The 141190-nt window shown below is 48.5% G+C and overlaps 5 protein-coding genes and 1 pseudogene across 12 annotated transcripts; all 6 read left to right on the forward strand.

Moving 5' to 3' along the window:
• Nucleotides 1-3569: 3569 nt before the first annotated feature.
• LOC129643172 (apolipoprotein L3-like) lies at nucleotides 3570-9058 on the forward strand. Its single transcript, XM_055567451.1, has 3 exons — nucleotides 3570-3600; nucleotides 5402-5522; nucleotides 8194-9058. The coding sequence occupies exons 1-3, from the start codon at nucleotides 3570-3572 to the stop codon at nucleotides 9056-9058; spliced, it is 1017 nt and encodes a 338-aa protein (XP_055423426.1).
• Nucleotides 9059-16766: 7708 nt separating this feature from the next.
• Nucleotides 16767-35025, forward strand: LOC129647111 (apolipoprotein L3-like). 8 transcript variants are annotated; one of them, XM_055574310.1, is made up of 7 exons: nucleotides 16767-16900; nucleotides 20671-20768; nucleotides 21951-22014; nucleotides 23829-23869; nucleotides 24052-24158; nucleotides 25959-26079; nucleotides 28757-35025. In XM_055574310.1, the coding sequence occupies exons 5-7, from the start codon at nucleotides 24128-24130 to the stop codon at nucleotides 29619-29621; spliced, it is 1017 nt and encodes a 338-aa protein (XP_055430285.1). In that variant the 5' UTR covers nucleotides 16767-16900; nucleotides 20671-20768; nucleotides 21951-22014; nucleotides 23829-23869; nucleotides 24052-24127; the 3' UTR covers nucleotides 29622-35025. The 8 variants fall into 8 exon arrangements, with proteins under 8 accessions (XP_055430285.1, XP_055430293.1, XP_055430276.1 ...); XM_055574351.1 differs by lacking the exon at nucleotides 16767-16900 and adding an exon at nucleotides 16972-16999; XM_055574318.1 differs by lacking the exon at nucleotides 21951-22014 and having other exon boundaries at nucleotides 23829-23924.
• A 13210-nt stretch (nucleotides 35026-48235) lies between these two features.
• Nucleotides 48236-61778, forward strand: LOC129647105 (apolipoprotein L3-like). Its single transcript, XM_055574278.1, has 5 exons — nucleotides 48236-48355; nucleotides 55332-55372; nucleotides 55567-55675; nucleotides 56894-57005; nucleotides 59273-61778. Exons 3-5 carry the CDS (start codon nucleotides 55645-55647, stop codon nucleotides 60207-60209), a joined length of 1080 nt encoding a protein of 359 aa, XP_055430253.1. The 5' UTR covers nucleotides 48236-48355; nucleotides 55332-55372; nucleotides 55567-55644; the 3' UTR covers nucleotides 60210-61778.
• Nucleotides 61779-76236: 14458 nt separating this feature from the next.
• On the forward strand, nucleotides 76237-84328 carry LOC129643231 (apolipoprotein L3-like). The gene is made up of 4 exons (XM_055567524.1): nucleotides 76237-76279; nucleotides 76476-76562; nucleotides 77810-77930; nucleotides 82889-84328. The coding sequence occupies exons 1-4, from the start codon at nucleotides 76237-76239 to the stop codon at nucleotides 83745-83747; spliced, it is 1110 nt and encodes a 369-aa protein (XP_055423499.1). The 3' UTR covers nucleotides 83748-84328.
• Nucleotides 84329-87851: 3523 nt separating this feature from the next.
• Nucleotides 87852-95703, forward strand: LOC129643270 (apolipoprotein L3-like; annotated as a pseudogene).
• Nucleotides 95704-96135: 432 nt separating this feature from the next.
• Nucleotides 96136-115218, forward strand: LOC129643333 (apolipoprotein L2-like). The gene is given in 5 exon segments (XM_055567737.1): nucleotides 96136-96219; nucleotides 98631-98806; nucleotides 100167-100372; nucleotides 111607-111763; nucleotides 114486-115218. Coding segments are annotated over 5 exon segments (1356 nt in total).
• Nucleotides 115219-141190: the final 25972 nt, after the last annotated feature.

A 141190-nucleotide genomic window follows, 5' to 3' on the forward strand; every position in this document is an offset into this window, starting at 1 on the left:
TGTGCCCAGGAGACAGGAACCTGGACTTGGAGTCTGGCTCTAGCACTAGCTGTGTGCTTTGAGTACATTGCTTCACCTCTCTGAGCTTCAGTTTCCTTTCTTATAGGATCATTGTGAGAACTAAAAGGAAGTGAATTCATACCAAGCAGTTGGGAAGGTTCCTGGTGCAAAGTGGGACATCATCAACCACAACAGCCAATAAGTGGTAAGTATTGCATTTTGGTTTTTCTTGACTTAAATTTGATAGCATTTATTTACTTCTTATTAGGAAAAATAAGGATTTCATTTATTTTTATACTTTCAATTATACCTTTCCCCTTCTTCTCCTTATATCATTATTCCACTAATTGTATATCCTCTGTTACAAAGTTTTGTACTTGTAAGCACTATATTTACATCTTCATTTCTGATTCTCTCGACTGGACCTACTATTTCTAAATTCCCAGCTTTGTAAACTGAGATATTAATCCTCGTCCTCCCTTCAGTACTTTGGCTCCCAAGTTCTAGAAGTGTATTTTGATTTTTATATTAACAAGTACATTACTTCACATATTTAAATACTCTGTTTCATTTTAAAAGATAAAAGTTATTTTATTAAGATAAAGGTTATTTTATAATGACTATAAATGAAATAAAATTAAGATTTTTGAATCACTAATAAGCCTGTGAGTTAATACACCTGTGAGTTATAATACACCTGTGAGTTATATCATATTATATATATTAATATTACTTCAGTTTTAAAACTGTCTCCAAAGGACTTGGACATAGATATATTTACTTAAGATTTTTTTTATTTAAACAAAAGAGTTTACATTTTTTGGTGATATTTTAATACATTTTTTAAGAGCTAACTTGTACCATATAGCTGTACCTGCTTCTCAGTTCAGTTCAGTCACTCAGTCATGTCCGACTCTTTGCGACCCCATGAACTGCAGCACGCCAGGACTCCCTGTGCATCACCAACTCCCAGAGCCTACCCAAACTCATGTCCTTTGAGTCGGTGATGCCATCCAACCATCTCATCCTCTGTCGTCCCCTTCTCCTCCTGAGCTTTAGTTATTCCTAATGTTTCTAATTGGCTTCATTTTCACCCCTTTCACTCTTTATCTTCAGCATTTCCTCCATTTCTTTCCAACTGTGCCTCATGTGATACTGTGTCCCCTGTCCCCACAGACTCTGGACTTCTTATCCCATTCTGGACTGGTTTCTCTCTAGGTCTGCTGCATGCCCAGCTGGGATCCTTGGATTCCCTTTCCATGGGGTTGATGTTCCTGACTCCCGGATCCCACGTCTATTTCTCTCATGGGTATCCTTTACCTTCCTCCATAATTAAACAAACATGTCATCTGTTTTTTGTTTTTTTTTTTTTCCCTGCATCTCATTTGCAAGTAACTTTCTAAAAGTCTGGTGAAGGGTGAAGGCTGCTGTGAATATGGGATGGGACATGGGGGTGGTGGGCTTGTCCCCTGCTCTCCCCTCGGCCTCCCTCTCATCTTGCTCCCTCTGGGGCTCTGCCCAGCAGACCATTCTTCTCTCCTGTCAACACGCTCCCTGCTTCTCTCCCTCTACTGCACTCCTCTTTACTCAGCTATCACTTCTCCGTCCAGTGAGTCTTCAGACGTTTGTTGAAGATTCTGGTCTCCTGTTGCCCCCATGCTTGTTTTTATTAGCAGCAGAGAGAGGAGAGGCAGGCTATGGGTTCTTGAGCTCATGAGTGGGGTGGAACCAGTGTACCAAGGGCAAGCCTTCTGACCTTAGGTAAGTCAGCTAACATCTATATGTCAGCTTCCTTATTTGTAAATGAGGATACAGTGGTACACATATCAAAAGCTAATGGAAGGACATATGAGGTACCATTGGTAAAGTTTCAGAGCCGATACCAATGCAGAGCAACGATCACAAACACCAGTTGCTCTTATCAGTGAAAGTGAAAGTTGCTCAGTCATGTCCGACTCTTGGTGATCCCTTGGATCACACAGTCCATGGAATTCTCCAGGCCAGAATACTGGAGTGGGTAGCCGTTCCCTTCTCCAGGGGATCTTCCCAACCCAGGGATAGAACCCACGTCTCCTGAATGGCAGGTGGATTCTTTACCAACTGAGCCACAAGGGAAGCCCAAGTGAAGCTGTTTCCACTCGATTCTGAAGCAGGAACCTTTTGCGTGTTAGGTGAACGTGATAACCACTACACCACAGAAACCAGGCACTCTTATCAGTAGATGGTATTATACCTATATATACCTTTACCATCATTTCAGTCAAGTCTCAGGAGGAGTAGTTGATAGAAGCTCTTTTGCTTTCTTAAAAAGAGGAGGTAAACATCATCAATACTTGCTTTCCTTCCTCATCTCCCATGGCAAGGTAATCACATGCAGAACCAAAATAAATGATTTAATTATAAAGATCTGAATTTTTTAAAAGAAGGACCACTGAGAATGGGTATGTCTGAAAGGATGGACACCCTCATATATTATAAGTGTGAACATAAATTGCTACAGTTTCTTTGCATGGCATGGTGGCTCCAGGTATGGAAATTTTTTAGGTGTTGATGCCATCTGATCTTAATTCTACTTCTAGATATAGCTTAAGGATACAGTCTCAGATGTAGGTGAAGTTTTACACAAGGAGAATATTCTTTGCACTATTATTTACATAAAGGATTAGAAACTCCATCAAGTCCAATATTCAGGAGGGGAAAGCAAGGAGGACAGAACAGCTGCAGGGGTCTCAGCCACTCAGAGCAGGGATACAGGAATTGGGGCAGGGCTGGTGGGACTCCAGGCCCTTGTGGGGAAAAAGGCTCTTGCAGAAGCAAGGAAGACCTGGGCTATGGGAGCCGTATCACCAGGAACTTTATCAAGGAGAGACTTGATAGGGAGCAGGACATCATTTTGGAAGGAAGAGTCATTTACCAATGAACATATATCCACGAATAAATCTTTTTGTATATATAGGGAGTAGAGCATAGTCATCACACACATGTGATTTGCATCAGAAGACTCAGGGTCTAGTCCAGACTCTGGCACCAGCGTGACAATTTGGACTCAGCTAAGTCTGAGTGAGTTTCAGGAGCCTGCATGTTAAGGACACTGGATCAATGTTACCATTCATATTAGTTATTATCAATTCAAAAACACAGGTGTCGCCACCTCACCTCATTTCCAGAGTATCACCTCCTATCTGTTCTTCTAGTCTCTGGCTTTATTGTTCCTATAACTTCGCAGATGGCTGTCTCCTGTCTCATTACCTTCTCCTTGTGCCCCAACAGGAGAGCAGGACTCTGACTTGGCTTGGAAGGAGCCGTAGGAGGTGAATGACTTTTCTTAACTAACAACCAGCAGAGCCCAGGAGACAGAGAACCGCAGTGGGCTAAGTTCCTGGAGGCACTGGTGGCCATCCCGGGGGAACCCACCAGAGAACTTGTCCCTCGCTGCTCCCTGTAGCCTCTGCTCCCTCACAGTGGAGCTCACAGTGTGTTTTCTCTTCCCAAGGGTGAGGTTACACCTCCTTCCAGCCTGATGCTGACAAGGAGCTGAAGGGAGATCTCTGAGAGCCCCTGCTGCCACCATGAGCTCAGGAAACTTCGGACACTGCTCAGGTAGTCAGCTCTCTCTTCTCTGGAAGGTTCCTACTTGTGACCCAGAATTGAAGGTGGTATTTCCTTCAATGGTAATTGAAGGCTGAGTTAAACTACAAAGGAATCAAGAACCATGAAGAGGATGGATAGGCATCCTTGAGCTTCCGAGAGAGACCAGGAGATTCCCCTCACCTTGGGGTCTGCCCACAACCTCCTTCCCAGCCCTCTTCTCAGGGAGCCATGACCAAGGTGCTGACTTCCTGCCTCTCCCCCCACCAAGCAAGTGACTCAGGACAGAGGCCGGCAGAGCACATGCGGAGCTTGGACCACAGATGGCAGTCCCCAAGGCCAGGCAGGCCTGGGAGAGGAGGTCCTCCAGCATCATTGGACTTCTCCTGCTCTCTCCCTTGGCCCAAGCCTCCTCCTGCTCCCAGACACTTGGGCATCACTACAGAAGCTGTTTCCTCCAGCTCTTCCCAGCCACCAGCCCAGCCTCTGCAAGGGTCAGTGGACCCTGCTCTGAACCCCAGTCTGGCCTTTGCCGCCTCCCACCTGGAGGGGAGGGGTGATGAGGATCACATCTGGCTCCACCCCTCCTCCACCTGGTGGATCCCCTCCCCTGCCCATCCTAGAGTCTGTGGTCAGAAGCAGGAGTCCTCTCACATGGTAGTTTTACTCAATGGCATGTGGTCCTAAAGTCTTTTTAAAAATTAGGTAACATGAGTTTCTAATGTTTTCTAAGTTTTGTGTGTACAACATTATATTTCTACTTCTATATATGCTACGGCATGCTCACCACCAAAAATGAGTCGCAAAGAATCCCCATTGTGTGCTATAGAATAGAATGAACAAATCACAGGAATTTTAAATGTAAGGAGAATTCAAAGTCATGTCCAAGAACTGTCTAACTGTTGACCTTGGATTCAACCTCAGAGCTTTCACCTCTGTGGCCTTGGGCTGTCCATTGTCCTGTCTGACTTTCACTTGCCTCTTCTGTGAGATAAGGATAATGCCTCTTTGTGTGGAATTACCAAGAAACACATTTGATATCAAGTCCCACCCACACACATATATATAGCCTGGCCACCAACATCTTACCTACAATTCCATAACCTCCAGATCTCTGAAATCACTCAGGGATTTTGATAACTCATTGAGGAGTAGTCTTACCCTGTAGTGATCTGAGGCTCTTTGTAGTCATTACATTCTTTATCCCATTTAACGTGAGTATTTGTTTCACTGCCCAAACATGAAAGCATTCATTTATAGGGCACTGCCCATCTATTCTGGAAGGGGTAACTAACAAATCACACTTGGTGTTTCTTCTTGTGTGTGTGTGTTCAGTTGCTCAGTCATGTCCAACTCTTTGCAACCGCATGGACTGCAGCCTGCCAGCCTCCTCTATCCATGGGATTCTCCAAACAAGAATATTGGAGTGGCTTGCCATGCCCTCCTTCAAGGGATCTTCCTGACTCAGGGATCAAACCCGCCTCTCTTGCAAATGCGGGCAGGTTCTTTACCACTAGAACTCCCAGGGAATCCCACCTATGACCTCAATTTACCTGGGAATTGCATGTGGGATCTCATTTCACCTAATCTACTTACAAGCCCTATCTTCAGAAAGGTCACCAGGGGTTAACTCTTCAACACAAATTGGGGGTGGGCGGGAGGTGGGACAGTCCATCAATAACCCTAGGTGACCTCACCAAGAGCACCCCAGGTGACTGCTGCTCAGAAAGATGAATTTTAACTATTTTATACTCAATAACATTTATGTCCCACCACTAATTCTTCTAATCTTATTCCCTTTTCTTTCATCTAGATATTGAGATCTTTTTTGAGGATGTCGTTGAATGTCTCTGGGACATACTGAGCAGAGAGGAACTGCTACTCCTGTTGAATGAATTCCTGGAGAGAATTAAGTCTGAGGCCAGTTTGTCCAGGTAACCGGCACAGGTGCACCAGGAAGGTCACCCATGTCCCCAGCACCAGGCTAGCTTCCTCCTGGAGTAACGCCTCCTCCAGGCAGGACCCTACTGTTGGAGACAGGGATGTTCCTTCTCAAGATCCCATCAGGAATGTTTCCTCCATGTCATTTGCTGACAGTGAATGATCGTGAGTTGAGAACAGACGAAACCTGCAAGGAAGGGGCAGGTTATGTGACCTTGGAAAAGTTACTGAACTACTCTCTGCTTTAGTTTCTCCATCTTTTCATTTTTACTGTGAGTGCACTGAGATCATGCATGTAAAGTGCTTCCCATAATGACTGACACAGAGTAAGTACTCAGTCAATAGTAACATTTTCAAAGCTTGTTCGGATGAGACAGGGTCAAGGGTCTTCTTTCTGGTGAGGAGACCCAAGCAGAATTTCCTTTGGGACAAGTGGGGAAATCCCGACACCACCATTTGTGTCCTGGGCTTCTGCCTACAGTCTTTCTATTCCCCATGTTAGGAGCTGTACCAGCCCTGCAGGCTCCTGCTGGCCCATAAGGGAGAGAGGCTAGAGAGGAACTGGAGGAGCTGGTGGGATCCTGGATCTAGTTGTGCCCAACTCCTGGGCCTGTGGGCTTAAGACTTTGAATCTCAGATCTGTCCTGTGTCCAATGGGAATAGCAATTCAGTCTGATGGATTATGGTGATGGCCTCAGAGTGAACTGCAGGGTCAGAGGTGGGAACCAAGTGCAATCATTCATCCAAAGGACCAGGGAGGCCTGGACCAGGGTCAGACCCAAGGGTCAGGGTGAAGCAGCGGATCCAGGTTGGAAGACTAGTAGGCAGGCTTGGGTAGCAGGACCAGGACTAGAGTGAAGAGAGTGGGCCCTAAGGACACAGAACTGAAGGGACTGTGACCCCAGCAGAGGTCCCCTGAGTGGGAGAAGGGGACATTTATTCCCTCCCTGGTGGGATCCCCTCATGCTGGACTAGAGGGCCCTGGGTGACTGTGTCTGCACACCCTGCCTGGGACCTGGCTTCTCACTCCATTGGGGACCCTCTTCTAAGCTACGTGGAGTACCCCTGACAATGGGATAGCTGTGTGCTTCAGGTGGCCCTCCAGGGTCACAGTGAGTGGCTGTGACTGTGTGACATTTGAGGGATTCTGAGGAGCCTCACGCATCCCCACCCAAGAGGAAAACGCTTCCTCCACCAGCTGTGTAAGTGCCTGTCTCCTCAGGCTCAGCTGTTCAGATGAGTGTTTCCTCAAATCCCTTGAATCTTTAGAGGTTCCACAAAGTTGCACACGGACTTGGGTGCTGGCAATGAAGCTGTCGCCAGGTAAATTGTGAGTTAGGTTGGTGACCCCTGAGCAGCTGAGAGTGCTGGGTGACGGGTCAGGAGTCAGTGAGGTGAGCTGGAGAGTCCAAGGGAAACGAGGGCTCATAGCACATCTCCCTCTTCCCTGTCAACTGGGGCAGTGGGTGGACCCAGTGACCTTCTGCTGAGAAGGTCAACAGCTCAATGCTTAGAAGACAGCAGATGGCAGACCAAATGATTATAAGGTGACTTCAAGCTCTGACTTTTTGGGTTTAAATTATTCTAGATCATAGAGACAGCCAATCTGCAAAGTGCAAGGGCATAGTGCCCAGGACTGCCCTTACTTTGACTTCAATGGCAAATTTAGGGGATCCCCAAAACAACTCTCAGGTTCAAGAATTCCCTATAGAATGGATAGGACTCACTGAAAGCTTCATGATCCCAGCTACAGTTTACTACAGGGAAGGATAAAAGTTCCCATCAGCCACAGGATAGAGACTGGGCAGGTTTCACATACAAAGCTTCCATTGTCCTCAGGACACATTACTGACGTGGATTCGGTGTGTGATAAGATGCATGGAGTACTGCTCATCAGGGACACTCACCTTGCTTAAAAGCCAAATTACCCTGACCTGTCATCTCCAGCCCCTCCTGGAAGTCAGACTCGTGCCCCAGTGTCCAGCTCTACCAGATGGCAGAACTGATACCATGAGACCCAGAGACTTTTGGTCACTCATCACCTTGTCAGACTGACCAGTGACCAAAGGCCCAGGCATGCAAGGACACTCCTATCAGCCAGAATTCTAGGGGCTTAGGGACCACTTCCCAGTAGCCAAGGGCAAAGGGCAAGGAGACTTCTCACTACACACTGAAGCCCTTGAATGAAGGTTTTCTCCTCCAGTCCTACATGTCTTTGTTTATCTGTGGAGTTCCCACTCCAAAAACTCTTTCAAAGTGGTGGTGTTGACCCACCTGTGAGACATCTTTACAACATACCTTTTCTTTGGCTGAGCCATATGGCCTGTGGGATCCTCATTCCCCAACCAGGGATTGAGTCAAGGCCAGTAGTGGGAGTGCAGAGTTGAAACCTCTGGACCACCTGGGAATTCTCTCCAATACCTCTCTTAAGTTGCCAGTATCCTAAGGTGACCTCGTTTAACTACTCCAAGTTTAGCTATTTCAAGATGGAGCATCTATGAAGTATGAAACGTGTTTAAGGTTGAAAGAGAAAATTTTACATTTATAAAATTCTTTTCTAATGATTTATAGTAACATATCTGTATTTATGCAGAATAGATATTATGGAGCCAATTTTACAGACAAGCAAACTGCCTTTCTAATTCCTTACCTTCATCGTTACAGGGAAGATGCGGATGAACTACACAATTATCTGAACGAATTGAAAAGAGCCTTAGTTGAGGAGGACCAAGAAAGACTCCCGAAAGAGCAGCTGGACAGGAGGAGGTTTCTGAATAAGTTTCCTCGGGTGAAACGGCAGCTGGAGGAGTTCATAGGCAAGTTCCATGAGCTCGCAGGCAAGATTGAGAAGGTCCATAAGGGATGCACCATCTCCAACGTGATGGCCCACAGCACCGGTGCTGTGTCCGGTATTCTGACCATCGTTGGCCTGGCTCTGGCACCCGTGACAATGGGGGCCAGTGTGGTGCTCTTGGCCACTGGGATAGGGCTGGGAGCAGCAGCTGGTGTGACCAGTGTGTCCACCAGTATCATCGAACGTGTGAAGAGGTCATCAGCAGAAACCGAAGCCAGTCGCATGATGTCTACTGTTGTCAAGAAATGGAAGGTTCTCCTAGAGGTACTCAAGAGCAACCCCCACATTGTTGACACAAAAAAGGAAGAAGCTGTACAATGCATTGAAATGCACATCCATGCCATGGAGACAGGCAATGCCAACTCTGGCTCTGCAGCCAATGCAAGCGTCTACATGAGCCCTGGGAGAATCTCAGGCCCAGCCATCCAGCATATAGAGGCAGGTTTCAAAGCCACAGCTTTAACAATTACCAAAGGAGCCCGGATCGCGGGTTTGGCCGCTGCAGGGGTCTTTCTTCTGGTGGATGTGGGCTTCCTGGTGAAGGAGTCAATGCACCTGCACGATGGTGCAAAGACAGAAGCAGCTGAAAACCTGAGGCAACGGGCATGGGAGTTGGAGAGGAAGTTGGAGGAGCTCACCCAGATCTATGAAAGTCTGCAGGAGGACCTAAGTTAGCCACCCCCAGAGCAGTGCGGGGTCCAGGGACATGTGAGGGGCTAAAGTGCAGAGGTACCTTGTTCGAGGGAAAGAGAGGGAGAGCACATTAATGAAGCTTCATGTTAGGAATTTGGCATTTCTGTGGTTGAGCAAAGCAAGGAAGGGATGGATGTAGGTGATAGATGAGGAGAGAGAAGGAAATGACCTGGAGCCTGGATTAAGGGAGGAGGGGGACCAGAGAATGAGAGGCGGGGAGAAACCACTTTTTTTCATACTGAGAACTTTTTATTTTGTATTGGAGTATAGCCGATTAACAATGTTGAGATAGTTTCAGGTGAACAGGAAAGGGACTCAGCCATTCATATACACGTACCCATTCTCCCCCAAACTCCCCTCCCATCAGAAACCACTTACTTTGGACTAAAGATGACACTGGAAGCAGAATAAAGGGAGAGGCAGGGGAACTAGCAATGAGAGGCCAGGTATACGAATGGGTTGAAAATGGGAGAAGGTCAGTTAGGATTGTTGGGATCCAGAAGTAGCAGGGGCTCCTCTATCACCCTCCACAGGCTGTGATGTCCCAGCAAGAAGAGTCTTCCCCTGGTGGTGGTCTCTAGACCTTTCCTCCGGCATCAACTCACCTTTGGCCCTAGCTGATGTGTCTTACTTAGGGAGTGACTTCTTTTGTTTGCTTGTTTTATTGAAGGATAATTGATTTACAGTATTCTGTTAATTTCAGGTGTACAGCAAAGTGATTCAATTATACAGGTATCGATTTATGTGGGCTTCCCAGGTGGTAAAGAATGTGTCTGCTGAGCAAGAGACACAGGTTTGATTCCTGGGTAGGGAAGATTTCCTGAAGGAGGAAATGATACCACCCTCCAATATTCTTGTCTGGGAAATCCCACAGACAGTGGAGCCTGGCGTGTTACAGTCCATGGTGTTCCAAAGAGTCAGACATGACAGAGTATCTGAGTATGTATATGTCTATATTGTTTTTTGTTCGTTTCCATTACAGTTTATTACAAAGTATTGAATACTGTTCCTATGCTAGTACAGTAGGCAGGCCCTTGTTTATCTGGTGTGTATCTATTAATCCCATCTCCTAATTTACCTATCTCCACAAAACTTTGTTAAAAACTTCATTATCTATGTCTATGAGTCTGTTTCTATTCTATAAGTAAGTTCATTTGTATTATGTTCTGGATTCTACATATAAGCTAATAATATATATTTGTCTTTGTCTGACTTACTTCACTCAGTATAGTAATCTCTAGATCCATACATATTGCTACAGATATTATTTCATTCTTCTTTATGGCTGAGTAGGATTCATGGTATGTATACATGTACCACATTTGCTTTACTCATTAATCTGTCAACAGACATTTAGGTTAATATCATGTCTTGGCCGTTATGAATAGTTCTGCTATGTATCTTTTCAAATTAGAGGTTTAATTTTTTTGTAGAAATATGTCCAGAAGTGGGATTGCTAAATCATAAGGTAGCTCTATTGTTAGTTGTTTAAGAAAACTCCACATGGCCTTCCATAGTGGCTGCACCAATTTACATTCCCACCAACAGTGTAGGAGGGTTCCCTTTTCTCCACAGCCTCCGAGCATTGTAGATGTAGGTGATGGCCCTGTGATCGCTGTAGGGGAGATAACTTATTGTAGTTTGATTGCATTTCTCTAATAACTAGTGACGCTGAGTGTGTTTCCACGTACCCGCTGGCCGTCTGGACGTCTGCATGGAGAATGGTCTGTGTAGACCTTCAGGCAGTGGCTTCTTGACGACAGTGGTGGTGAGGCTGTGGCAGCAGCGGTGTGACAGCACAGTGGGTGGAACACCTGACACGCTGCCAGGAGCTCTTTGGGGCCAGAGTGCACCGAGACACCAGTGACGTTTCATGAAAATCCAAATGCGGAGGAGGAACAGAGGTTGATTAAAAAAGAGAAAGAAGGATGAAACAAGGAGGCGGAAACAGGTCAAGGAACTTTCGGTGTGTCAGAAGATGAACCAGCCTGGGGCCAACAGACACGACTCTCTGACCCTCGGTTTCTTCTTCAGCTGGGGGTGAGGCTGGATAAGATACTTCAGGTTGCTCTGGTTCTCTCCACCTTGTGTTCCTTAGACTCTGGCTCAATAAATACGAGCTGATTCACTGAGGCTTCCTTGCATTGACTGAGGGGTTCAGCTGGGCTCCAGATGGCTGACCTCCTTCCCCGGGAGCCTGTCTCCCAGGGTCTCAGGGAGCACGTCCTCCATGGCTCCTCCTGTCTGCCTGCTGGGCTTCCACCCAATCATTTCCCTAAGATCCTGGAGTCCTGCAGGCTTCGTGGGATGCCCGGGGGAGCCCATGTCATCAGACTTGGGCTGAGCACTGGGATGCTCCTCGTCCAGCCCCAGGGACCAGAATGGACACCGAAGGGTGACTGAGAGTAGAGAGCTTGTGTGCAGGTGTGAGAGAGGGTCAGCCGTAAACAGAGGGGAGAGAGAGACAGCAACACACTTGCCCAGGCTGCCTTCACGTTTCACCAGGACTCCTGCAGGAGCTTCCAGAATTGCCTTCCTGGGTTTATCTTGGGGCACTGCCATGCCCCACTCATCTATTCCCCGCACAGGCTAGAATGACCCATAAGAATATCGACCTTAACACAACTGCTTTCACCTCCTCCACAGCTACCCATGACTCTGAGCACAGATGCTGAAACCTAATTGCAGAACAAAGCAGTGTGCAGTAGCAGGGTCCCCTGAGGGCAGAGCTGGAGGCCAGGCTCACTCGATCTCCAGCAGCAGGACTGAGGGGTTGGAGGATGGGAGCAGGCATGGAGGGAAAGTCCATCCAAGGCCATGTTCTGACTTGGTCACCCATCTGGGATTGCACCTGCCTGGACCTTCTGAGGAGCCTTCAGAGGGTGCCTCAGGCTCCTCCTGTCCCGGAAGGAGAGGGGAGCATCGTGGTGTGGCTCTTGCCCCCATGGGCCTGCTCCACAGGGCACCGACTCTCTGTGTTTCCATGTGTGGAGCATGTGAGCACTTAACTGGCTCCCACACCTGGAGCCCAGGGCAGGAAGCCAGAGATCCGGGACCTGGAAGTGATACCAGGACGTCTCCTAAGTCCCTCCCCACGTGCTGCAGGGCCCTCTCCCCACTTTTGTCCAGACCTCCCTCGGAAGAATTTTCCTCAGTGCCTCTGACTCCCTCTCATCCAGTGTTTCCCTGAGGCTGGCAGTAATGGCCAGCATCTGTCTAATCCCCGAATCATGAGTGTCATTCCTTCTGTAATTCTTTGTAAGTTCCTAGGGAATTTAAATCCTGCCCAGACTTCTCTTGGGCAGGGCTCCAGGCACTGGATACAGAACCATTCAGTGTCCATCCCCACGTCCCCATGAACCCTTAGATCTTGACCCCATTCAGCTCAGTGGGCAGATGATGCAATTCCATAGTGACCCTTGTGTCAGGTGAGATCCCTGTGGTTCTGAATACAGAAACTGAATTTGGCTAAGTGAGCACAGAAGAGCGTGCACTGGAGGGGTGCAGGCCAGGTCTAATTCTCTAATGGAAAGAAGCCCCCAAACCTGCACAGTTCAGGAAGGACAGAAAGTAGGGCAGGTCCCCCTGCAGGAGCTCACAGTCTGTCCCCAGAGGCCCCTTCCAGCAGGGAACTTAGGTCCAAGGCCCTGGCATCTCAGTGTCAGGTTCCCAGGAGACAGAGGAGCTTGGGTCTGAGGACTATATTCTTGGACCAATAGGTCAGGCTGAAGAATAATGAAGATGAATGGTTAACAGGGACCTGAACCCTGGGGGGAGAGTCTCAGGAAGAGAGACTCCAGATTGAGTGCTCCCTGGATGCACACGTGCCCTCTTCTCAGACCAATGGATATGACTCTCCTCACCCTGTTCTGGGTCCAACATCCCACACACAACAGTAAGTGCACCGGCCACTTCCCCAGCTGGAGACAAACACGAATCACCTCCCCCTGCTGCGTGTTGCAGGGATGTCAGGGGTGAAGGGCCCCAGCATGATGCCAGTGCTTGTCCTGCTCTGTGGGCTCCTTTCCCAGTACTCCGCATGTATGTTATACATGTGCAGCAACAGGGACGTGCAGTAGACCCCAGGACCTCCAGGAGCACTGCTCCCTGAAACCAATCTTCACTGGGATCCCACTTCCAGTCCCTCTTTCCTGCGGGGAAATTCTCCCCTGTGGAGCCTGGGCTGGGCCACCGCTGTGTCAGCACTGTCACCTGGGTCCCTATCAAGACCTCACTGTCCCTCTGAGAGCATGTGATTGTCACCCCAACGGAGAACAGGAGGGAGCTGGGCCCAGGGTCCAGGAGTATGGCCACAGCCCCCACCTGGGAAGGGTCCTCCTGGGTGGGGCCTCCGGGTGCCTGGAGCCTCTTCCCTGGATCCATGTTGAGCTGATTGGTCAGGAGGATGCAGGGTGTCCTGTTTCAGGAGGAAGTGAAGCAAGCATGTGGTGTTTCTGTAACACAGCTCATACTGGGCCCCGGGTAGTGGACCCACCTCCTTGGAGCCCAGGCCACGGGGCTATCTGTCGCCACTTGCTGTGCTTCCCCATTTGTGGAGAGATGGGCACAGGTCTGTCCCGCCACCCAGGACCTGAGTCCCTTCTGGCAGGGCCTGTTTTGGAGGCTTCTAGCTCCTCGCTTGGCCCTGAGTTTGCTGGTTTTAAGCTGCTGCTCCTAATTCTCACAAATGCCTTGAAGTTCACAGAGCTGCCCTCATACCAAGCGGCACACAGCCTCCAGCTGCCTTGTTCCCGGGGCTTAGACTGAAGAGAACAGGGGTGTCTTGAATCTGCAGAGGTCCATACTTAGAATCCACCGGTTATCCTCAGGAAGTTGTGCTGCTGACAGAATATCTAACAACTGGTTACACTCAGATGCCTGTGGAGCTGGTCTGGACCCAGCCTCTGCCACAAGGACAGTTGGTGAGGAGCACCTTGCACTGTCCCAGTGAGGCTCTCAAGCCACCTGTGATGTTGCCCGTCACCCTGCACAGGCCCCACACTGCTCAGCCACCCCTCTTAGCTCTTGTGCTTCTGAAGGACGTTGAAGCCAGTCTTCACTTTACAGTACGTTTTTCGAAAGAAACTTTTGGGACTTCCCTGGTGGTCCAGTGGTAAAGAAGCTGCGTGCCAATGCAGGGGACACGGGTTTGATCCCTGGTCCGGGAAGATCCGACATGCTGGGAGCAACTAAACCTGTGCACCGCAACCACTGAGCCCACTCCCTAGAGTCTGTGCTCTGCAAAAAGAGAAGCCACTACAATGAGAAGCCCGATACTCGACGAAGAGTAGCGCACTCGCTGCAACTAGAGAAAGCAGCCCCTGTCCCCACAGCAGTGAAGACCCAGGGCAGTCAAATAAACAAACAAGGACATTGTTTCCCTAGTTACCTAAGGTAATGCCTCCTGAGCCCCACTATCTACTGCCACCTTTGTTAGAAATGCATGTGGGCACAGACTCCAGGGGTAGGTCCCTACAGGGCTGAGGTTCTGTATTTCTACCTGTCCCGTGCTATCCCCCACCTGCCCCCTCCTGCATCCCCTCAGCCCCACTCTCCCTGAACCAGGAGGAGACTGCCCACAGAGCAGCAGGGAAACCTAGGCTCCAGGCCCCTTCCCTGGCCTTGGCCTTGACCTTGCTCCAGGGCTCTATGGTGGATGGGGTGCCCCATGGTTAGCAGCAGGCTCTCCTACTCTGGATCGAAGCCCTGGAGCTCGAGAGCAACCTATACCGCATGGGCCAGAGCAAGGTCCTCTTCCGGGCCGGCGTGCTGGCCCACCTGGAGGAGGACCGGGACCTGAAGATCACGGATGTCATCATTGGCTTCCAGGCCTGCTGCAGGGGCTACCTGGCCAGGAGGTGAGTCCCAGGACACCCAACCCACCCAGCCTGATCCTGCTTGGGGTCCCTAACTATCCTGTGGTGGAGGGCACTTAGGAAGTGGGGCCTGGGCACCATCATGCTGGCAGTTTTCCCCTGGGGAGGCCCACATGGCTTTCCCTGCCCCTCAATTTCTGCCTGAGGTTTAAAGTAAGCAGGCGGGAGGGATGACTGTGCTGGATTTTCCCTCCAGGAAAGCTCCTGACTCCCACTGTTCCTCCCTGTATCCCTTCTGTAGGGGTGACACTCAAAGCCAGCTGTCCCCAGAGGACCCCAAGGTCTGGAAAGGAGGCATCCTTGAGTCCCAGCAGCTCCAGTAAGCTCAGGAGCGGAATTGTCCGGGTCAGTGGGCAGAGCAGCGGCCTGTTTGCCCCTTGACTCCTCTCTATCTGGGGTCTGGGGCTTCTGTCTTGGCCTGAGCCCTGAACTCTGGGAACAGGGTGTCAAATGGATGTTTGCAGGATGTGAGCTGCTGACATTCTCCCACCAAACACAAGTCTCTGAGTTCCTGGAAGAGCACCCCACCTCTCCCATCCACTTAGCTCCTTTACCTGCAAAATGCAACAGATACATAACAGTTGTGTTAAGGCCAAACTATGGTTGGCTATCCTCATGGAGTAATCTCCTGTCCCTCCCTCAAACCTGGAGGGAGGGGACCATGATGGGCCAGGGACATTTCCAGGGGTGAAGCAGCCCTGAGGGAAGGGCAGGCGGGCCTTCGTGGGGCATCCAGGTCCACTTCTGCTTGAGGCAAACCGAGAAGTTCACCAACAGTCCAGCTGCAGGACTCTCAGATTGTGGGAACTTGACCTCCATTTCTTCATCTGTGAAACGGAGCCAGCACTCCTAGAGCTGATGTGAGATTCAACAGGAAAGGCGTGGATGGTGTGAGCACAGTGCCTGCCACACGCTCAGCCCCGTCCACAGAGGCTCTTTGCTCAGAATCCCAACGGAGGCAGGGCCAGCTCTCTGTTGCAGCCGTCTCTGAGTCGCCAGGACACTGGTTTTCTGATAAAAGTCTTCCATTTGGAGAGAAAAAAATCTGTGGTCAGGTGGAGATAAGCCGAGGTAGCAAAGGGCAGCGTGCTCTCAGCCCTTCCCACGAACTTCTGCATCTACCTTATGGCAGTGACCACCAAGGCTGGGCCCCTCCTGTGGCCCCCGGGACTAAAGGCGTGATTCTGTCCCTGCCAGCAGGGCTAAGTCCAGAGGGATCTGAACATGTGGGGTGGAGGAGGGGCTTAGATGGCTGAGGGATGACCTGTGGCCCCTCTTCCAGGTACCGTGGGCACAGAGCAGGAAACAGTGGGCTCTGCAGGCGAGGTCATGGAGGACTTCTCAGAGGAGGCTTCTCAGATTCGGGCTTTGCAGAAAGATTTCTCCCAGTTGGGTGCAGCAGGTGTACCTGGCAGAAGAACCTGTGTGAGCAAATCCTGGGAGCCACATGAGCGTGGCCCTCCACAGCAGAGTGTGACCAGTACGTGCTGAACAACTGGTGTGTTCTGGACAGGACCACGTGCTGGTGGCACAAAGGTGAACGAGGCAGGCCGGCTGGTGAGTGTGGGTTTGGCGGGTGAGAAGATGGAAATATGGACAAGTGATTTGCCAAGGGACTCATGCTGTGTTGGTGGCAGGTCTTCCTTCAAGGAGCCCGAGGCAGGGTGGACTGTGTCAAGAAGGACTGTCAGGACTGGACTTGTTTCTCTAGGGTGTCAGCAGGAGGGGGAATAGCCCAGGGTGGGGCCTGGTGGGCGGGACGTTTGTTTGAATTGAGAACTCGGATAAGGATTTTGACTTTCACTTTTGTTTCCCAGAGTATATCTGGGCCCAGAGGGTGTATGTGGTCATTGCAGAGACACACAGCTAGCGGCTGCATCTGCACAGATGTGAACAACTGGATCTTGTTCACACTTGGACAGAGGAAGTTTCCTGAGTAAGCAGGAGGGTAAGAACCCGCTCATCCCATCTACCTACCCTCAGGACGACTGTCTGAGAAAAGGATGACTGTCACTAACTGACAGAAGAAGGAATGGAAGCTCAGAGGGTGAGGTCAGCAGGTTAAGCAGGGGCAGAGCCTGGATGTGGAGGCTGGTGTGTCTGAGGGCTTCCTCCCAGCTGAGGGACCCTAAACAGAGCAGAGGGAGGGCCACACCTGCTCAGGTGGGCTCAGCTCAGGATGTGGACTCCTGACACATGAGCAGCGACCCCAGAAGGAAGGAGTTCAGGGTACTCAGCCATTTAGGAAATTAAAGGAAGCAGATGGGGTGGAGGAGGACAAGGAGTCAGAGCCTCGCCTCCTATGGCCTGGCCACCTTGAAGCTGTCCCGAGGGTGCTAGGCTAGGGCTGATGGAGGAAAGGGGATATTTTTCAGATACAAGGGATCAAGGTTTGTCGAAAAACTCTGCCTCTGAGTGCTAGGCTCAGTGCCAGGCCCTGGGGGACACTGCGGCCTGGAGACGGACAGGACACCAAGCGTGGAGTCGAAGGGCGTTGGCTTCCTGTGTTTGCTAAGCCCTCTGCTCTGTGGGTGATGGGAGGTCCTGTGTGGGGAAGGTGGCCCTGCTGGAAGAAGTAAGAAGGGCTCACTGCAAAAGGTCCACATACATGCCGGTGTTGCAATATTAAGATAAAAAGCCAAACTGTACAGATATCAGTATAATAGCCTTTTCTAAATCCAGCTTGAACATCTGGGAGTTCATGGTTCACATACTGTTGAAGCCTGGCTTGGAGAATTTTGAACATTACTTTGCTAGTATGTGAGATGAGTGCAATTGTGTGGTAGTTTGAGCATTCTTTGGCATTGCCATTCTTTCTGACTGGAATGAAAACTGACCTTTTCCAGACCTGTGGCCACCGCTGAGTTTCTTTCAGTCCCTTCAGTTTTTTCTCTCTGGTGTACGTTGGATCCTTTTGAAAGATTGATTGATTAGGATCTTTAGTTTCCTCTCCACCTCGTTCTCTTCCTCTTTCCCCCTTCTCCCCTCCCTCCCTTTCTAATTTTAACAGGGAAACTGGGGTTGTGCTGTGTCACCGAGAAGCTGCTTGTTTCATGTCCCCATAAGGGGTCCCACCCCCTCATATTTTGGCCAGGCTGTGCCCAGGAGGGCGGAGGGTGCCCAGAGGCCCTGGACAGGAGGAGCAGCAGAGAAGAGACAGGGCCCCTGATGATGCGGGAGGGTTCTCAGACCTGGAGAAACTGAGCAAAAAGGGACCATGACCAGGAAAGTGTGGCCTTCAAGAGGAGCTGGAGAGCAACTGGGGGAAGGTGGCAGAGGGAGGCTTGGAGCTGGGCCGCCATGGACAAGTACCCCGTCACGCGGTGAGGCCAGTGGGGAAGCACATGTCGTGGGGAGGGGCAGCCTGTGCCAAGTGTGGAGCCAGTCTCCTGCAGCAGGCCCTGTGGAAACAGAGAGTGTGAGGAACACAGGAGCTGGGGCAGTCGGTAGGGTCCGGGTGCTCAGCCAGGGACTTTCTTAGGGCCCCTTTCCCTTCCCAGGGAGGGTGACTGCAGGCACAGGAGGGAGATGGTTGGGGAGAATCTGTCTGCCCACAAGGAGGGAAGGGATGCATGACTGGCCATGCAGCTGGGCAGGGACAGGCTTCTCCAGGGTCCTCCCCTCTCCCACTAGCAGCCTTTCCAGAAAGGAGCCAATCAGAGGCTAACAGAGGAGGAAGCCCTGGATAGGAATCCAGCAGAGGAAGCACTATCAGCATCCACATGCATCTGAGGCCCCAGACAAGGGTCAGGAAGAGGCCAAAAATGGGAGGGAAGACGGAAGGATGAGTCCAGTGTTCACGGCATTTACAGTGGTTTGTCATTATCCAGAAGCCGGCCCTTCTGCCTGAGCCCTCCTCTTCTTTCTGCTTGACTCTGTTCTCATGTTTCATGATTTCAATAGGCTGACCAAGCTCCTGGGGTCCTGCAGGTTTGGGACAGAGAGGGAGGCAGGGGACCAGCCAGATCTCCTCCTCTATCTACTTGAAGGAGGGCCTGCCTTTGTGAATTCTCTCCCATCCACATGACGGTGCCTCCAGCCTTTGACACCAAAGGCACACTCCCTAAAAACAAGCTGATGGTTACTCTTCCTGAGGGAGAGCTGTGAACATCACAGAGGAAGGTACAGAAAGAAAGATTCTAGGCTTAGAGCTTAGGTGAGGGGATTTGGGGGAAGCTCTAAGGAAATGGGGCTGCTCTAGATTGGGAGCTGCAGAGAATGGGAGGCAGCACTACCAACGGGCTCTCAGTACCTCATCTATGGAGAGGGGAGAGCAGAGCGAGGCTGAAGGTGTGATTGGTAAGAAGGAGCAGTCCCTCTTTGCAGCCAGGGGAGGGGGCGTCGTGTTGGGGGGCATAGTGACAGGTGTTTGCTGTCTCCTTTGCTCCTGCTCTCAGGGTGACCCTGTGTGAGGCTGGAGTTCTGTGAGAGCCTTTACATCCAACGGGACAAGAGCAGCACCCTGTTGTGACACCAGGCCAGCCTCCAGATGTCAGGGGTTCTTTCTTTCTCAATCCTTTATAAACATTCGTGTAAACAAACAAAGGAAAATACCTATAGACTTCAAGACTCCTCTTATTATTAAATTCAATTACAACAAAATACTTCCCATTACATTTGCTCTTCTTTGCACCATAGAAACAAAAGAAAGATACCAGCTCAGTTGTGTCCAACTCTTTGCAGCCTCATGGATTGTAGCCCTCCCAGCTCCTCTGTCCATGAGATTTCCCAGGCAAGAATACTGGAGTGGACAAGCGTTTCTTTTTCCAGGGGATCCTCCCTACCCAGGCATCGATCCCATTTCTCTTTGGTCTTGCGTCTCTGCATAACCACTAGCATTCTTTTTAACCTTTATCTCTCTCTTTTTGGCCACATTTTTCTAAAGTCCTCTCTTTTGAATATTATTATGAACTCATGGCCTTTCACAAACTCAGCCTGTCTCATTGAAACATTCATAGCAATCATCTTTTATTGTTATTAGTATATGTGGGTGCCCCCTAATGACCACTTCTCTGATCATCTTCAAGAGCATCCTTGTCTTTGCAGGAGCCCAGATGCCAGTCTCTGGAATTCACCTCCCCTGCAAGGGGTCTTCCTTCCTTTGAGTGGATGGAAGTCCATGGGTGTACATGTGGGTGGGCAAGATGCTGCCAGACAATATTTCTTTAAGGTCACAGTTCACTCTCATTATTCTGGTTTAACCCTGGTTTCATGCCTTTAAGGTCACAGTTCACTCTCATTATTCTGGTTTAACCCTGTTTTCATGCCTCCTTTTCTAGAGAACTACGTTTCATCAACATGACATGTCTCCTAACTGACAGTTGTCACAGCAGGAGGCACACATTTCTTGTTGGCATTTAATTCAGCTTCTTCCATCATCTTTAAGGTGGTGGCACTAGAAACCACCCCATTCTTTGGGTTACTGACAGCTATAAAGTGACTGCTGCTGTCTTAGAGTAAAACAATCCAGTCCTAAAAGTGCATATGGTTAGAACCGATCAATTTGTACAGAGGGTTCTGCTCATTCCTTCCCAAGGAAAAGCTTCTTGAGATAGTTAATCAGTGTCTTTCAATGATATTACTACATTGGGAGCTGCAATAGTGTGAGAATGTGTGCCCAGGAGACAGGAACCTGGACTTGGAGTCTGGCTCTAGCACTAGCTGTGTGCTTTGAGTACATTGCTTCACCTCTCTGAGCTTCAGTTTCCTTTCTTATAGGATCATTGTGAGAACTAAAAGGAAGTGAATTCATACCAAGCAGTTGGGAAGGTTCCTGGTGCAAAGTGAGAAGTCATCAACCACAATAGCTAATAAGTGTTAAGTATTGCATTTTGGTTTTTCTTGACTTAAGTTTGATAGTATTTATTTACTTCTTATTAGGAAAAATAAGGGTTTCATTTATTTTTATACTTTCTATTATACCTTTCCCCTTCTTCGCCTTTTATCATTATTCCACTAATTGTATATCCTCTGTTACAAAGCTTTGTACTTGTAAGCACTTTATTTACATCTTTGTTTCTTATGCTCTCGACTGGACCTACTATTTCTTGATTCCCAGCTTTGTAAACGGAGATATTAATCCTCCTCCTCCCTTCAGTACTTTGGCTCCCAAGTTCTAGAAGTGTATTTTGATTTTTATATTAACAAGTACATTTACTTCACATATTAAATACTGTTTCATTTTAAAAGATAAAGGTTATTTTAGTCAGATAAAGGTTATTTTATAATGACTATAAATGAAATAAAACTAAGATTTTTGAATCACTAATAAACCTGTGAGTTAATACACCTGTGAGTTATAATACACCTGTGAGTTATATCATATTATATATATTAATATTACTTCAGTTTTAAAACTGTCTCCAAAGGACTTGGATATAGATATATTTACTTAAGATTTTTTTTAAATCAAACAAAAGAGTTTACAATTTTTGGTGATATTTTAATACACTTCTTAAGAGCTAACTTGTACCATATAGCTGTACATGCTTCTCAGCACTTCACTTCAGTTCAGTCACTCAGTCATGTCTGACTCTTTCCGACCCCATAAATTGCAGCACGACACGACTCCCTGTCCATCACCAACTCCCAGAGCCTACCCAAACTCATGTCCTTTGAGTCGGTGATGCCATCCAACCATCTCATCCTCTGTTGTCCCCTTCTCCTCCTGAGCTTTAGTTTTTCCCGATGTTTCTAACTGGCTTCATTTTCACCACTTTCACTGTTTATCTTCAGCATTTCCTCCATTTCTTTCCAACTGTGCCTCATGTGATACCAAGTTCCTGTCCCCAGAGACTCTGGACTTCTTATCCCATTCTGGACTGGTTTCTCTCTAGGTCTGCTTCGCACCCAGCTGGGATCCTTGGATTCCCTTCCCACGGGGTTGATGTTCCTGACTCCTGGATCCCACGTCTATCTCTCTTGTGGGTATCCTTTACCTTCCTCCATAATTAAACAAACATGTCATCTATTTTTTTTTTCCTGCATCTCATTTTCAGGTAACTTTCTAAAAGTCTGGTGAAGGGTGAAGGCTGCTGTGAATATGGATGGGACGTGGAAGAGGTGGGCTTGTCCCCTGCTCTCCCCTCGGCCTCCCTCTCATCTTGCTCCCTCTGGGGCTCTGCCCAGCAGACCATTCTTCTCTCCTGTCAACACGCTCCCTGCTTCTCTCCCTCTACTGCACTCCTCTTTACTCAGCTATCACTTCTCCATCCAGTGAGTCTTCAGACATTTGTTGAAGACTCTGGTCTCCTGTTGCTCCCATGCTTATTTTTATTAGCAGCAGAGGGAGGAGAAGCAGGCTATGGGTTCTTGAGCTCATGAGTGGGGTGGAACCAGTGTACCAAGGGCAAGCCTTCTGACCTTAGGTAAGTCAGCTAACATCTATATGTCAGCTTCCTTATTTGTAAATGAGGATACAGTGGTACACATATCAAAAGCTAATGGAAGGACATACGAGGTGCCATTGGTAAAGTTTCAGAGCCGATACCAATGCAGAGCAACGATCACAAACACCAGTTGCTCTTATCAGTGAAAGTGAAAGTTGCTCAGTCATGTCCGACTCTTGGTGATCCCTTGGATTACACAGTCCATGGAATTCTCCAGGCCAGAATACTGGAGTGGGTAGCCGTTCCCTTCTCCAGGGGATCTTCCCAACCCAGGGATAGAACCCACGTCTCCTGAATGGCAGGTGGATTCTTTACCAACTGAGCCACAAGGGAAGCCCAAGTGAAGCTGTTTCCACTCGATTCTGAACCGGGGACTTTTTGCGTGTTAGGTGAACGTGATAACCACTACACCACAGAAACCAGGCACTCTTATCAGTAGATGGTATTATACCTATATATACCTTTACCATCATTTCAGTCAAGTCTCAGGAGGAGTAGTTGATAGAAGCTCTTTTGCTTTCTTAAAAAGAGTAGCTAAATATCATCAACACTTGCTTTCCTTCCTCATCTCCCATGGCAAGGTAATCACATGCAGAACCAAAATAAATGACTTAATTATAAAGATCTGAATTTTTTAAAATAAAGACCACTGAGAATGGGTATATCTGAAAGGATGGACACCCTCATATATTATAAGTGCGAACGTAAATTGCTACAGTTTCTTTGCATGGCATGGTGGCTCCAGGTATGGAAATTTTTTAGGTGTTGATGCCATCTGATCTTAATTCTACTTCTAGATATAGCTTAAGGATACAGTCTCAGATGTAGGTGAAGTTTTACACAAGGAGAATATTCTTTGCACTATTATTTACATAAAGGATTAGAAACTCCATCAAGTCCAATATTCAGGAGGGGAAAGCAAGGAGGACAGAACAGCTGCAGGGGTCTCAGTCACTCAGAGCAGGGATACAGGAATTGGGGCAGGGCTGGTGGGACTCCAGGCCCTTGTGGGGAAAAAGGCTCTTGCAGAAGCAAGGAAGACCTGGGCTATGGGAGCCGTATCACCAGGAACTTTATCAAGGAGAGACTTGATAGGGAGCAGGACATCATTTTGGAAGGAAGAGTCATTTACCAATGAACATATATCCACAAATAAATCTTTTTGTATATATAGGGAGTAGAGCATAGTCATCACACACATGTGATTTGCATCAGAAGACTCAGGGTCTAGTCCAGACTCTGGTACCAGCGTGACAATTTGGACTCAGCTAAGTCTGAGTGAGTTTCAGGAGCCTGCAGGTCAAGGACACTAGATCAATGTTGTCATTAATATTAGTTATTATCAATTCAAAAACACAGGTGTCGCCACCTCACCTCATTTCCAGAGTATCAACTCCTATCTGTTCTTCTAGTCTCTGGCTTTACTGTTCCTATAACTTCACAGATGGCTGTCTCCTGTCTCATTACCTTCTCCTTGTGCCCCAACAGGAGAGCAGGACTTTGACTTGGCTTGGAAGGAGCTGTAGGAGGTGAATGACTTTTCTTAACTAACAACCAGCAGAGCCCAGGAGACAGAGAACCGCAGTGGGTTAAGTTCCTGGAGGCACTGGTGGCCGTCCCGGGGGAACCCACTAGAGAACTTGTCCCTCTCTGCTCCCTGTAGCCTCTGCTCCCTTACAGTGGAGCTCACAGTCTGTTTTCTCTTCCCAAGGGTGAGGCCACACCTCCTTCCAGCCTGATGCAGACAAGGAGCTGAAGGGAGATCTCTGAGAGCCCCTGCTGCCACCATGAGCTCAGAAAACTTCGGACACTGCTCAGGTAGTCAGCTCTCTCTTCTCTGGAAGGTTCCTACTTGTGACCCAGAATTGAAGGTGGTATTTCCAGTCTGAGTTAAACTACAGAGGAATCAAGAACCATGAAGAGGATGGATAGGCATCCTTGAGCTTCCAAGAGAGACCAGGAGATTCCCCTCACCCTGGGGTCTGCCCACAGCCTACTTCCCGGCCCTCTCCTCAGGGAGCCATGACCAAGGTGCTGACTTCCTGCCTCTCCCCCCACCAAGCAAGTGACTCAGTACAGTGGCCAGGAGAGCACACACTGAGCATGGACCGCAGATGGCAGTCCCCAAGGCCAGGCAGGCCTAGGAGAGGAGGTCCTCCAGCATCACTGGACTTCTCCTGCTCTCTCCCTTGGCCCAAGCCTCCTCCTGCTCCCAGACACTTGGGCATCACTACAGAAGCTGTTTCCTCCAGCTCTTCCCAGCCAACAGCCCAGCCTCTCTGCAAGGGTCAGTGGACCCTGCTCTGAACCCCAGTCTGGCCTTTGCCACCTCCCACCTGGAGGGGAGGAGTGATGAGGATCACATCTGGCTCCACCCCTCCTCCACCTGGTGGATCCCCTCCCCTGCCCATCCTAGAGTCTGTGGTCAGAAGCAGGAGTCCTCTCACATGGTAGTTTTACTCAATGGCATGTGGTCCTAAAGTCTTTTTAAAAATTAGGTAACATGAGTTTCTAATGTTTTCTAAGTTTCATGTGTACAATATTATATTTCTACTTCTATATATGCTACTGCATGCTCACCACCAATAATGAGTTGCAAAGAATCCCCATTGTGTGCTACAGAGTAGAATGAACAAAACACAGGAGTTTTAAATATAAGGAGGATTCAAAGTCATGTCCAAAAGTGTCTGACACTTGACTTTGGATTCAACCTCAGAGCTTTCAGCTCTGTGGCCTTGGGCTGTCCATTGTCCTGTCTGAGTTTCACTTGCCTCTTCTGTGAGATAAGGATAATGCCTCTTTGTGTGGATTTACCAAGAAGTACACTTGATATCAAGTCCCAGCACACACACACATATATAGCCTGGCCACCAATATCGTACCTACAATTCCATAACCTCCAGATCTCTGAAATCACTCAGGGATTTTGATAAGTCATTGAGGAGTAGTCTTACCCTGTAGTGATCTGAGGCTCTTTGTAGTCATTACATTCTTTATCCCATTTAACGTGAGTATTCAATTGTCTCACTGCCCAAACATCAAAGCATTCATTTATAGGGCGCTGCCCATCTATTCTGGAAGGGGTAACTAACAAATCACACTTGCTCTTTCTTCTCTTTGTGTGTGTGTGTTCAGTTGCTCAGTCGTTAAACTCTTTGCAACCGCATGGACTGCAGCCTGCCAGCATCCTCTATCCATGGGATTCTCCAAACAAGAATATTGGAGTGGCTTGCCATGCCCTCCTTCAAGGGATCTTCCTGACTCAGGGATCAAACCCGCCTCTCTTACATCTCCCGCATTGGCGGGCAATTCTTTACCACTAGAACTCCCTGGCAATCCCACCTATGGCCTCAATTTACCTGGGAATCCCCCATAGGACCTCATTTCACCTAACCTACTTACAAGCCCTATCTTCAGAAAGGTCACCAGGGGTTAACTCTTCAACACAAATTGGGGGAGGGGGGAGGGGAGACAGTCCATCCATAACCCTAGGTGACCTCACCAAGAGCACCCCAGGTGACTGCTACTCAGCAAGATGAATTTTAACTATTTTATACTCAATAACATTTATGTCCCACCACTAATTTTTCTTATCTTATTCCCTTTTCTTTCATCCAGATATTGAGATCTTTTTTGAGGATGTTGTTGAATGTCTCTGGGACACACTAAGCAGAGAGAAGCTGCTACTCCTGCTGAATGAATTCCTGGAGAGAATTAAGGCTGAGGCCAGTTTGTCCAGGTAACCTGCACAGGTGCACCAAGAAGGTCACCCACGTCCCCCAGCACCAGGCTAGCTTCCTCCTGGCAGGAACGCCTCCTCCAGGCAGCACCCTATTGTTGGAGTCAGGGATGTTCCTTCTCAAGATCCCATCAGGAATGTTTCCTCCATGTCATTTGCTGACCCTGCACTGAATGATCGTGGGTTGAGAAGAGACGAAACCTGCAAGGAAGGGGCAGGTTATGTGACCTTGGACAAGTTACTGAACTACTCTCTGCTTTAGTTTCTCCATCTTTTCATTTTTACTGTGAGGACACTGAGATCTTGCATGTAAAGTGCTTCCCATAATGACTGACACAGAGTAAGTACTCAATCATTAGTAACATTTTAAAAACTTGTTGGGAAGAGACAGGGTCAAGGGTCTTCTTTCTGGTGAGGAGAACCAAGCAGAATTTCCTTTGGGACAAGTGGGGAAACCCTGACACCACCATTTGTGTCCTGGGCTTCTGCCTACAGTCTTTCTATTCCCCATGTTAGGAGCTGTACCAGCCCTGCAGGCTCCTGCTGGCCCATAAGGGAGAGAGGCTAGAGAGGAACTGGAGGAGCTGGTGGGATCCTGGATCTAGTTGTGCCCAACTCCTGGGCCTGTGGGCTTAAGACTTTGAATCTCAGATCTGTCCTGTGTCCAATGGGAATAGCAATTCAGTCTGATGGATTATGGTTATGTCCTCAGAGTGAACTGCAGGGTCAGAGGTGGGGAACCAAGTATACTCATCTCGTCTAAAGGACCAGAGAGGCCTGCACCAGGGTCAGACCCAGGGCTCAGGGTGGAGCAGCAGGTCCAGGCTGGAGGACTAGTAGGCAGGCTTGGGTAGCAGGACCAGGACTAGAGCGAAGAGAGTGGGCCCTAGGACACAGAACTGAAGGGACTGTGACCCCAGCAGAGGTCCCCTGAGTGGGAGAAGGGGACATTTCTTCCCTCCCTGGTGGGATCCCCTCACACTGGACTATGGGGCCCTGGGTGACTGTGTCTGCACACCCTGCCTGGGACCTGGCTTCTCACTCCATTGGGGACCCTCTTCTAAGCTACGTGGAGTACCCCTGACAATGGGATAGCCGTGTGCTTCAGGTGGCCCTCCAGGGTCACAGTGAGTGGCTGTGATTGTGTGACATTTGAGGGATTCTGAGGAGCCTCACGCATCCCCACCCAAGAGGAAAACACTTCCTCCACCAGCTGTGTAAGTGCCGGTCTCCTCAGGCTCAGCTGTTCAGATGACTGTTTCCTCAAATCCCTTGAATCTTTAGAGGTTCCACAAAGTTGCACACGGACTTGGGTGCTGGCAATGAAGCTGTCGCCAGGTAAATTGTGAGTTAGGTTGGTGACCCCTGAGCAGCTGAGAGTGCTGGGTGACGGGTCAGGAGTCAGTGAGGTGAGCTGGAGAGTCTAAGGGAAACCAGGGCTCATAGCACATCTCCCTCTTCCCTGTCAACTGGGGCAGTGGGTGGACCCAGTGACCTTCTGCTGAGAAGGTCAAGGGCACAATGCTTAGAAGACAGCAGATGGCAGACCAAATGATTATAAGGTGCCTTCTAGCTCTGACTTTTGGGTTTTAAAAAATTCTAAGTCATAGAGACAGCCAATCTGTAAAGTGTAAGAACACAGTGCCCAGGACTGCCCTTACTTTGACTTCAATGGCAAATTTAGGGGATCCCCAAAACAACTCTCAGGTTCAAGAATTCCCTTTAGAATGGACAGGACTCACTGAAAGCTTCATGATCCCAGCTACAGTTTACTACAGGGAAGGATAAAAGTTCCCACCAGCCACAGGGCAGAGACTGGGTAGGTTGCACATACGAAGCTTCCATTGTCCTCAGGACATGATACTGATCTGGATTCGGCGTGTGATAAGATGCACGCAGTACTGCCAAACAGGGACACTCCCCTTGCTTAAAATTCAAATTACCCTGACCTGTCATCTCCAGCCCCTCCTGGAAGTCAGACTCATGCCCTAGTGTCCAGCTCTACCAGATGGCAGAACTGATACCATGAGACCCAGAGACCTTGGGTCACTTGTCCCCTTCTCACTGACCAGTGATCAAAGGCCCAGGCAGGCAAGGACACTCCTATCAGCCAGAAGTCTACAGGCTTAGGGACCACTTCCCAGTAGCCAAGGGCAAAGAGCAGGGAGACTTCTCACTACACACTGAGGCCTTTGAATGCAGGTTTTCTCCTCCAGTCCTACATGTCTTTGTTTATCTGTGGAGTTCCCACTCCAAAAACTCTTTCAAAGTGGTGGTGTTGACCCACCTGTGAGATGTCTTTACCACATACTTTTTCTTTGGCTGAGCCATATGGCCTATGGGATCCTCATTCCCCAACCAGGGATTGAGTCAAGGCCAGCAGTGGGAGTGCAGAGTTGAAACCTCTGGATCACCTGGGAATTCTCTCAAATACCTCTCTTAAGTTGCCAGTATCCTAAGCTGACTTTCGTCTACCTATTCCAAGTTTAGCTATTTCAAGATGGAGCATCTATAAGCATGAAACGTGTTTAAGGTTGAAAGAGAAAATTTTATATTTAGGAAATTCTTTTCTAATGATTTATAGTAACATATCTATATTTATGCAGAATAGATATTATGGAGCCAATTTTACAGACAAGCAAACTGCCTTTCTAATTCCTTACCTTCATCATTACAGGGAAGATGCGGATGAACTACACAATTATCTGAACGAATTGAAAAGAGTCTTAGTTGAGGAGGACCAAGAAAGACTCCCGAAAGAGCAGCTGGACAGGAGGAGGTTTCTGAATAAGTTTCCTCGGGTGAAACGGCAGCTGGAGGAGTTCATAGGCAAGTTCCATGAGCTTGCAGACAAGGTTGAGAAGGTCCATAAGGGATGCACCATCTCCAACGTGATGGCCCACAGCACCGGTGCTGTGTCCAGTATTCTGACCATCGTTGGCCTGGCTCTGACACCCGTGACAATGGGGGCCAGTTTGGTGCTCTTGGCTACTGGGATAGGGCTGGGAGTAGCAGCTGGTGTGACCAGTGTGTCCACCAGTATCATTGAACGTGTGAAGAGGTCATCAACAGAAACCGAAGCCAGTCGCATGATGTCTACTGTTGTCAAGAAATGGGAGGTTCTCCTAGAGGTACTCAATAACAACCCCCACATTAATGACACAAAAAAGAAAGAAGCTGTACAATGCATTGAAATGCACATCCATGCCATGGAGACAGGCAATGCCAACTCTGGCTCTGCAGCCAATGCAAGCATCTACATGAGCCCTGGGAGAATCTCAGTCCCAGCCATCCAGCATATAGAGACAGGTTTCAAAGCCACAGCTTTAACAATTACCAAAGGAGCCCGGATTGCGGGTTTGGCTGCTGCAGGGCTGTTCCTTCTGGTGGATGTGGGCTTCCTGGTGAAGGAGTCAATGCACCTGCACGATGGTGCAAAGACAGAAGCAGCTGAAAGCCTGAGGCGACGGGCATGGGAGTTGGAGAGGAAGTTGGAGGAGCTCACCCAGATCTATGAGAGTCTGCAGGAGGACCTGATTTAACCACCCCCAGAGCAGTGCGGGGTCCAGGGACATGTGAGGGGCTAAAGTGCAGAGGTACCTTGTTTGAGGGAAAGAGAGGGAGAGCACATTAATGAAGCTTGGTGTTAGGAATTTGGCATTTCTGTGGTTGAGCACATCAGGGAAGGGATGGATGTAGGTGATAGATGAGGAGAGAGAAGGAAATGGCCTGGAGCCTGGATTAAGGGAGGAGGGGGGACCAGAGAATGAGAGGCAGGGAGAAACCACTTTTTTTCATACTGAGAACTTTTTATTTTGTATTGGAGTATAGCCGATTAACAATGTTGAGATAGTTTCAGGTGAACAGGAAAGGGACTCAGCCATTCATATACACATACCCATTCTCCCCCAAACTCCCCTCCCATCAGAAACCACTTACTTTGGACTAAAGGTGACACTGGAGGCAGATAAAAGGGAGAGGCAGGCGAACTAGCAATGAGAGGCCAAGTATACCAATGGGTTGAAAATGAGAGAACATCAGTTAGGATTGTTGGGATCCAGAAGTAGCAAGGGCTCCTCTATCACCCTCCACAGGCTGTGATGTCCCAGCAAGAAGAGTCTTCCCCTGTTGGTGGTCTCTAGACCTCTCCTGCAACATCAACTCACCTTTGGCCCTAGCTGATATGTCTTACTTCAGTTCATTCAGTTAGGTTGCTCAGTGGTGTCCGTCTCTGCGACCCCATGGATTGCAGCACGCCAGGCCTCCCGGTCCAGCACCAACTCCCGGAGTTCACTCAGACTCATGTCTATCGAGTCATTGAGGCCATCCAGCCATCTCATCCTCTGTCATCCCCTTCTCCTCCTCCCCCAATCCCTCCCAGCATCAGAGTCTTTTCCCATGAGTCAACTCTCCGCATGAGGTGGCCAAAGTACTTGAGTTTCAGCTTTAGCATCATTCCTTCCAAGAAATCCTAGGGCTGATCTCCTTCAGAATGGAGTGGTTGGATCTCCTTGCAGTCCAAGGGACTCTCAAGAGTCTTCTCCAACACTACAGTTCAAAAGCATCAATTCTTCGGCACTCAGCTTTATTCACAGTCCAACTCTCACAACCATATATGACCACTGGAAAAACCATAGCCTTGACTATATGGACCTTTGTTGGCAAAGTAATGGCTCTGCTTTTCAATATGCTATCTAGCTTGGTCATAACTTTTCTTCCAAGGACTAAGCGTCTTTTAATTTCATGGCTGCAATCACCATCTGCAGAGATTTTGGAGCCCAAAAATATAAAGTCTGACACCGTTTCCACTGTTTCCCAATCTATTTCCCATGAAGTAATGGGACCAGATGCCATGATCTTTGTTTTCTGAATGGTGAGCTTTAAGCCAACTTTTTCACTCTCCACTTTCATTTTCATCAAGAGGCTTTTCCGTTCTTCTTCACTTTCTGCCATAAGGGTGATGTCATCTGCATATCTGAGGTTATTGATATTTCTCCCGGCAATCTTGATTCCAGCTTGTGCCTCTTCCAGCCCAGCGTTTCTTGTTATGTACTCTGCATAGAAGTTAAACAAGCAGGGTGACAATATACAGCCTTGATGTACTCCTTTTCCTTTTTGGAACCAGTCTGTTTTTCCATGTCCAGTTCTAACTTTGCTTCCTGACCTGCATATAGGTTTCTCAAGAGGCAGGTCAGGTGGTCTGCTATTCCCATCTCTTTCAGAATTTTCCACAGTTTTTTGTGATCCACATACTTAAAGGCTTTGGCATAGTCAATAAAGCAGAAATAGATGTTTTTCTGGAACTCTCTTGCTTTTTCCATGATCCAGTGGATGTTGGCAATTTGATCTGTGGTTCCTCTGCCTTTTCTAAAACCAGCTTGAACTCTGGAAGTTCACGGTTCACGTAGCCTGGCTTGGAGAATTTTGAGCATTACTTGACTAGCATGTGAGATGAGTGCAATTGTGCAGTAGTTTGAGCATTCTTTGGCATTGCCTTTCTTTGAGATTGGAATGAAAACTGATCTTTTCCAGTCCTGTGGCCACTGCTGAGTTTTCCAAATGTGCTGGCATATTGAGTGCAGCACTTTCACTGCATCATCTTTCAGGATTTCAAAGAGCTCAACTGGAATTCCACCACCTCCACTAGCTTTGTTCGTAGTGATGCTTTCTAAGGCCCACTTGACTTCACATTCCAGGATGTCTGGCTCTAGGTGAGTGATCACACCATCATGATTATCTTGGTCATGAAGATCTTTTTTGTATAGATTTTCTGTGTATTCCTGACTCCTCTTCTTAATACCTACTGCTTCTGCTAGGTCCATACCATTTCTGTCCTTTATTGAGCCCATCTTCACATGAAATGTTCCCTTGGTATTCTCTAATTCTCTTGAAGAGATCTTTCATCTTTCCCATTCTGTTGTTTTCCTCTATTTCTTTGCATTGATCGCTGAGGAAGGTTTTCTTATCTCTTCTTGCTATTCTTTGGAACTCTGCATTCAGATGCTTATATCTTTCCTTTTCTCCTTTGCTTTTCACTTCTCTTCTTTTCACAGCTCTTTGTAAGGCCTCCTCAGACAGCCATTTTGATTTTTTGCATTTCTTTTCCATGGGGATGGTCTTGATCCCTGTCTCCTGTACAATGTCATGAACCTCGGACCATCATTCATCAGGCACTCTATCAGATCTAGTCCCTTGAATCTATTTCTCACTTCCACTGTATAATCATAAGGGATTTGACTTAGGTCATATTTGAATGGTTTGGTGGTTTTCCCTACTTTCTTCAATTTCAGTCTGAATTTGGCAATAAGGACTTCATGATCTGAGCCACAGTCAGGCCCTGGTCTTGTTTTTGTTGACTGTATAGAGCTTCTCCATGTTTGGCTGCAAAGAATATAATCAATCTGATTTCGGTGTTGACCATCTGGTGATGTCCATGTGTAGAGTCTTCTCTTGTGTTGTTGGAAGAGGATGTTTGCTATGACCAGTGCATTTTCTTGGCAGAACTCTATTAGCCTTTGTCCTGCTTCATTCCATATTCCAAGGCCAGATTTGCCTGTTACTCCAGGTGTTTCTTGACTTCCTACTTTTGCATTCCAGTCCCCTATGATGAAAAGGACATCTTTTTTGGGTGTTAGTTCTAAAAGGTCTTGTAGGTCTTCATAGAACCATTCAATTTCAGCTTCTTCAGTGTTACTGGTTGGGGCATAGTCTAGGATTACTGTAATATTGAATGGTTTACCTTGGAAACGAACAGAGATTATTCTGTCGTTTTTTAGATTGCATCGAAGTACTGCATTTTGGACTCTTTTGTTGACCATGATGGCTACTCCATTTCTTCTAAGGGACTGCTGCCTGCAGCTGTAGATATAATGGTCATCTGTGTCTTACTAGGGCAGTGACTTCTTTTGTTTATTTGTTTTATTGAAGGATAATTGATTTACAATATTCTGTTAATTTCAGGTATGCAGCAAAGTGATTCACTTATACAGGTATCGATTTATTTATCTGGGCTTCCCAGGTTGTAAAGAAGGTGTCTGCTAAGCATGAGACACAGGTTTGATTCCTGGGTAGGGAAGATTTCCTGGAGGAGGAAATGATACTGCACTCCAATATTCTTGTCTGGGAAATCCCATAGACAGTGGAGCCTGGCGTGTTACAGTCCATGGTGTTGCAGAGTCAGACATGACAGAGCATCTGAGTATGTATATGTCTATATTGTTTTTTGTTCGTTTCCATTACAGTTTATTACAAAGTATTGAATACTGTTCCTATGCTAGTACAGTAGGCAGGCCCTTGTTTATCTGGTGTGTATCTGTTAATCCCATCTCCTAATTTACCTATCCCCACAAAACTTGTTTTAAAAGTTCATTATCTATGTCTATGAGTCTGTTTCTATTCTGTAAGCAAGTTCATTTCTATTATGTTCTGCATTCTACATATATTAATAACACATATTTGTCTTTGTCTGACTTACTTCACTCAGTATGATAATCTCTAGATCCATACATATCGCTAAAGATACTATTACTTCATTCTTCTTTATGGCTGAGTAGGATTCTATGGAGTGTATACATGTACCACATTTGCTTTACTCATTAATCTGTCAACAGACGTTTAGGTTAATATCGTGTCTTGGCCGTTATGAATAGTTCTGCTATGAACATCAGGGTATGTGTATCTTTTCAAATTAGAGCTTTAATTTTTTTGTAGAAATATGACCAGAAGTGGGATTGCTAAATCATAAGGTAGCTCTATTGTTAGTTGTTTAAGAAAACTCCACAAGGCCTTCCATAGTGGCTGCACCAATTTACATTCCCACCAACAGTGTAGGAGGGTTCCCTTTTCTCCACAGCCTCAGAGCATTGTGATGTAGGGGATGGCCCTGTGATCGCTGTAGGGGAGACAACTTATTGTAGTTTGATTGCATTTCTCTAATAACTAGTGACGTTGAGTGTGTTTTCACGTACCCGCTGGCCGTCTGGACGTCTGCATGGAGAATGGTCTGTGTAGACCTTCAGGCAGTGGCTCTTGACGACAGTGGTGGTGAGGCTGTGGCAGCAGCGGTGTGACAGCACAGTGGATGGAACACCTGACACGCTGCCAGGAGCTCTTTGGGGCCAGAGTGCACCGAGACACCAGTGACGTTTCATGAAAATCCAAATGCGGAGGAGGAACAGAGGTTGATTAAAAAAGAGAGAAAGAAGGATGAAACAAGGAGGCAGAAACAGGTCAAGGAACTTTCGGTGTGTCAGGAGATGAAACAGCCTGGGGCCAACAGACATGACTCTCTGACCCTCAGTTTCTTCTTCAGCTGGGGGTGAGGCTGGATACGATATTTCAGGTGGTTCTGGTTCTCTCCACCTTGTGTTCTCTAGACTCTGGTTCAATAAATACGAGCTGATTCACTGAGGCTTCCTTGCATTGACTGAGGGGCTCAGCTGGGCTCCAGATGGCTGACCTCCTTCCCCGTGAGCCTGTCTCCCAGGGTCTCAGGGAGCACGTCCTCCATGGCTCCTCCTGCCTGCCCGCTGGGCTCCCATCCAATCATTTCCCTAATATCCTAGAGCCCTGCAGGCTTCGTGGGTTGTCTGGGGGACATGGGCTGAGCACTGGAATGCTCCTCCTCCAGCACCGGGGACCAGAATGGACACCCAAATGTGATTGAGAGCAGAGGGGTTGTGTGCAGGTGTGAGAGAGGGTCAGCCGTAAACAGAGGGGAGAGAGAGACAGCAACACACTTGCCCAGGCTGCCTTCACGTTTCACCAGGACTCCTGCAGGAGCTTCCAGAACTTCCTTCCTACTGTGTTTACCTTCGGGGACTGCCCTGCCTCACTCATCTATTCCCCGCACAGGCTAGAATGACCCATAAGAAAATCAACCTTAACGCAACTGCTTTCACGTCCTCCACGGCTACCCGTAACTCTGAGCACAGATGCTGAAGCCTAATTGCAGACCAAAGCAGTGTGCAGTAGCGGGGTCCTCTGAGGGCAGAGCTGGAGGCCAGGCTCACTCGATCTCCAGGAGCAGGACTGAGGGGCTGGGGGATGGGAGCAGGCATGGAGGGAAAGTCCATCCAAAGCCATGTTCTGACTTGGTCACCCATCTAGGATTGCACCTGCCTGGACCTTCTGAGGAGCCTTCATGGGGTGCCTCAGGCTCCTCCTGTCCCGGAAGGAGAGGGGAGCATCGTGGTGTGGCTCTTGCCCCCATGGGCCTGCTCCACAGGGCACCTACTCTCTGTGTTTCCATGTGTGGAGCATGTGAGCACCTAACTGGCTCCCACACCTGGAGCCCAAGGCAGGGGCCAGAGACCCTGGACCTGGAAATGATCCCAGGACGTCTCCTAAGTCCCTCCCACGTGCTGTAAGGCCCTCTGCACACTTTTGTCCAAACCTCCCTCAGAAGACTTTCCTCAGTGCCTCAGGCTCCCTCTTAGCCAGTGTTTCCCTGAGGCTTCAATCAGCTCTTCCATTCCTTCCTGAAGATGTCAGCAGTCATTGCCAGCATCTGTCTGATCCCCAATCATGAGTTTCATTCCTTCTTTAATTCTTTGTAAGTTCCTCGGAAATCCAAATCCTGCACAGACTTCTCCTGGGCAGGGTTCCAGGCACTGGATACAGAACCATTTAGTGTCCATCCCCACGTCCCCCTGAACCCTTAGTACTGGACCCCATTCAGCTCAATGTGCAGATGATACAATTCCATAGTGACCCCTGTGTCAGGTGAGATCCCTGTGGTTCTGAGCAACAGAAACTGAGTTTGGCTAAGTGAGCACAGAAGACCATGCACTGGAGGGATGCAGACCAGGTCAGAGAATGGAAAGAAGCCCCCAAACCCTCAGAGACCACGTGTTTGTCACCCCAAAGGAGAACAGGAGGAAGCTGGGCCCAAGGTCCAAGAATGTGGCCACAGCCCCCACCCCGGAAGGGCCACCCTGGGTGGGGCCTCCGGGTGCCTGGAGCCTCTTCCCTGGATCCATGTTGAGCTGATTGGTCAGGAGGATGCAGGGTGTCCTGTTTCAGGAGGAAGTGAAGCAAGCATGTGGTGTTTCTGTAACACAGCTCATACTGGGCCCCGGGTAGTGGACCCACCTCCTTGGAGCCCAGGCCACGGGGCTATCTGTCGCCACTTGCTGTGCTTCCCCATTTGTGGAGAGATGGGCACAGGTCTGTCCCGCCACCCAGGACCTGAGTCCCTTCTGGCAGGGCCTGTTTTGGAGGCTTCTAGCTCCTCGCTTGGCCCTGAGTTTGCTGGTTTTAAGCTGCTGCTCCTAATTCTCACAAATGCCTTGAAGTTCACAGAGCTGCCCTCATACCAAGCGGCACACAGCCTCCAGCTGCCTTGTTCCCGGGGCTTAGACTGAAGAGAACAGGGGTGTCTTGAATCTGCAGAGGTCCATACTTAGAATCCACCGGTTATCCTCAGGAAGTTGTGCTGCTGACAGAATATCTAACAACTGGTTACACTCAGATGCCTGTGGAGCTGGTCTGGACCCAGCCTCTGTGACAAGGACAGTTGGTGAGGAGCACCTTGCACTGTCCCAGTGAGGCTCTCAAGCCACCTGTGGTGTTGCCCGTCACCCTGCACAGGCCCCACGCTGCTCAGCCACCCCTGCTTAGCTCTTGTGCTTCTGAAGGACGTTGAAGCCAGTCTTGACTTTACAGTACGTTTTTCGAAAGAAACTTTTGGGACTTCCCTGGTGGTCCAGTGGTAAAGAAGCTGCGTGCCAATGCAGGGGACACGGGTTTGATCCCTGGTCCGGGAAGATCCGACATGCTGGGAGCAACTAAGCCCGTGCACCACAACCACTGAGCCCGCTCCCTAGAGCCCGTGCTCTGCAAAAAGAGAAGCCACTGCAATGAGAAGCCCATGTACTCAACCAAGAGTAGTGCACTCGCTGCAACTAGAGAAAGCAGCCCCTGTCCCCACAGCAGTGAAGACCCAGGGACGACTAATAAACAAACAAGGATGCTGTTTCCCTAGTTACCTAAGGTAATGCCTCCTAAGTCCCACTATCTACTGCAACCTTTGTTAGAAATGCACGTGGGCACAGACTCCAGCAGGTAAGGTCCCTACAGGGCCGAGGTTCTGTATTTCTCTGCAGCTTTCACTCATTACCTGTCCCGTGCTAACCCCCACCTGCCCTCTCCTGCGTCCCCGCAGCCCCACTCTCCCTGCACCAGGAGGAGGCTGCCCACAGAGCAGCAGGGCCAACCCAGGCTCCAGGCCCCTTCCCTGGCCTTGGCCTTGCTCCACGGCTCTGTGGTGGATGGGGTGCCCCGTGGTCAGCAGTCGGCTCTCCTCCTCTGGATCAAAGCCCTGGAGCTCGAGAGCAACCTGTACTGCATGGGCCAGAGCAAGGTCTTCTTCGAGGCTGGCGTGCTGGCGCACCTGGAGGAGGAGCAGGACCTGAAGATCACGGACGTCATCATCGGCTCCCAGGCCTGCTTCAGGGGCTACCTGGACAGGAGGTGAGTCCCGGGACACCTACCTCACCCAGCCTGATCCTCACTCAGGGTCCCTAGCTATCCTGTAGTGGAGGGCACTTTTTTCACACTATGAACTTTCTATTTGTATTGAGGATTAGTTGATTAACAGTGCTGTGAGAGTTTCAGGTGAACAGTGAAGGGACTCAGCCATACACATACATGTATCCATTTTCCCCCTAACTCCCTTCCCAACAGAAACCACTTCAGTCAGTTCAGTTCAGTCGCTCAGTCGTATCTGACTCTTTGTAACCCCATTGCAGCAGGCCAGGCCTCCCTGTCTATCACCAACTCCCGGAGTTCACCCAAACCCATGTCCATCAAGTCGGTGATGCCATTCAGCAATCTCATCCTCTGTCATCCCCTTCTCCTCCTGCCCCCAATCCCTCCCAGCATCAGTCTTTTCCAGTGAGTCAACTCTTCACATGAGGTGGCCAAAGTACTGGAGTTTCAGCTTTAGCATCAGTCCTTCCAAAGAACACCCAGGGCTGATCTCCTTTAGAATGGACTGGTTGGATCTCCTTGCAGTCCAAGGGACTCTCAAGAGTCTTCTCCAACACCACAGTTCAAAAGCATCAATTCTTCGGCACTCAGCTTTCTTCACAGTCCAACTCTCACATCCATACATGACTACTGGAAAAACCATAGCCTTGACTAGATGGACCTTTGTTGGCAAAGCAATGTCTCTGCTTTTGAATATGCTATCTAGGTTGGTCATAACTTTCCTTCCAAGGAGTAAGTGTCTTTAATTTCGTGGCTGCAATCACCATCTGCAGTGGTTTTGGAGCCCTCAGAAACAAAGTCTGACACTGTTTCCACTGTTTCCCCATCTACTTCCCAAAAGTGATGGGACCAGATGCCATGATCTTCGTTTTCTGAATGTTGAGCTTTAAGCCAAATTTTTCACTCTCCTCCTTCACTTTCATCAAGAGGCTTTTTAGTTCCTCTTCACTTTCTGCCATAAGGGTGGTGTCATCTGCATATCTGAGGTTATTGATATTTCTCCCGGCAGTCTTGATTCCAGCTTCTGCTTCTTCCAGCCCAGCATTTCTCATGATGTACTCTGCATATAGTTAAATAAGCAAGGTGACAATATACAGCCTTGACACACTCCTTTTCCTGTTTGGAACCAGTTTGTTGTTCCACGTCCAGTTCTAACTGTTGCTTCCTGACCTGCATATAGGTTTCTCAAGAGTCAGGTCAGGTGGTCTGGTGTTCCCATCTCTTTCAGAATTTTCCACAGTTTATTGTGATCCACACAGTCAAAGGCTTTGGCATAGTCAATAAAGCAGAAATAGATGTTTTTCTGGAACTCTCTTCCTTTTTTGATGATCCAGCAGATATTGGCAATTTGACCTCTGGTTCCTCTGCCTTTTCTAAAACCAGCTTGAACATCTGGAAGTTCACAGTTCACGTATTGCTGAAGCCTGGCTTGGAGAATTTTGAGCATTACTTTACTAGCATATGAAATGAGTACAATTGTGAGGGTAGTTTGGGCATTCTTTGGCATTGCCTTTCTTTGGGATTGGAATGAAAATCAACCTTTTCCAGTCCTGTGGCCACTGCTGAGTTTTCCAAATGTGCTGGCATATTGAGTGCAGCACTTTCACAGCATCATCTTTCAGGATTTGGAATAGCTCAACTGGAGTTCCATCACCTCCACTAGCTTTATTCATAGTGATGCTTTCTAAGGCCCACTTGACTTCACATTCCAGGATGTCTGGCTCTAGGTGAGTGATCACACCATCATGATTATCTTGGTCGTGAAGATCTTTTTTGTATAGATTTTCTGTGTATTCCTGCCTCCTCTTCTTAATACCTACTGCTTCTGTTAGGTCCATACCATTTCAGTCCTTTATCGAGCCCATCTTTGCCTGAAATGTTTCCTTGGTATCTCTAATTTTCTTGACGAGATCTCTAGTCTTTCCCATTCTGTTGTTCTCCTTTATTTCTTTGCATTGATTGCTGAGGAAGGCTTTCTTATCAATCCTTGGCTGTCTGGGGAGGCCTTACAAATAGCTGTGAAAAGAAGAGAAGCAAAAAGCAAAGAAGAAAAGGAAAGATATAAGCATCTGAATGCAGAGTTCCAAAGAATAGCAAGGAGAGATAAGAACGCCTTGCTCAGAAACCACTTACTTTGAACTAAAGATGACACTGGGTACAGAATACAGGGAGAGGCAGGGGAACTAGCAATGAGACACAGAAAGACAAAAGGGCTGAACATGGGGGATAGTCAGAGAGGCAGGATCGTTGGGATCCAGGAGAAGTAGCAGGGGCTGCTCTATCGCCCTTCCCGGGGTCTGTTGCCCCAGCAAGAAGAGTCTCCCCCTGGTGGTGGCCTCTAGCCCGACTTCTCCAACAACTCGCCTTTGATCCCAGCATTTTATCTTAATTAGGCTGTGACTTCTTTTGTCTGCTTGTTTCTTTAATTGAAGTATAGTTGATCACAATATTCTGTTAGTTCAGGTGAACATTGAAGTGATTCAATTCTACATAAACTATGTATATATCTATATTCTTTTAAATTTTTTTCATTACAGATTATGATAAGATACTGACTATTATTCCCTGTGTTATACATAAAGTCCTTGTTTTTTTAATCTATTTTATGTATGGTAGTGTGCATCTGTTAATCCCACACTCCTAGTTTACCCCTGTCTCTCTTTAGTAACAACAAGTTATGTTTCCTATGACTATGAGTCTGTTTTGGTTTGTTCATAAGTTCATTTGGACTCTTTTCTTTTGGCCATGCCAAGCAGTTTGTGGGATCTCAGATCGCCGATGTGGATAAACGTGGCCATAGCAGCAAAACCACTAAATGCGAACCACCAGAGCACCAGGCAACCACCTAGACTGTTTCTTAGATTCTCTGTATAAGTGATATTATGTATCTGTCTTTTCTGCCAGACTTCACTTAGCATGTTCACCTCTAGATCCATACATGTTACTACAAAAGGCATTGTTTCATTCTTTTTATGGCTGAGTCATATTCCAGTTTGTATGTACCACATTGTCTTTATCCCTTCATCTGTTGATGGACATTTAGGTTGCTTGCATGTCTTGCCTATTGTAAATAGTGCTGCTATGAACATGGGGCGCATGTATCTTTTCGTATTGGAACTTTTTTTTCCCCAAATATATGCCCTGAAGTGGGATCGCTGGATCACCTGATAGCTTGATTTTTAGTTTTTAAGGAACTTCTTTACTGTTTTCCATAACAGCCACACCAATTTACATTCCAGGCAACAGCGTAGAAGGCTTGCCTTTTCTCCACTTCGTCTCCAATATTGACTGTCTGTAGACTTTTACTTGATGGCCCTTGTGATTGGTAGGGGGTGATCTCTTATTGTAGTTTTGATTAGCATACACAGAGGATGAGATGGCTGGATGGCATCACTGACTCAATGGAGATGAGTTTGAGTGGACTCGGGAGTTGGTGATGGACAGGGAGGCCTGGCGTGCTGTGGTCCATGGGGTCGCGAAGAGTCGGACACGACTGAGCGCCTGAACTGAACTGAATGAATAATTAGCAGTGTTCAGCCTCTTTGCATGTGCTGGCTAGCCAGCTGTGTATCTTCCCTGAAGGATGGTCTGTGTGGAACTTCAGGCAGCGGCTTCTTGACGACAGTGGTGGTGGTGGTGGCGGCAGCGGTGACGACGACTCAGGGGACGGAGCATCTGACACGTATCCAGGCGCCCTTTGAGTTCAGGCTGCAGCGAGACCAGCGACGTTCCCGTGAAATTCCCAGTGTTGTGTAGGAACAGAGATTGATTTGGGAAAAAGAGAAAGAAAGATGAAGCAGAAGGCATCAACAGGTCAAGGAACTATGCGGTGTGTCAAGGAGATCAACCAGCCTGGGGTCAACAGACAAGGCCTCTCTGACCCTCAGTTTCCTCCTCAGTTGGGGATGAAGCAGAACAAGATATTCTAGGACCATCTGCTTCTGTCCACATTGTGTTCTACAGACTTTAGTTCAATAAATATGAACTGATTGACTGAGGCTTCCTTGCATTGATTGATGAGCTCAGCTGGGCTCCGGGTACCTGACCTCCTTCCCCATGAGCCCATCTCCCAGGGTCTCAGGAAGCATGTCCTCCATGGCTCCTCCTGCCTGCCCGCTGGGCTCCCATAAAGTTGCTTCCCTCAGACCCTGGAGCCCCGCAGACCCCATGGGACACCAGAGGGAGCCCATGTCGTCTGACTTGGGCTGAGCACGGGGATATTCCTACTCCAGCCCCAGGGACAAGGATGGACATGGGGCACCCGAGGGTGATTGAGAGCAGAGGGCTTGTGTGCAGGTGTGAGGAGGGGGGTCAGCCGTAAACAGAGGGGCAGAGAGAGAGCACACGCCTCACCCAGGCTGCCTTCACGTTTCACCAGGACTTCTGTAGGAACCTCCAGAATGGTCTTCCTGTGTTTACCTTGGGGCACTGCTCTGCCTCACCTGTCTATTCGCCACATGGGGCTAGAATGACTCTTAAGAATATTGATCTTAGCTCTACCTGCTTCCTCTCCTCCACAGCTGCCTATGACTCTGAGCACAGACGCTCAAAGCCTCGCTGCAGCCTAGCCTGCTGGAGCCTGTGGACCTTCCTAGGGCAGAGCTGGATGCCAGGCTCACTCCATACCCAGGAGCTGGACTGAGTGGCTTGGGGAAGTGGGCAGGGAGGAGGGAAAGTCCGTCCAAGGCCATGTTCTGACCTGGCCACTCATCTGGGATTGCACCTGCCTGGACCTTCTGAGGAGTCTTCATGGGATGCCTCAGGCTCCTCCTCTCCAGGGAGGAGAGGGGAGCATCTGGGTGTGGCTGTCACCCCCATGGGCCTGCTCCACATGGGCACCGACTCTCTGAGTTTCCACGTGTGGAGCATGTGAGCACCTAACAGTTTCCCATGCCTGGAGCCCAGGGCAGGAAGCCAGAGACCTGGGACCTGGAAATGATCCCAGGACATCTCCTAAGTCCCTCCCCACGTGCTGCAGAGCTTTCTCCACACTTTTGTCCAAACCTCCCTCGGAAGAATGTCCTCACGGCCTCGGACTCCCTCTCAGCCCATGTTATCCTGAGGCTTCAACCGGTCCTCTCATTCCTTCTTGAAGATGTCAGCAGTCATGGCCATCGCCTGCCTGACCTTCAGAAATGTGAGTTCATTCCTTCATCGGTTCTTCATCAGTTCCTGGAGAATTCCCATCCTGCACAGACTTCTCTGGGCAGGGTTTCAGGCACTGGGTACAGAACCATCCTGTGTCCACCCCATGTCCCCCCGAACCCTTAGAGCTGGACTTCATTGAGCTCAATGTGCAGCTGAGGCAATTCCATGGTGACCCGTGTCAGGTGAGATCCTTGTAGTTCTGAGCAACAGAAACTGCATCTGGCTAAGTGAGCACAGAAGAGTGTACACTGAGAGGGAAGAAGTCCAGGTCAGAGCATAGAAAGAAGTCCGAAAAGTGCACAGCTCAGGGAGGACAGGAAGCAGGACATGTCCCGCTCCAGAATCCCACAGTCTGTCCCCGGAGGTCCCGTCAGCAGGGGGCTTAGGTCCAAACACCTGGAATGTCAATGTCAAGTTCCCAAGAGACAGAATAACTTGGGCCTGGGGACAGTATCCTTGGACTAATAGTTCAGGCTGAAGGATGAGGAGGATGAATAAGTAACAGGGACCCGAACCCTGGGGGAAAGTCTCAGGTAGAGAGGCTCCAGATTGAGTGCTTCCTGGATGCACACGTGCCCTCTTCCCAGACCAACAGACATGACTCTCCTCACTCTTCTGGGTCCAAGCACCCCACACACGACAGTAAGTGCACCGCCCACTTCCCCAGCTGCAGACTAATACGAATCCTCTCCACCTGCTGCATCTTGCAGTGATGTCATGCGTGAAGGGCCCCAGCGCGATGCCAGAGCATCTCCTGGTCCTTCGGGCTCCTTTCTCAGTCTTCTGCATGTATATTATATATGTGCAGGCAACAGGGAGGTGCAGTGAGACCCCGGCCCCAGGAACATTGCTCTCCTGATACCAGTCTTCACTGGGATCCCACTCCCTGTTCCTCTCTCCTGCGGGAAATTCTCCCCTGTGCAGCCCGGGCTGGGCCATCGCTGTGTCAGCGCTGTCACCTGGGTCCTAATCAGGACCTCACTGCACCTCTGAGAGCAGGTGCTTGTCACCCCAATGGAGAGCAGGAGGAAGCAGGGCCCAGGGACCAGGAGAGTGGCTGAGGCCCCTGCCTGGGAAGGGCCATCCTGGGTGGGCCTACTGGGTGCCTTGATCCTCCTCCCTGATCCATGTTGAGCTGATTGGTCGGGAGAACACAGGGTGTTCTGTTCCAGGAAGAAGTGAAGCAAGCATGTGGTGTTTCTGTAACACAGCTTATCCTGGGTCCAGTGCAGAGTACCCACCCCACTGGGAGCCCAGACCATGCAGCTGTCTGTCCCCACCTGCTGTCCTGTCCCCTGTGGGGAGAGGTGGGCAGGGATGTGTGTGGCACATATGTGTCCGCCACCCAGGACCTGAGTGCCTCCGGGCAGATCCTCTGTGGACAATTTCATGTTTCTCTCATGCCTTGGTGCTGGGCATCTTTAAGATCCTGCTCCCATCTCTCAAAAATGCCTGGAAGGTCACATTAAGTTGTTCTTTTTCAAAGGGTGCTGTCCTGGACCTCATACCGGTGATGACCGCTGAGTCTGGGCAGAGCCCTCCCTCCAAAGATAGGGACATTGTTTTTGAAAGACAGCAGACGTGTTATGCCCAACCATTCTTTAACCTGATAATTAAAGAAGCTGTATATTTCATTATGAAAACACTACAACTAACGGTTCAGATTCAGAAAATGGGGTAAAACCTGCTAAGCCACTTCAGTCGTGTCTGACTCTGTGCGACCCCATAGACAGCAGCCCACCAGGCTCCGCCGATCCTGGGATTCTCCAGGCAAGAATAATGAAGTGGGTTGCCATTTCCTTCTCCAATGCAGGAAAGTGAAAAGGGAAAGTGAAGTCACTCAGTCGTGTCCGACTCTTAGCGACCCCATGGACTGCAGCCCACCAGCCTCCTCTGTCCATGGAATTTTCCAGGCAAGAGTACTGGAATGGGGTGCCATTGCCTTCTCTGGGGTAAAACCTAGAGAGGTAAAATAATTCCCCCAGTAAGATTATTGGGCATCTCCCTACAGTGCAGCTATGTTTTTAGAAGCAAACCTCAAAAATCTTGTCATTTCTAATGTACATACTTCTGTTCATCCCTGTATTTTAAAAAGGTCTCTGCCTGGTAACTTTCCTGGTGGCTCAGAGGTTAAAGCATCTGCCTCCAATGCGGGAGACCCGGGTTCAGTCCCTGGGTTGGGAAGATCCCCTGGAGAAGGAGATGGCAACCCACTCTAGTATTCTTGCCTGGAGAATCTCATGGATGGAGGAGCCTGGTAGGCTACAGTCCATGGGGTCGCAAAGAGTCGGACACGACTGAGCAACTTCACTTGACTTGCCTGGTGGCCAGACCCCAAAGAATCTGCCCGCAATGCGGGAGACCCGAGTTCATATCCCTGGGTCGGGAAGACTTCCTGGAGAAGCGAATGGCAACCCACTCCAGGATTCTTGCCTGGAAATTTCATGGACAGAAGAGTCTGGCGAGCTACAGTCCATGGCTTCACAAAGACTTGAACACAACTGAATGACTAACACATCGCAAATGCCTAAGTTCGCTCTGCCCATATTGTTGGAATTTAGGCTCTTGCAACTTCCTTCCTTTAAATAACACTGCAGTGAACATATTTGTGTATGAAGTTCCCCCCTCATCTTTGAGGCTGTTTTTCTGGGGGTAGGCCCTGCAGGTGACATTGTTGGGGTAAAGGGAATGAGCGCTTAAAGGCTCCCTGTGTCTGACCCATCCCCCACCACCGCCCCCGGCCCCAGGTGTCCCTGCAGGCTGACTTCGCCATTGAGGTGTGGCCAAGGCCACCTATGAGCGCATGTTCACACCACCTGGCGCACAGTCTCCAGTGGCTGGATCCCAGGGCATGGACCTAATTGAACGGGGGTGTCCTCAGTCTGTGGAGGTCCTGGCTTAGACGAAAGCTGGTTCTTCTCAGCAAATTGTGTTGCTTGCACAGAGTATCTAACAATTGGTTACACTCAGATGCTGGGTTACACCCAGTCTGGGCCCAGCCTCCTCGTCAATGACAGTTGTTGATGAGAGTCTTGCCCTGTCACAGAGCTGCTACCAAGTCACTTGTGGCCCTTGTGCCCATCCTGCACCTGGCCCCAATTTCTTGGCTTTCCCTGCTTCGTTCCTTAGGTTCCTAAGTATGTCGAAGCCCCTCTAGACTTTACCTGTTTAAAGAAACACTCTTTCTCTAATTACCTAGGGTAATGTACCAGAGCCCCGATATCCACTGCCACCTTTGTTAGAAATGCACGGGGACAGAGATGCCAGCAGGTAAAATCCCTTCAGGGCCCAGGTTCTGTGTTTCTCTGCAAGTCTGACTCCTTACCTGTCCCATGCTGGCCCCCACGTGCCCCCTTCCTGGCATCCCTCCACCCCGCGTTCCCTGCACCAGGAGAAGCAGGAGAAGTCTGTGCGCAGAGCGTTAAGACCGATCCAGGGCCTTGGTCTTTCTCTAGGACTCCGTGGTGGATGGGGCGGCATGTGGTCAGCGGCCAGCTCTCCTCTTCTACATCAAGGTCCTGGAGATCGAGAGCAATGTGTACCACATGGCCAGAGCAAGGTTTTCTTTGGGATACTGTGCTAGCCCACCTGGAGGAGGAGCGGGACCTGAAGATCACTGACGTCATCATCGGCTTCCAGGCCTGATGCAGGGGCTACCTGGCCGGGAAGTGAGTCCTGGGACGCCCACCACCAGCTCAGGGCCCCCAGCTGTCCTGTGTGGAGGCACTGAGGAAGCAGGGCCTGGCCGCCCTCACCCAGGCAGGTGTTCCCCAGGGAGGCCCACATGGCTTTCCCGTGCCCCTGCTTCCTGGATTTCTGCCTGAGGTTTAAAGTGAGCAGGTGGGAGGGGTGACTGTGCTCCGATTTTCCCTACAGAAAAACCCCTGCCTCCCACTCTTCCTCCCTGTGTCCCTTCTGTAGATGAGACACCCAGATCTGGCTGTCCCCAGAGGACCCCGAACTCTGGAGAAGAGGCATCTTTGAGTTCCAGCAGTTCCTGTGGGGTCAGAGGCAGACTTGTGCAGGTCAGTGGGCAGGGCAGCTGCCCGTTTGCCCCTTGACTCCTCTGTGTCTGGGCTCTGGGGCTTGTGTCCTGGCCTGAGCCCTGAGCTCTGGGAACAGGGTATCAAATGAACGTTTGCAGGATGTGGGCTGTTGACATTCTCCCACCAAACACAAATACCTGAGTTGCTGGAACAAAGTGCCCACGTCTCCCCTCCTCTCAGCTCCCTTATCTGCAAAACACATCAGATACATAACAGTTGGCTTTAAGAACAAACTATGGTTGGCTATCCTCATGGAATAATCTCCTGTCCCTCCCTCAAAACCCGAGGGGTGGGGACCATAATGGCCCAGGGACATTTCCAGGGGTGAAGCAGCCCTGAGGGAAGGGCAGGCGGGCCTCCATGGGGCATCCAGGTCCATTGCAGTCACTTCTGCTTGAGGCAAACCGAGAAGTTCACCAGCAGTCCAGCTGCAGGACTCTCAGACTATGGGAACTTGACCTGCATTTCTTCATCTGTGAAACGGAGCCTGCACTCCTAGACCTGAGTGAGATTCAACAGGAAAGGCGTGGACGGTGCGATCACAGCGCCTGCCACACGTTCAGCCCCCATCCACAGAGGATCTTTGCTCAGAAACCAAAGGGAGACAGGGCCAGCTCTCCATTGCAGACCTCTCTGAGTCGCCAGGACACTGGTTTTCTGATAAAAGTTCTCCATTTGGAGAGAAAAAAATCTGTTGTCAGGTGGAGATAAGCTGAGATAGAAAAAGGCAGCGTGCTCTCAACCCTTCCCACGAACTTCTGCATCCACCTTATGGCAGTGACCACCAAGGCTGGGCCTCCTCATGTGGACTAAATGCACTAGTTCCGTCTCTGCCAGCAGGGCTAAGTCTAGAGGGATCTGATCAAAAGGGATGGGGGGAAGCGCATGGACAGAGTGTCTGAGGGGTGGCCTTAGGCCCCTCTTCTAGGTACCATGGGAGGAAAACAGGAAACAGTGGACTCTAAGGCGAGGTCACGGAGGGCTTCTCAGAGGAGGTGGTGCCAGATTTGGGCTTTGCAGAAAGCATTTCTCCCAGTTGGATGCAGCAGGTTTCCCTGGCAGAAGAACCTAGAAGTGTGAGTGAATCCTAGAAGCCACCTGGACCTGGCCCTCAGCAGCAGAGTGTGAGCAGTATGCACTGAGCAGCTGGGCTGTTCCAGGACTGTACCTCATGCTGGTGGCACGAAGGTGAACGAGGCAGGCAGGCTGGTGAGTGTGGGGTTGGAGGGGTGAGAAGATGGAATCAGAGGGTGGGGAGTGATTTGCCAAGGGACTCACGGTGTGTTGGTGGCAGGTCTTTGTTCATGGACCTGAGACCGAGTGGACTGTGTCAAGAAGGATGTGGAATGTCAGGACTGGGCTTCTTTCTATAAGGAGGTGGAAATAGTCCCAGGGCGGGGCCTGGTGGGCAGAGTGTTTGTTTGACTTGAACCACTAACAAGTGAGGGTTTTGCTTTCACTTTTGCTTCCCAGAGTATATCTAGGCACAGAGGGTGTGTGTGGTCATTGCAGAGATGCACAGCTGGCGGCTGCATCTGCACAGCTGAGAACGTCTGGATCTTGTTCACACTCAGCCAGAGGAAAACCCCTGGGTAAGCAGAGGGGAGGGACCCTGCCCATCTCCCCATCCTCAGGATGAATGTCTGAGAAACAATGATGTCACTAGTTGACAGAAGATGGAAACTGGAAGCGCAGAGAGGTGAGGTCATGGCCGAGGCAGCAGGTTAAGCAGGGGCAGAGCCTGGATGTGGAGGCAGGTGTGTCTGAGGACTTCCTCCCAGCCGAGGGCCCCTAAACAGAGCAGAGGGAGGGCCACAGCTGCTCAGGTGGGCTCAGCTCAGGGTGTGGACTCCTGAGACATGAGCGGCGACCCCAGAAGGAAGGTGGGTGTTGGGTGTGCTTAGTACTTTGGGAAATTGGAGGAAGCAGAGAGGGTAGAGGAGGACAAGGGAGTCAGCGCCTCCCCTCCTATGGCCTGGCCACCTTAAAGCTGTCCCCAGGGTGCTAGGCTGGGGCTGATGGGGGAAAGGGGATTTTTTTCAGTTACAAGGAATCAAGGTTTGTTGAAAAACCTTGCCTCTGAGAGCCAGGCTCAGTGCCAGGCCCTGGGGGACATTGCGGCCTGGAAATAGACAGGAAACCAAGTGGGGAGTCAAAGGGCGTTGGCTTCCTGTGTTTGCCAGGCCCTCTGCTCAGGATGTGGGTGATGGGAGGTCCTGTGTGGGGAAGGTGGCGCTGCTGGAAGATGTGAGAAGGGCTCACTGCACAAGGTCCACATACATCCCGCTGTTGCAATGTTAAGATAAAAAGCCGAACTCTACACACATCAGTATAACAGGAGGGGCATGAGCTTAGATCTATGTTTTTTACCGGCAGAGACAACCCTAGAAACGTTGGGGAATTAAAACCACATTCCCACCCTGCCCTTGCACCCATGTCCAAAGGCCTGGACTTGGCCTCCTCTCTGCCCACAGCGAGCTGTGTGACTCTGGGCAAGCTACCTTCTGGGGAATTGTTTGTTCTATTCTCTTACTAAGTTTTTTAAAGCTGATTTCCATTTTCTCTGTGGGTGCAGATGTTTTTTCTGACCTGGTTTATGGGATCCTTGGCAATTTTAATTTCCAAGAGTTCAGTAGGTCAGAATTTCCATTATATCTTGTGGAATGTGTGTATTTAGAAAGGTTTTCTCAAATCAATGTTATTTTTAATGCTTCCTTCAGTCCCTTCAGTTTCTTCTCTCTGGTGCACATTGGATCCATTTGAAAGATTGATTGATTAGGATCTTTAGTTTCTTCTCCATTCTCTTCCTCTTTCTCCCCTTCTCCCCTCCCTCCCTTTCTAATTTTAACAGGGGGAACTGGGGTTGTGCTGTGTCACCGAGAGGCTGCTTGTTTCATGTCCCCATAAGGGGTCCCACCCCTCATATTTTGGCCAGGCTGCGCCCAGGAGGGAGGAGGGTGTCCAGAGGCCCTGGACAGGAGGAGCAGCAGAGAAGAGACAGGGCCCCTGATGATGCGGGAGGGTTCTCAGACCTGGAGAAACTGAGCAAAAAGGGACCATGACCAGGAAAGTGCGGCCTTCAAGAGGAGCTGGAGAGCAACTGGGGGAAGGTGGCAGAGGGAGGCTTGGAGCTGGGCCGCCAGGGACAAGTACCCCATCAGGCGGTGAGGCCAGTGGGGAAGCACATGTCGTGGGGAGGGGCAGCCTGTGCCAAGTGAGGTGTCAGTCTCGAGCAGCAGGCCCTGTGGATACAGAGAATATGAGGAAGACAGGAGCTGGGGCAGTCGGGAGGGTCCAGGTGCTCAGCCAGGGACTTTCTTAACGCCCCTTTCCTTTCCCAGGGAGGGTGACTGCAGGCACAGGAGGGAGATGGTTGGGGAGAATCTGTCTGCCCACAAGGAGGGAAGGGATGCATGACTGGCCATGCAGCTGGGCAGGGACAGGCTTCTCCAGGGTCCTCCCCTCTCCACCAACAGCCTTTCCAGAAAGGGACCAATCAGAGGCTCACAGAGGAGGAAGCCCTGGATAGGAATCCGGCAGAGGAAGCACTATCAGCATCCACACCCATCTGAGGCCCCAGACAAGGGTCAGGACCAGGCCAAGAATGGGAGGGAAGGATGGAAGGATGAGGTCGAGGGTTCAGATGCATTTACAAAGTTTTGGCATCACCCAGGATCCAGCCCTTTCTGCCCAAGCCCTCCTCTTCTCTCTGCCTTGGCTCTTGGTCCTCGTGTTTCATGATGTCATTTGGCTGCCCTGGCTCCTGGGTCATGCAGCTTCCAGGCAGAGAGGGTGGCGCAGGACCAGCCAGCTCTCTTCTCCCACCTGCTTCAAGGTAGACCTGCCTGTGTGAATTCTCTCCCATGCACATAAACAGTGCCTCCAGCCTCCACCATCAGGCACACTCCCTAGTGAACAAGTTACTCTTCCTGACGGACAACCCCAGGCATCACAGAGAGAAGGTGATAGAAAGATTCTAGGATGGGAGCTCAGGTGAGGGGATTTGGGGGAGGCTGTAAGGAAATGGGGGCTTCCCTGATAGATCAGTTGGTAAAGAATCTGCCTGCAATGCAGGAGACCCCAGTTTGATTCCCGGGTTGGAAAGATTCCCTGGAGAAGGGAAAGGCTACCCACTGCAGTACTCTGGCCTAGAGAATGCCATGGACTCTATAGTCCGTGGGGTTGCAAAGAGTTGAACATGACTGAGAGACTTTCTCTCACTCACTAAGGAAATGGGTCCACTCTAGCTTAGGTGACACAGAAAATGAGGGGCACTTCTATCAATGGGAGTCTTGGTAACTCATCTATGGAGAGGGGAGACCAGAGTGAGCATAAAGGTGTGACTGGTAAAGAAGGAGCAGTCATACTTTTCATCCAAGGGAGGGGGTGTGGTGTTGATGGGACGCAGTGATGGGTGTTTGCTGTCTCCTTTGCGCCTGCTCTCAGGGTGACCCTGTGTGAGGCTGGAGTTCTGTGAGAGCCTTTACATCCAACGGGAGAAGAGCATCACCCTATTGTGATACCAGGCCAGCCTTGGGATGTCAGGGGTATTCTTTCCTTCTCAGTCCTTTATAATGGTCACGTAAATAGACAAAAGGGAATATATCCATTGATTTTAAGACTCCTCTTATTATTAAATTCAATAAACAGTGAAATATTTCCCACTACACTTACTCCTCTTTGCAGCATAGCTACCTTTTGTAAGCTTTATGTCTCCCTTCTTAGCCACACTTGATATAAACTCTTCTCATTGAATTGTTATGAACTCATGGCCTTTCTCAGACTCAACTTGGCCCAATGAAACATGATCATAGTATTCACTTTCCATCATCAGCAGCATTATTATATGTGAGTTACATTAAAGTTGCTCAGTCGGGTCTGACTCTTTGTGATCCCATGGCCTGTCAGAGGAGCCTGACTCCTCTGTCCATGGAATTCTCTAGACCGGAATACTGGAGTGGGTAGCCATTCCTTCTCCAGGGGATCTTCCCAGGGCTCGAACCCAGGTCTCTCACACTGCAAGCAGATTCTTTACCATCTGAGCCACCAGGGAAGCTCATTTTATGTGGGTGCCCCTTCTAAATGCTGCTCTGAACATTTCCGAGAGAATCTTTGCCTTTGGGGGTGTATAGTTGCCAACCTGTGGATATAGATGCCGACCTGTGGAACGGACCTCCCCTTCAAGGAGTCTCGCTTCCTTTGAGTGGGCAGAAGCCCATGGGTGCACGTGTTTGTGGGCAAGGTGCTGCTAGATGATGGATCTGTTTAAGGCCACAGGGCACTGTGATTGTCCCGGTTCACGTGTATGGTCATCCCTCTTTTCCTGAGAGCTTGGCTTCATCATCACACACATGTCTGCCGCCCTGACAGTTGTCACATCGGGTGTCGGCTTACTTCTTATTGTCTCTCAATCCAATTGCTTCCACCAGTTTATGTGGTGGCGCCAGAAATCAACCCATTCTCATGGGTTACTAACTACTATGAAGTGACTTCTGCTTTTATAAAATTAAAAACATCCAAAATGCTAAATGCATATGTTTAAAACAAATCCGTTTATACAGAGGGTTCTGCACACCGTTCGTAGTAAAAATCACTTTCAGTTGTTTGCTTTTTCTTTAGTTAATTAAGCAATATTCTTAGATAACATCCTTACTTACAGGGTCATTGAGAGAAGTAAAAATAAGTGAATGCTTGAGAAGCACTTAGAATGCTGCCTGGTGCAAAGTGGGAAGTCGTCAACCACAATAGCTAATAAACATTAAGTATCATATTTTTCTTTTCCTAATTTAAAAAGTCTGATACTCTTTACTTACTTCTTACCAGGGAAGATAATGTTTTCAGTTATTCTTATACTTTTTCTTATATCCATCCCTTACTTCTCCTAATATCATTATATCACTAATCTTACATCTTCTCTTAGAAAACTTTGTGGTTATATGCACTTTATTTGTGCCATTGTTTCTTAGGCCCTCAGGTTCAACTGGTGTTTCTTGATTCCCCACTGTGTAAAATGAGACCTTCTCTTTCTCCCTTCAGTGCTTCAGCTCCCAACTTCTAGAAGTGTGATTTAATGTTTATATTGATTGACAGCAAATAAATTAAGTTCTCATATTTAAATGCTTTGCTCTAAAAGTTAAAAGTCAAAGAAGAGAATTTACATTTTTGTGATGTTTTAAATATTTTCTCTTGAGTAACTTGTATTAATACTATGTATTTGCACATACATTTTGGCATAGCTTCAGTTTTTTCTGATGTTTCGAATTGCCTTTGTTTTCACCCCTTGCACTGTCTATCTTCAAATTTCCTCCATTTCTTTGCACAAGTGCCTCATATGATACCGAGTCCCCTGTCCCCACAGACTCTGGACTTTTTACCCCATTCTGAACTGGTTTCTCTCTAGATCTTCCGTGTGCCAAGTGTGATCCTTGGATTCCCTTCTCTCTGGGTTGATGTTCCTGATTCCTGGATCACATTCAGGAATATTTCTTTCTCTTGGTTATCCTTTGCATCATCACACACACACACACACACACACATTTCTTTCCCTTTGCATCTCACTCTCAAGTAACTTGCTAAGGAACGATTGTGAATAGCAGCGTTTCTATTCTCCATTTAGCTCCATTTCTTCTGTCATTTTAAAAGAATTTCTAGAAGCTTTTTTTGACCTTCTTTTCCAATCTTTTTTAGACTTATTTGGTAAACACTTATTAATTTCCAAGATTTTTTTTTGTCTGTTTCAATTTTTCCCACTTCTCAGTGCATCTCATTTTATGAATAAAAATCCTTTCTAATTGACTTAACGACCTGGGTTCAAGTTTTAAAAATTATTTTCTTCCTTCAGAATTGTCCAACCATCTCTTCTGGTGTCATTTCTCATCTGTTAGTCTAAGTCATCTTTTCCACATTGTCATCGTTTCCATGTATCTAATCCTGGATGACCCATTCATATTTAAGAGGGAGTAGAGTTGACTGGTAAACTGCCCGGTAGAGTGCTTGCCTGAGGACCCCTAAATTCCAGAATACAGAAATATTTTTTCTGGAGTCTCTGAATTAAGATATTCCTCCGTCTGGTGTGGAGTTGGGTGAATATGTGATGGGATGCGGGTTGCTGGGACTATCCCCTGCTTTCTCCTTCTGTGTCACTCTCATTTTGCTCTAAGCAAGCATTCCTCTCGCCTGTACACCTTCTCTCCATTTCTTTCCTCCACTCCTCTTTATTCAGCAGTCACTTCTTCATCCACTCAGTCTTCAAACTATTGCTGAAGACTCTGGGCTCCTGTTGCCCACATTCCTGGCTTTATATTAGCAGCAGAGCACTGAGAGGCGAGATATGGGCTCTTGAGCCCAGTAAGTGGGTTGAAACCTAGTCTGTCATGGACAAGATTTCTGACCTTGGGCAAGTCACATAACATCTATGCAAAAAGGAGGGGAGTTGGTGTACATATCTCAAGGGTTACTGGAATGATCCAAATTATATTCAGTGAAGTCTTAGATCAACTATCAGTACAGAACGAAGACCACAAGCACAGAGACGCCTCCTATCAGTAGCCATTATTACAACTGTAAGCATGTTTCCTATCATTTCGGTCAGGTCTCAGGAGGAGGAGCTGATAAATGCACTTTTGTCTTCTTACAATACTGCTGAATGTAATCAACATTTGCTTTCTTCCATCATCTACCAAGACAATGTAATCCCAAACAGAATTAAAAAATTGTCTCTCAATAAAGATCTGTTTTGAAGTAGAAACTTCTGAGAATTGGCAAGATTAAAAGAATTGACACCGTCATATATGAATATAACTGTAATCAATTGGTGCAATTTTTTGGCACAACAGAGTGACTCTAGGTATGAAAATATTTAAAATGTTTAGAGCCCTGACCAAATCATTCTACTTCCAGAAACAGCTTAAGGACACAGTCTCAAGTACAGGCAAAGTTTCATACAAGAAGAGTGTTCTTTACACTATTATTTACACAGACAATTAGAAACACCCCAAAGTGCAACAGTCAGGGGAGGACCGCAGAGAGGACTGGGCACCATCCAGGTCCTCAGCTGCCCAGGGCAGGGCTGCAGGGAGGGGGCTTGTGGGAGAAAGGCTTGTGGAGAAGGAAGGAGGATGTGGGCTGTGGGAGCTGCAGCACCAGAAACTTTATCAAGGCAGAGATTCAGGCACAGGGAGCAAGACATCATTTTGGAATAAAAAGAGTCATTTACCAATTAACATATATCCCCAGGTAAGTATGTTTGTATATTGTTGAGAGTACAGCATAGTTATCATTAACCTGCTATTTGAATCAGAAAGACTTGGGTTCAAGTCCAGACTCTGGCACCAGCATGAAGTCTTGGGCTGACCCATGTTTAGGTGAGTTTCAGGAGCCTGCACATCACAGACACTGAATCAATAGTAGTTACTACCAATTAGTGACACAGGTGTCCCGACCTCACATAGTTCCCAGAGTATTCCTTTCTATGCTCCTTTCTATGTGTTCTGTCTCTGGTTTTACTGCTCCTATAACCTCACAGATGGCTGTCTCCTGTCTGATTACCTTCTCCCTGTGCCCCAACAGGAGAGCAGGACTCTGACTCAGCTTGGAAGGAGCTGTAGGAGGTGAGTGACTTTTCTTTACTAACAGCCAGCAGAGCCCAGGGGACAGGGAAACGCAGAGGGTCAAGTCCCTGATGGCATTGGTGGCCGTCCCAGGGGAACCCACCAGAGGCCTCCCCCTCGCTGTTCCCTGCAGCCGCTGGTCACTCGTGATCTAGCCCGTGATCTAGCCCGCAGTCTGTTTTCTCTTCCCCAAGGGTGAAGCCACACCTCCTTCCAGCCTGACTTGGACCGGTGAGCCGAAGGGACATCCCCGAGACCCTGCTGCTGCCATCATGGTCTCGATAGACCTCTTTTACTGCTCAGGTAGTCAGCTGTCTCTTGTCTGGCTGGTTTCCACTTGTGATCCAGAATTGAGGGTGGTGCCTCCAGGCTGAGACAACCCACAAAGGAATCAAAAACCAAGAAGGGGGTGGCTAAGCATTCCGGAGTCCTCCAGAGAGGCCAGGGGAGCCCCCTGTGTTCGAGGTTCTATCCGTACAGCCTCAATCCCAGCCCTCTCCTCAGGGCACCAGAGCACGGTGTCTACTTCCTCCTCCACTGCCATCCAGCAAGGGACTCAGAAGTGAGGCCAAGACAGCCCGCGGTGAGGGGGACAGCTGATAGGGATCCCCAAGGTCAGGCGGGAGAAGGAGGGGAGGTCCCACAACATCCCTGGAGCTTCTCCTGCCCTCTCCCTTGCTCCAAGCCTCCTTGTGCTCCCAGACCCTGGGGTGTCACCACAGAGGCTGTTTCCTTCAGTTCTTGCCCTGCCACCCCCTCCACCTCAGCCACTCCACAAGGGTTAGGGGACCCTGAATTGAACTCAGGTCAGGACTGTGCCACCTCAGTCCTCAGGGAGGGGTGGTCAGAGCTTTAACATATGAACTGGGGCAGAGGGGACACATATGTTCCACCCATAATACCAGGGACCTTTGGTCAGGAAGATGGACCTTAAACCCTTTCAGTTCAGTTCAGTTCAGGCGCTCAGTCGTGTCCAATCTTTGCAACCCATGGACTGTAGCATGTCAGGCCTCACTGTCCATCACCAACTCACAGAGTTTACTCAAACTCATGTCCATCTCATCCTCTGTTTTCCCCTTCTCCTCCCACCTTCAATCTTTCCCACCGTTAGGGTCTTTTCAAATGAGTCAGTACTTCGCATCAGGTAGCCAAAGCATTGGAGTTTCAGCCTCAGCATCAACACTTCCAGTGAATAATCAGGACTGATTTCCTTTAGGATGGACTGGTTGGATCTCCTTGCTGTCCAAGGGACTCTCAAGAGTCTTCTCCGATACTATAGTTCAAAAGCATCAATTCTTTGGTGCTCAGCTTTCTTTATAGTCCAACTCTCACGTCCATATATGACTACTGGAAAACCATGGCTTTGACTAGACAGACCTTTGTTGGCAAAGTAATATCTCAGCTTTTGAATATGCTATCTAGGTTGGTCATAACTTTTTCTTCCAAGGAGCAAGCTACTGAATGCCATTTATATTCCACCACAAATTCTTCTAATTTTATTCTTTTTTTTTTTTCACCTAGAGAGTGAAACTGTTTTTCAAGTTGTTGTTGAACATTCCCCGGTCACAGAAAAGAAACTGACGGTCTTACTCCGAAACTGGAAGATATTTGTGGTTAAGGCCAATATACCCAGGTAACATGCATGGGTTTACCAAGAATGTGACTCAGATCCCTCTGCCCCAGGCTAGGTTCCTCCTGGCAGGGACACCTCCTCCAGGCAGCATCCTGTAGTTGGAGTCAAGGATGTTCCTTCTCAAGATCCCAATAGCAGTGTTTCCTTTATGGCATTTGGTGGCAGTGAATGGCCTCGTGTGGTGAAGAGATGAAACCTGCTACAGGGGCAGGTTATGTGACCTTGGATGTGTGACTGAACTACTCTCTGCCTTAGTTTCTTCATCTGTTCAGTTTTATTGTGCAGACAACTGAGATCATGCATGCAAGGTGCTTTGCATGATGGCTGACCCAGAGTAGGTGCTCAATTAATATTAACTTAAAAAAAAACTTCTTGGGAAGAGATAGGGACCAAAGATCTTTTTCCTAGAGAGGAGGACAAAGCAGGGCTCACTTTTGATCAAGTCGGTAAATCCTTCCAACATCCTTTTGTGTTGCCGGGGATTCTGACTAGAGTCTTCCCCGACTTAGGAACTGTACCAACCCTGCAAGATCCAGCTGGTCCATATGACAGAGAGGCGAGAGAGGAACTGGGTGGAGCTGGTGGGGTCCTGGCTCTAGTCCTGCCCAGCTGTGGGGCTCTGGGCTTATGTCTTGGAGCCCCAGATCTGTGTGTCCAGTGGGAATAGCAATTCTATCTGATAGACTATGGTGATGGCCTCAGATGAACTGCAGGTCAGAGGTGGGGAAGCAAATGCAATCATCTCGTCCAAAGGCCCAGGGAGGCCTAGACCAGGGTGAGACCCAGGGTCAGGGTAGAGCAGAGGGTCCAGATTGGAGGACGAGTAGGCAGGGTTGGGCAACAGGACCAGAACTAGAGTGAGGAGAGTGGGCCCCGAGGACACAGAAGTGAAGGGTCTGTGACCCTAGCAGAGTTTCCGGGAGCGGGAGGGGGGACATTTCTTTCTTCCCTGATGGGATCCCCTCATGTGGGCTAGAGGGCCCTGGGTGATCATGTCCTCCACACCCTGCCTGGGACCTGGGTTCTCTCTCCATCTGGGACCCTCTTCTAGTCCACGTGGAGCGGCCCTGACAGTGGGAAAGCAGTGTGGCTCAGTGAGCCCTCCAGGGTCACAGTGAGTGGCTGCGATTGCATGTCATTTGAGGGATTCTGAGGAGCCTCATGCATCCCCACTGAGGAGGAGAACAGTTCCACCACCAGCTGTGCAAGTGCCGGTCTCTTCAGGACTAACAATTCAGATGCGTGATTCCTCGAGTCTCTCGAGTCTTGGAGAGGGTCTATAAAGGTGCACATGGCCTTGGGGTGCAGGCACGCTTACCAGCTGACATGCAACATCCGAGAGGCCAAGGATGCTGGGTGATGGGTCAGGAGTCAGTGAGGTGAGCTGGAGAGTCCCAGGGAACCAGGGCTCACAGCACATCTCCTGCTTCCCTGTCAGGTGGGGAAGTGGATGGACCCAGTGACTATTCAATGGAAAGATCAAGGGCACAAGCCTTGGAAGAGAGCAGATGCCAGGCAAAATGATCTTTAAGGTGCCTTCTAGCTCTGACTTTTGGTGGGTTTGTTTTTTTTTTTATAAGTATGCAGAGTTAGCCAACCTGCAAAATCTGAGCACACAGTCCCCAGGACTGTCCTTACATTTAACACCAGTAGCACGTTAGGGGGTTCCCATAATCACCATCGGGTTTGAGAATTCCCTAGAAGGATTCTCCGAGCTCACTGAAGATGTCGTCATCCCGGTTATGGTTTATTACGGGAAAGGATGCAGTTTCAGCCACGGGGCAAGTCTAGGCGGGTTCCACACACAAAGCTTCCGTGTCCTCAGGATGCTTTCCAGCCTTGGATTCAGTGTGTGGCAGGACACACAGGGCTCTGTCTGCCAGGGAATCTCACCCACTTAAAAACAAACTATCCTAACTTGTGGTCTCCAGCTCCTCCCGGCAGTCAGACTAATGCCCTGGAGTCCAGCTCCTCCAGAGGTCAGAACTGATACCACGTGACCCAGAGGCCCCATCACGAAAGTCACCTTTTCTGTTTGTCCAGTGGCCAAAGGCCCAAGGAGATGAGGACACTCCTATCAGCCAGAATATTCTAGGGGCTTAGAGACGACTCCCCAGAATCTAGGGCTAGGAGCAGATTGGCTCCTCACTACACACTAAGGTCCACGAGTGAAGGGTTTTCTGCTCCAATAAAACAGAATACAACCTTCCCAGCCTGTTTTTACAGACAAACAAACTGTCTTAATTCCTTGACCTTCATTATTACAGGGAGGAGGCAAATGCAGTATATGAGTATCTGAACAGGCTGAAAACAAACTTGAGTGTAAATGACCCAGACACACTCCAACAAGACCAGCTGGATGGAAAGAGGCTTTTGGAGGAGATTGCTGTGATGAAACAGGACCTGAAGAAAGCCACAGAAAAGATCCATGCTTTTGCAGACAACGTTGACAAGGTACACAAGGACTGCACGATTTCCAATGTGGTGGCCCACTCCACTGGCGCTGTGTCTGGCATCCTGAGCATCGTTGGCCTGGCTCTGGCACCTCTGACAATGGGGGCCACTCTGCCTCTCTTCGCCACTGGGTTAGGGCTGGGCATAGCGGCTACTGTGACCAATGTGTCCACCATTATCGTGGAAAAAGTAAACACGTCGTCAGCAGAAACCAAAACCATTCAACTGCTGTCCAGTCACAGGGAGAGATGGAAGGTAATCGAGGATATACTCAATGAAAGGAAAGTTCATATTAATCTTGCAAAGAAATTATTCATCTATTTCCTAAAAATCATTGGGAATATCGGCCAATTCATCAAGGTGATCAAAGGCAGCCCTGCCTTAACAGCCCAAGTCAAGTTCTTCATAACCAATGGGAAAACCTTCATTCGTGGCAGCTTTCAGGTGCCAAAAACTTTTGGCGGCATGGCTTTTACAATGGCCAAAGGAGCCCGTATCGCTGGCATAGTCATGTCAAGTATTGGCCTTGTGATAGATGTGGGCTTCCTGGTCAAAGAGTCAATACATTTACATGATGGAGCAAAGGCAGAGTCAGCTGAAAAGCTGAGGCAGAAGGCCCAGGAGTTGGAAAGCACACTGGAGTTTGTCACTGAGATCCATGAGAATCTGGCAGGAGGGCTCGATTCCATCAACCCCAGAGGAGTGCAGGACCTGGAACATTTTCTGGGTGTCTCAGAGGCAGCTTGTTAGAGGATTAAAGGAGGGAGACAGCATTGATGGTCCTGGGTATTAGGAATTTGGCATTTCTGGAGCTGAGCACAGCAAGGGAGGGATGGATGCAGGAGGCAGATGAGGGCAAAGTAAGAGCCTGGAGCTAAGACTAAGGGAGAAGGGGGGCTAAAGAGTGAGGGGAGGAGATAAACCACTTATTTTGGACTAAAGAACACACTGGGGGTAGAATAAAGGCAAAGGCAGGTGGAACTAGCTGTGGAAGGCCAGGAATACAAAAGGGTTGAAAATGAGAGAAAGTCAGAGTGAGGAGTGTTGGGATCCAGGAGAAGTAGCCAGGGCTCCTCTATCGCCCTCCTCAGGGTGTGATGTCCCAGCGAGAAGAGTCTTCCCCTGGTAGTGTTCTCTAGCCCTATGACTCCAGCATCAGCTCACCTTTGATTCCAGCAGGTTTTTATTAATTAGGCAGGGACTTCTTTTGTTTGTTTGTTTTTTTCGAAGTGTAGTTGACTTACAGTGTTGTGTGGGTTTCTGCTGTACAGCCAAATGTATTGATTATACATGCGGTTTTGTGTGCTATACAGTAAATCCTTATTGTTCATCTATTTTATGTAGGGTGATGTGTACCTGTTAATCACATATTCCTATTTACCCTTTCTTTCCTTTCCTATTTTGTACCAAAAGTTTGTTTTCTTTGTCTGTGAGTCTGTTTCTGTTTTGTAGATAAGTTCATTTGTGCTCCTTTTTGGATTCAACATATAATTGAGATCATATAATATTTGTCTTGCTCTGACTGATTTAATTCATTTATAATAATCTCTATGTCAATCCAAGCAGCTGAAAACAGCATTATTTTATTCTCTTATGGCTGGGTACTATTCCAGTTATTTCGCATCTTTTTTCTCTGTTGATGGACACTTAGGTTGCTTCCATGCTATTATAAATAGTGCTGCTATGAACATTGGAGTGCGTGTTACTTTTTGAATTAGAGCTTTTGTCGTTTCCAGAAGTGCTGACTCATACGATAACTCTATATTTAGTTTTTTAAGGAAACTCCATGCTTTTCCACGGGCTTCCCAGGTGACTCAGTGGTAAAGAATCCCCCTGCCAATACAGGAGACGTGTGTTCGATTCCTGGGTTGGGAAGATCCCTGGAGAAGGAAATGGCAATCCACTCCAATATTTTTGCCTGGAAATAGTCCATGGAGAAAAGAGTCTGGCAGGCTACAGTCCATAAGGTCAAGAAGAGCCTGACACAACTGACGACTAACACCGGATCTCCTCACCTTGTGTTCTCTAGACTTTATTTCAATAAATAGCACTGATTCACTGAGGCTTCCTTGTGTTGACTGATGGGCTCACCTGGGTCCAGATGCCTGAGGTCCTTCCCCGTGAGCCTGTCTCGCAGAGTCTCAGGGAGCACGTCCTCCATGGCTCCTCCTCCCTGCCCACTGGGCTCCCAGCCAGTCGTTTCCCTCAGACCTTGGAACACCCAGGCCCAATGGGACGCCCGGGGGAGCCCGTGTCGTCTGACTTGGGCTGAGCACGGGGATGCTCCTCCTCCAGCCCCGGGGACCAGGATGGACACGGGGCACCTGAGGGTGACTGAGAGCAGAGGGCTTGTGTGCAGGTGTGAGTTGGGGGTCAGCCGTAAACAGAGGGGCAGGGAGAGACAGCACACGCCTCTCCCAGGCTGCCTTCACGTTTCGCCAGGACTACTGCACGAGCTTCCAGAACAGTCTTCTTATGTCTACCTTGGGGCAGTGCCCCGCCTCACCTGTCTATTCCCCACCGGGGCTAGAATGACTTTAAGAATATTATCTTAGCCCTACCTACTTCACCTCCTCCACGGCTGCCCATGACTCTGAGCACAGATGCTGAAAGCCTCCCTGCAGCCTAGCCTGCTGGAGCCTGTGGTCTCCCAAGGGCAGAGATGGTTGCCAGGCCCACTCCATCACCAGGGGCAGGACTGAGGGCTGTGGAAAGTGGGCAGGAAGGAAGGGAAAGTCCATCCAAGGCCATGTTCTGATCTGGTCACCCATCTGGGATTGCACCTGACTGGATCTTCTGAGGAGCCTTCATGGGATGCCTCATGCTCCTCGTCTCCAGGGAGGAAAGGGGAGCATCTGGGTGTTGCTCTTACCTCCACGGGCCTGCTCCATGGGGCACCAACTCTCTGTGTTTCCATGTGTGGAGCATGTGAGCTCCTAACTGGCTCCCAAACCTGGAGCCCAGGGCAGGAAGCCAGAGACCTGGAACCTGGAAATGATTCCAGGACGTCTCCTAAGTCCATCCCCACGTGCTGCAGAGCCTTCTCCACACTTTTGTCCAAATCTCCCTCAGAAGACTTTCCTCAGTGCCTCTGACTCCCTCTCAGCCTGTGTTTCCCTGAGACTTCAATCGGCCCTTCCATTCCTTCCTGAAGATGTCAGCAGTCATGGCCAGCATCTGTCTGATCCCCGAATCATGAGTTTCATTCCTTCTTTAATTCTTTGTAAGTTCCTGGGGAATTCAAATCCTGCACAGACTTCTCCTGGGCAGGGTTCCAGGCACTGGATACAGAAGCATTCAGTGTCCATCCCCACGTCCCCATGAACCCTTAGAGCTGGACCCCATTCAGCTCAATGTGCAGATGATGCAATTCCACAGTGACCCCTGTGTCAGGTGAGACCCCTGTGGTTCTGAATACAGAAACTGAGTTTGGCTAACTGAGCACAGAAGAGCGTGCACTGGAGGGATGCAGGCCAGGTCAGAGGATGGAAAGAAGCCCCCAAACTTGCACAATTCAGAAAGGACAGAAAGTAGGACAGGTCCCCCTGCAGGAGCTCACATTCTATCCCCAGAGGCCCCTTCCAGCAGGGAGCTTAGGTCCAAGGCCCTGGCATCTCAGTGTCAGGTTCCCAGGAGACAGAGGAGCTTGGGTCTGAGGACTATATTCTTGGACCAATAGGTCAGGCTGAAGGATGGGGAAGATGAATGAGTAATGGGGACCTGAACCCTGGGGGAAAGTCTCAGGTAGAGAGGCTCCAGATTGAGTGCTTCCTGGATGCACATGTGCCCTCTTCCCAGACCAACAGACATGACTCTCCTCACGCTGTTCTGGGTCCAATCACCCCACACACGACAGTAAGTGCACCGCCCACTTCCCCAGCTGGAGACAAACACGAATCCCCTCCACCTGCTGCATCTTGCAGTGATGTCAAGGGTGAAGGGCCCCAGTGCAATGCCAGAGCATCTCCTGGTCCATCGGGCTCCTTTCTCAGTCTTCTGCATGTATATCATATATGTGCAGGCAACAGGGAGGTGCAGTGAAACCCCGACCCCAGGAACATTGCTCTCCTGATACCAGTCTTCACTGGGATCCCACTCCCTGTTCCTCTCTCCTGCGGGAAATTCTCCCCTGTGCAGCGTGGGCTGGGCCATCGCTGTGTCAGCACTGTCACCTGGGTCCTAATCAGGACCTCACTGCACCTCTGAGAGCAGGTGCTTGTCACCCCAATGGAGAGCAGGAGGAAGCAGGGCCCAGGGACCAGGAGAGTGGCTGAGGCCCCTGCCTGGGGAGGGCCATCCTGGGTGGGCCTTCTTGGTGCCTTGAGCCTTCTCCCTGATCCATGTTGAGCTGATTGGTCGGGAGAACGCAGGGTGTTCTGTTCCAGGAGGAAGTGAAGCAAGCATGTGGTGTTTCTGTGACACAGCTCATCCTGGGCCCAGTGCAGAGTACGCACCCCTCTGGGAGCCCAGACCATGCAGCTGTCTGTCCCCACCTGCTGTCCTGTCCCCTGTGGGGAGAGGTGGGCAGCGATGTATGCTGCAAACATGTGCCTGCCACCCAGGGGCTGAGTGCCTCCAGGCAGAGCCTCTGTGGACAATTTCATGTTTCTCTCATGCCTTGGTGCCGGACATCTTTAAGATCCTGCTCCCATCTCTCAAAAATGCCTGGAAGGTCATATTAAGTTGTTCTTTTTCAAAGGGTGCTGTCCTGGACCTCATACCGGTGATGACCGCTGAGTCTGGGCAGAGCCCTCCCTCCAAAGATAGGGACATTGTTTTTGAAAGACAGCAGACGTGTTATGCCCAACCACTCTTTAACCTGATAATTAAAGAAGCTGTATATTTCATTATGAAAACACTACAACTAACGGTTCAGATTCAGAAAATGGGGTAAAACATAGAGAAGTGAAATAGTTCACCCAGTAAGGTTATTGGCCATCTCCCTACAGTGCAGCTATGTTTTTAGAAGCAAACCTCAAAAATCTTGTCGTTTCTTCTGTACATACTTCAGTTCATCCCTATATTTTAAAAAGGTCTTTGCCTGGTAGCCTGACCCTAATGAATCTGCTTGCAATGTGGGAGACCCGAGTTCATATCCCTGGGTCAGGAAGACTTCCTGGAGAAGGGAATGGCAACCCACTCCTGGATTCTTGCCTGGAGAATTTCATGGACAGAGGAATCTTGCGAGCTACAGTCCATGGCTTCACAAAGACTTGAACACAACTGAATGACTGCTGCTGTTGCTGCTGCTAAGTTGCTTCAGTCGTGTCCGACTCTGTGCGACCCCATAGACGGCAGCCTGCCAGGCTCCCCAACCCTGGGATTCTCCAGGCAAGAACACTGGAGTGGGTTGCCATTTCCTTCTCCAATGCATGAAAGTGAAAAGTGAAAGTGAAGTCGCTCAGTCGTGTATGACTCTTCGCCACCCCACGGACTGCAGCCTACCAGGCTCCTCCATCTATGGGGTTTTCCAGGCAAGAGTACGGAGTGGCTAACACTTTGCAAATGTCTAAGTTCGCTCTGACCATATTGTTGGAATTTAGGCTCTTGCAACTTCCTTCCGTTTAAATGACACTGCAGTGAACTTATTTGTGTATGAAGTTTCCCCCTCATCTTTGAGGCTGTTTTTCTGGGGGTGGGCCCTGCAGATGACATTGTTGGGATAAAGGGAATGAGCGCTTAAAGGCTCCCTGTATCTGACCCATCCCCCCACCGCTCCCGGCCCCGGGTGTCCCTGCAGGCTGACTTCACCATCGAGGTGTGGCCAAGGCCACCTATGAGCGCATGTTCACACCACCTGGTGCACAGCCCCCAAGGCTGGATCCCAGGGTGTGGACCTAATTGAACAGGGATGTCCTCAGTCTGTGGAGGTCCTGGTTTAGATGAAAGCTGGTTCTTCTCAGCAAATTGTGTTGCTTGCACAGAGTAGCTAACAATTGGTTACACTTGGACGCTGGGTTACACCCAGTCTGGGCCCAGCCTCTTCATCAATGACAGTTGTTGATGAGAGACTTGCCCTGTCACAGCACTGGTCCCAAGCCACTTGTGGCCCTTGCACGCCATCCTGCACCTGGCCCCCCTGTCTTGGCTTCCCCTGCTTCGCTCCTGAGGTTTCTAAGTATGTTGAAGCCCCTCTAGACTTTATACTACCTGTTTAAAGAAACACTCTTTCTCTCATTACCTAGGGTAATGTACCATAGCCCCGATATCCACTGCCACCTTTGTTAGTAATGCACGGGGCAGAGATGTCAGCAGGTAAATCCCTTCAGGGCCCAGGTTCTGTGTTTCTCTGTAAGTCTGACTCCTTACCTGTCCCGTGCTGGCCCCCACGTGCCCCCTTCCTGGTGTCCCTCCACCGCGCTTTCCCTGCACCAGGAGAAGTCTGTGCGCAGAGCGTTAAGACCGATCCAGGGCCTTGGTCTTTCTCTAGGACTCCGTGGTGGATGGGGTGGCATGTGATCAGCGGCCAGCTCTCCTCTTCTACATCAAGGTCCTGGAGATCGAGAGCAACCTGTACTGCATGGCCAGAGCAAGGTTTTCTTCCAGGCTAGCGTGCTAGCCAACCTGGAGGAGGAGCGGGACCTGAAGATCACCGATGTCATCATTGGCTTCCAGGCCTGATGCAGGGGCTACCTGGCCGGGAAGTGAGTCCTGGGACACCCAGCCCACCCAGCCTGATCCTGGCTTGGAGTCCCTAGCTAGCCTGTGGTGGAGGGCACTTAGGAAGTGGGGCCTGGGCACCCTCATGCTGGCAGTTTTCCCCCGGGGAGGCCCACAAGGCTTTCCCTGCCCCTGAATTTCTGCCTGAGGTTTAAAGTAAGCTGGCGGGAGGGATGACTGTGCTTGGATTTTCCCTCCAGGAAAGCTCCTGCCTCCCACTGTTTCTCCCTGTGTCCCTTCTGTAGGGGTGACACCTAGATCTGGCTGTCCCCAGAGGACCCCGAGCTCTGGGAAAGAGGCATCCTCGAGCTCCAGCAGCTCCTGTGGAGTCAGAGGCAGACTTGTGCAGGTCAGTGGGCAGGGCAGCTGCCCGTTTGCCCCTTGACTCCTCTGTGTCTGGGCTCTGGGGCTTGTGTCCTGGCCTGAGCTCTGAGCACTGGGACAGAATGTCAAATGGATGTTTGCAGGATGTGAGTTGCTGACACTCTCCCACCAAACACAAGTCCCTGAGTTCCTGGAAGAGCACCCCTACCTCTCCCCTCCTCTCAGCTCCCTTACCTGCAAAACACATCAGATACATAACAGTGGCTTTAAAAACAAACTATGGTTGGCTATCCTCATGGAATAATCTCCTGTCACTCCCTCAAAACCTGGGGGGAGGGGACCATAATGGCCCAGGGACATTTCCTGGGGTGAAGCAGCCCTGAGGGAAGGGCAGGCGGGCCTCCATGGTGCATCCAGGTCCACTGCAGCCACTTCTGCTTGAGGCAAACCGAGAAGTTTACCAGCAGTCCAGCTGCAGGGCTCTCAGACTGTGGGAACTTGACCTACATTTCTTCATCTGTGAAACGGAGCCTGCACTCCTAGAGCTGAGTGAGATTCAATAGGAAAGGTGTGGACGGTGCGAGCACAGCACCTGCCACATGCTCTGCCCCCGTCTACAGAGGCTCTTTACTCAGGAACCAAACGGAGACAGGGCCAGCGCTCCATTGCAGACTTCCCTGAGTCGCCAGGACACTGGTTTTCTGATAAAAGTCTTCCATTTGGAGAGAAAAAAAAATCTGTTGTTGGGTGGAGATAAGCCAAGGTAGAAAAGGGCAGCGTGCTCTCAGCCCTTCCCACGAACTTCTGCATCCACCTTATGGCAGTACCACCAAGGCTGGGCCTCCTCATGTGGGTCATTGGGACTAAAGGCACTAGTTCTGTCCCTGCCAGCAGGGCTAAGTCTAGAGGGATCTGATCAAAAGGGATGGGGGGAAGGTCATGGACAGAGTGGCTAAGGGGTGGCCTTAGGCCCCTCTTCTAGGTACCATGGGAGCAGAATAGGAAACTGTGGCCTCTACAGGTGAGGTCACAGAGGCCTTCTCAGAGGAGGTGATGCCCGATTTGGGCTTTGCAGAAAGCATTTCTCCCGGTTGGATGCAGCAGGTGTCCCTGGCAGAAGAACCTAGAAGTGTGAGTGAATCCTAGAAGCCACCTGGATGTGGCGCTCAGCAGCAGAGTGTGACCAGTATGCACTGAGCAGCTGGGCTGTCCCAGGATTGTACCTCATGCTGGTGGCAAGAAGGTGAACGAGGCAGGCAGGCTGGTGAGTGTGGGGTTGGAGGGGTGAGAAGATGGAATCAGAGGGTGGGGAGTGATTTGCCAAGGGACTCATGGTGTGTTGGTGGCAAGTCTTCCTTCATGGAGCCTGAGACTCAGTGGACTGTGTCAAGAAGGACGTGGAATTTCAGGACTGGGCTTCTTTCTCTAAGGAGGTGGAAATAGTCCCAGGGCAGGTCTGGTGGGCAGGGTGTTTGTTTGACTTGAACCACTAACAAGTGAGGGTTTTGCTTTCACTGTTGCTTCCCAGAGTATATCTAGGCACAGAGGGTGTGTGTGGTCATTGCAGAGATGCACAGCTGGCGGCTGCATCTGCACAGCTGAGAACGTCTGGATCTTGTTCACACTCAGCCAGAGGAAAACCCCTGGGTAAGCAGAGGGGAGGGACCCTGCCCATCTCCCCATCCTCAGGATGAATGTCTGAGAAACGATGATGTCACTAGTTGACAGAAGATGGGAACTGGAATCTCAGAGAGGCGAGGTCATGGCCGAGGCAGCAGGTTAAGCAGGGGCAGAGCCTGGATGTGGAGGCAGGTGTGTCTGAGGGCTTCCTCCCAGCCAAGGGCCCCTAAACAGAGCAGAGGGAGGGCCACAGCTGCTCAGGTGGGTTCAGCTCAGGATGTGGACTCCTGAGACATGAGCATCGACCCCAGAAGGAAGGCGGGTGTTGGGTGTGCTTAGTACTTTGGGAAATTGGAGGCAGCAGAGTGGGTGGAGGAGGACAGGGGAGTCAGAGCCTGCGCTTCTATGGCCTGGCCATCTTGAAGCTGTCCCCAGGGTGCTAGGCTGGGGCTGATGGGAGAAAGGGGATTTTTTTCAGTTACAAGGAATCAAGGTTTGTTGAAAAACCCTACCTCTGAAAGCCAAGTTCAGTGCCAGGCCCTGGGGGACACTGCGGCCTGGAGAGGGACAGGACACCAAGCGGGGTGTCGAAGGGCGTTGGCTTCCTGTGTTTGTCAGGCCCTCTGCTCAGGATGTGGGTGATTGGAGGTCCTGTGTGGGGAAGGTGGTGCTGCTGGAAGAAGTGAGAAGGGCTCACTGCACAAAGTCCACATACATCCTGGTGTTGCAATGTTAAAATAAAAAGCCAAACTCTACAGTGTAACAGGAGGGGCATGAGCTTACATCTATGTTTTTTACCGGCAGAGACAACCCTAGAAATGTTGGGGTATTAAAACCACATTCCCACTGACCCTCGTACCCATGTGCAAAGGTGTGGTCTTGGCCTCCTCTCTCCCCACAGAGAACTGTGTGACCCTGGGCAAGCTACCTCCTGTGGAATTGTTTGTTCTATTCTCTTACTAAGTTTTTAAAAGCTGATTTCCACTTTTCCCTGTGGATGCAGATGTTTTTTCTGACCTGGTTTATGGGATCCTTGGCAATTTTTATTTCTAAGAGTCCTGTAGGTCAGAATTTCCATTATAACTTGTGGAATGTGTATATTTAGAAAGGCTTTCTCAAATCAATGTTCTTTTTAATGCTTCCTTCAGCCCCTTCAGTTTTTTCTCTCTGGTGTACGTTGGATCCTTTTGAAAGATTGATTGATTAGGATCTTTAGTTTCTTCTCCATTCTCTTCCTCTCTCTCCCCTTCTCCCCTCTCTATCTTTCTAATTTTAACAGGGGAACTGGGGTTGTGCTGTGTCATCGAGAAGCTGCTTGTTTCATGTCCCCATAAGGGGTCCCACCCCTCATATTTTGAACAGGCTGTGCCCAGGAGGGTGGAGGGTGCCCAGAGGCCCTGGACTGGAGGAGCAGCAGAGACAGGGCCCCTGATGATGCGGGAAGGTTCTCAGACCTGGAGAAACTGAGCACAAAGGGACCACGACCAGGAAAGTGCAGCCTTCAAGAGAAACTGGAGAGCAACTGGGGGAAGGTGGCAGAGGGAGGCTTGGAGCTGGACCTCCAGGGACAAGAACCCCATCACGCGGAGAGGCCAGTGGGGAAGCACATGTCGTGGGGAGGGGCAGCTTGTGCCAAGTGAGGTGCCAGTCTCGTGCAGCAGGCCCTGTGGAGACAGAGAGTGTGAGGAAGACAGGAGCTGGGGCAGTCGGGCGGGTCCGGGTGCTCGGCCAGGGACTTTCTTAACGCCCCTTTCCCTTCCCAGGGAGGGTGACTGCAGGCACAGGAGGGAGATGGTTGGGGAGAATCTGTCTGCCCACGAGGAGGGGAGGGATGCATGACTGGCCATGCAGCTGGGCAGGGCCAGGCTTCTCCAGGGCCCTCCCATCTCCCACCAACAGCCTTCTGAAAGGGACCAATCAGAGGCTAACAGAGGAGGAAGCCCTGGATAGGAATCCAGCATTGGAAGCACTATCAGCATCCACACCCATCTGAGGCCCCACACGAGGGTCAGGAAGAGGCCAAGAATGGGAGGGAAGGACGGAAGGATGAGTCCAGTGTTCAACGCATTTACAATTGTTTGTCATCATCCAGGAGTCAGCCTTTCTGCCTGAGCCTCCTCTTCTTTCTACTTGACTCTGTTCTCATGTTTCATGATTTCAATAGGCTGACCTGGCTCCTGGAGTCCTGCAGCTTTGGGGCAGAAAAGGGGCAGGGAGCCCGCCAGCTCTCCTCTTCCATCTACTTAAAGGAGGGCCTGCTTTTGTGACTTCTCTCCCATCCACATGACGGTGCCTCCAGCCTTCACCACCAGACACACTCCCTAAAAATGAGGTGATGGTTACTCTTCTTGAGGGAGAGCTGTGAACATCGCAGAGGAAGGTGCAGAAAGAAAGATTCTAGGCTTGGAGCTTGGTGAGGGTATTTAGGGGAAGCTCTAAGGAAATGGGGCTGCTCTAGATTGGGAGCTGCAGAGAATGGGAGGCAGCACTACCAACGGGCTCTCAGTACCTCATCTATGGAGAGGGGAGAGCAGAGCGAGGCTGAAGGTGTGATTGGTAAGAAGGAGCAGTCCTGCTTTTCAGCCAGGCGAGGGGGCATGGTGTTGGGGGGCGCAGTGATGGGTGTTTGCTGTCTCCTTCGCTCCTGCTCTCAGGGTGACCCTGTGTGAGGCTGGAGTTCTGTGAGAGCCTTTACATCCAACGGGAGAAGAGCAGTACCCTATTGTGACACCAGGCCAGCCTCTGGATGTCAGGGGTTCTTTCTTTCTCAATCCTTTATAAACATTCATGTAAATAAACAGAAAGGAATATACCTATAGACTTCAAGACTCCTCTTATTATTAAATTCAATTAACAACAAAATATTTCCCATTTCATTTACTCTTCATTGCACCATAGAAACAAAAGAAAGATACCAGCTCAGGTGTGTCCAACTCTTTGCAGCCTCATGGACTATAGCCCTCCCAGCTCCTCTGTCCATGAGATTTCCCAGGCAAGATACTGGAGTGGACAAGCATTTCTTTCTCCAGGGGATCCTCCCTGCCCAGGCATCGATCCCATGTCTCTTTCATCTTGCGTCTCCTGCATAACCACTAGCATTGTTTTTAACCTTTGTCTCTCTCTTTTTGGCCACACTTTTCTAAAGTTCTCTCCTTTGAATATTATTATGAACTCATGGCCTTTCACAGACTCAGCCTGTCTCAATGAAACATTCATAGCAATCATTCTCTTTTATTGTTATTAGTATATGTGGGTGCTCCCTTATGACCACTTCTCTGATCATCTTCAAGAGCATCCTTGTCTTTGCAGGAGCCCAGATGCCAGTCTCTGGAATTCACCTCCCCTGCAAGGGTCTTCCTTCCTTTGAGTGGATGGAAGCCCATGGCTGCACATGTGGGTGGGCAAGATGCTGCCAGACACAGCACAGTTCACTCTCATTATTCTGGTTTAACCCTGTTTTCATGCCTCCTTTTCTAGAGAACTACGTTTCATCAACATGACATGTCTCCTAACTGACAGTTGTCACAGCAGGAGGCACACATTTCTTGTTGGCATTTAATTCAGCTTCTTTCATCATCTTTAAGGTGGTGGCACTAGAAACCACCCCATTCCTGTGGGTTACTGACTGCTATAAAGTGACTTCTGCTGTTTTAGAGTTAAAACAATCCAGTCCTAAAAGTGCATATGGTTAGAACACATCAATTTGTACAGAGCATTCTGCTCATTCCTTGCCAAGGAAAACCTTCTTCTTTAGATAGTTAATCAATGTCTTTAAATGATATTATTACATTGGGAGCTGCAATAGTGTGAGAATGTGTGCCCAGGAGACAGGAACCTGGACTTGGAGTCTGGCTCTAGCACTAGCTGTGTGCTTTGAGTTAATTGCTTCACCTCTCCGAGCTTCAGTTTCCCTTCTTATAGGATCATTGTGAGAACTAAAAGGAAGTGAATTCATACCAAGCAATTGGGAAGGTGCCTGGTGTAAAGTGGAAAGTCATCAACCACAATAGCTAATAAGTGGTAAGTATTGCATTTTGCTTTTTCTTGACTTAAATTTGATAGTATTTATTTACTTCTTAGATGCTTACTCCTTGGAAGGAAAGTTATGACCAACCTAGATAGCATATTCAAAAGCAGAGACATTACTTTGCCAACAAAGCTTCGTCTAGTCAAGGCTATGGTTTTTCCTGTGGTCATGTATGGATGTGAGAGTTGGACTATGAAGAAGGCTGAGTGCCGAAGAATTGATGCTTTTGACTGTGGTGTTGGAGAAGACTCTTGAGAGTCCCTTGGACTGCAAGGAGATCCAACCAGTCCATTCTGAAGGAGATCAGCCCTGGGATTTCTTTGGAAGAAATGATGCTAAAGCTGAAACTCCAGTACTTTGGCCTCCTCATGCGAAGAGTTGACTCATTGGAAAAGACTCATGCTGGGAGGGATTGGGGGCAGGAGGAGAAGGGGATGACAGAGGATGAGATGGCTGGATGGCATCACTGACTCGATGGACATGAGTCTGGGTGAACTCAGGAAGTTGGTGAGGGACAGGGAGGCCTGGCATGCTGCGATTCATGGGGTCGCAGAGTCAGACACGACTGAACAACTGATCTGATCTGATCTGAACTGATCTGATTTACTTCTTATTAGGAAAAATAAGGATTTCATTTATTATTATACTTTCTATTATACCTTTCCCCTTCTTCGCCTTTTATCATTATTCCACTAATTGTATATCCTCTGTTACGAAGCTTTGTACTTGTAAGCACTTTATTTACATCTTCGTTTCTTATGCTCTCGACTGGACCTACTATTTCTTGATTCCCAGCTTTGTAAACTGAGATATTAATGCTTCTCCTCCCTTCAGTGCTTCGGCTCCCAAGTTCTAGAACTGTAGTTTAATTTTTATATTAACAAGTACATTTACTTCACATATTTAAATACCCTGTTTCCTTTTAAAAGATAAAGGTTATTTTATTAAGATAAAGGTTATTTTATAAAGACTATAAATGAAATAAAACTAAGATTTTTGAATCACTAATAAACCTGTGAGTTAATACACCTGTGAGTTATAATACACCTATGAGTTATATCATATTATATATATTAATATTACTTCACTTTTAAAACAGTCTCCAAAGGACTTGGACATAGATATATTTATTTTAGATTTTTAAAAAATCAAACAAAAGTATTTACATTTTTTTGTGATATTATAATACATTTTTTAAGAGCTAACTTGTACCATATAGCTGCACATGCTTTTCAGCAGTTCACTTCAGTTCAGTTCAGTCACTCAGTCATGTCTGACTCTTTGCGACCCCAAGAACTGTAGCACGCCAGGACTCCCTGTCCATCACCAGCTCCCAGAGCCTACCCAAACTCATGTCCTTTGAGTCGGTGATGCCATCCAACCATCTCATCCTCTGTCGTCCCCTTCTCCTCCTGAGCTTTAGTTATTCCTAATGTTTCTAATTGGCTTCATTTACACCCCTTTCACTGTTTATCTTCAGCATTTCCTCCATTTCTTTCCATCGGTGCCTCATGTGATACCGAGTCTCCTGTCCCCACAGACTCTGGACTTCTTATCCCATTCTGGACAGGTTTCTCTCTAGGTCTGCTGCATGCCCAGCTGGGATCCTAGGATTCCCTTCCCACGGGGTTGATGTTCCTGACTCCTGGATCCCACGTCTACCTCTCTTGTGGGTATCCTTTACTTTCCTCCATAATTAAACATACATGTAATCTATTTTTTTTTTTCCTGCATCTCATTTTGAGTAACTTTCTAAAAGTCTGGTGAAGGGTGAAGGCTGCTGTGAATATGGATGGGATGTGGAAGAGGTGGGCTTGTCCCCTGCTCTCCCCTCGGCCTCCCTCTCATCTTGCTCCCTCTGGGGCTCTGCCCAGCAGACCGTTCTTCTCTCCTGTGAACGCTCCCTGTTTCTCTCCCTCTACTGCACTCCTCTTTACTCAGTTATCACTTCTCCATCCAGTGAGTCTTCAGACATTTGTTAAAGACTCTGCTCTCCTGTTGCTCCCATGCTTGTTTTTATTAGCAGCAGAGGGAGGAGAGGCAGACTATGGGTTCTTGAGCTCATGAGTGGGGTGGAACCAGTGTACCAAGGGCAAGCCTTCTGACCTTAGGTAAGTCAGCTAACATCTATGTGTCAGCTTCCTTATTTGTAAATGAGGATACAATGGTACACATCTCAAAAGCTAATGGAAGAACATATGAGGTACCATTGGTAAAGTTTCAGAGCCGATACCAATGCAGAGCAACGATCACAAACACCAGTTGCTCTTATCAGTGAAAGTGAAAGTTGCTCAGTCATGTCCGACTCTTGGTGATCCCTTGGATTACACAGTCCATGGAATTCTCCAGGCCAGAATACTGGAGTGGGTAGCCGTTCCCTTCTCCAGGGGATCTTCCCAACCCAGGGATAGAACCCACGTCTCCTGAATGGCAGGTGGATTCTTTACCAACTGAGCCACAAGGGAAGCCCAAGTGAAGCTGTTTCCACTTGTTTTTGAACTGGGGACCTTTTGCGTGTTAGGTGAACGTGATAACCATTACACCACAGAAACCAGGCACTCTTATCAGTAGATGGTATTATACCTATATATACCTTTACCATCATTTCAGTCAAGTCTCAGGAGGAGTAGTTGATAGAAGCTCTTTTGCTTTCTTAAAAAGAGTAGCTAAACATCATCAACACTTGCTTTCCTTCCTCATCTCCCATGGCAAGATAATCACATGCAGAGCCAAAATAAATGATTTAATTATAAAGATCTGAATTTTTTTAAAGAAAGACCACTGAGAATGGGTATATCTGAAAGGATGGACACCCTCATATATTATAAGTGCGAACATAAATTGCTACAGTTTCTTTGCATAGCATGGTGGCTCTAGGTATGGAAATTTTTTAGGTGTTGATGTCATCTGATCTTAATTCTACTTCTAGATATAGCTTAAGGATACAGTCTCAGATGTAGGTGAAGTTTTACACAAGGAGAATATTCTTTGCACTATTATTTACATAAAGGATTAGAAACTCCATCAAGTCCAATATTCAGGAGGGGAAAGCAAGGAGGACAGAACAGCTGCAGGGGTCTCAGCCACTGAGAGCAGGGATACAGGAATTGGGGCAGGGCTGGTGGGACTCCAGGCCCTTGTGGGGAAAAAGGCTCTTGCAGAAGCAAGGAAGACCTGGGCTATGCGAGCCGTATCACCAGGAACTTTATCAAGGAGAGACTTGATATGGAACAAGACATCATTTTGGAAGGAAGAGTCATTTACCAATGAACATATATCCACAAATAAATCTTTTTGTATATATAAGGAGTAGAGCATAGTCATCACACACATGTGATTTGCATCAGAAAGACTCAGGGTCTAGTCCAGACTCTGGCACCAGCGTGACAATTTGGACTCAGCTAAGTCTGAGTGAGTTTCAGGAGCCTGCAGGTCAAGGACACTGGATCAATGTTGTCATTAATATTAGTTATTATCAATTCAAAAACACAGGTGTCCCAACCTCACCTCATTTCCAGAGTATTCACCTCCTATCTGTTCTTCTAGTCTCTGGTTTTACTGTTCCTATAACTTCGCAGATGGCTGTCTCCTGTCTGATTTCCTTCCCCTTGTGCCCCAACAGGAGAGCAGGACTCTGACTTGGCTTGGAAGGAGCTATAGGAGGTGAATGACTTTTCTTAACTAACAACCAGCAGAGCCCAGGAACAGAGAGTCACACTGGGCTAAGTTCCTGGGGCACTGGTGGCCGTCTCGGGGGAACCCACCAGAGAACTTGTCCCTCCCTGCTCCCTGCAGCCTCTGCCCCTCACAGTGGAGCTCACAGTCTGTTTTTTCTCCCCAAGGGTGAGGTCACACCTCCTTCCAGCCTGACGCAGACAAGAAGCTGAAGGGAGATCCCTGAGACCCCCTGCTGCCACCATGAGCTCAGAAAACTTCGGATACTGCTCAGGTAGTCAGCTCTCTCTGGAAGGTTCCTACTTGTGACCCAGAATTGAGGGAGGTGTTTCCAGGCTGAGTTAAACTACAGAGGAATCAAGAACCATGAAGAGGATGGATAAGCATCCTTGAGCTTCCAATAGACCAGGAGATTCCTCTCACCCTGGGGTCTGCCCACAGCCTCCTTCCCGGCCCTCTCCTCAGGGAGCCATGACCAAGGTGCTGACTTCCTGCCTCTCCCAACACCCAGCAAGTGACTTAGTACGGTGGCCTGGAGAGCACACTCGGAGCATGGACCACAGATGGCAGTCCCCAAGGCCAGGCAGGCCTGGGAGAGGAGGTCCTCCAGCATCATTGGACTTCTCCTGCTCTCTCCCTTGGCCAAGCCTCCTCCTGCTCCCAGACCCTGGGGCATCACCACAGAAGCTGTTTCCTCTGGCTCTTCCCAGCCACCATCCCAGCCGCTCTGCAAGGGTCAGTGGACCTTGCTCTGAACCCCAGTCTGGCCTTTGCCGCCTCCCACCTGGAGGGGAGGGGTGAGGATCACATCTGGCTCCACCCCTCCTCCACCTGGTGGATCCCCTCCCCTGCCCATCCTAGAGTCTGTGGTCAGAAGCAGGAATCCTCTCACATGGTAGTTTTGCTCAATGGCATGTGATCCTAAAGTCTTTTTTAAAATTAGGTAACATGAGTTTGTAATGTTTTCTAAGTTTCATGATTACAGCATTATATTTCTACTTCTATATATGCTAGTGCATGCTCACCACCAAAAATGAGTCACAAAGAATCCCCCTTGTGTGCTATAGAGTAGAATGAACAAATCACAAGAGTTTTAAATGTAAGGAGGATTCAAAGTCTTGTCCAAGAAATGTCTGACACTTGACCTTGGATTCAACCTCAGAGCTTTCAGCTCTGTGGCCTTGGGCTGTCCATTCCCCTGTCTGAGTTTCACTTGCCTCTTCTGTGAGATAAGGATAATGCCTCTTTGTATGGATTTACCAAGATACACATTTGATATCAAGTCCCAGCCCACACACAGATATATAGCCTGGCCACCAATATCTTACCTACAATTCCATAACCTCCAGATCTCTGAAATCACTCAGGGATTTTGATAACTCATTGAGGAGTGATCTGAGGCTATTTGTAGTCATTACATTCTTTATCCCATTTAACGTGAGTATTCAATTGTTTCACTGCCCAAACATGAAAGCATTCATTTATAGGGTGCTGCCCGTCTATTCTGGAAGTGGTAACTAACAAATCACACTTGCTCTCTCTTCTCTTTGTGTGTGTGTGTTCAGTTGCTCAGTCATGTCCAACTCTTTGCAACCGCATGGACTGCAGCCTGCCAGCCTCCTCTATCTGTGGGATTCTCCAAACAAGAATATGGAGTGGCTTGCCATGCCCTCCTTCAAGGGATCTTCTTGACTCAGGGATCAAACCTGCCTCTCTTACATCTCCCAAGTTGTTGGGCAGGTTCTTTACCACTAGAATTCCCTGGGAATCCCACTTATGACCTCAATTTACCTGGGAATCCCACATAGGATCTCATTTCACCTAACCTCCTTACAAGCCCTATCTTCAGAAAGGTCACCAGGGGGTTAACTCTTCAACACAAATGGCGGGGGGAGGGGGGACAGTCCATCCATAACCCTAGGTGACCTCACCAAGAGCATCCCAGGTGACTCTGCTCAGCAAGAGGAATTTTAACTATTTTATACTCTAACATTTATGTCCCACCACTAATTCATCTAATCTTATTCCCTTTCCTTTCATCCAGATATTGAGATCTTTTTTGAGGATGTTGTTGAGTGCCTCTGGGACATACTGAGCAGAGAGACACTGCTACTCCTGCTGAATGAATTCCTGGAGAGAATTAAGGCTGAGGCCAGTTTGTCCAGGTAACCTGCACAGGTGCACCAGGAAGGTCACCCACGTCCCCCAGCACCAGGCTAGCTTTCTCCTGGAGTAACACCTCCTCCACGCAGGACCCTATTGTTGGGGTCAAGGATGTTCCTTCACAAGATCCCATCAGGAATGTTTCCTCCATGTCATTTGCTGACAGTGAATGATCGTGGGTTGAGAAGAGATGAAACCTGCAAGGAAGGGGCAGGTTATGTGACCTTGGACAAGTTACTGAACTACTTTCTGCTTTAGTTTCTTCATCTTTTCATTGTTATTGTGAGGACACTGAGATCATGCATGTAAAGTGCTTCCCATAATGACTGACACAGAGTAAGTACTCAATCAATTCAGATCAGTTCAGTTCAGTCACTCAGTCGTGTCTGACTCTTTGCGACCCCATGAATCACAGCATGCCAGGCCTCCCTGTCCATCACCAACTCCCGGAGTTCACTCAGACTCACGTCCATCAAGCCAGTGATGCCATCCAGCCATCTCATCCTCTGTCATCCCCTTCTCCTCCTGCCCCCAATCCCTCCCAGCATCAGAGTCTTTTCCAATGAGTCAACTCTTCGTATGAAGTGGCCAAAGTACTGGAGTTTCAGCTTTAGTATCAGTCCTTCCAAAGAAATCCCAGGGCTGATCTCCTTCAGAATGGACTGGTTGGATCTCCTTGCAGTCCAAGGGACTCTCAAGAGTCTTCTCCAACACCACACTTCAAAAGCATCAATTCTTCGGCACTCAGCTTTCTTTACAGTCCAACTCTCACATCCATACATGACCGCTGGAAAAACCATAGCCTTGACTAGACAGACCTTTGTTGGCAAAGTAATGTCTCTGCTTTTGAATATGCTATCTAGGTTGGTCATAACTTTCCTTCCAAGGAGTAAGCGTCTTTTAATTTTATGGCTGCAGTCACCATCTGCAGTGATTTTGGAGCCCAGAAAAATAAAGTCTGACACTTTCCACTGTTTCTCCATCTATTTCCATGAAGTGATGGGACCGGATGTCATGATCTTCATTTTCTGAATGTTGAGCTTTAAGCCAACTTTTTCACTCTCCACTTTCACCAAGAGGTTTTTTAGTTCCTCTTCACTTTCTGCCATAAGGGTGGTGTCATGTGCATATCTGAGGCTCTTGATATTTCTCCCGGCAATCTTGATTCCAGCCTGTGCTTCTTCCAGCCTAGCATTTTTCATGATGTACTCTGCATAGATGTTAAATAAGCAGGGTGACAATATACAGCCTTGACGTACTCCTTTCCTATTTGGAACCAGTCTGTTGTTCCATGTCCAGTTCTAATTGTTGCTTCCTGACCTGCATACAGATTTCTCAAGAGGCAGGTCAGGTGGTCTGGTATTCCCATCTCTTTCAGAATTTCCCATGGTTTCTTGTGATCCACACAGTCAAAGGCTTTGGCATAGTCAATAAACCACAAATAGATGTTTTTCTGGAACTCTCTTGCTTTTTCAATGATCCAGCAGATGTTGGCAATTTGATCTCTGGTTCCTCTACCTTTTCTAAAACCAGCTTGAACATCAGGAAGTTCACGGTTCATGTATTGCTGAAGCCTGGCTGGAGAATTTTGGGCATTTCTTTACTAGCGTGTGAGATGAGTGCAATTGTGCGGTAGTTTGAGCATTCTTTGGCATTGTCTTTCTTTGGGATTGGAATGAAAACTGACCTTTTCCAGTCCTGTGGCCACTGCTGAGTTTTCCAAATGTGCTGGCATATTGAGTGCAGCACTTTCACAGCATCATCTTTCAGGATTTGGAATAGCTCAACTGGAATTCCATCACCTCCACTAGCTTTGTTCGTAGTGATGCTTTCTAAGGCCCACTTGACTTCACATTCCAGGGTATCTGGCTGTAGGTGAGTGATCACACCATCGTGATTATCTTGGTCGTGAAGATCTTTTTTGTACAGTTCTTCTGTGTATTCTTGTCACCTCTTCTTAATATCTTCTGCTTCTGTTAGGTCCATACCATTTGTGTCCTTTATCGAGCCCATCTTTGCATGAAATGTTCCCTTGCTATCTCTAATTTTCTTGAAGAGATCTCCAGTCTTTGCCATTCTGTTGTTTTCCTCTATTTCTTTGCATTGATCGCTTAGGAAGTCTTTCTTATCTCTTCTTGCTATTCTTTGGAACTCTGCATTCAGATGCTTATATCTTTCCTTTTCTCCTTTGCCTTTCACTTCTCTTCTTTTCACAGCTATTTGTAAGGCCTCCCCAGGCAGCCATTTTGGTTGTTTGCATTTCTTTTCCATGGGGATGGTCATGATCCCTGTCTCCTGTCCAATGTCATGAACCTCATTCCATAGTTCATCAGGCACTCTATCTAACAGATCTAGGCCCTTAAATCTATTTCTCACTTCCACTGTGTAATCATAAGGGATTTGATTTAGGTCATACCTGAATGGTCTAGTCGTTTTCCCTACTTTCTTCAATTTCAGTGTGAATTTGGCAATACAGATTTCATGATCTGAGCCACAGTCAGCTCCTGGTCTTGTATTTGTTGACTGTATAGAGCTTCTCCATCTTTGGCTGCAAAGAATATAATCAATCTGATTTTGGTTTTGACCATCTGGTGACGTCCATGTGTAGAGTCTTCTCTTGTGTTGTTGGAAGAAATGTTACTCAATCAATAGTAACATTTAAAAAACTTGTTGGGAAGAAACAGGGGTCAAGGGTCTTCTTTCTGGTGAGGAAAACGAAGCAGAATTTCCTTTGGGACAAGTTGGAAAATAGTGACACCACCATTTGTGTCCTGGGCTTCTGCCTACAGTCTTTCTATTCCCCATGTTAGGAGCTGTACCAACCCTCCTGGCCCATACAGCAGAGAGACTAGAGAGGAACTGGAGGAGCTGGTGGGATCCTGGATTTAGCCCTGCCCAACTACTGGGCCTGTGGGCTTAAGACTTTGAATCTCAGATCCCTCCTGTGTCCAATGGGAATAGCAATTCAGTCTGATGGATTATGGTGATGGCCTCAGAGTGAACTGCAGGGTCAGAGGTGGGGAACCAAGTGCAATTATTTCGTCCAAAGGACCAGGGAGGCCTGCACCAGGGTCAGACCCAGGGCTCAGGGTGGAGCAGTGGGTCCAGTTTGGAGGACTAGTAGGCAGGCTTGGGCAGCAGGACCAGGACTAGAGTGAAGAGAGTGGGCCCTAAAGACTCAGAACTGAAGGGACTGTGACCCTAGCAGAGGTCCCCTGAGTGGGAAAGGGGAAAAATTTCTTCCCTCCCTGATGGGCTCCCCTCATGCTGGACTAGAGGGCCCTGGGTGACCGTGTCTGCACACCCTGCCTGGGACATGGCTTCTCCCTCCATCTGGGACCCTCTTCTAGTCTAGGTGGAGTCCCCCTGACAGTGGGAAGGCCGTGTGGCTCAGCGAGCCATCCAGGGTCACAATGACTGGCTGTGATTGTGTGACATTTGAGGGATTCTGAGGAGCCTCACGCATCCCCACCCAAGAGGAAAACACTTCCTCCACCAGCTGTGTAAGTGCTGGTCTCCTCAGGCTCAGCTGTTCAGATGGATATTTCTTCAAGTTCCTTGAATCTTTAGAGGTTCCACAAAGTTGCACACGACTTGAGGTGCAGGCAGTGAAGCTGTCACCAGGTAAATTGTGAGTTAGGTTGGTGACCCCCTGAGCGGTTGAGAGTGCTGGGTGACAGATCAGGATTCAGTGAGGTGAGCTGGAGAGTCCAAGGGAAACCAGGGCTCATAGCACATCTCTCTGTTTCTGTCAACTGGGGCAGTGGGTGGACCCAGTGACCTTCTGCTGAGAAGGTCAATGGCTCAATGCTTAGAAGACAGCAGATGGCAGACCAAATGATTATAAGTGCCTTCTACCTCGAGTTTTTGGGTTTAAAAAATTCTAAGTCATAGAGACAGCCAATCTGCAAATTGTTAGGGCACAGTGCCCAGGACTGCCCTTTCTTTGACTTCAATGGCAAATTTAGGGGATCCCCAAAGCAACTCTCAGTTTCAAGAATTCCCTATAGAATGGACAGGACTCACTGAAATCTTCAAGATCCCAGCTACAGTTTACTACAGGGAAGGATAAAAGTTCCCACCAGCCACAGGGCAGAGACTGGGCAGGTTTCACATACGAAGCTTCCATTGTCCTCAGGACACATTAGTGACCTGGATTCGGTGTGTGATAAGATGCACGGAGTACTGCCCATCAGGGACACTCCCCTTGCTTAAAAGCCAACCCTGACCTGTCATCTCCAGCCCCTCCTGGAAGTCAGACTCGTGCCCTAGTGCCCAGCTCTACCAGATGACAGAACTGATACCATGAGACCCAGAGACCCTGGGTCACTTGTCACCTTCTCAGACTGACCAGTGACCAAAGGCCCAGGCAGGCAAGGACACTCTTATCAGCCAGAATTCTAGGGGCTTAGGGACCACTTCCTGGTAGCCAGGGCAAAGGGCAGGGAGACTTCTCATTACACTCTGAAGCCCCTGAATGAAGGTTTTCTCCTCCAGTCCTACATGTCTTTGTTTATCTGTGGAGTTCCCACTCCAAAATCTCTTTCAAAGTGGTGGTGTTGACTCACCTGTGAGATGTCTTTACCACATACCTTTTCTTTGGCTGAGCTGTATGGCCTGTGGGATCCTCATTCCCCAACCAGGGATTGAGTCAAGGCCAGCAGTGGGAGTGCAGATGTGTAACCTCTGGACCACCTGGGAATTCTCTCCAATACCTCTCTTAAGTTGCCAGTATCCTAAGCTGACTTTCGTCTACCTATTCCAAGTTTAGCTATTTCAAGATGGAGCATCTATAAGGTATGAAACGTGTTTAAGGTTGAAAGAGGAAATTTTACATTTATAAAATTCTTTTCTAATGATTTATAGTAATATATCTGTATTTATGTAGAATAGATATTATGGAGTCAATTTTACAGAGGCGCGAACTGCCTTTCTAATCCCTTGACCTTCATCGTTACAGGGAAGATGTGGATGAACTACACAATTATCTGAATGAATTGAAAAGAGCCTTGGTTGAGGACGACAAAGAAAGACTCTCCAAAGAGCAGCTGGACAGGAGGAGGTTTCTGAATAAGTTTCGTCGGGTGAAATGGCAGCTGGAGGAGTGCATAAGCAAGTTCCATGAGCTCGCAGACAAGGTTGAGAAGGTCCATAAGGGATGTACCATCTCCAACGTGTTGGTCCATAGCACCGGTGCTGTGTCTGGTATTCTGACCATCGTTGGCCTGGCTCTGGCACCCGTGACAATGGGGGCCAGTGTGGTGCTCTTGGCCACTGGGATAGGGCTGGGAGCAGCAGCTACTGTGACCAGTGTGTCCACCAGTATCATCGAACATGTGAATAGGTCATCAGCAGAAACCGAAGCCAGTCGCATGATGTCAACTTTCATGAAGAAATGGAAGGTTCTCCTAGAGGTACTCAAGAGCATCCCCACAACAGAGAAAGTCACAAAAGCTGTACAGTGCATTGAAATACACATCCATGCCATAGAGACAGGCCAAGCCATTCCTGGCTCTGCAGCCAATGCAAACATAGGCGTGAATGCTGGGAGAATCTCATACCCAGCCATCAAGCAGATAGAGACAGGTTTCAAAGCCACAGCTTTAACAATTACCAAAGGAGCCCGGATCGGGGGTTTGGCCACTGCAGGGGTCTTCCTTCTGGTGGATGTGGGCTTTATGGTGAAGGAGTCAATGCACCTGCATGATGGTGCAAAGACAGAAGCAGCTGAAAGCCTGAGGCGGCAGGCATGGGAGTTGGAGAGGAAGTTGGAGGAGCTCACCCAGATCTATGAGAGTCTGCAGGAGGACCTGATTTAACCACCCCCAGAGCAGTGCTGGGTCCAGGAACATGTGAGGGTCTAAAGTGCAGAGGTACTTTGTTAGAGGGAAAGAGAGGGAAACCACATTAATGAAGCTGGGTGTTAGGAATTTGGCATTTCTGTGGTTGAGCACAGCAGGGAAGGGATGAATGTAGGTGATAGATGAGGAGAGAGAAGGAAGAGGCCTGGAGCCTGGATTAAGGGAGGAGGGGGGACCAGAGAATAAGAGGCAGGGAGAAACCACTTTTTTTCATACTAAGAACGTTTTATTTTGTATTGGAGTATAGCCAATTATTAAACAATTAACAATGTTGTGATAGTTTCAGGTGAACAGCAAAGGGACTCAGCCATTCATATACACGTACGCATTCTCCCCCAAACTCCCCTCCCGTCAGAAACCACTTACTTTGGACTAAAGGTGACACTGGAGGCAGAATAAAGGGAGAGGCAGGCGAACTAGCAATGAGAGGCCAGGTATACGAACGGGTTGAAAATGGGAGAAGGTCAGTTAGGATTGTTGGGATCCAGAAGTAGCAGGGGCTACTCTATCGCCCTCCACAGGCTGTGATGTCCCAGCAAGAAGAGACCCCTGGTGGTGGTCTCTAGACCTCTCCTCCAACATCAACTCACCTTTGGCCCTAGTTATATGTCTTACTTCAGTTCAGTTCAGTTCATTCGCTCATTCGGTTCCAACTCTTTGCGACCCCATGGATTGCAGCACGCCAGGCCTCCCTATCCAGCACCAACTCCCGGAGTTCACTCAGACTCACGACCATCGAGTCAGTGATGCCATCCAGCCATCTCATCCTCTGTCATCCCCTTCTCCTCCTGCCCCCAATCCCTCCCAGCATCAGAGTCTTTTCCAATGAGTCAACTCTTCGCATGAGGTGGCCAAAGTACTGGAGTTTCAGCTTTAGCATCATTTCTTCCAAAGAAATCCCAGGGCTGATCTCCTTCAGAATGGACTGGTTGGATCTCCTTGCAGTCCAAGGGACTCTCAAGAGTCTTCTCCAACACCACAGTCAAAAGCATCAATTCTTCAGTGCTCAGCCTTCTTCCCAGTCCAACTCTCACATCCATACATGACCACTGGAAAAACATAGCCTTGACTAGACGGACCTTTGTTGGCAAAGTAACGTCTCTGCTTTTGAATATGCTATCTAGGTTGGTCGTAATTTTCCTCCCAAGAAGTAAGCGTCTTTTAATTTCATGGCTGCAGTCACCATCTGTAGTGATTTTGGAGCCCCCCAAAATAAATCTGACACCGTTTCCACTGTTTCCTCATCTATTTCCCATGAAGTGATGGGACCAGATTCCATGATCTTAGTTTCTGAATGTTGAGCTTTAAGCCAACTTTTTCACTCTCCACTTTCACTTTCATCAAGAGGCTTTTTAGTTCCTCTTCACTTTCTGCCATAAGGGTGGTGTCATCTGCATATCTGAGGTTATTGATATTTCTCCCGGCAATCTTGACTCCAGCTTGTGCCTCTTTTAGCCCAGCGTTTCTCATGATGTACTCTGCATAGACGTTAAATAAGCAAGGTGACAATATACAGCCTTGACGTACTCCTTTTCATATTTGGAACCAGTCTGTTGTTCCATGTCCAGTTCTAACTGTTGCTTCCTGACCTGCATATAGGTTTCTAAAGAGGAAGGTCAGGTGGTCTGATATTCCCATCTCTTTCAGAGTTTTCCAAAGTTTATTGTAATCCACACACTTAAAGGCTTTGGCATAGTCAATAAAGTAGAAATAGATGTTTTTCTGGAACTCTCTTGCCTTTTCCATGATCCAGCAGATGTTGGCAATTTGATCTCTGGTTCCTCTGCCTTTTCTAAAACCAGCCTGAACCTCTGGAAGTTTATGGTTCACGTATTGCTGAAGCCTGGCTTGGAGAATTTTGAGCATTACTTTACTAGCATGTGAGATGAGTGCAATTGTGTGGTAGTTTGAGCATTCTTTGGCATTGCCTTTCTTTGGGATTGGAATGAAAACTGACCTTTTCCAGTCCTGTGGCCACTGCTGAGTTTTCCAAATGTGCTGGCATATTGAGTGCAGCACTTTCACAGCATCATCTTTCAGGATTTGAAATAGCTCAACTGGAATGCCATCACCTCCACTAGCTTTGTTCGTAGTGATGCTTTCTAAGGCCCACTTGACTTCACATTCCAGGATGTCTGGCTCTAGGTGAGTGATCACACCATTGTGATTATCTTGGTCATGAAGATCTTTTTTGTATAGTCTTCTGTGTATTCCTGCCACCTCTTCTTAATATCTTTTGCTTCTGTTAGATCCATACCATCTGTCCTTTATTGAGCCCTTCTTCACATGAAATGTTCCCTTGGTATCTCTAATTTTCTTGAAGAGATCTCTTGTCTTTCCCATTCTGTTGTTTTCCTCTATTTCTTTGCATTGATCGCTTAGGAAGGCTTTTTTATTTCTTCTGGCTATTCTTTGGATGCTTATATCTTTCCTTTTCTCCTTTGCTTTTCGCTTCTCTTCTTTTCACAGATATTTGTAAGGCCTCCCCAGACAGCTATTTTGCTTTTTTGCATTTCTTTTCCATGGGGATGGTCTTGATCCCCGTTTCATGTACAATGTCATGAACCTCTGACCAGGGTTCATCAGGCACTCTATCTATCAGATCTAGGCCCTTAAATCTATTTCTCACTTCCACTGTATAGTCATAAGGGATTTGATTTAGGTCATACCTGAATGGTCTAGTGGTTTTCTCTACTTTATTCAATTTCAGTATGAATTTGGCAATAAGGAGTTTATGATCTGAGCCACAGTCAGCCCCTGGCCTTGTTTTTGTTGATTGTATAGAGCTTCTCCATCTTTGGCTGCAAAGAATATAATCAATTTGATTTTGGTGTTGACCATCTGGTGATGTCCATGAGTAGAGTCTTCTCTTGTGTTGTTGGAAGAGGGTGTTTGCTATGACCAGTGCATTTTCTTGGCAGAACTCTATTAGTCTTTGTCCTGCTTCATTCCATATTCCAAGGCCAAATTTGCCTGTTACTCCAGGTGTTTCTTGACTTCCTACTTTTGCATTCCAGTCCCCTATGATGAAAAGGACATCTTTTTTGAGTGTTAGTTTTAAAAGGTCTTGTAGGTCTTCATAGAACTGTTTAACTTCAGCTTCTTCAGCGTTACTGGTTGGGACATAGACTTGGATTACTGTGATATTGAATGGTTTGCCTTGGAAACGAACAGAGATCATTCTGTCGTTTTTGAGATTGCATCGAAGTACTGCATTTCGGACTCTTTTGTTGATCATAATGGCCACTCCATTTCTTCTAAGGGATTGCTGCCTGCAGTAGAAGGTATACTGGTCATCTGTGTCTTACTTAGGCAGTGACTTCTTTTGTTTGTTTGTTTTATTGAAGGATAATTGATTTACAACACTCTGTTAATTTTAGGTATACAGCAAAATGATTCAGTTATACAGGTATCGATTTATTTATCTGGGCTTCTCAGGTGGTAAGGAATGTGTCTGCTAAGCAAGAGACACAGCTTTGATTCCTGGGTAGGGAAGATTTCCTGGAGGAGGAAATGATACCCCATTCCAATATTCTTGTCTGGGAAATCCCATAGACAGTGGAGCCTGGCATGTTACAGTTCATGGTGTTGCAAAGAGTCAGCTATGACAGAGCATCTGAGTATGTATATGTCTATGTTCTTTTTTGTTCGTTTCCATTACAGTTTATTACAAAGTATTGAATACTGTTCCTGTGCTAGTACAGTAGGCAGGCCCTTGTTTATCTGGTGTATCTGTTAATCCCATCTCCTAATTCACCTATCCCCACAAAACTTGGTTTAAAAGTTCATTATCTATGTCTATGAGTCTGTTTCTATTCTGTAGGTAAGTTCATTTGTATTATTTTCTGGATTCTACATGTAAGTTAATAACAAATATTTATCTTCATCTGACTTACTTCACTCAGCATAGTAATTTGTAGATCCATACATATCACTACAGATACTATTACTTCATTCTTCTTTATGGCTGAGTAGGATTCATGGAGTGTATACATGTACCACATTTGCTTTACTCATTAATCTGTCAACAGACATTTAGGTTAATATCGTGTCTTGGCCGTTATGAATAGTACTACTATGAACATCGGGGTATGTGTATCTTTTCAAATTAGAGCTTTAAATTTTTTTGTAGAAATATGTCCAGAAGTAGGATTGCTAAATCATAAGGTAGCTCTATTGTTAGTTGTTTAAGAAAACTCCACATGGCCTTCCATAGTGGCTGCACCAATTTACATTCCCACCAACAGTGTAGGAGGGTTCCCTTTTCTCCACAGCCTCCGAGCATTGTAGATGTAGGGGATGGCCCTGTGATCGCTGTAGGGGAGATAACTTATTGTAGTTTGATTGCATTTCTCTAATAACTAGTGACGTTGAGTGTGTTTTCACGTACCCGCTGGCCGTCTGGACGTTTGCATGAAGAATGGTCTGTGTAGAATTTCAGGCAGTGGCTCTTGACGACAGTGGTGGTGAGGCTGTGGCAGCAGCGGTGTGACAGCACAGTGCATGGAACACCTGACACGCTGCCAGGAGCTCTTTGGGGCCAGAGTGCACCGAGACACCAGTGACGTTTCATGAAAATCCAAATGCGGAGGAGGAACAGAGGTTGATTAAAAGAAAGAAAGAAAGAAGGATGAAACAAGGAGGTGGAAACAGGTCAAGGAACTTTCGGTGTGTCAGGAGATGAACCAGCCTGGGGCCAACAGACACGACTCTCTGACCCTCGGTTTCTTCAGCTGGGGGTGAGGCTGGATACGATATTTCAGGTGGCTCTGGTTCTCTCCACCTTGTGTTCTCTAAACTCTGGTTCAATAAATACGAGCTGATTCACTGAGGCTTCCTTGCATTGACTGAGGGGCTCAGCTGGGCTCCAGATGCCTGACCTCCTTCCCCGGGAGCCTGTCTCCCTGGGTCTCAGGGAGCCCGTCCTCCATGGCTCCTCCTGCCTGCCCGCTGGGCTCCCATCCAATCGTTTCCCTCAGACCCTGGATCGCCACAGGCCCCGTGGGATTCCCGGGGATACCTGTGTCATCTGACTTGAGCTGAGCTCGGGGATGCTCCTCTTCCAGCACCGGGGGGGACCAGGATGGACACAGGGCACCCAAGCGTGATTGAGAGCAGAGGGCTTGAGTGCAGGTGTGAGAGAGGGTCAGCTGTAAGCAGAGGGGAGAGAGAGACAGCACACACCTCATCCAGGCTGCCATCACGTTTCACCAGGGCTCCTGCAGGAGGTTCAAGAACCACCTTCCTGTGTTTACCTTGGGACACTGCCCTGACCCACTCATCTATTCCCCACACAGGGCTAGAATGACCCTTACGTATATTGATGTTTGCAGTACCTGCCTCCAGCTTTTCTCTGGCTGCCCATGACTTGAGCACAGATGCCAAACCTTAACTGCAGACCAAAGCAGTGTGCAAGAGCCTGGGGGCCCCTGAGGGTGGAGCTGGAGGCCAGTGTCACTCCATCACTAGGGGCAGGACTGAGGGGCTGGGGGATGGGAGCAGGGACGGAGGGAAAATCCATCCAAGGCCATGTTCTGACCTGGTCTCCCATCCGGGATTGCACCTGCCTGGACATTCTGAGGAGCCTTCATGGGATACCTCAGTCTCTTCCTCTCCAGGGAGGAAAGGGGAGCATCTGGGTGTGGCTCTCACCCCCATGGGCCTGTTCCACAGGGCACCAACTCTCTGTGTTTCCATGTGTGGAGCATGTGAGCACCAAACAGGCTCCTATTTCTGGAGCCCAGGGTAGGAAGCCAGAGACCCAGGACCTGGAAATGATCCCAGGACAACTCCTCAGTTCCTCCCCACGTGCTGCAGAGCCTTCTCGCACTTTTGTCCAAACCTCCCTTGGAAGACTTTCCTCAGTGTCTCTGACTCTGACTCCCTCTCATCCAGTGTTACCATGAGGCTTCAACTGGACCTCCCATTCCTTCCTGAAGATGTCAGCAAGAAAAAAAGCAAAGTGAAGTCGCTCAGTCATGTCTGATTCTTCGTGACCCTATGGAGCATAGCCTGCAGCCTCTCCCATCCATTGGACTTTCCAGGAAATAATACTGGAGTGGGTTGCCATTTCTTTCTCCAGGGCATCTGGACAAGGATCAACTCAGGGATCGAACCATCAGCAGTCATGGCCATCGCCTGCCTGACTTTCAGAAATAGGAGTTCATTTCTTCATCAGTTCCTGGAGAATTCCCATCCTGCACAGACTTCTGGGCAGGTTTCAGGCACTGGATACAGATCCATTCAGTGTCCACCCCCATGTCTCCCTGAACCCTTAGAGCTGGACTCCACTGAGCTCAATGTGTGGTGGATGCATTTCCACAGTGACCCCTGTGTCAGGTGAGATCCCTGTGGTTCTGAGCAACAGAAACTGAGTCTGACTAAGTGAGCACAGAAAAGGGTGCTGGGGGAAGCAGGGCAGGTCAGAGAAAGGAAAGAAACCCCCAAACTCGCACAGTTCAGGAAGTACAGGAAGCAGGACAGGTCCCCCTGCAGGAGCTCACGGTCTGTCCCCTGAGGCCCCTGCCAGCAGGGGCCTTAGGTCCAGGCACCAGGAATCCCAGTGTCAAATTCTCAGGACACGAAATAGCTTGGGTCCAGGGACTATGTTTTTGGACCAGTAGGTCAGGCTGAAGGATGAGGAAGATGAATGGGTAACAGGGACCCTGAACCCTGGGGATAAAGTCTTAGGTCAACAGGCTCCAGATAGAGTGCTTCCTAGATGCACATGTGCCCTCTTCTCAGACCAACAGAAAGGACTCTCCTCACCCTGTTCCGGGTCCAAGCACCCCTCACATGACAGTAAGTGCACCGCTCACTTCCCCAGCTGGAGACAAACACGAATCCCCTCCACCTGGTGCAACTCACAGGGATGTCAGGGGTGAAGGGCTCCAGTGCGATGCCAGTGCTTCTCCTGCTCTGTTGAGCCCCTTTCTCAGTACTCTGCATGTGTGTTATACATGTGCAGGCAACAGGGAGGTGCAGTAGGGACCCGATCTCCAGGAATATTGCTCCCCTGATACCAGTCTTCACTGGGATCCCACTCCCTGTTCCTCTTTCCTGCGGGGAAATTCACTCCTGTGGAGCCTGGGCTGGGCCATCGCTGTGACGGCACTGTCACCTGGATCCTCATCGGATCCTCACTGCACCTCTGAGAGCAGGTGGTATCACCCCCACCGAGAACAGGAGGAAGCTGGGCCCAGGGTCCAGGAACATGGCCACGTCCCCTGCCTGGGCAGGACTGTCCGGGGAGGGGCCTCTGTGTGCTTCCAGCCTCTTTCCTGCATCCAGGTTGAGCTGATTGGTCGGGAGGACACAAGGTGTCCTGTCCCAGGAGGAAGTGAAGCAAGCACGTGGTGTTTCTGTAGCACAGCTGTCCTGGGTCCGGGCCAGTGTGCCTGCCTTCCTGGAGCCCAGGTCATGCGGCTCTCTGTCGCCACCTGCTGCCCTGTCCCACGTTGGGAGAGACGGGCAGGGGTCTGTGCCGCATGCACGTGCCCACCACCCAGGACCTGAGTCCCTCCCAGCAGGGCCTCTGGTGTGGTTTCTAGTTTCTCTGCAGGCCCTGGCACTGGGTGGTTTTAAGCTGCTGCTCCCATGTCTCAAAGGTACCTTGCAATTCACAGAGCCGCCTTCACACCAGCTGCACACAACCTCCTGTTGGCTTGTTCCTGGGGCTTAAACCTAGCTAAGCAGTGTTGTGCTAAGTTGCAGAGGTCAGTATTTACACTAAAGCTGCTTCTTTTCAGCAAGTTGTGTTGCTTGCACAGAATATCTACCAAGTGTTTACACTCAGATGAGTGATGAGCTGGGCTGGGCCCCGTCTCCCTGTCAGTGACAATCGGTGATAAGAGACTTGTTCTGTCACAGCCCTGCTTCCAAACCACGTGTAGTCCCAGCCGGCCCTCCTGCCTGTGGCTGCACCATGCTCAGCCTCTGCTGCTTAGCTCCTCTGTCTCCTAAGGCTGCTAAACCCACTCTTGACTTTACATTACCTGTTAAACATAAAAAAATTAAAAAAAAGCTTTTTCTCTATTTACCTAAGGTAAAGCTGCCTGAACCCTGATGTCCACTGCGACCGTTGGTAGAGTGCACATGAGCAAAGACACCCAGATGTAAGATTCTTTCAGGGCTGAGGTTCTGTGTTTGTCTGCAAGTCAAACTCATTACTTCCCCTTTGCTGAGCGCAACTTGTCCTCTTCCCAACCCCTTCTCCACTATACCCCCAAGTCCTGCTTTCCCTGTATCTGGAAAAGCCTGCTCACAGTGCAGCAGGACTGACCCTGACTCCAGGCTCCTCGCCCAGCCTTGGCCTTGCTCCAGAGCTCAGTGGTGGGTGCTGGTATGGGGAGTGGGGTGTGGTATGGGATAAGCATCCAGCCAAGGTGCTCGGTTTCTCCCTCGTGGTCCCCCAGATCCCAGCTCATGACTCAGAAGTGAGGCCAGAACAGCTCACGGCCAGAGGGGACAGCAGAGGGAGTCCCCAAGACCAGACAGGGCAGGGAGTGGAGGTCCCGCAGTATCCCTGAAGCTTCTCCTGCCCTCTCTCTTGGTCCGAGCCTCCGCATGCTCCCAAACCCTGGGGCATCACCACAGAGGCTGTTTCCTCCAACTCTCGCCCTGCCGCCTGCCTAGCTGCTCTGCAAAGATCAGCAGACCCTGAACTGAACCCCAGTCTGGCCTTTGTCGCCTCCCCTTTGTGTGACCTGCAGCACAGTTATCTGACCTCACCTGTAAAATGAGAAGAATATTTCCCTATATTGTTATGAGGATGAAATGTAATGTGCTCTGTGGCCTGGGCCACACAGTAGGTCCTGCCGAGTGTGGAACTGTCCCCTCTACCTAGACTGTGTTAGATGCAGGTGGAAAACTCCCCCTCCCCCAGAATCACCCCTCCCTCCATGCTGTGTCACCACACCCGCCCCGGGATCTCATATATAAGCATGTGCTACCAGGTCTGATACCTCAGGGAGGTACTGGCTCTACTGATCTCAAACACCCCTGTAGATACCCACGTGCTCTATTATTTCCTCCACCCACCCACACCCCAATCAATAAATACACAGATTTAGTGCTCTGGGTTCCCTCCATATGAGACCTGGGTTCCTTTCACTCTTACTAAAACAGGAAAAAGAAAAAAAAATAACAACCCTTCATGCTGCAGGATAGACAGAGAGAGAGTGAGCTGGTATCTCTTCCTCTTCAAATAAGGACACAAATCTTCCTGGATTGGGCCCCACACTTATGACCTCATTTCACTGTAATTTCCAATTAAAAGCTCTATCTTCAAATAGACTCATTGAGGTGGGGGTGAGGCTGTGGCTTCAACATATGACTGGGGCAGTTGAACACAGTCCACCCATAACCCCAGGTGAATCCATCAAGAGTACTCCCAGGTGACTGCTGCTCAGGAAGATTAACTTTAACCACTTCATGCTCAGTACCATTTACATTACACCATAATTTCTTCTCATCTTAGTCTTTTATCCAGCTAGGGTAAAAGCTTTTTTGAGGATACCACTGAGTATATCCAGAAGAGAGTAAGCAACAAAGAGCTACAAAACCTGCTCACTAAGGCAAAACCTGCTCACTAAGGCAAAACCTAGGAGAATTTTTTGACTGAGGCCCGTTTGTCCAGGTAACCTACACGAGTGCATCATCCCCCCACCTCAGGCTAGCTTCCTCCTGGCAGGCCTCCTCCAGGGGTCAGAGTGGAGCAGAGGGTCCAGGCTGGAGGACTAGTAGGCAGGCTTACGCAGCAGGACCAGGACTAGAGTGAGGAGAGTGGGCCCCGAGGACACAAACTGAAGGGGCTGTGACCCTGGCAGAAGTCCCCTGAGTGGGAGGGGGACATTTCTTCCCTCCCTGACATGATCCCCTCAAGCTGGGCTAGAGGGCCCTGGGTGACTGTGTCTGCACACCCTGCCTGGGACCTGGCTTCTCCCTCCATCTGGGACCCTCTTCTAGTCTACAAGGAGCCGCCCTGACAGTGGAAGGCTGTGTGGCTCAGGGAGCCCTCCAGGGTCACAGTGAGTGGCTGCAATTGTATGTCATTTGAGGGATTCTGGGGAGCCTCAGGCATCCCCACCAAAGAGGAAAACACTTCCTCCACCAACTGTGCAAGTGCCGGTCTCTTCAGGCTCAGCCGTTCAGATGGATGTTTCCTCAAGTCTCTTGAGTCTTTAGAGTTTCCACAAAGTTGCACATGGCCTTAGGGTGCAGGTATGTGATGCTGTCGCCAGGTCAGGTGTGAGTTAGGCTGGTGACCCCCGAGAGGTCAGGGTGCTGGGCACTGAAGGATGTCAGGATTCCAGTTACGGTTTATTGCAGAGCGGAATTCAGGTTCCATCAGCTCCTGGACAGCGTCTGGGCGGGTTTCACACATGAAGCTTCCATTGTCCTCAGGACGAGTTACTGCTCTGGATTCAGTGTGCGGCAGGGCACACAGAGCACTGCCCCCAGGGGTGCTCACCCTGCTCAAAAACAAATCATGACTTTTTAAAAAATGTTCATTTTGCCTGAAATATAGCATCAAATAAGTTGGGGAGCTGTCATAGGATGCGATTTCTAGAAAGCTCTGGGTATGTGTACTCTGTATTTTGCTTATCCGTGCAAGGTCTGCAGTGCTCAATTTGTGCCTCTCTTCGTATTGTCATAGTCTTTCTTTTCTGTTAGTTGCCAGTAAGTTAATTCGGAGTTAAAGAATTTTAAATGCACGACAACAAAAACCCTTTTGTGATGTTGAATTAAATAGGTCCAGGCCTCTGTCTTTTATTTATTATCGTGATGCTTTATTTGTCTGTTACTGTGATTTCCAAGCTAAAAAATTAAAAACAAATTACTAATACCCTGGCCTGTTGTCTCTGAGTACTCCCAGAGGTCAGACTAATGCCCTAGTGTCCAGCTCCTCTGGAGGGCAGTGCAGATACTACATGACCCGAAGCCACCATCGTATGTCACTTTGTCAGACTGTCGAGTGGCCAAAGGCCCAGGCAGACAAGTGCACTCCTATCAGCCAGAATATTCCAGGAGCTTAGGGGCCACTTCCCAGTTGCCAAGGGCAAAGAGCAGGTTGACTCCTCACTGCACATCAAGGCCCTTGAATGAAAGTTTTCTCCCCCAATCCCACTTGTGTTAGTTTCTCTGTGGACTTTCCACCCACAAGTCCTTTGGAAGTGACGCTGTTGACCTGCCTCTGAGCATCTTTATCAAATACCTCTCTTAAGACTATCTTAAAATGGCTTTTGCTTGTTTATTTCATGATTGAGTAATGGAGTATCCATGAGGTACAAACATGTGTTTAATGTTGAAAATAATTTACATTTGCAAAAATTTTCCCTTGTGATTTATAATAAAATCTCTGGTTTATGCAGAATAGATCCATTGAGCTTATTTTACAGACAAGCAAAGTGTCTTTCTTAATCCCTTGATGTCCCTTGTTACAGGGAAGAAGTGGAGGCATTGCGTCAATTTCTGAATGAGTTGAAGACAGACTTGGCTATGGAAGACCAAGAGAGATTCCAACAGGACCTGCTAGACAAGGAGAGGTTTTTAAAGGCGTTTCCACGGTGAAAAAGGAGCTGGAAGAGAGCATAAGAAAGCTCTACGCACCTGCAGACAGGGTTGACAAGTCGCACAGGGACTGTACCATCTTCAAGGTGGTGGCCAGCTCTACCGGCACTGTGTCTGATGCTCTGAACACCCTTGGCCTGGCTCTGGCACCCCTGACAGCAGGGGCCAGGTGGCGCTCTCGACCATTGGGTTAGGGCTGGGAGCAGCAGCTGCTGTGACCACTGTGTCCACCAGCATCGTGGAACACTTTAGTAGGTCATCAGCAGAAATGGAAGCCAGTGGGCTGTTGTCAACTAGCATCAAAGAAAAGGTGTCTGTGGGAGCTCGATGTCTTGTGCACTAGGGACCGCTTTTTCTATGGCTGCTGCTGCTGCTAAGTCACTTCAGTTGTGTCCGACTCTGTGTTATCCCACAGACAGCAGCCACCAGGCTCCCTTGTCCCTGGGATTTTCTAGGCAAGAACACTGGAGTGGGTTGCCATTTCCTTCTCCAATGCATGAAAACGAAAAGTGAAAGGGAAGTCGCTCAGTCATGTCCAACTCTTAGCGACCCCATGGACTGCAGCCTACCAGGCTCCTCCATCCATGGGATTTTCCAGGCAAAGTACTGGAGTGGGGTGCCATTGAGTCTACAAATCCATGAAAGGGGTTAGGAAAAATGTCCATGCTGCAAAGCTGGTGAAAGAAAACTCTCAGCAGCCCATGCTAAAAGCTTCACAAGCACTGGGCAAGTCTCTGTCCAAACCAGCAAGGAGGTGAGCGAAGCTTTCAAAGGCATGGCTCTGGCAATGACCAAAAAGGCCCAGATCATTGCTGGGAGCTTTGCAGGAATCTCCCTTCTAGTGGATGTGGGCTTCCTGGTAAAAGACTCAATGCACTTACATGAGTGGGTAAAGACAGAGTTGGCTGAGAAGCTGAGGCAGCCGGCCAAGGAGCTGGAGGAGAAGTTTTAGCAGGTCATACAGACCTATGAGCGGCTGAAGTAAGGCCCGACTCCCCCACCCCCAGAGCAGTACAGGAACCAGGGACACACGTGAGACCAAGGTTGAGAGCACCTTGTTAGAGGGGAAAGGAGGGGAGACAACACTGATGGAGCTGGTGTTAGGAATCTGGCATTTCTGCAGCTGAGCACAGCAGGGGAGGAATGCATACAGGTGGAAGAGGGGAGAGAGAAGGAAGGAGCCTGGGGCCTAGACTAAGGAGAAGGGGGACTAGTGATTGACGGGAAGGGAGAAACCACTTATTTTGGACTAAAGAACACATTGGGGGCAGAGTAGAGAGGCATGGAAACTAGCAACGAGAGGCCAGGAATATGAAAGGCTTTAAAATGGGAGAAAGTCAAAGAGGAACCATAGCCGGGATCCAGGAGAAGTAGCCTGGGCTCCGTATCACCCTCCCCAGGGTTTGCTGTCCCAGCAAGAAGAGTCTCCCCCTGGTGGTGGTCTCTAGCCCTCCTTCTCCAGCATCAGTGCACCTTTGATCCCAGCAGGACTATCTTAGTTAGGCAGTGACTTCTTGATGAAGATGGTGGTGGTGGTGGTGGCGGCAGCGATGACTACTCAGTGGGTGGAACATTTGTCGAGATGCAGGTGATATTTGGGACCAGGATACACTGAGTGACTAATGAAGTTCCTATGAAATTCCAAATGCTTGTGAAACAGAGGTTGATTTAAAAAAAAAAAAATTACAAAAGAAAGAAACAATGACACCAGAAGGCAACAACAGAACGCTGTGGTGTGTCAAGGTGATCAACCAGCCTGGGGTGAAGAGAGGCAGCCTCTCAGACCCTCGGTTTCTTCTTCAGCTGTGGGTGGGGCTGGGCAAGACATTTCAGGTTCCTTTGTCTCTCCCCATCTTTTGTTCTCCAGACTCTGGGTCAATAAATACGAGCTGATTCACTGAGGCTTCCTTGCATTGACTGAGAGGCTCAGCTGGGCTCCAGATGCCTGACCTCCTTCCCCAGGAGCCTGTCTCCCAGGATCTCAGGGCGCACATCCTCCATGGCTTCTCCTGCCTGCCTGCTGGGCTCCCATCCAGTAGTTTCCCTCAGACCCTGGAGCCCCCAGGCCCCATGGGACGCACAGGGGTGCCTGTGTCATCTGACTTGGGTTGAGTATGGGGATACTCCTTCTCCAGCCCCTGGGACCAGGATGGACACGGGGCACCCAAGGATGATTGAGAGCAGAGGGCTTGTGTGCAGGTGTAAGAGAGGGTCAGCTGTAAACAGAGGTGCAGAGAGAGAGCACACACCTCACCCAGGCTGCCTTCATGTTTCACCAGGACTCCTGCAGGAGCTTCCCCTCTCCTCTTGGCCAGAGCCTGGACCTCAGAGGGTGAAGACTGAGCTTTGGGACCTTGCTCTTTCTTATCATAAAAGAGAATAATTTGTTTTGCTGGAGGTTCACAGGAATATCATGACCTGACATCAAGAAAAAAGGCTCTGACACCAAGAAGGTTGCAACAACTAACCAGGCCCCTCACTTACCTTTCTCATAAAAGGCCTTTGCTGAGAGCTTCAGGGAGTTTGGGATTTTTAAGGCATGAGGCTTCTTCGGTTCCAAACTCCAACATTTTGGTATTGTTTGGCCTCACTGTGTGTTGGGAATATGGACTTGCATTCAATAAAACAGGCAGCCCAAAGTATTCTGCTGGAGTCTGTGGTCCCTCAAAGGCAGAGGTGGACGCCAGGCTCACTCCATCCCCAGAGGCAGGACTGAGGGGCTAGGGAGAGTGGGCAGGAAGGAGGGAAGGCCCATACAAGGCCATGCTCTGAGCTGGTCACCCATCTGGGCTTGCACCAGACACGATCTTCTGAGGAGCCTTCATGGAATGGCCTCAGGCTCCTCCAGGCCAGGGAGGAAAGGGGAGCATCTGGGTGTTGCTCTCACCCTCACGGGCCTGCTCCATGGGGCACCAACTCTCTGTTTCCATGTGGAGCATGTGAGCACCTAACAGGCTCCTATCCCATGGTGACCCCTGTCTCAGGCGTCACCTGTGGTTCTGAGCAACAGAAACTGTGTCTGGCTAAGTGAGCACAGAAGAGGGCCCACTGGAGGGAACCGGGGCAGGTCAGAGAAAGGAAAGAAGCCCCCAAACCTGCACAGTTCAGGAAGGACAGGAAGCAGGTCTGGGCCTCCTCCAGGAGCTCACGGTCTGTCTCCTGAGGCCCCTGCCAGCAGTGGGGCTTAGGTCCTGGCACCTAGAATCTCAGAGTCAAAATCCCAGGACACAGGAGAGCCTGGCTTGGGAGACTGTATTCTTGGACCGATAGGTCAGGCTGAAGGATGAGAAGGATGAATGGGTATTAAGGACCTGGACCCTGGGGGGGAAGTCTCAGGTCAAGAGGCTCCAGATTGAGTGCTTCGTGGATGCACACATGCCCTCCTCTACGACCAACAAAATGACTCTCCTCACCCTGGTCTGGGTCCAAGCACCCCACACAGGACAGTAAGTGCACCACCTTTTCATACGGTTCGGACTGTTCATGTTCATGGGATTCTTGCGGAATGAATGTTTTGGCCACCTGATGTGAAGAGGCGAGTCACTGGAAAAGAGCTTGATGCTGGGGAAGGCTGAGGATTGCTGGCAATTCTGGGCTCTGTCCTTGGGGTTTTTTCAGGCCAGAAGGGTAGCAGACTTATCAGAATTTCAGTCACTTCTATCCGTCCAAGAACTGCAGCTGCCTTCAAGGGAAATCCACAAAAAATGACTATCTCATCCTTTGCCCATCATTCAATCTGTGTTTGACTCTCCTCAAAGTCTTCCTGTTCTGCTTCTCCTGAGCCCTCACGTGGCAGTTCTGCACTCTGTACTTTTGTGTTTTGTACTTTGTACCAGGTCTAGAGTGTGTGATTGTTGCCTGCAGGAGAGTCTGCTTGTCAGGAGCTTGTCTGAAATGATTTTTGAGCCTTACTTCTTTCGCTGACTTGTTGTGTGATCTGGAAGAAGTCGCATCCCTGCCTTTGCCTGTTTCCCTATCTACACAATAAAATAATAACTCTGCCCCTCTTCAGAAGAATCACATGATAAAAAAGTAAATGAATTGCAAATGGCCAAGTGCTCTTCTGATAGAATCATACCCTTCGCTCCTCCTGTCCTTCCACAGGCTCTCCAGGGTCCAGGGTACCCCATGACCTCTATCCTAGGGAAGCAGGCCCTTACAGAGAGGGAGAACTTGGACCTCGGTGTTTCAGCCCTCCTCCCACCCCCTTCCCATTGGACATAAATCAGGATGGTGAAGATCCCAACTTTAGAGTCAGACCTGGGCTTCTACTTTTCTTTATATTTCTGAGATCTCGGATAAGCTGTTTCCCTTTCTTTGATGAACAAGGCTGCCCTTTGCCTCCCCGTTGATGGGGAACCCTTCTCTTGACACAGTGCTGTTCACATGCCTCATGTGGTTCTCTCCCTCTGCTTCCACATCAGGCCTGGCAACGCTTATCCTCCTGCGCTTTGCTCATCTGGCTCCTAAGTATGTTAGGTCACTCTTGACTTTGAACTGCCTCTTTTTAAAAAAGCAATCCTGTTTCTCTAGTCACCTAAAGGAATGTTACCTGAGCCTCCATGTCCACTGCCACCTTTGTGAGAAATGCATGTGCGCAGAGACATCCACAGCTAAGGTCCTTCATGGCTGAGTTTCTGCATTTCTCTGCAAGTCTGACTCTTTACCTGCCCCTTGCTGGCCCCTACCTGCCCCCTCTCGGCACCCCCCTACCCCCACTCTGCCTTCACCAGGAGGAGGCTGCCCACTGATCATTAGGGCCAACCCCCACTCCTGGCCCCTCCCCTGGCCTTGGCCTTGCTCCAGGGCTCCATGGTGGCCCCATGGTCAGCAGCCAGCTCTCATTCTCTGGATCGAAGCTCTGGAGCTCTGCAGCAATCTATACCACATTGGCCAGAGCAAGGTCTTCTTCCAGGCCAGCATGCTGGCCCACCTGGAGGAGGAGTGGGACCCGAAGATCATGGACGTCATCATTGGCTTCCAGGCCTGCTGCAGGGGCTACCTGCCAGGAAGTGAGTCCCGGGACCCCCACACCTTGCTCGGGACCCCCAGCTCTCCTGTAGCAGAGGGCACTGAGGAAGCGGGGCCTGGGCACCCTCATGTTGGCAAGTGTCCCCTGGGGAGGCCACGTGGCTTTCCCTGGTCCCCTGCTTCCTGGATTTCTGCCAGAGGTTTAAAGTGAGTGGGAGGGAGGGGTGACTGTGCTTAGGTTTTCCTTCCAGGAAAGCCCCTGGCCACCGCCTTTCCTCCCTGTGTCCCTCCTGTAGGGGAGACACCCAGAGCTGGTTGCCCCTAGAGGATCCCAAGCTCCAGGGAGAAGGCAACCTTAAGTCTTGACAGCTCCTGTGGGGTTAGGGGCAGGCTTGTGCAGGATAGCAGGAGGGGCAGCTGCACGTTTGCCCCTTGACCCCTCTGTGTCAGTGCTTCCAGCCTGAGCCCTGAGTGCTGGGGTGAAAGCGTGAGAGTATGATGTTTGGATAGATGGAAGTTTGTAGGACATGAGCTGCTGATATTCTTCTGCCCAACAACAATGGTTTTCTGAGTTGCTTGAAGAAAGCCCCAGCCTCTCCCCGGACCATGGCTGCCTTATCTGCAAAATCAGATCAAATTCCTGGCCTTTGTTATGGGTGATTGTAAGACCAAATTGCAGTGTGTGGTCCTCATGGAATAACACCCATCACTCTTCTGTCTGTCCCTCAAAACCTGGGAGGAGGTGACCATGATGGCCAAGGGATATCTTCTAGGATGAAGCAACCCAGTGGAAGGTCAGGCTGGCCTCGGTGAAGGGCATAGGCCCATTGCAGCCTCTTCTGCTTGGGGGCAAAAAAGAAAAAGTCCAACAGCAGTTGAGTTGCAAGACTCTCAGGCTGAGTTACCTTTTCTTCTCCATTTCTTTGTAAAACAGAGCCAACACTCCTTAGAGCTGATGTGAGATTCAACAGGAAAGGCATGGATGGTGCGTGCACAGTGCCTGGCACTTGCTCAGCCCCATCCAGAGGCTCTTTGCTCAGGAACCAAAAGGAGGCAGGGCCAGCTCTCTGTTGTAGACTTCTCTGAGTCGCCAGGACAGTGGTTTTCTGATAAAGTCCTCCATTTGGAGAGAAAATATCAAGTTGTCAGATGGAGATAAGCCAGGGGAGAAAAAGGCAGCGTGCTCTCAGCCCTCCCCATGAACTGCTGCGTCTACCTAATGGCAGTGACCACCAAGGCCAGGCCTCCTCCTGTGGGCTACTGGGACCAAAGACACTAGTTCCATCCCTCCCAGCAGGGCTAAGTCAAGAGGGATCTGATCAAAAGGGGTGGGAGGGGCATGGGCAGAGTGTCAGAGGAGTGGCCTTGGGCCCCTCACCCAAGTATCATGGGAGCAGAGCAGGGGACTGTGGACTCTACAGGGGAAGGTCCTAGAGGGCTTCTCAGAGGATGTGATGTCAGATTTGGGCTTCGCTGCATGAACACGATCTTCCAGCTGGTTGCAGCAGGTGACCCTAGCAGAAGGTCCTCTGTAAGTAAGTGCCTAGAATCCACATGGATGTGACACTCAGCAGCAGAAGTATGACCAGTATGCAGTGAGCAGGTGGCATTTTCTGGGATTGGGTCACATGCTGGTGGCATGAAGGTGAATAAGGCAAGCAGGCTAGTGAGTGTGGGTGGGTAGAGAAGGCAGAGGGGGCTGGGAAGAAGCCTGTGGGCTGAGGCCAAGGGCTTCATAGTGTGTTGGTGGCAGGTCTTTTTTCAAGGAGCACAGAGCAGGATGAACTGAGCCAAGAATGACCTAGAATGTCAAGACCGGGCTTGTTTCTCTAAGGGGAGCAGTGGGAGGGTGGGAAAAGCCCAGGGTGGGGCCTGGTGAGCAGAATATCTGATGCAAGTGACTCAGAATTGAGAGTGTTCAATTTCCCTTTTCGGTTCTCCGGGTTTATCTGGACCCACAGAATGTGTGGTTTATTGCAGAGACACACAGCTTGTGGCTACACCTGCAACGCTGAGAACAACTGGATCTTGTTCACACTCAGCCAGAGAAGATTCCTGGGTAAGCAGGGAGGTAGGACCCCCACCCATCTCCCCATCCTCACAACCGTCTGAGAAAGGATGATTGTCACTAGTTGACAGAAGAAGGAATGGAAGCACAGAGAGGTGAGGTCATGGCCGAGGCAGCAGGTTAAGCAGGGGCAGAGCCTGCATGTGGAGGCAGGTATGCTTGGCAGCTTCCTCCCACCCCTGGGCCCCTGGACAGTGCAGAGGGAGGGCGACACCTGCTCAGGTGGGCTCCACTTGGAAGATGGGCTCCTGAGATGAGAGCCGACACCCCAGAAGGAAGATGTATGTTGCAGGTGCTCAGCCCTTTGGGAAACTGGAAGAAACGGAGGGGGTGGAGGAGGAAAGAGGAGTCAGAGCCTCTCCTGCTCTGGCCTGGCCACCTTGAGGCTGCCCGCAGGTGCTGCACTGCCGCTGATGGAGGAAAGGGTTCCTCTTGAGATACAAGGAATCCAGGTTTATCATTACCTTGTCTCTTGAATGCCTGCTCAGTGCCAGTCCCTGCGGGGGGATCTGAGGCCTGAGAGGAGAGGAACAGGAGAGCAAGAGGGGAGATGCAGGGCTTGTTACACAATGCCTCGGTTTTATATTATGATCTCGGTTTTATAATTTTAAGACAAAAAGTCAAGCTGTGAACACATCAGTGTAACAGGAGTGACACAGGCTTTGATCTATGTGTTTTACAGGCAAGGACAATGCTGGAAACTTTTGGGTTACTAAAACCATGTTCTCCCTCTCACATATCCATGTCAGAAAGTCAGAGTGGGCCTCCACTCTGCCCATGGAAAGCCGTGTGACCCTGGGCAAGTCACCTTCCCTGGAATTGTTTCTTCAGTTTCTTACTCAAATTTTTAATATATATACTTTTTTTTTTTTTTTTTTTTTTTTAGTGTGTCAGGTCCTAGTTGAAACAAATGGGGTGAGTTGCTCCGCAGCATGTGGGATCTTAGTTCCTTGATTAGAGAGCAAACTCGTGTGCCCTACATTGCAAGGCGATTTAACCACTGAACAACCAGGGAAGTCCCTGTTACTCAAATTTTAAAAACTGGTTTCAGTCTTCTGTGGATTTTAGGCTCTGTCTCGTGGATTTTCACCTTGTTGACTCTAGGTATTGGAAACAGTGTCTGCTGGTCTCTCCTTGTAATCTGACCTGGTTTATGGTGTCTTTTGCATCTTTTAATATTTAGAGGACAAATAAATCAGACTTTTCTTTATGGCTTATGGGATTTGTGTCTTGACTAGAAAGGTTTCCTTAGTCAATCTTATTTTTAACATTTTTTTTTTTTTCTAGGGCCTTTGTAGTGTTTTCTTTCTGGTCTACATTTAGATCTCTTTGGAACTTGGTGATTGATTAGAAGCTTTTTCTTTCTTCCTCTTCCCCTTTCTCCTTTTCTCCTTCTCTTTCAAGCAGGACATATTTAATGGTTACTTTTCTCAGTCAAGGTCTTCCCAGGTGGCGCTCTTGGTAAAGAACTCGCCTGTGAATGCAGAAGACATGAGAGACATGGGTTCAATCCCTGGGTCAGGAAGATCCCTGGATGAAGGACAAGGCAACTCACTCCAGTGTTCAGTCAAAAAGGAGCACACCCTTTCTTTTGTCTTCAAACCAGCCTTCATGGCAGTCAGGGTATGACTCCACTCTCTTCCCTCAAAGTCTCCAGCAGCAGTAAGGGAACAGAGAGCAAGAGGCTGGAGGGAGCTGGGCCCCACAGCCATGCTTGACCCTGGATTACAATATGGGGCGTTCTCTGTTAGTCTCTGATAGGCCACTTCCTGGAAAGGGTGTTTCTGGGAAACAGGAGGACTTTGGAGAAGCCTGTCCCAGGCTTTGGAATATCTGAATCAAGGGTCAGGCATGTATCAGATTTTAGATAAGTCCCGTGTTTTTCCACAATTCTCTCTTTGTCTCCTCATGTAATAATATCATAGCTGGAGTAAGGAGACATGAGGAAATACAGGTGTTTCCTGCCATCTGAATGTACACTGAAATGCCACCGAAATTTTCCTATGAAAATTTCGCAAATCAAAATGGCATAGAGCATAGACAATCTAGGTCTCGCGTCATAGTTTATTGGCAGAGGCTAATCGTTTGGAAAGCAGGGGATGCCTATAAAGGGAATACACTCAGAAATCTGGTAATACTGTCTGTCAGAAAGAGCTTTTCATCCAGACAGACAAGGAAAACATATGGAATTACTGCACTGCAGGTAAAACAGGGATTGTGCTGTGTTTTTGAGAAGCTGGTTGTTTTATGACCCTGTAAGGGGTCCCTACACCTCATATTTTCATACTGTTCATGGGATTCTCAAGGCAAGAAAACTGAAGTGGTTTGCCATTCCCTTCTCCAGTGGACCACATTCTATCAGACCTCTCCACCATGACCCTCCCGTCTTGGGTGGCCGCACACAGCATGGCTTAGTTTCATTGAGTTAGACAAGGCTGTGGTCCATGTGATTAGACTGACTAATTTTCTGTGATTATGGTTTCAGTGTGTCTGCCCTCTGATGCCCTCTTGCAACACCTACTGTCTTTCTTGGGTTTCTCTTACCTTGGATGTGGGGTATCTCTTCATGGCTGCTCCAGCAAGGCACCACTGCTGCTCCTTATCTTGGACGAGGGGTATCTCCTCACAGCAGCTCCTCCTGACCTTGAACTTGGAGTAGCTCCTCTCGGCCCTCCTGCTCCTGCGCAGCCACCATGGTGCAGTATGATAGGATACTGAAGAGGAACTCCCTAGGTCGGTAATCAGTGGAGAAATAACTCCAGAAAGAATGAAGGGATGGAGCCAAAGCAAAAACAACACCCAGTTGTGGATGTGACTGGTAATAGAAGCAAGGTCAGATGATGTAAAGAGCAATACTGCATAGGAACCTGGAATGTCAGGTCCATGATCAGGGCAAATTGAAAGTGGTCAAACAGGAGATGGCAAGAGTGAACATCGACATTCTAGGAATCTGCGAACTAAAATGGACTGGAATGGGTGAATTTAACTCAGATGACCATTATATCTACTACTGTGGGCAGGAATCCCATAGAAGAAATAGAGTAGCCATCATGGTCAACAAAAGAGTCCGAAATGCAGTACTTGGATGATCTCTGTTTGTTTCCAAGGCAAACTACTCAATATCACAGTAATCCAAGACTATGCCCCAATCAATAATGCTGAAGAAGCTGAAGTTGAACCATTTTATGAAGACCTACAAGACCTTTTAGAACTAAGACCTCAAAAAGATGTCCTTTTCATTATAGGGGACTGGAATGCAAAAGTAGGAAGTCAAGAAACACCTGGGGTAACAGGCAAATTGGCCTTGGAGTACGGAATGAAGCAGGGCAAAGACAAATAGAGTTTTGCCAAGAGAACTCACTGGTCATAGCAAACACCCTCTTCCAACAACACAAGAGAAGACTCTACTCATGGACATCACCAGATGGTCAACACCAAAATCAGATTGATTTTATTCTTTGTAGCCAAAGATGGAAAGGCTCAGCAAAAACAAGACCGGGAGCTGACTGTGGCTCAGATCATCAACTCCTTATTGCCAAATTCACACTGAAATTGAAGAAAGTAGGGAAAACCACTAGACCATTCAGGTATGATCTAAATCAAATCCCTTATGACTATACAGTGGAAGTGAGAAATAGATTTAAGGGACTAGATCTGATAGATAGAGTGCCTGATGAACTATGGACAGAGGTTCATGACATTGTACAAGAGACAGGGATCAAGACCATCCCCCTGGAAAAGAAATGAAAAAAGCAAAATAGCTGTCTGGGGAGACCTTACAAACAGCTGTGAAAAGAAGAGAAGCGAAAAGCAAGGGAGAAAAGGAAAGATATAAGCATTTGAATGCAGAGTTCCAAAGAATAGCAAGGAGAGATAAGAAACCCTTCCTCAGCAATCAATGCAAAGAAATAGAGGAAAACAACAGAATGGGAAAGACTAGAGATCTCTTCAGGAAATTAGAGATACCAAGGGAACATTTCATGCAAAGATGGGCTCGATAAAGGACACAAATGGTATGGACCTAACAGAAGCAGAAGATATTAAGAACAGGTGGCAGGAATACACAGAAAAACTGTACAAAAAAGATCTTCACAAAAAATATCTTCATGACCCAGATAATCACGATGGTGTGATCACTCACCTACAGCCAGACATCTTGGAATGTGAAGTCAAGTGGGCCTTAGAAAGCATCACTACGAACAAAGCTAATTGAGGTGATAGAATTCCAGTTGAGCTATTTCAAATCCTGAAAGATGATGCTGTGAAAGTGCTGCACTCAAAATGCCAGCACATTTGGAAAACTCAGCAGTGGCCACAGGACTGGAAAAGGTCAGTTTTCATTCCAATCCCAAAGAAAGACAATGCCAAAGAATGCTCAAACTACTGCACAATTGCACTCATCTCACATGCTAGGAAAGTAATGCTCAAAATTCTCCAAGCCAGGCTCAGCAATATGTGAACCGTGAACTTCCTGATGTTCAAGCTGGTTTTAGAAAAGGCAGAGGAACCAGAGATCAAATTGCCAACATCCGCTGAATCATGGAAAAAGCAAGAGAGTTCCAGAAAAACATCTATTTCTGCTTTATTGACTATGCCAAAGCCTTTGACTGTGTGGATCACAATAAACTGTGGAGAATTCTGAAAGAGATGGGAATACCAGACCCCCTGACCTGCCTTTTGAGAAACCTATATGCAGGTCAGGAAGCAACAGTTAGAACTGGACATGGAACAACAGACTGGTTCCAAATAGGAAAAGGAGTACGTTAAGGCTGTATATTGTCACCCTGCTTATTTAACTTATATGCAGAGTACATCATGGAAATGCTGGGCTGGAAGAAACACAAGCTGGAATCAAGATTGCCAGGAGAAATATCAATAACCTCAGATATGCAGATGACACCACCCTTATGGCAGAAAGTGAAGAGGAACTAAAAAGCCTCTTGATGAAAGTGAAAGTGGAGAGTGAAAAAGTTGGCTTAAAGCTCAACATTCAGAAAATGAAGATCATGGCATCCGGTCCCATCACTCCATGGGAAATAGATGGGGAAACTGGCAGACTTTATCTTTTGGGGCTCTAAGACCACTGCAGATGGTGATTGCAACCATGAAATTAAAAGGTGCTTACTCCTTGGAAGGAGATTTATGACCAACCTAGATAGCATATTGAAAAGCAGAGACATTACTTTGCCAACAAAGGTCCGTCTAGTCAAGGCTATGTTTTTTCCAGTGGTCATGTATGGATGTGAGAGTTGGACTGTGAAGAAAGCTGAGCGCTGAAGAATTGATGCTTTTGAAGTGTGGTGTTGGAGAAGACTCTTGAGAGTCCCTTGGACTGCAAGGAGATCCAACCAGTCTATACTAAAGGAGATAAGTCCTGGGTGTTCTTTGGAAGGAATAATGCTAAAGCTGAAACTCCAGTACTTTGGCCACCTCATGCGAAGAGTTGACTCATTGGAAAAGACCCTGATGCTGGGAGGGATTGGGGGCAGGAGGAGAAGGGGACGGCAGAGGATGAGATGGCTGGTTGGCATCACCGACTCTATGGACATGAGTCTGAGTGAACTCCGGGAGTTGGTGATGGACAAGGAGGCCTGGCGTGTTGCAGTTTATGGGGTTGCAAAGAGTCAGACACGACTGAGCAACTGAACTGAACTGGACGCCTCATATTTTAGCCCGGCTGTATCCAGGAGGGCAGAGGGTGCCCTGCTGGTCCTGGACAGGAGGAGTAGCAGAGAAGAGACAGGGTCCCATTCTTTGAGACCCCACGGACCTCACCCCCCCAGGCTCCTCTGTCCGTGGGGGTTTGCCAAGCAAGAATACTGGAGTGGGTTACCATGCCCTCCTCCAGGGGATCTTCCCAACCCAGGGATCAAACCCACGTCTCCCTCATTGCAGGTGGATTCTTTTCTGACTGAGCCCCAGGGAAACCAAAATGGGTAACAGGGCTTAAGAATTTGTCCATTTGTGTTGAGAAAAAAATGACCACCAAAGGATTTAATAATATCTCTCTCTTAGGAGATTTATCTCTTGTGCTGCAGCCAGAGTTTCCAGAATTACAGCTTAAAGAGAACTCCAGGAGCATAGACACAGTACAAAGGATTGGAGTTAACTGGTAGCTATTTCATTCTAAATGCTAACTGGAGAAGTCTGTCTTTAAATACATTTTGTTGTTAATTTTTTTTCTTGACTCCTGTTTCTTGTTGGTTTAGCTCCCCTGTTGTTTCTCCCATCTCCATCTTGGTCATTTTTCCTTGAGAGCCTCCTTTCCCTCTCTGGGGCCTGTGAGCCAGTTGGGTTTTCCTTCCATCAAGCAAGATGAAGGTACAAACCTTTAAGAGAGTGGTGAAGATTAAGTCCCATTCCCAGTGAAACACACACAGAACTTTCTAGAAAGGAGCCTGAAGAAAATTAGAGATCAGAGTAGATGAAACAAGGACCTCATTGCCCTTGAGGAAGTATATTCCCTTTCATTTAATTTGGGAATAATAAGATCTGACATAGAAAAGAAAAATGCAAGCAAAGTTTTATATAAGAAGAGTGTTGCTTGCACTATTATTTACATGAAGAATTAGAAACAAGCTAAAGTTCAACAGTCAGTAGAGGACAGTAGAGAGGACTTGGCCCCATCCAGGTTCAGAGCATCCAGGGCAGGGCTGGGTGGACTCCAGGCCCTTGTGGCATAAAGGCTCTTGCAGAAACAAGGAGGGTGTGGGCTGTGGGAGCTGTGTTCCTGATAAAGCAGGAACTTTATCAAGGCAGAGGCTCAAGTCTTCAGGGAAGGAAGATATGATTTGGGAATAAAAACAGTCACTTGCCAAATAACAGCTATGCACAAACAAAATTCTATATTAAAGGGAGTGCGAGCTCCGTCCCTTTTTGTGAACTGTGGACTGTAGCCCACCAGGCTCCTCTGTCCCGGCAAGAATACTGGAGTGGGTTCCAGTTCCTCCTCCAGGGGATCTAAGTTCTCAACTCAGGTATCCAATCTGAGTCTCTTGCGTCTTCAGCACTGGGAGGCAGATTGTTTGCCACTGGGTCACCTGGGAAGCCCACATTAAAGGGAGTAGAGCATAGTCATCACAAACCTGGGATTTGGATGAGAAAGACTTTAGTTCAAGTCCAGGCTCTGGCACCAGCATGAAAACTTGGAATAACTGAAGTTCAGGTGAATTTCAGGAGCCTGCATGTCATAGACTCTGGATCAGTATTAGTTATTACTGAAGAATAAAGAAAATGTTCCCAACCTTATGGAATTTCCAGAGTATTCCTTCCTATCTGTTCTTGTCTTTGATTTTATTGCTCCTGTGACTTCAGAGATGGCTGTATCCTCTCTGATTAGCTTTTCCTTGTGCCCCAACAGGACTCTGACTTGGAGAGAGCTGGTGGGAGATGAGCGCTATGCTATGCTATGCTAAGTCGCTTCAGTCGTGTCCGACTCTGTGTGACCCCATAGGTGGCAGCCCACCAGGCTCCGCCGTCCCTGGGATTCTCCAGGCAAGAACAGTGGAGTGGGTTGCCGTTTCCTTCTCCAATGCATGAAAGTGAAAAGTGAAAGTGAATTCACTCAGTCGTGTCCGACTCTTAGTGACCCCATGGACTGCAGCCTACCAGGCTCCTCTGTCCGTGGATTTTCCAGGCAAGAGTACTGGAGTGGGGTGCCATTGCCTTTCCTTAACTAGTGGCCAGCAGAGCCCAGGAGACAGCGAACCATGCTGGATTAAGTCCCTGGTGGCACTGGTGGCTGTGGCCGTCCCAGGGGAACCCACCAGAGACATTGCCCCTCACTGCTCTCTGCAGCCACTGCTCACTGGTGATGGAGCCCACCATCCATTTTCTCATACCCAAGGGTGAAGCCACACCTCCTTCAAGCCTGATTCAGACAAAGAGCTGAAGGGACATCTCTGAAACCCTGCTGCTGCCACCATGAGCTTTAACATCTACCCCCCAGGTAATCGGCTGCCTCTTCTCTGGATGGTTCCTACTTGTGACCTAGAATTGAGGGTGGTGGCTCCAGGCAGAGTTAACATACAGAGGAATCAAGAACCAAGAAGGGGATGGATATGCATCCTGGAGCCCCCCAGAGGGGCTGCGTGAAGTTCCCCCAGTGGGGGTGTGTCCACAGATCCTCTTTCCCAGTCCTCTCCTTGGGGAGCCACTTTCAAGGTGCTCACTTCCTCACCCACTGCCCTATAGCAAGTGACTCAGAAGTGAGGCCAGGACAGCCCATGGGGAGGGGGACAGCAGAGGAAGTCCCGAAGGCCAGACGGGGAAGGGAGAGGAGGTCCCCCAGGGTCCCTGGAGCTTCTCCTGCCCTCTCCCTTGGTCTGAGCCTCCTCCTGCTCCCAGACCCTGGGGCATCAACGCAGAGACCTTTCCTCCAGCTCTTTCCCTGCCACCCACCCAGCTGCTCTGTGAGGGTCAGCAGATCCTGAGCCCCCATCTGGTCTTTTCTGCCTCCCACCTGTGTGACCTGGAGCACAGTTATCTGATCTCACCTATAAAATGGGAATAATATATCCCTTTATTGTTATGAGGATGAAATATAATGTATGTTCATGGCTTGGGCCAGTGCCTGCCACACAGTAGGTCTGCTTAGGTGTGGTACTGTCCCCTCTACCTGGAATGTGTTAGTTCCAGCTGGAAATTTCTCCCCTCCCCCAGAATCACCCCTTCCCCAGCTGTATGAGGGCATCTGTACAGCGCTGCCGTAGATAAGCACCTGCTCACCAAGTGATTGCCTCATGTGGGTCCTTTTGATCGCAAATATCCCTGCAGATCCCCAGGTGCTCAGTTATTACCCTGCCCACCCCCTCTCCAACCAATCAATACACAGATTTAGTGTTCTGGCTTCCCTCCATGTGAGCCCTAGGTTCCTTTCTCCCTCAGAGACCCAGGAAAAAGAGGAAAACTAAGAATGTTTCATGTTGCTGGAAAGAGAGAAGGAGAGAGAGAGAGATCTGGTGTCTCTTCTAATAAGGACACCAGTCTTATTGGATTAGGGCCCCATACTTATGACCTCATTTTACCATAATTACCACTTTAAAGGCCCTATCTTCAAATACAGTCACCAGGGGGTTAAAGCTTCAACATATGAATTGAGGGGTGGGGTCGGGGAAACAGTTCCATCTGTAACCCCAGGTGATTCCACCAAGAGTACCCCAGGTCATCGCTGCTCAGAAAGATGAACTTTAATCACTTGATCCTCAGTACCATTTACCTTCCACCATAATTTCTCCAATTTTCTTTTTTTCTGTCTAGCGCTCAGAATATTTTTGCTCAACAGAGCGAGGGAAAAACTGCAACAACAACTGCTTGCTCAAGACAAAGCCTGGGAGAATTTTGTGGCTGAGGTCAATTTGTCCAGGTAAAGAGCACAGGTGCACCAGGAAGGTCACCCAGATCTTCAGGCCCCAGGCTGGTTTCCTCCTGGCAGGCACACCTCCTCGTGGCAGGACGCTATGGTGTGGTGGGGTTGAGAATGTTCCTTCTCAAGAATCTAAGAAGAATGTTTCCTCCATGTCATTCACTGCCAGTGAATGGCCTCAGACTAAGAAGAGATGAAACCTGTAAGGAGGGAGCAGGTTACGTGGCCTTGGACAAGTTACTGATCTCCTTGCCATTACTTTCTTCATCTGTTCAGTTTTATTGAGAGGACACTGAGATCATGCATGCAAAGTGCTTTGCATGATGGCTGACACAGAGGATGTGCTAAATTAGTATTAACTTTTAAAATAACCTTGTTGGGAAGAATCAGGGCCCAATGGCCTCCTTCCAGGAGACGAGAACCAAGTAGAACTTCCTTTGTGAAAAGTCAGGAAATCCTGACATCAACATCATTTTGCATCCCCAGGGATTTTGACTTGAGCCCTTTGATTAGGAACTGTATCAACCCTGCAGGATCCTGCTGGCTGATAAGATAGACAGGCTGGAGAGGAACTGGATGCAGCTGGTGCGGTCCTGGCTCTACTATCCGGCTCTGGGACTCTGGGCTTATCTTGGAGTCTCAGATCTGTCCTGTGTTCAGTGGGAATAGCAGTTCAATCTGATGGACTATGGTGATGGCCTCAGGGTGAACTGCAGGGTCAGACGTGGAGAACCAAGTACAATCATAAGGACCAGGGAGGCCTGGACCACGGTCAGACCCAGGGTCAAGGTGGAGCAGAGAGTCCAGGCTGGAGGACTAGTAGGCAGGCTTGGGCAGCAGGGCCAGGACTAGAGTGAGGAGAGTGGGCCCCGAGGACACAAACTGAAGGGGCTGTGTCCCTAGCAGAGGTCCCCTGAGTGGGAGGGGGGACATTTCTTTCTTCCCTGATGGGATCCCCTCATGCTGGGCTGGAGGGCCCTGGGTGGAGGGTCCTGTGGTGGTCGTGTCCTCCACATCCTGCCTAGGACCTGGCTTCTCCCTCCATCAGGGACCCTCTTCTAGTCTATGTGGAGCCTCCCTGACAGTGGAAGGCCGTGTGGCTCAGGGAGCCCTCCAGGGTCACAGTGAGTGGCTGTGATTGTGTATCATTTGAGGGATTCTGGGGAGCCTCACACATCCCCATCAAGAGGAAAACACTTCTCCACCAGCTGTGCAAGTGCTGGTCTCTTCAGGCTGAGCCATTCAAATGGGTGTTCCCTAAAGTCTCTTGACTCTTTAGAGGTTCCACAAAGTTGCACATGCCTTGGGGTGCAGTCAGGTGAAGCTGTCACAGGCAAAGTGTGAGTTAGGCTGGTGACACGTGCAAGGCCAGGGGTGCTGAGCACTGCAAGTTGTCAGAATTCCAGTTCCAGTTAGTGCACAGTGGGATTCAGGTTCCCATCAGCCACAGGACAGTCTGGACGGGTTTCACACTTCCATTGTTCTCAGGATGAGTTACAGCTAAGGTGGCAGGCTGGTGACCCCTGAGAGGTCAGGGAGCTGGGTGATGGATCAGGAGTCAGTGAGATGGGCTGGAGAGCCATGGGGAACCAGGACTCAGAGCACATCTCCGGCTTCCCTGTCAATTGGGGCAGTGGGTGGACCCAGTGACCTTCTGTGAAAGCCAAGGTTGTCAGGCTTGGGGGAGAGCAGATGCCAGGCAAAATAATCATTAAGGGTCCTTCTAGCTCTAAGTTTTGATTTAAAAAAAAAAATTCTACATACACTGAAGTAGCCAGTCTGCAAAATTAGAGGGCACAGTTCCCCAGACTGTCCTTACGTTTGACACCAACGGTCAATTTCTGGGGTCCAAAAAACCACCCTCAGGTTTGAGTTTTCCCTAGAAGGATGCTCAGAGATCACTGAAAGCTTCATGATTCCAGTTTATAACAGGACAGGATTCGGGTTCCCATCAGCCATAGGGCAGTCTGGGCAGGTTTCACACATGAAGCTTCCATTGTCCTCAGGATGAGTTACTGTCCTGAATTCAGTGTGTGGCAGGATGCACAGAGCACTGCCCACGAGGGATACTCACCTTGTTTAAAAACAAATTACTGTGACCTGTCATCTCCAGCCCCTCCCCGAGGTCAGACAAGTGCCCTAGAGTCCAGCTCCTCCACAGGTCCGAACTGATTACCACGTGACACAAGGCCCCATTACGTCACTTTGTCAGACTGTCCAGTGGCCAAAGGCCCAGGCAGATGAGGACACTCATATCAGCCAGACTATTCTAGGGGCTTAGGAACCACTTCCCAGTAGCCAAGGCAAAGAATAGGTTGACTCCTCACCACATGCTGAGGCCCTTGAATGAAGGTTTTCTGCTCTAATCCTGCTTCTCTTAATTTATCTGTGGAGTTCCTACTCTACCAACTCTTTGTAAGTGTTAGTGTTGACCTGCCTCTGAGATGTCTTTGTCGAATGCCGCTCTGAAGTCAAGAGTATCCTAAGATCCTTCACTTATTTTTCCCATGACTGAATAAGTACACGGAGCATCAACAATGTCCAAACATGGGTTCAATGTTGAAAAAAATTTTTAATTTGCAAAATTATTTCCATTTAATTTATACAATAAATTTTCCACTTAATTCATAATCTCTGTGTTTTATGCAAGGTAGATCTTGTTGAGCCTATTTTACAGACAAGCAAATTGTCTTTCTTCATCCTTTGATGTTCATTGTTACAGGGAAGAGGCAGTTGTACTACGTGAATATCTGGACCAACCGGACAGGAAGAGGTGTCTAGAAGAGTTTCCTCAGATTAAACGGGAGCTGGAGAAGAGCATAAAAAAGTTGCGTGAATGCACAGACAATGTTGACAAGGTACACAGGGACTGCACCATCTCCAATGTGGTAGCCAGTTCCACCAGCATTGCATCTGGCTTCCTGACCATCCTTGGCCTGGTTCTGGCACCCTTTACAACGGGCATCAGTCTGGGACTCTCAGCCACTGGATTAGGGCTGGGAGCAGCAGCTGCTGTGACAGGCGTGTCCACCAGCATCGTGGAACTCGTAAACACGTCATCAGTAGAAGCCCAACGTGATTTCTGCAGCATAGCCCAGAAGATTTCCAGTGGAAAAAGTCTCTACGAAGTGAAAGATTTTAGGAAGCATATCCATGCCATCAGGATGGCCAAAAGCAACCCTCGGTTAGCAGCTGGGTGAGTCCCTGGCCAAAGCACCCAGCTGGTGAGGGCAGCTTTTGGAGCCACGGCTCTTGCAATGACCAGAGGAGCCCACACGTATGGTGGAGTCTCTGCAGGTTTGTTCCTCCTGTTCCACATATGGTCCCTGGTGAAATATTCACAGGACTTGCAGGGTGGGGCAAAGACAGAGTCTGCTGAGAGACTGAGGAAACGGGCCCAGAAGCTGGAGATGAATCTGGAGGTGCTCACCCAGATCTATGAGCATCTGAAGTAGGCCCCAATTCGGGCACCCCAGAGCACTGCAGGGACCAGGGACACGTGAGTGGCCAAGCCCCAGAGGCAACTTGCTAGAGGGTAAGATTGCAAAATAAAATTGATGGAGCCGAGTATTAGGAATTCAGTGTTTCTGTAGCTGAGCACAGCAGGGGAGGGGTGCATACAGGTGATAGATAGAGAGAGAGTAGGAAGGAGCCTGAACTGGGGGGTGTGGGCGTGGGGAGAAACCACTTATTTTGGACTAAAGAAGCCACTGGGGGCAGAATAACGGGAGAGGCATGGGAACAAGCAATGAGAGACCAGGAATAGAGAAGGGTTGAAAATGGAAAAAGCCCAAGAGTTAGGACTGCTGGGGTCCAGAAGAAGTAGTAAGGGCTCCTCTATTGCCCTCCCCAGGGTCTGATGCCCCAACAGGAAGAGTTTCTTCCTGGTGATGGTCTCTAGCCCTCCTTCTCCAGCATCAACTCACCTTTGATCCCAGCAGGTTTATCTTAATTAGGCAGTGACTACTCTTTTTTGGTTTTTTATTAAAGCAAAGTTGATTTGCAATATTCTGTTAGTTTCAGGTATACAGCAAAGTGATTCAGTTATACATGTATTTTTTAAAAAATCTATATTCTTTTTAATTTTTTTCCATCATAGGTTAAAAATTTTGAATTCTATCCCCTGTAGTATATAGTAGGTCCTTGTTGTTTATTTTATGTATAGTAGTATGCATCAGTTAATCCCATACTAATTTATCCCTCCCCACTTTGGTAACAATAAGGTTGTTTTCTGTAAGTATTTCTGTTTTGTAAGTAAGTTCACTTGAACTCTTTTTTTTTTTTTCCTTTTGGCCATGCTAAGCCATTGGTGAGCTCTCAGTTTTCCCAACCAGGGATAAACCTGGGCTACCGTTGTGAAAACACCGAATCCTAACCAAAAGACCGCCAGGGAATTCCCTTAGTATTTTTAACTTTCCACTATTAAGTGATTTCATGTATTTGTCTTTGTCTGACTTACTTCCCTTAGTATCATCAGCTCTGAATCCATACGTGTTGCTACAAAGGGCATTATTTCCTTCTTTTTTATGGCTGAGTACTATTCTATTGTACATATGTACCACACTGCCTTTACCCATTCTTCTGCTGATGGACACTTAGGTTACTATCATGTCTAGGCTATTGTCAATAGTGTCCTGTGGACATTGGGGTGCATATATCTTTTCAAATTTGAGCTTTCCTCTTTCCAGATATTTACCCTGAAGTGGGATTGCTGGATTATATGATAACTCTATTTTTAGTTTTTCAAGAAACCTCCATACTGTCCTCTATAGTGACTGTACCAATTTACATTCCCACCAACAGTGTCTATACATCTTGTCCAGCATTGGTTATTTGTAGACATTTAGATAATGGTCCCTCTGATTGGTGTGAGCTGATACCTTATTGTAGTTTTGATTTGCACTTCCCTAATATCTAATGAGGTTGAGCATCTGTTCATGTGCCTGTTGGTCACCTGTATGTCTTCTTTGAAGAAACATCTATGTAGGTCTTCAGGCAGTGACTCCTAAATAATGATGGTGGTAATGATGGAAGCAGCAGCTATGATGATGATGGCAACACAGTAGATAAGACATTTGACAAGTTGCCAGGGGCTCTTTGGGTCCAGGGAGAAGCAACAGACCAGTGAAGTTCCCACAAAATTCCAAATGTTGCGTGGGAACCGAGGTTGATTAGAAAAAAAGGAAGAAAAATGAAAGCAGTAGACAGCAACAGGTCACGAACTTTGCAGTGAGTCAAGGAAGTCAACCAGCCTGGGGCCAACGGACACAGCCTCTTGGAGCATCCATTTCTTCCTCAGATGGGGTTGGTGCTTGATGAGATATTCCAGGTCTGTCTGACTCTCCCCACCTAGTGTTCTCTAGACTCTGGCTCAATAAATATGAGCTGATTCACTGAGGCTTCCTTGTGTTGACCGACGGGCTCAGCTGGGCTCCGGATGCCTGAGCTCCTTCCCCGTGAGCCTGTCTCCCAGGGTCTCAGGGAGCACGTCCTCCATGGCTCCTCCTGCCTGCCAGCCAGTCGTTTCCTTCAGACCCTGGAGCCACCAAGCCCCATGGGACACCGGGGGGAGCCCGTGTCGTCTGACTTGGGCTGAGCATGGGGATACTCCTCCTCCAGCCCCGGGGACAAGGATGGACACAGGGTACCCAAGGGTGATTGAGGACAGAGGGCTTGTGTGCAGGTGTGAGAGAGGGTCAGCTGTAAACAGAAGGGAGAAAGAGACAGCACACGCCTCACCCAGGCTGCCTTCACGTTTAACCAGGACTCCTGCAGGAAATTCCAGAACCATCTTCCTGTGTTTACCTTGGGGCACTGCCCTACCTCCACCCATCTATTTCCCACAGGGGACTAAAATGACCCTTAAGAATATCGACCTTAGCAGCACCCGCCTCCAGCTCTTCCCTGGCAGCCATGACTCTGAGCACAGACGCCCAAAGCCTCCACATAAAAGGGCCGGGGGATGCACAGCCTTTAGCTTGAGACAGTTAGGAGGAGACTGTCGGCAGGAGACCAGGAGTGGGTGGTCGCAGAGCCCTCCCTCCCACAGTCAGCCTGGCAGCGGTGTCCTCACAGAGTAGAGTGTTATAAGAGGGGGATGGCCGCCTTCTCCCCAGCCCTCCAGGCCTTCCAGCCTCAGGCCTGAAGGTGAGCTGAAGGGTGGGGGACAGGTTGGGGATGGTGACCGGCAGGGCTCCAGAGCCCTCGCTTGGCCGCCCACTGGCCGGGCCCATCCTTGGGAAGACAGTGAACCTCTCATCCATCCCCACCTCTGAGACCTGAGGTGGTGGAGGTCTCCATGGGTCCCAGTCCACAGAGGCCTCAGCAACTGGAGTAACTGGACACTGTCATTAAGGTGACAGCTTTAACCAGCTTCAGTCACTCCATTCAAGTTCCAAGAACTGGGCCAGCTGAGGTCAGTTGTCGACCCCAAGCAGGTGCCAGAGGTCAGGGTTAAGTGGCAAGGACATTGCACAGCATCGCTTCAAGTCCATTCTGTGGTGGGGGCTGTTCTCTAAAGGGCAACAGTTGGGAGCTAGGGATTAACCTGAAGGGCATTTGCTGCAACACGTGTTCCTATGGCTCCTATACAATGATCTCTCCAGGTTAAATGAGAAGCCTGAGTGCTGGCTCGGTGCTGGGTGCCTGGCTCCCTCAGTGTTAACAGCTGAGCAGGCTTGGGGACTAAAGGGCACCAGCGGCTGAGATCTGCCTTTTCAGCAGGGCTTGGGTACTGGCGAGAGGGCTTAGACTAAGTGCTAGAGGAAGGGTCCCTGGCAGGGTAACCAGCCCTCACAGGGAAACCCTCCTCTTAGCTAGGACCTGAACCTCAGGGTGAAAGTTGAGCCTTGGGACCTTGCCCTTTCTTGTCAGAACAGAGAATTTGCTTTGCTGGAGGTTTGTAGGAACATCATGACCTACTATCAACAGCAATAATCTGACACTGGGAAGTTTGCCACTAACCTGGCCCTCTCCCCTCACTTTTGTATAAAAGGGCTTTGTTGAGAGCTTTTGGGGAGTTTGGGGTTTTTAACACATGCGCCGCCTGTCTGCTTGCATGGCCCTGCAATAAAACTCTTCTGCTCCAAACTCTGACATTCTTGTATTGCTTGACTGCACTGTGTGTCAGGCAAATGGACATACTTTCAATAAAACATGCAGCCCAAACTATTCTGCTGGGGCCTGGGGTCCCCTGAAGGCAGAGCTGGAGGCCAGGCTCACTCCACCCCCAGAACAGGACTGAGGGCTGGGGCAAGTGGTCAGGGGAGGAGGGAAAGTCCATCCAAGGCATGCTCTGACCTGGCCACCCATCTGGGATTGCACCTGCCTGGACCTTCTGAGGAGCCTTCATGGGATGCCTCAGGCTCCTCCTCTCCAGGGAGGAGAGGGGAGCATCTGGGTGTAGCTCTCACCCCACGGGCCTGCTCCACAGGGCACCGACTCTCTGGGTTTCCACATGTGGAGCACGTGAGTGCCTAACAGGCTCCCATGCCTGGAGCCCAGGGAAGGAAACCAGAGACCCGGGACCTGGAAATGATCCCGGGGTGTCTCCTAAGTCCCTCCCTATGTGCTGCAGAGCCTTCTCCACCCTTTTGTCCAAACCTCCCTCGGAAGACTGTCCTCAGTGCCTCTGACTCTGACTCCCTCTCAGCCCGTGTTTCCCTGAGGCTTCAATCGGCCCTTCCATTCCTTCCTGAAGATGTCAGCAGTCATGGCCAGCATCTGTCTGACCTTCAGAAATATGAGTTCATTCCTTGTCAGTTCTTCATCAGTTCCTGGAGAATTCCCATCCTGCACAGACTTCTCCTGGGCAGGGTTTCAGGCACTGAGTGATACAACCATTCAGTGTCCACCCCCACATCCTCTGAATCCTTAGAGCTGGATCCCATTGAGCTCATTGTGTGGTTGATGCAATTCCACAGTGACCCCCGTGTCAGGTTAGATCCCTGTGTCTGAGCAAGAGAAACTGAGTCTGGCTAAGTGAGCACAGAAGAGGGTGCACTGGAGGGAAGTAGGCCAGGTCAGAGAATGGAAAGAAGCCCCCAAACACACACAGTTCATGAAGGAGAGGGAGCAGGACAGGTCCCCCTGCACGAGCTCACAGTCTGTCCCCAGAGGCCCCTGCCAGCAGGATCTTAGGTCCAAGCACCTGGAATCCCAGTGTCAAGTTCCCACGACACAGAATAACTTGGGTCAGAGGACTGTATTCTTGGACCAATAGGTCAGGCTGAAGGATGAGGAAGAAGAATGTGTAATAGGGACCTGAACCCTTGAGAGAAAGTCTCAGGTCAAGAGGTTCCAGATGTAGTGCTTCCTGGATGTACACGTGCCCTCTTGGATCAACAGACATGACTTTCCTCACCCTGTTCTGGGTCCAAGCACCCCACACACAACAGTAAGTGCACCGCTCACTTCCCCAGCTGGAGATAAACATGAATCACCTCCCCCTGCTGCATCTTGCAGGGATGTCAGGGGTGAAGGGCAATGCCAGTGCATCTCCTGCTCCATTGGGCTCCTTTCTCAGTACTCTGCATGTATATTATGTATGCGCAGGCAACAGGGAGGTGCAGTAGACACCAGCCTCCAGGAGCCCTGCTCCCTTGATACCAGTTCTTAAGGGTGATTCCACTCAGTGTTCCTCTTTCCTGTAGGAAAATTCACTCCTATGGAGCCTGAGCCCTTTGTTGGTTCCAGTTCAGTAAGACCGTGGAGTTTTCTGTTAACCTGTATCATCTGTCACGGTCTTCCAAGAAGGATTCCTAGAAGAGGCCCATGAGTAGAAGGAATCCGTGAAGTTCTACTCATGTTTCTACTGCTCTCCTGTGTAGCAACCGTATAAATCTCTCTTGATAACCAAGGTCATTACCACATCCAACCCATAACCTCATTGTTATCCACAAATCAAGGAGCATGAGGAATCAGATATGGCATTTCAACGAAACTTTCTGTTCTGCCTTCACAGAGGTAGTACCCTCTTTAGTACTAAAACCTCTAGTCCAGAACGTTCCAGAGTCATGGGCATTGAAAACAAAAACTTTGAGATGGGCTTATAATGGGTAGTCATGAAATGTACTGCCTTGTCTTAGCTTCTTAATTCCTAGATCCATAAAACATGGGTATGGGAGCAAATGCACTAAATACTGGGTGTGGATTCAGAGCATGACACATTCCATGAGACCACAACTCAAGCGTTCAAGATATTTCTCCAGGAGACATGGCACTGAGTCCCCTTCAGGACAGTTCAGTGATATCTCAGGCCATTGCTTCTGAGGGCTAAATTCATTAGGCTCCAAGTCAACTTTGATGAAGGGCAGTCCATGATGTATGGTTAGACGTCGTCTGCCTGCCAGCCGCTTTGTTACAGAGCCCATTTTGAAAGTGTTAGGCTGTCTGGGGAATATAGACTGTCTTATATTCTTTGGGGTTCACACAACTGTTTTTTTAGCCATACCACACCGCTTTTGGGATCTTAGTTCCCGATGAGGGATTGACCCTGCACCCTCAGCAGTAAAAGCAGACAGCCCTAACCACGGTCCACCAGGGAAGTCCCTCACAGACATTCTTCTGTTTTTTTCTGTAAAATGTATCTCCAATGGTTCCATTTATTTTTTTTTTTTTAGTTGGAGGATAATTGCTTTACAATGTTCTGTTGGTTTCTGCCTTACAACAGCCAGAATCAGCACTAACTGTATATATATATCCCGTCCCTTGTGAGCAAATTTCCCTGCTCCTATCGCATTCCTCTAGGGTCCTCACAGAGGCCCAGGCAGGGCTCCCTGTGCTATACAGCAACTTCCCGCCCGTTATACATTTTACACACGTGTGTGCACACTCAGTCATGTCTGACTCTGTGCAACCCCATGGCCTGTAGTCCATCAGGCTCCTCTGTCCGTGGGATTCTCCAGGTAAGAATACTGGAGTGAGTTGACATTTCCTCCTTCAGTTTTACACACGAGAGTGTAAATATGTCGCTGCTACTTTCTTCATCCATCCCACCCTCTCCTTTCTCAGTTGTGTCCACAAGTCCATTCTTGAACGTGTAAATTTAGCTCTTTCACTAAACTTGAAACGTTTTCAGCCATTATTTCTTCAAATATTTTTCCCCACTCCTTTCATTCTTCTCTCCAGCTGGGAACCCAATTCCTCAATTACCTATTAACTTTATATCTTTCAGTGTTTTCCTACAAGTCCATGAGGCTTTTTTTTTTAAACTTTTTTCTTTTGTTTCCTCAGATTGGATAATTTCTTTTAAAATCTATGTTTAAACTCACTCTTTCTCTGCCATCTCCATTCTGTTATTAAGTGCAAACATTTCATTTTAGAATTTCAGATACCATATACTTCAGTTCTAAAATTTTCTCTTGCTCCTTTTTTGTCCTTTGGTATTTTCAATTCCTCTGTTGAGATTTCTATCTTTTCATACACATGTAGTTTCCTTTATCTCATCAAGCATAGTTATAATAACTGCCTTTAAATTTTTGTTTATTAATTCCCACATCTGGATCATTCAGTGTTGACCTCTGTTGATAGTCTTTTCTTTTGAGAATGGATTACATTTTCCTTCCTTTGGGTCAAGTGATTTTTAAAAATATCCTGGACGTTATGAATATTATCTTGAAGAGGCTATGGATTCTTTTAGTGTGTGTGTGTGTGTGCTCAGTTGCTTAGTCGTGTCTTACTCTTGGAAACCCCATGGACTGTAGCCCACCAGCTCCTCTTGTCCATGGGATTCCTCAGGCAAGAATACTGGAGTGGGTTGCCATTTCCTTCTCCAGGGGATCTTCCCGACCCAGGGATGGAATCTGTGTCTCCTGCGACTCCCATATTGGCAGGAAGATTCTTTACCACTGAATCACCTGGGTAGCCCTATTTTTTTATTGGGTTGGCCAAAATGTTAGCTTGGGTTTTTCCCCTGGATGGTATGGAAAAACCTGAACAAACTTTTTGGCCAACCCAATTATATTCCTCCAATAATAATTTTCCCCCTTTAGCAGGCAATTCACTTGGTTAGACTGAAATTGCAAGTCTGTCTTGTCTGCGATGAGAGGCAACTACCATCTTAGCTCAGACTTCTTTTAGTCCGTATAATGCTATGTGGTAAGGATCCATCAGACACTGGTGTAGAAATTGTGCACAGAATTTGGCCTTGCCTTTCTTTCTCTCCTTTCACCATTTCTCCTCCCACAGTCCTGGTTGCTCTGGGTTCTGTCCTCTGGGGTTGCTTTTGGGCCAGAAAAATAGCAGGCTTTCTATCATAGTTTCAGTCCCTTTTATCTGTCCCAGAACTGCAGCTTCCTTCAAGGGAAAGCCACAAAAAAAATGACAAACTTGTCCTCTGCCCATAGTTCAATCCATGTTTTGTTGTTGTTCATTGTTCAATCTCTAAGTCGTGTTCAACTATTTGCGACCCCGTGAACTGCAGCACACCAGGTTTCCCTGTCCTTCACTATCTCCCAGAGTTTGCTCAAACTCAAGCCCATTGAGTCAATGATGCCATCCAACCAGCTCATCCTCTGTTGCCCCCTTCTCCTCTTGCCTTCACTCTTTCCCAGCATCAGAGTCTTTTCCAGTGAGTCCGTTCTTCGCAACAGGTAACCAAGTATTGGAGCTTCAGCTTCAGTACCAGTTCCTCCAATGAATATTCAGGGTTATTGACTCCCCTCAAAGTCTTTCTGTTCTGCTTCTCCTGAGCCCTCACGTGGCAGTTCTGCACTCTGCACTTTTGTGTTTTGTACTTTGTACCAGGTCTAGAGTGTGTGGCTGTTGCCTGCAGGAGAGTCTGCTTGTCAGGAGCTTGTCTGAAACGATTTTTGAGCCTTACTTCTTTCGCTGACTTGTTGTGTGATCTGGAAGAAGTCGCATCCCTGCCTTTGCCTGTTTCCCTATCTACATAATAAAATAATAACTCTGCCCCTCTTCAGAAGAATCACATGATAAAAAAGTAAATGAATTGCAAATGGCCAAGTTCTCTTCTGATAGAATCATACCCTTCGCTCCTCCTGTCCTTCCACAGGCTCTCCAGGGTCCAGGGTACCCCATGACCTCTATCCTAGGGAAGCAGGCCCTTACAGGGAGGGAGAACTTGGACCTTGGTGTCCCAGCCCCCCTCCCACCCCCTTCCCCTTGGACATGTATCAGAATGATGAAGAAAGGACTTTAGAGTCAGACCTGGGCTTCTATTTTTCTTTATACCTCTGAGATCTTAGATAAGTTGTTTCTCTTCTGAGCCTTGATTTCTTTCTTTTTTTATATATTTACTTGGCTGCTCTAGGTCTTAGTTGCTATGGCATGGGGGATTTTTAGCCATGGCCTGTGAACTCTTAGTTGCAGTGTGTGGGTTCTAGCTCCCTGACCAAAGATTGAACCCTGACCCCCCAGCACTGCGAGCGCAGAGTCTTAGCCACGGGACCACCTGTGGCTCGTCCAGTGAAGTCCCTTAGCCTTGATGTCTTCATTTCTAAAATGGGTACCTCCCTCCTGGAGTGGATGTAAAATTAAATTTAAATTTAAATTTGTAACTGTTTATAAAGACCTCAGTGAACTTCTCTGGTGACCCAGTGGTTAAGTGTCTGCACTTCCAGCACAAGGAGCATGGGTTCGATCATCGGTTGGGGAACTAAGATCCTACACGCTACAAAGAGTGACCAAAAAAAACAAAAACAAAACCTTAGCATCACAAGCTCTCCACAGTGAATCACTGCTCTCCACAATCACCAGCCAGGAAACAGGATTTGCTTTCCTTCCTCCGGTCCCTTCTGAGTTGAATCCTTGCCATTCCCTCAGCTTCCTCTGTTTGTTGAGAAAAGGATGTGTGGTCAAGCAGGGATAAGCCACTGCAGAAAAATCCAGGTTTCCTATAAACAGGCTCCCAGGAGCCTCGGTGTGCATTTGAGCACCGTTCTCCACCAACCCCTGCTTTTTTTTTTTCAAATCCTGCCTTTATTTATTTTTTAAAATTTATTTATTTTAATTGGAGGCTAATTACTTTACAATATTGTATTGGTTTTGCCATACATCAACATGCATCTGCCACGGGTATACTCATGTTCCCCATCCTGAACCCCCCTCCCACCTCCCTCCCCATACCATCCCTCTGGGTCATCCCAGTGCACCAGCCCCGAGCATCCTGTATCATGCATTGAACCTGGACTGGCGTTTCGTTTCACATATGATATTATACATGTTTCAGTGCCATTCTCCCAAATCATCCCACCCTTTCCCTCTTGCACAGAGTCCAAAAGACAACTCCTGCTTTTTAATTTCTACTTTCATTCAGAACGCATTTCACCTCTGCCCACTCAAGCCTAGGTCTCGCTCAGGACACTGAGGATACGTGGATGTACTTGGGAAAGCCAGAGTCTAGTCATCAGAATCTGGTAGAAGGATACAGGCCAGAAAGAACCCTCTGGGGAGGACTCTGGAAGGTTTCTTTAAGTAGGCTTTGTCTGCTTTGGGCTTTGGAGGAGGACCTAGATCTTTCCAGGTTACAGACGTGTTTCCAGTGGAGGAAATGGCATGAGAAAACACCTGGATGCACTCAGTCAGTAAACAGTATCCGACACAACCATCAGTTCAGCTGTTTCTGGTCTGACACCCACATGTATTCCTACACCACAGCTAATCAGATCAGATCAGATCAGTCGCTCAGTCGTGTCCGACTCTTTGCGACCCCATGAATTGCAGCACGCCAGGCCTCCCTGTCCATCACCAACTCCCAAAAGAGGGGTTGGGAAGGATGCCTCCAAACCTATGAAATTTCATGGCAGCACACTGTAGGGAGAGAGCAATTGGCCAGGCGGCGGCAGTCAGGCTCTCTCGCCCCACTCCACTCTTGTCCTGCAGCTGGGATCACTTGTGGCACTGCGCACACACATCACGGTGTGGTCCTTGTAAGCACCCCCTGAAACGCTCTTGTAGTTGAGGAGAGGCGGGTCGAGGCAGCTTGAGTTCTGTGGAGTTGTCGTCATTGTCATTGCTACTCTCAGCCGTTAGAGCAAAGCATAGCTACCTTGCTGCTTCAAACAAATATGTCTGCCATTCCTACCGCTCCTGTCTTCCTCCAGCTTCCCTGCTCGCGCCTTGCCTACCCTGGGTCAAGGGAACCGTGAGAAACAGCAAGACACACACTAACCAGAATCATAACAATCCTGATAAATATTCCTCCCTGGTTAAACCTCCACCAAAACATGTATCTAGTATCACCGCCCAGCAACGCTTTGCAGCCTTAAGTCCTGGGGCTCCTGATTATTTTCTTCTGGATGTAAGTACTGGTGAGTTTTGCTTCCCATGGAGACTATTTCTTCCAAAATAAAAATCAGATCAGAGGGATGGTATGGGGAGGGAGGTGGGAGCGGGGGTTCAGAATTGGGAACACATGTACACCCGTGGCGGATTCATGTTGATGTATGGCAAAACCAATACAATATTGTAATGTAATTAGCCTCTAATTAAAATAAATAAATTTAAATTAAAAAAATCAGATTCTGGGTGTAGCCTTCTGGATTAACCCATCATTTTAATGCAGTGGGAAATGACTACTCAGCCTCTGAATCTGTACTCACAGCTTCACCGAAGAGTTTAAGTCGTAGAAACCTCAGAGTGTCTGCAGCCACTCGACCAGCCACAACTTGTACAGAAAAGAGCAGCCAGGAACGACTCAGGTCTGCAGGTTGACAGGAAAAGATGGTCTGGCATGTCCCGCATATCGTTAGCTTTTGCCAAGTCTTTCTGTTTGATCGTGTGAAAACTTGCCCCAGATTGCTTTCAAAACTTGAATGTTCTGGGTAAACCCACTTTATTGTTTTCCCTGGGTATAAAATAAGCGTTATTCCTTTTTCTTAAAAAAAAAAAAAAAGTATGTTTAATTAGAAGAAGATAGCTTTACAATGTTTTGTTGGTTTCTGCCATACATCAACATGAATCAGCCATAGGTATACGCATGTCCTCTCCCTCATGAACCTTCCTCCCACCCCAACCTAAATACAATCCCACCTCTCTAGGTTGTCACTGAGCACTGGGAAACCCACTTTATACCAACATCATTCTACTAGAGTTACTTGAGTATAAAACCGCAAAAAATAAACAAAAAGCCCAAACAACAAAGATCATGTATGGTGTCACTGAGGACTTCTTACATCCCAGGCTGCAAGCCAAGAGCCAGGGATGAAGTGGGTTTGGGGTTGGAAAAGGGGCAGCAGGAAACGAGCCCAGAGTGGACAAGTAACTAAGGTCACACAGTCACGAAGTGCCAGGGCCTGTGCAACCCCAGCTGATCTGAACCCACTGAAACTGGGTCTGAACAGTGGTTCTAAACCTGGACTGTCCTCTGTGTTGGCCAGCCTAGGGGTGGGCTGACATTGAGCCTGGTGCCCAGGGACTTACTCTGTGTGAGCTCAGTTTTCCTTTCGGGCGTATCTTGGATACTGGAGAGAGAGTGGGGTTATAACTCAGTGACCCACGATCTCAGACTGAGGACTGGGATCTACAGAGGTGATAACAGCCAGGCCTCACTGATCAGTGATCCTGGGGACATGGGGACAGGGGGAGGAGGAACATGGCCTGTGAAAGCAGGATTATTGTCCCCATTTGACAAATGGAGAAACAGGCACAGAAAGATTGGGTAACAGATCCAAGATAGCTGAGCCTGGGTTCAGAACTACTCTTTCCATGTCCCCGATGGCTCAGCAGGTAAAAGAATCCACCTGCAATGTAGGAGACACAGGGGACATGGGTTTGATCTCTGGGTCTGGAAGATCCCTGGAGGAGGGCATGAAAACCCACTCCAGTATACTTGCCTGAAAAAATCCCAGGGATGGAGGAGCCTGGTGGGCTATAGTCCATGGGGTTGCAGAGTCAGACATGACTGAGCCACTAAGCACAAGAACATTCCTCTGAAGAGTAAAGGGGTGGAGGTGACTAAGAGATGCCCAGGCTCCTCATGGGTTCCCAGACCACCTAGGGCATGGACAGGTGACCCCAGGAGACAGCAACCATGGGATGCATGCTCTCCTCCAGGCACCAGTATTCCCTAGTAAGGATGAACCCTAATTTACCTGTTGCTGTTTAGTCACTCAGTAGTGTCTGACTCTTTGTGACCCCATAGACTGTAGCCCGCCAGGCTCCTCTGTCCATGGGATTTCCCAGGCAAGAATACTGGAGTGGGTTGCCATTTCCTTCTTCAGGGAACCTTCCCAACCCAGGGGTCGAACTTGCATCTCTTGCATTGGCAAGGGGATTCTTTACCGCTGAGCCACCAGGGAAGCCCACACCTAATTTACCTACCTATGCCTGGACATGGAACTACAGAGTGGTTCCAAATGCGAAAAGGAGTACGTCAAGGCTGTATATTTGTCACTCTGCTTATTTAACTTCTATGCAGAGTACATCATGAGAAACGCTGGGCTGAAAGAAGCACAAGCTGGAATCAAGATTGCTGGGAGAAATACCAATAACCTCAGATATGCAGATGATACCACCCTTACGGCAGAAAGTGAAGAGGAACTAAAAAGCTTCTTGATGAAAGTGAAAGAGGAGAGTGAAAAAGTTGGCTTAAAGCTCAACATTCAGAAAACGAAGATCATGGCATCCGGTCCCATCACTTCATGGCAAATAGATGGGGAAACAGTGTCAAACTATTTTTGGGGGCTCCAAAATCACTGCAGATGGTGATTACAGACATGAAATTGAAAGACGCTTACTCCTTGGAAGGAAAGTTTTGGCCAACCTTGATAGCATATTCAAAAGCAGAGACATTACTTTGCCAACAAAGGTGCGTCTAGTCAAGGCTATGGTTTTTCCAGTGGTCATGTATGGATGTGAGAGTTGGACTGTGAAGAAAGCTGAGCACTGAAGAATTGATGCTTTTGAGCTGTGGTGTTGGAGAAGACTCTTGAGAGTCCCTTGGACTGCAAGGAGATCCAACCAGTCTATACTAAAGGAGATCAGCCCTGGGTGTTCTTTGGAAGGAATGATGCTAAAGCTGAAACTCCAGTACTTTGGCCACCTCATGCGAAGAGTTGACTCATTGGAAAAGACCCTGATGCTGGGAGGGATTGGGGGCAGGAGGAGAAGGGGACGACAGAGTATGAGATGGCTGGATGGCATCACCAACTTGATGGACATGAGTTTGAGTGAACTCCGGGAGTTGGTGATGGACAGGGAGGCCTGACGTGCTGCGATTCATGGGGTCACAAAGAGTCGGACAGGACTGAGCGACTGAACTGAACTGAACTGTTGCCTGAATGTGTGTATTGTTACTGAGTTTCCTAAATTTTTAAAAATATAGTAAGAACAATGCTGGGATGACAATCAGCTTTGGGAGACCATGGGCCTCTTGGGAAATTGCCATGCCCCAGAGCACTGGGTTTGCCTGTCCTGGCCTCCACCAGATTCCCCATTGGCAAGAAAATAGATGCTGTCCCTGATCCAGGGAAGCTGTGAGTCATCCATGGTAAACAGAGAACACAGAAGATTCCTTTCCTAGCTGGTCAGGTCAACAGGTGCATGTAACTGCATTAGGGTATGGGGGCAAACTAGAAACCCACAGAGGCTTCTCACCAAGGCCAATGTGTCTGACAGGTCTACACCTCTCCCCTGAAGATTGCAAAGGATGTGTGAGCAGCCTGTCACCAGCAAGGTGTCAAGTCTCACAAGCAATATGGAGAATTTGCTGTCTGGAAATACTTTTGGGTGGGTGGGTGTCTTTTCTTTTGGTTCCTCCATTATTACCTGCCAATCCAACATGTAGGGGAAAGATCTCATGTTGGGGACTCCATTTAGTTTGAGAAATCAAGGAAGTCTTCCCTGAAGAAATGGCATTTGGGCTCACATTTGAAGACTGAGCGAGGGTGGAGGAGGTTGAAGAAGAAAGTGGTGGTTAGAGGTTTCAAGGCAGAGGCCTGGCACCTGTTAAGATCAGAAGCCCCGAGATCAGGAATCTGGGAGACAGTTCGTGGGGGCTGGAAAGGGAATGGATGGGACTGCCACAGGCCACCCCAGCTTCCCTACACCAGGACTCGTGCTGAATCCTCTGCAGGGGCTGCCTTGTGAGCACCAGACTTTGCCAGCAGCCTCTGAAGGGACGGGAGGTGGCACTGTCGGCACAAACATGGTTGCTGTTGGAGCCGCTTGTCTGCAGCCCCAGGGGACCAGGAGGACAAAGCCTGCTGAGTGGCTGCTTCTGACATTAGCTGTTACAGGAGAGGTAGGGCAGGGAAAGACTCAGGGTGGCACCGGGAAGGAGCCCCAGGGGCAGGATGCGGGCACACAAGAGACCCTGTCTGGGGGCTCCCCTAAACTCTTAGAAGAATCTGATAGGTCCTGGGACCCAGCAAAACAGGAGAAGTGGAGCCAGAGAAATACTGCTTTGTGACTGTCCTGCCCACAACTGAAAGTGAGGTGTGAAGTGTTAGTTGCGCAGTCGTGTCTGACTCTTTGTGACCCCATGGACTATAGCCCACCAGGCTCCTCTGTCCATGGGATTTCCCAGGAGGGGGTTGCCATGCCCCGCTCCAGGGGATCTTCCCGATCCAGGGATCAAATTCTGGCTTCCTGCGTTGCAGGCAGATTCTACTATCTGAGCCACAGGGAAGTCCTGGAGGGCCAGAGAAGTAGGTTACATGCAGATTTACCATCCATGTTGGGCATGTGGGACTCGTACCTCCCAGCAGGGTGGGCTGGTTTGCCCAGAGATGACAACAGGCCACGTTCCGTTTGGGTCGGGTCCAGATGAGAAAGGCACCCAGAGCTCCTCTGGCCTCAGATCTGCCCACTGACTTGAGGTCGCCAGCCCCACCCCCACCCCCTGCTGAGTAGGACCCCTCTGTGTATTTCCACCTTCTCCCCGGGGTTCCTGCCTCCTTCCCAATGTCCAGCTGTCCCTCTGGGCAGGGTGGTGGTTCTCAAAATCTTTGTGGTTGTCAGCAGAGCTGTTGGCTACATTCTTGTGATCACTCCCCTGCCTTTCAGATACAAGACAGGATTCTACTTTCTGTCTTACTTACGATGCGGTGAGAATGTATCACCAGTTCTAACCAATGAGTTTTTTTTTGAGATTTTTTTTTTTAATGTGGGCCATATTTTAAAGTCTTATTGAATTTGTTACAGTATTGCTTCTGCTTTATGTTTTGGTTTTTTGGGCCCCCAGGCATATGCCATCTTAGTTCCCTGAATCAGGGATGAAACCCACACCCCCTGCATTGGAAGGTAAAGTCTTAACCACTGAACTGCCAGGGAAGTCCCTGACCTATGAGTTTTGAATGCAAATGGTATGTGTCATTTCTAAGCCACATAGCATTTAATCTTGGTTAGAAGACCCTTTTCCTCTACTATGACCACCAGTGATGTGCCAGCAACTGGCTGCTCCCTTATCCTGGGTCCAGGAGAGAAGACTACAGGAGCAGAATTGCACCTGACCCACGGTGGATATGTAGTGTGAGCAAGAAATAAATGTTGTTGTTGTAAACCACTGAGATTCATGGGTTGTTTGTTACTACAGCATAACCTTGACTATCCTGACTGATACAAGCAAAACCCTGGAGATATAGTACTATTTGCAGAGCACTGTAAAAGGTACCTATTTTTATTTTTATTTACTCATTTAAGCACCTTTTGTTTTATATCCTTAATAGTTACTGATTCAGAATTTTATTTTATTATTATTTTTAATATAAATTTATTTATTTTAATTGGAGGCTAATTACTTTACAGTATTATATTGGTTTTGCCATACATTGACATGAATCTGCCACGGTGTACTCGTGTTCCCCATCCTGAACCCCCCTCCCACCTCCCTCCCCATACCATCCCTCTGGGTCATCCCAGTGCACCAGCCCGGAACATCCTGTATCATGCATGGAACCTGGTCTGGCAATTTGTTTCACATATGATATTATACATGTTTCAATGCCATTCTCCCAAATCATCCCACCCTTGCCCTCTCCCACAGAGTCCAAGAGACTGTTCTATACATCTGTGTCTCTTTTGCTGTCTCGCATACAGAGTTATCGTTACCATCTTTCTAAATTCCATATATGTGTGTTAGTATACTGTATTGGTGTTTTTCTTTCTGGATTACTTCACTCTGTATAATAGGCTCCAGTTTCATCCACCTCACTAGAACTGATTCAAATGTATTCTTTTTAATGGCTGAGTAGTACTTCATCGTGTATATGTACCACAGCTTTCTTATCCATTTGTCTGCTGATGGACATCTAGGTTGCTTCCATGTCCTGGCTATTATAAACAGTGCTGCGATGAACATTGGGGTACACGTGTCTCTTTTCCTTCTGGTTTCCTCGGTGTGTATGCCCAGCAGTGGGATTTCTGGGTCGTATGGCAGTTCTATTTCCAGTTTTTTAAGGAATCTCCACACTGTTCTCCATAGTGGCTGTACTAGTTTGCATTCCCACCAACAGTGTAAGAGGGTTCCCTTTTCTCCACACCCTCTCCAGCATTTATTGCTTGTAGACTTTTGGATAGCAGCCATTCTGACTGGCATGAAATAAGGTACCTATTTTTAAATTTCTACATAAAGTAGAATTATTAGTAGCAATGAGTGTCATTTATAGGGTGCTTACTATGTGTCAGGGCTTATACTAGGCTCTTTGGCAAATGTTTCCTCATTAATCCTCACTATGGATTCAGTACTGCAGGGCTGTTTAGTATAATTAGTCCACTGCAGAGATCAAGGGACAAAGGTTCAGGGAGAATGAAGGTCAAGACCATAGCTAGTAAGTGGTAGAATTGAGATTCAAATGCAGGATCCTCTGACCCCAAAGCCCTCACTCTTTCCACCACTCAGCTGCTATTACATGTAAAGTAGAATTAGACCTATCAAGGAAAAAAGAAACCCACGCATTTAACAAAGAAATTATCTCTTAATAGAAAGAACATTAACATCTGTCTTTTTACTAAATTGAACGTGAAAACTGATCTTGACAGGCTGAACAAAGATGCTTGCTCTCTGGTGTGATGTTTGACAAGGGAGTCATTTTCTCCTGTGATTGAGTTCTACTGGATAATAGGCAGCAGGCACCAGAGGCTGAATGAAAAATTTAAGGTGATAATTCTGTCCATCACTTCACATTTGTATGTACAAGGTGGGAAATAGCCCACCGTATGTGTTTTTGCAATCGGATGGTCTGAGATCATGTGGCCCCCAGAGGGAACTTTGGGAAAAGAAGACCCAGGTGCCCTGCTCGTTCATGCTCTCCTGCCTGCCTCGGACGCCCTTCCTCTCCCCTCTGAACTGCTGATGCTTGAGAACTCAGCTCCACCATCGTTGCATTGGAAGCCCTCTCGGGCCCGCCACGTCACCCCACTGTGATGTACAGAAGTTACCTGGGCATGTGGTATGAGGTCTCACTTCCTGCACAGGAGCGCTCCTTGCAGGCAGAAATGCACTCATTCTTTTTTAAAATGAAACTCTATTTCGCATCTGTAGAACGTAATAGAGGAAGATCCCATGTACCTTTTACCCAGTTTCCCTCAATGGTAACATCTTGCAAAATGTTTAAATGTTGGCAGATAAACATTTAAATGCTATATATGCAAACACACACACTCACAAAGATTTAGCACACATCCGGCCAGTTCTTTACTTTGGGACTAAAGGCTGCTATCTTTTATCGTACCAAATACTGCTTCTTTTGCCTCCTGTTCGATATCACAGCCAGGATATCAATATTGATGGAATCAAGATACAGTCTTTTCATCCCCTCAAGGATCCCTCATGTTGCCCTTTCATAGCCTACTTCTTTGTCAACTCCACCTCTCCCTAGTCTTTGGCATTACCCAGTCTCCTCTTTATGTCCATAATTTTGTCTTTTTGAGAATGTTATATAAACGGAATCATGCAGTATGAAACGTTGGGGGGTTGCCTTTTCACACTCAGCATAATTCTCTGCAGAGTCACATAGATTGCTGCGTGTACCAACCATCCCTTCCCTTTCGTTGCTGAGTCATATTCCACGGTGTAGATGTATCACTGTCTGTTTAACCTCTCACTTATCAAAGGCCTCATTCATTGTTAAATCACGAGTACCTCGTAGATGGATACTTGCATGCAAACTAAGTCCCAGCACTAGTTGTGATCAGGAGCATGGGTTCTGGAGTTTTGATTCACCATATGCATGAGCTTGACCAAATTCCTTGACCTCTGTTTTCATCAGTTTTCTCATCTGTAAAATGGGAATGACTGCAGTACCCATCTTACACAGTTGTTATGAAAATTAAATAAATCAATACTTGTTTTGTGCTTAGCCCAAAGCCTGGCTGATGGGGTGAACTCAAAAATTAATAATATAGTATAATAACTAGTAATAAACAGTCACTGAACTAAGTTGAAAAACCTGGAAGAAGAAAATTCAAACTTGCCAAATATTCAAGTTAGGTGGCCTACTGTAAAAGGAATTATTCTTTTTTTCCTAGAGGCTTCATAGGGTTTTTCTCTAAACATCAAGCTTCCACAGACTCTTTGAAATAGAAATATTTGAAAACTATCAAGTAGAACCCATTGGCAATGCCAGGTCCTTTTGAATGCAGTCCACAGCCTCTCTGAACACAGGTGAGTTGCTGCACTTGAGCAATATTTATTGTGCTCCTACTGTGCATGCCAGGCATTCATCTAGGTGCTAGAAATGCAGCACTGAATAAAATAGACAACCCTTGTCCTTATGACAGGTAATAAAAGAGGAAGCCCTCCTTTACCTCACCCTGGGTTAGGAGGGAAGGATGTGACTCAGAAAGAGGGAGAAAAGATACACTGTGGGTGGACCCAAGAGAATGTGGGCATACCCTCTTACTTTGGCTTTAAAGAAATAAAACTGGTTCTCATCCTCCTGGCTTGACCAGGTGTGGCCTGCTTGCAGGCAGGGGAATGCACTTTTTTAAACCATCTGGTCCTCTCCCCACCCCTACCCTACATACCCCCTTCTTTGTCATATGACTGGGGGACACTGCGCTGCAATCACAAAAGGTAACTGGACTGGGCCCCAGAGCAGCTCTCATCACTTCCCCCTGTGCCTGAGCCCAGAGACTGGCGGGAGAGCTGCAGTCCAGCTGCAGTCTGGCCACGGGTTCCTCCAAGAGCCGCTAACTGGCCCATGACCTTGACCTCATTAGCTTGGCACTATCCACCTGAGCTGCATGGATCAGGGCCAGCCAGGGAAATTAGCTCAGACCCACAGGCCCCTGGGAGAGGTGTCAGGCAAAAATAGACCAGAGAAAGCCAGAGAATCCTTAAGCAGGCGGACCTATGGAGGTCATCGGCTCCGGCATCGTCCTAGCTCTCCAGATGGAGGCTGGGGGCAGGGAGGAGATGGGGCCCGGCCAAGGTCATCCTGAGATGACCTTGTGTGGAGCTGAGGGGAGAATGGGGGTCACCGGACTTCCAAAGCCCCATTCTTCCCTCACCTGTGCCTCCCACTGGGCTGTGGGCAGGAAGGGGTGGAAGGACAATAAGAATTACAGATAATGAAGCAATTCATCAGAGGCTGTTTGTTGTTTCTGGCAGGGGTGTCAATTGCACAGAAAGAGTAAGAAGAATAGCGAGTGCCTACCTACTCTACTCAGAGAAGGCAATGGCACCCCACTCCAGTACTCTTGCCTGGAAAATCCCATGGACCGAGGAGCCTGGTGGGCTGCAGTCCATGGGGTCGCTAAGAGTCAGACACGACTGCGCGTTTTTCACTGTTACTTTCCGGAGATGAAGTTAGTTCCGCAGGGCCGAGGCGTCTGGGCCAGAGCCCGTGTTCTGTGCCTTCAAGTTCTGGGAGGTCAGACTTCCTTCTGTACGAAGTGATGAGCCCTCCCCCACACCTGCCTTCTCTAACAGCCCCTTCTCAGTGATTAGATCCTTCTCTCCCAGCCGACCTGCCCCAGGTCCAGGGGGCTCCGAGCTGCATGGGTGAGCTCAGGCCCAGGGCAAGGTGGGAACCTTATTAAGATGAAGAGCCTATTAGTCCAGCCAGTGCTAAACTGGGGAAGGGGCAGGCAGGAGTGGACTGGGGTCTCTGCTCAGAAGCCAGGCATTGTCCAGCATGACTCCTGTCTGCCTTTGGAAAGCAGCTCAGTTCACCGACTATCTTGAGTGCCTGAGAGGCCACTGTGGGGTCACCATGGTGACCGAAACCATATTTCCTCTTGTATGGATCTTCCACTCTTCACTCAGCTCCTCCTGTCTCCCTGCAGCCTAACCTAAGGACCACCTCTGGCTTGGTCAAACCTCCTGCTTTTGTGTGTGGTGGGAAGATGCTTCCACAACCATTACATCAGGACCACTTTGGATGACATATACCTCTCCTCCCATAGCTCACTGCTGGAGCCCTGTGTCCCAGCCTGCCCTGGCTAGGTTTCTCCAACATGAGACTGTTTCCCAGCAGGTCAGCACACATGTGGTGAGTATCCAAAGAAAAAAATGAAAACAGACCCCCACCTCACACCATAAAAAAAAAAATCAGTTACAGGTGTAATGTGAAAGGCAAAACTTTAAGACTTTTAGAAGAAAAATACAGAATAATATTTCTATGCTCTTGGGGCAGGGCAAGGATTTCTGAAGACACGAAAAGCACAAATTATTCAAGATCAATACCTTTGAGCGCATACAAATAAATCAGAAGATGAATTTCCCACCATAAAGAGAGGAGGAAAAAACAAATTTCAAACTAGATGGAGATATTTTTAACACCTGAGTGACATAAGATTAATCTCTAAAATATAAAAGGCATTCCTCAAATCATTAGGAAAAGATAAACTAAGGGAAAGACAGACAAAAGGCACAAAGAGGCATTCAGACACAATGACCAACAGAGATCATTAAAAAATGAGAAATGCTCATTAAAACCACAGTTTGACCTTGTACTGCCTGATCCTTGTATTTCACTGCTGCCCCCTGGTAGCTGTGAGGAACCTCAGTTCAGCTCAGCTCAGTTGCTCAGTCATGTCTGACTCTTTCTGACCCCATGGACTGCAGCACACCAGGCCTCTCTGTCCATCACCAACTCCCGGAGTTTACTGAAACTCATGTCCATTGAGTCGGTGATGCCATCCAACCACCTAATCCTCATCTCCTTCTCCTCCCACCTTCAATCTTTCCCAGCATCAGGGTCTTTTCCAATGAGTCAGCTCTTAGCATCAGGTGGCCAAAGTATTGGAGCTTCAGCTTCAGCATCAGAACTTCCAATGAATATACAGGACTGACTTCCTTTAGGATGGACTGGTTGGATCTCCTTGCTGTTCAAGGGACTCTAAAGAGTCTTTTCCAGCACCACAGTTCAAAGCATCAATTCTTCAGCGCTTGCCTTTCTTTATAGTCCAAATCTCACATCCATACATGACTACTGGAAAAACCATAGCTTTGACAAGACAGACTTTTGCTGGCAAAGTAATGTCTCTGCTTTTTAATATGCTGTCAAAGTTGGTCATAACTTTTCTTCCAAGGAGCAAGCGTCTTTTAATTTCATGGCTGCAGTCACCATCTGCAGTGATTTTGGAGCCCCCTCAAAAAAGTATCTCACTGTTTACATTGTTTCCCTATCTATTTGCCACGAAGTGGTATTGATGCTTTTGAACTGTGGTGTTGGAGAAGACTCTTGAGTGTCCCTTGGACTGCAAGAAGACCCAACCAGTCCATCCTAAAGGAGATCAGTCCTGGGTGTTCATTGGAAGGACTGATATTGAAGCTGAAACTCCAATACTTTGGCCACCTCATGCAAAGAGTTGACTCATTGGAAAAGACTCTAATGCTGGGAAGGATTCGGGGCAGGAGGAGAAACGGACGACAGAGGATGAGATGGCTGGATGGCATCACCGATTCGATGGACATGGGTTTGGGTAGACTCTGGGAGTTGGTGATGGATAGGGAGGCCTGGAGTGCTGTGATTCATGGGGTCGCAAGAAGTTGGACACGACTGAGTGACTGAACTGAACTGATGGGACCAGATGTCATGATCTTAGTTTCTGAATGTTGAGCTTTAAGCCAACTTTTTCACTCTCCACTTTCACTTTCATCAAGAGGATCTTTAGTTTTTCTTCGCTTTCTGCCATAAGGGTGGTGTCATCTGCATATCTGAGGTTATTGATATTTCTCCCGGCAATCTTGATTCCAGCTTGTGCTTCATCCAGCCCAGCATTTCTCATGATGTCCTCTGCATATAAGTTAAATAAGCACGGTGACACTCAATGCACTCCTTTCCCGATTTGGAACCAGTCTGTTTCTCCATGTCCAGTTCTAACTGTTGCTTCTTGACATACATACAGATTTCTCAGGAGGCAGGTCAGGTGGTCTGGTATTCCTATCTCTTGAAAAATATTCCAGTTTGCTGTGATCCACACAGTCAAAGACTTGGCATAGTCAATACAGCAGAAGTAGATGATTTTTGGAACTCTCTTGCTTTTTTGATGATCCAACGGATGTTGGCAATTTCATCTCTGGTTCCTCTGCCTTTTCTAAATCCAGCTTGAACATCTGGAAGTTCACAGTTCATGTACTGTTGAAGTGTGGCTTGGAGAATTTTAAGCATTACTTTGCTAGCATGTGAGATGAGTGCAATTGTGTGGTAGTTTGAGCATTCTTTGACATTGCCTTTCTTAGGGATTGGAATGAAAACCGACCTTTTCCAATCCTGTGGCCACTGCTGAGTTTTCCCAATTTGCTGGCATACTGAGTGCAGCACTTTCACAGCATCATTTTCTAGGATTTGAAATAGCCCAGCTGGAATTCCATCACCTCTACTAGCTTTGCTCATAGTGATATTTCCTAAGGCCCACTTGACTTCACATTCCAGGATGTCTGGCTCTAGGTGAGCGATCACACCATCGTAATTATCTGGGTTGTGAAGGTCTTTTTGGTATAGTTTTTCTGTGTATTCTTGCCACCTCTTCTTAGCATCTTCTGCTTCTGTTAGGTCCATACCATTTCTGTCCTTTATTGAGCCATTCTTTGCATGAAATGTTCCGTTGATATCTCTAATTTTCTTGAAGAGATCTCTAGTCTTTCCCATTCTATTTTTTCCCTATATTCCTTTGCATTGATCACTAAGGAAAACTTTCTTATCTCTCCTTGCTATTCTTTGCAACTCTGCATTCAAATGGGTATATTTTTCCTTTTCTCCTTTGCCTTTCGCTTCTTTTCTATTCACAGATATTTGTAAGGACTCCTGAGACAGCCTTTTTGCCTTTTTGCACTTCTTTTTCTTGGGAATGATATGATCCCTGCCTCCTGTACAGTGTCATGAACCTTCGTCCATAGTTCATCAGGCACTCTATTAGATCTAATCTCTTGAATCTATTTGTCACTTCCACTGTATAATTGTAAGGGATTTGATTTAGGTCATACCAGATGGTCTAGTGGTTTTCCCTACTTTCTTCAATTTAAGTCTGAATTTGGCAATAAGGAGTTCATGTTCTGAGCCACAGTCAGCTCCCAGTCTTGCTTTTGCTGACTATATAGAGCTTCTCCATCTTTGGCTACGAAGAATATAATCAATCTTATTTCGGTATTAACTATCTAGTGCTGTCCATGAGTAGAGTCTTCTCTTGTGTTGTTGGAAGAGGGTGTTTGCTATGACCAGTGTGTTCTCTTGGCAAAATTCTATTAGCCTTTGCCCTGCTTCATTCTGTACTCCAAGGCCAAATTTTCCTGTTATTCCAGGTATCTCTTGACTTCCTGCTTTTGCATTCCAGTCCCCTATAATGAAAAGGATATCTTTTTGGGGGGTTAACTCTATAAGGTCTTGTCGGTCTTCATAGAACCATTCAACTTCAGCTTCTTCAGCATTACTGGTCGGGGCATAGCCTTGGATTACCGTGATATTGAATGGTTTGCCTTGGAAACGAACAGAGATCACTCTGTCGTTTTTGAGACTGCATCCAAGTACTGCATTTCAGACTCTTTTGCTGACTATGATGGCTACTCCATTTCTTCTAAGGGATTCCTGCCCACAGTAGTAGATAAAATGGTCATCTGAGTTAAATTCACCCATTCCTGTCCATTTTAGTTCGCTGATTCCTAAAATGTCTATTTTCACTCTTTCCACCTCTTGTTTGGCCACTTTCAATTTGCCTTGATTCATGGACCTAACATTCTAGGCTCCTATGCAATATTGCTCTTTACAGCATTGGACTTTACTTCCATCACCAGTTACATCTACAACTGGGTACTGTTTTTTCTTTGGCTCCATTTCTTCATTCTTTCTGGAGTTATTTCTCCACTGATCTCCAGTAGCATATTGGGCACCTACCGACCTGGGGAGTTCACCTAAGATAGGACCTCACCTGTGGACGTCTCTGCCCACGTGCATTTCTCACAAAGATGTCAGTGGACATGGGGGCTCAGGTAACATTCCTTTAGGTAACTAGAAAAACAGTTTTTTTTTTTTTTTTAAGGCGGTTCAAAGTCAGGAGAGACCTAACATACTTAGGAGCCAGAGGAGCAAGTGCAGAAGCACAAGCGTTGCCAGGCCAGATGTGGAAGTAGAGGGAGAGAGCCACACAAGGCTTGTGAACAGCACTGTGCCAGCAGAAGGGTCTCCCCATCAATGGGGAGGCAAAGGGCAGCCTTGCTTATCAAGGAAAGGGAAACAGCTTATCCGAGATCTCAGAGATATAAAGAAAAGTAGAAGCCCAGGTCTGACTCTAAAGTTGGGATCTTCACCATCCTGATTTATGTCCAAGGGGAAGGGGGTGGGAGGGGGGCTGAAACACCAAGGTCCAAGTTCTCCCTTCCTGTAGGGCCTGCTTCCCTAGGATAGAGGTCATGGGGCACCCTGGACCCGGGAGAGCCTGTGGAAGGACAGGAGGAGTGAAGGGTATGATTCTATCAGAAGAGAACTTGGCCATTTGCAATTCATTTACTTTTTTATCATGTGATTCTTCTGAAGAGGGGCAGAGTTATTTTATTATGTAGATAGGGAAACAGGCAAAGGCAGGGATGCGACTTCTTCCAGATCACACAACAAGTCAGCGAAAGAAGTAAGGCTCAAAAATCATTTCAGACAAGCTCCTGACAAGCAGACTCTCCTGCAGGCAACAATCACACACTCTAGACCTGGTACAAAGTACAAAACACAAAAGTACAGAGTGCAGCACCGCCATGTGAGGGCTCAGGAGAAGCAGAACAGGAAGACTTTGAGGAGAGTCAAACACAGATTGAATGATGGGCAAAGGATGAGATAGTCATTTTTTGTGGATTTCCCTTGAAGGCAGCTGTGACTGAAATTCTGATAAGTCTGCTTCTCTTCTGGCTTGAAAAACCCCAAGGACAGAGCCCAGAATTGCCAGCAATCCTCAGCCTTCCCCAGCATCAGGCTCTTTTCCAGTGACTCGCCTCTTCACATCAGGTGGTCAAAACATTCATCCCGCAAGAACCCCACGAACATGAACAGTCCGAACCGTATGAAAAGGTGGTGCACTTACTGTCCTGTGTGGGAT

Source organism: Bubalus kerabau, chromosome 1 (assembly GCF_029407905.1).
Source record: "Bubalus kerabau isolate K-KA32 ecotype Philippines breed swamp buffalo chromosome 1, PCC_UOA_SB_1v2, whole genome shotgun sequence".
NCBI lineage: Eukaryota > Metazoa > Chordata > Mammalia > Artiodactyla > Bovidae > Bubalus > Bubalus kerabau.

What these genes read in the sequence shown, in the direction of transcription:
- LOC129643172 (XM_055567451.1), top strand. Translation starts at nt 3,570, where the DNA reads ATGAGCTCAGGAAACTTCGGACACTGCTCAG. An exon ending in AAACTTCGGACACTGCTCAG is followed by an intron (nt 3,601 to 5,401) that starts GTAGTCAGCTCT and finishes TCTTTCATCTAG; the next exon opens with ATATTGAGATCTTTTTTGAG. An exon ending in TCTGAGGCCAGTTTGTCCAG is followed by an intron (nt 5,523 to 8,193) that starts GTAACCGGCACA and finishes TCATCGTTACAG; the next exon opens with GGAAGATGCGGATGAACTAC.
- LOC129647111 (XM_055574310.1), top strand. Translation starts at nt 24,128, where the DNA reads ATGAGCTCAGAAAACTTCGGACACTGCTCAG. An exon ending in AAACTTCGGACACTGCTCAG is followed by an intron (nt 24,159 to 25,958) that starts GTAGTCAGCTCT and finishes TCTTTCATCCAG; the next exon opens with ATATTGAGATCTTTTTTGAG. An exon ending in GCTGAGGCCAGTTTGTCCAG is followed by an intron (nt 26,080 to 28,756) that starts GTAACCTGCACA and finishes TCATCATTACAG; the next exon opens with GGAAGATGCGGATGAACTAC.
- LOC129647105 (XM_055574278.1), top strand. Translation starts at nt 55,645, where the DNA reads ATGGTCTCGATAGACCTCTTTTACTGCTCAG. An exon ending in AGACCTCTTTTACTGCTCAG is followed by an intron (nt 55,676 to 56,893) that starts GTAGTCAGCTGT and finishes TTTTTCACCTAG; the next exon opens with AGAGTGAAACTGTTTTTCAA. An exon ending in GTTAAGGCCAATATACCCAG is followed by an intron (nt 57,006 to 59,272) that starts GTAACATGCATG and finishes TCATTATTACAG; the next exon opens with GGAGGAGGCAAATGCAGTAT.
- LOC129643231 (XM_055567524.1), top strand. Translation starts at nt 76,237, where the DNA reads ATGACCAAGGTGCTGACTTCCTGCCTCTCCCAACACCCAGCAA. An exon ending in CCTCTCCCAACACCCAGCAA is followed by an intron (nt 76,280 to 76,475) that starts GTGACTTAGTAC and finishes GGCTCTTCCCAG; the next exon opens with CCACCATCCCAGCCGCTCTG. An exon ending in CTCCCACCTGGAGGGGAGGG is followed by an intron (nt 76,563 to 77,809) that starts GTGAGGATCACA and finishes CCTTTCATCCAG; the next exon opens with ATATTGAGATCTTTTTTGAG.